Raw genomic sequence first — 126374 nt, forward strand, 5'->3', positions numbered from 1 at the left:
TATACTACCAACGGTTCGTGCACTTGCGAGTATCACAAGTTGAGGATGCAGCTTAATCCATTTTGGTGGAGCTAAATCTACGCAACAAGTTTTTGGCGCCGTTGCCGGGGATCGGTAACATTGTTTGATTCTATTTGGCTTTCCTACTTTATTTTTATTTTTTCTTAACTGGACAATTTCAAGTTTTAAAGTTAATGACATTAATGGACAAGTTGTGTTTGTAGTCCAACAGAAAAGGACAATTGCCCAACAAGCAAGAGAACTGGGTTTAAGTCCCAGCTTACACAACCCATTGGTGCTTGTTGCTTTGAAGCATGGAATTGGACATGTGTTGATTTTTCCTTTTCATTTTTAGTTTTTTTTTTATATTTCGTAATCCTTTAATTCTGTTTCAAGTTTTTTGTGTTCGTTTTAGCAATTTATGATAGCTTAATAAAAATGGAGAGAGATGGCAACCTCAATCATAAGAATGGGGAGTGTGGAGCAGTGGGAGAAGTCGCGACCTCCAAATGCATCATGCTCGACCTAATCGCTTCAAGGGGGAGTATTCCAATCCTTTCTCTTTAGTTGTTTTGTTATTACTTCAGTAATTTTAATTTTCTATTTCTTTTATTAAAAAAAAATTTAAAAAGATTTTTTATATTAGCTGACTCGTGGTAACTCCAGTGAGCGTCTCCGTCAATACAGTGTCTAGGAGTTCTTTAGGCGACACCTTCGGTGTCTAAGAAGTTTGGGTTTTAAGTGGGACCTTTGTGACCCCTCCAACCTTCCCGGATCCCCTGGCTGTGTTTTCTGAGGCCCTTAACTGGTCATCCATGAGTTGCTTGTATATTTGTGTGTTTTTTTTCAAAAAAAAAAAAAAACAAAACAAAAATTAAAAAATTAAAAAATTAAAAAGTTTAAAAAAATTGAAATTTGAGTTTTTATTTTTTTTATCCTTGTAAATTGCAATTTGGAACTTCTTTTTTATTTATTTATTTATTTTTCTTTGTGTGGTCAGTTAGTTGTAAATAATAATAAATTTAAAAAAAAAATCAATTTGGAACTTCTTTGTTTTCTTTTTTTTGTTTTGTTAAGTTAGTTTATGTATTTATTTACGTGGTGTGGTTAGTTAGTTTATTTCTGAGTGTTAAAAACATATTATTTTTATTTCACTCAAACACTGCATTACAAACAAAGAAAAAAAAAAGTAAAACAAAAAAAAAAACAAAAAAAACAAAAAACAAAAAAACATTCAAGTAAATTAAAAATAAAAACAACTTCTTCATCTTCATCTTCATCTTCATGGCATGCCTCTGTTTTCTCTTACTTGCAGAATCTGCAGCAGCTCCACATGGTCCTCATTTTTTCTCTGCAGTGCTTCCACGTGCTGATTGGCACAGTAGAGCCGCTTCTGCAAGTCCGCCACCATAGCCTTCAAGGAAACTATTTCCTCGCTCATCGCGGCACACTCCCGTGTTCTCGCCAGTAAACGCATGCCCAAATTGGTAGCCGAGACCGCGTGGAGCACAGTTAAATTGTGGGACTCCTCCACTGCTGCCTTGTCAGACCTCTTTGCCACATGCAGATGATCTGTCGATGTGAGCTTGCTGCCAATCATGCCTTCCAGCAGCGCTGCTCTGTTCGGCACTGCCTCAGAAAAGTTCGGTATTACCTCAGCAAAGTTTGAGGCCGTACCATGATGATATGTGGAGTTTGGGAAGACATGGTTTTGAGGAGCCTTTATCTGCGCATTCGGTGGCGCAAGGGACAATTCAAGGTTGAGATCATCAAGGTGAGTGCATGAGGATGCCATTGTTTTGTTTTTGGATTTTTTGATGTTTTTCTCTGAATTTGCAGGAAGAAATGCGGGGTACTCTTCTACTTCACCGAGATGAGTTTAAATAGACTTATACAGACGAGGGAGCCGAAAGCACTTCGGATCTCGAGGGTGCTATCCTGTGCTCTTTTCTCTCGGATCCCTTCATTTCTGGCGCAAATTGCGAGCACGTTTTTTTTTTAAAAGGGAGCATGTCTACACTTTCACTTACTTTTGCCTCCCTGTTTTCTGATGTTTGTGTTTTTGCTTTTTCAGTTTTTATTTTATTTTATTTTATTTTATTTTATTTTCAATTATTTTCTTCTTGTTTGACAGGTTTCTTAATAATGTAGTTGGAAGAAGAGACAAAATTAAAGATGCGTCTTGGACACCTGGTGCAAGAATCCCAACTCTTCTTTTAAATTCTTGTTTGAATTGCGTGTTTATTTCAGTTTATTTATTTATTTATTTATTTTGTTTTTTATTTAATTAGGTAGTATAATTTAAAACTCATAGGATATTCTTTGAAGGAGCTAAATTTTTGGTAACTCCAGTGAGCAACCGCAGTCTATACAGTGTCTAGGAGTTCTTTAAGGCGACACCTTCGGTGTCTAAGAAGTTAGGGTTTTAAGCGGGACCATTGTGACCCCTCCAACCTTCCCGGAACCCCTGGCTGTGTTTTCTGAGGCCCTTAACTGGTCATCCTTAAGTTTTTCTCTTAAAAGAAGAAGCAGTTATTTGTGTATTTACTTAACTAAAAATAAAAAATTAAAAAAATCTTGTTTGGGTCTTCGTGTTTTTGTTTGATTGTCGTTCTTTAAATTTAGGGTCGATCGTTTCTTTGAGATAGCTAACGTTTTTATTTCCCAATTAAAGAAAAAAAAAAAAAAAAACACACATACACTTTGAAATTAAATAAAAACTGAAATCATTTCTTCTTGGCCTTCGGTGTCTCGACCATAGGAGCTTTGAGTTTGGCCCTCTGGCTGTCCTCTTCCGGGGCTTCACGCACAGCCTCTTGGGGCTCATCACTTGAGCTCCCAAAGATCGCAATCTTAGCTTGAGCGTAACTACTCTCGCGATCTGCTTGCTTGCGTTTACCCGGTCGGTCTAGGTCCTCCAGCTGCTTTCTCATGTCGCGAGAGTACAACTCTACCATCTTTGATAGATTTTTATTCTCGTCTCGCAATACTTCTAGCTGGTGTCGATTCACCTCCACAATCCTTGACCTCTCCCTTTTCAAGCTTTTTATAGCACTCTGACAGTCTTCAACCAAACTTCGCTCCGCCGCCAACTGAGCTTTAAGCACCTCTACCTCATGGGACTTCGCAAGTAGGCGATGACCCAAACTTGCGACACATGCTGTACTCTGCACGCTCAGTGCCAGGGCATCACTCGTGACCCGGTTGTCATCCCTTGTCCCGAACACACGTATATCTTTGGGAGTCACTAAATTTCTGCAAACTCCAATGGCAACATCGTTGTCCAGGAGTATTGAGTCATTGACAGTCACAGGCCCCCGTGCGGAGGCAAAGTAGGGCATCCATACTGGTGCTACTGCTTGGCCTCGTGTCTGAGTCGGTGGAGCTAGGTTGAGATCTAATGAAAAGGGGTAGGAAGAAGCCATTTGATTTCTCACTTTTTTTTTCTTTTTCTTGCTTCTTTTCTCTTTTGTGTTTCTGAGTTTGTGTGTTTTTTGTTTTTTTCCCTTCTTTTTCCTTCTTATAGATGTAGTCTTTGACAAACAAACCCTAGCCGTTGCAGCGTCTAAGCATTTCTGAATCTCCAGCATTCATCGAGTCCCACAACCTTCTCGCTTCCCAACCGTACCCAACACATTTATCTCGACGTGCCCTTTCTGAACGGACGCGTTCAGTAAAGTCATCACGACTTTGTATGGCCCCGTAATTTCTGCTTGTGGAGTCTGCGGCGCCTCTATGCGTCGACACGTGGCTCCTGCTTTCTGCCCGTGACTATCCATGAGACGACATTAGGGACCACGTGCTTTCTTTTCAGAATTCCCACTTTGCGCTCATAATTCACGTTTTATCTTCTTTTAAAAAAAAAAATAATAATAATAATAAAATGTGTGGGCTTCAGAATTCATTTTGGGTCGGTTTTTCACCTTGTTTGGGTTTCAAGGTGGGTTAATTTCATTGTGGGCTTTGGGCTTCAAATTTTTTTTTGGGTTTCAGAATTGTGTGATTAGGGTTTACTGTTTCATTTTTTGTTTGTTTGTTTGTTTGTTTTGTAATTTTTATTTTTGTAATTATTTTATTTGTGTATTTTAATTCTTGTGTGTTTTGTGATTTATATTTACTTTAGTACCTTTCATTTCTTGCTATGACATTGCTTGTTCCTAATTTTTAAACATTGAGGACAATGTTCATTTCTAGGTTTGGGGGTATTGGAGTTTAGCATGTAAATTTGATTTTTTTCCTTAATTTAATTTAATTTTTTTGCTTGTTTTTATTTTTATTTTATTTTGTTTGAGTCTTGCTTTTATTTTTATTTTGATTTTATTCACTTTCCGAACACATTTGATGAGATTGTGATAAATGTTTGCATGACTTAAATGAAAATTGGATTTCATTTTTTTTTTTAGTGTTTTTTTTCTTTATTAAAAAAAAAAAAATTTAATTTGGCATTGTTCTAACATGATATGCTTGAAACCTTCTTTAAACTTGCCATTTGTTTCATAATTTTCCAATTAAAGGATTTGCATGATCTAAAGAATTGTATGAAGCATAAATTAGACTTATATAACCAACCATATAAAGTGAGCTTTTGAGCCTTGTACTTCAATTCATGAGTGTTATATACATACTCTTATTTTCTTGTCATCAAAGTTGTTGTTTGATCTCATTATTCATTGATTTGGTTGAACACTTAAAAGTCATTCATTCTTATGCAATTTGATTTCATGACATTTAAGAAGTGATATTAAGGCCCTCTTTGGATCGTTTGTGCCTTTCAAGCTAACCTTATGCATGCTTAAGCATGATTTTCCATTGTTAACCATTTTGAGCCTACATGTAAACCTTTTCTTTCATTTACCAATTTTATTTCCTCGCCTTAGCCCGAAAAACAAATATTTACCTTTCTAAGGAACTCATGAGCTTTAATTGGGATGTGTTTTTCATACTAAGTTTGGGAATGGGTGTTACATTTCGAAGAAAAAAAAAAATCACACAATTGGTGAAAGAAAAGAGAAAATTTAAGTGGTGGTTGATTGAAATTTCATTTTTGGGCCTTCAAAATAAATTGGTGTTTGTTCAATTAAAGGAAAGGAGTATCAATCAATGTAAATGAAGGTATAAGGAGTTTTGATCATGTAAAAGAAAAAATCTAATCGTGATGATTCGAAGTCTTGTAAACAATTATTTTATGCTCTTACATTGCGAGTTCCTTGGACTTTGTATTATCCATACCTTTCATTTCTTACTCACCTTACACCCTTGGCCCCATTACAACCCATGTTAAAGACCTAAATTGATCTTAAATGTCATGTGGTTGAATTGCATTCATTTTTCTACTTTTAAGTGTTTGACATCCTTCTTGAGATCATATTAATGCAAGTTCTTCATATTTCTATTGCGAGTTAAGTCCCTTATGGTTTAACTCTATTCTCATGTTTATAACTGAGTGTGCATTATAGCCCTCTTCTGAGTGATTCATTTGTGAGAGGACAACTTTGGTGAGATTTGAAGTTGAACTTATGCTTTGTATGATTTTTGAAATTGTGTGAAAACTAAGATTGGGGAATTTGTTGCATTTGGCTATCACACTACTACACTTTGAGCATATTGTGTTTAGAACTTTGCCGCTTTGTAAATAATGTCTAAAAATTGAGCTTTTATTGTTAAAACGTTTAAGTCATGTGCATGAGTCATTTCTCTTCAGAAAATGTTCGGAAAAATTGTTTTAAGTTCTTTGTGTTTTTGTGTTTGTTTTTGTTTTTGGTTTTGCTTAAGGACTAACAATCTTTAAGTTTTCTAATTACTTTGTTTTACAGAGTCAGTAAAACGTTTGTGGGTATCGTATCTGTTAAACCCTCAGGAGACACAACTCTTCCTACTAGGGATGCCTAGAGGTTTAAAGGCTTGTTGCATATGCTAAATGCAATCGAGTTACCTACGAAAGTGGTTTAGTTAACTTCTAGTTTTGTTTTTAACTTTGTTTTGTGTTGTTTTGCTCGAGGACTAGCAAAATCTAGGTTTGGGGGTATTTGATCGGTTCATAATTGTATATTATTTCTTACCCTTCTAGCTTATGATTTGGTTATGTTTTTGAGTTAAACTTGTGCTTTTAATCCTTTTTGTGTTTATCTTTCAGTTAATTGAGCTTTAGGTAACAATGATGGCTTTGGAGAACATAATTCATGCAATTCAAGCATGTTAAGGCCTAATTTGGATGAATTGATGAAGAGCTTAAAGACAAATTCATTATGGCTACAGCCCCCTGCCAGTCCAGTTCCGTAGGTCATATTGCAAGCTTTGTTTCAGCAACCTACATAGCTCGGATGAGGCCACATTCTTCATGAAAGTTTCTCCAATTGGTGTGTACTATAACATATCCAAAATTCAGCCCAATTGGATAAATCTGGAGTCCGTTACCTAGCAAACACAGAACCATGCTCAGGATGGATCTTATCAGCGCGGAAAATGAGTTAGCAATTTGTTTCGGCCTTAACTTCTTCCTCCGACCTTGGATTGGCCCAAATAACATATGGCTGGAAAGAAGACATTCTGAACTTCAATTTAGAGTGCTTAAAGTCCTAATTTGATTAAGAGAAGCCCAAGTTGTAAGCCCTTGAAGTTGCTGGTCATGCTGACCTCAGCATGTGCTGGTTGGATGCTTGGTCATGGTGAGCTAGGTATGAGCTATCATTTCTGGTTGGAAGCTTGGTCATGGTGACATGAAGATGAGCTAGGGCTGCTGGTGGGATTTAGTGGTGAAGTGCATCAACCAATTCAAGATTTTCTAATACAAGTGCATCACCCATTTCAGATTTTCTAATACAAGTGCATCAACCATTTCAGATTTTATAATTCAAGTGTTGTATGCATTAGTCTTATTGAATTCTGATTTTCACTTCCCCTAGGCCTATAAATAGGGAAGTTCTCTAAGCTTGTAATAACACCCCAAGGGGGGGAGCTCTCAAGCACTTCTCTAGAGCTCCCTTCCCTTCTCTCCCTCAAGTTCTCTTAGTTTCCTTAATGTTTTCTTAGTTGTAATTTATTTTTCTTTGTTATGTAAATTCTTTTCTTAAGTTTTCAAGTTGAATTAGTTTCCAAGTTTCAATTATGGTTTTTGTTCTTATTCATTATGCTTATAAGTTAATATGCTAGTTTGAATGATTGATCACCATTTAGGCTTGCATGTTAGCTATCTTGGTTTGAATTAAGAGTATACACCATGCTTTAATTCGAATTGAACTATGAATAGGAAGAGTATGTATGGACATTCGACAACAGGGATTAGATACATACTTGGTTGTTTAAAATGTTCTTCTATGCTTAATGGGTTCCTAATGCTTAATTTTAGGTTAGACAACAAATGATCAAATTAGGGAATTAGGAACACAAGGTTATGACCACACACCATGGCTTAATCATACTTTAGCTAGAATCAATCCATTAATCTAAATTGAACTTGGGAACTTATTTGCTTGAGTTACTTATTTCTTTCTTCCTTGTTTTATGTTCTTTGTTTTTGTTTCTATTTTGTGTAGGGAAACTAAATTGGATCATTCAATCACCAATCCCTGTGGAATCGACCTCGCACTTACATATGCTATACTACCAACGGTTCGTGCACTTGCGAGTATCACAAGTTGAGGATGCAGCTTAATCCATTTTGGTGGAGCTAAATCTACGCAACAGAACTCTCGCAGAGGAGAGGAGGAACTCTCACAGAGGAGAGAGATGACTCTCACAGAGGAGAGAGAGGACTCTCACGAAGGAGAGAGAGAGTTATTCTGTTAGGCTTAGTTACTGTTTTACACTTTGAAATGGGCGTTCAAAAATTGTTGAAATTTTCTCACTTTACCACTTCCGTCAATTCCATCAACAAAACTGTTAAATGTGTTGACCTGGTATGTGCATTTTAGTAATTTTAACTATTAAAAAACTTTAAAATCCAACTTAAATAGAAAAGACAGATTAAATATATTTTTTTTAAAATTAGGGTTAAGAAACCCCATTTTCCCTTTCTTCCCTTCCCGTCAAATCACCAGCCCCACCTCCATCTTCCACTCTTTCCTTCCTGGTCACCCTCATCCCCAAAGCACTCAGCACACCCCCCTCAAACTCTCTGGTTCCTCTCTTTCTCTGATTCGCTGATCTTCCTTCGATTTCACTAGTCGATGGTCAGTGGTGGTTCGATGGGTAATAGGTTGGTTGGGTTTGATGATGGTGGCTCGATTTGGTATGGGTGGAGTTACTGGTGGGTTCAATTGGATGGTGGTGGTCTGAATTGGTATGGGTGGGGTTGTTTGTGGGTTCAATTGGATTATGGTAGTTGGATTTAGGGCGGGTGATGTGGATGGTGGTGGTGTTGATAGTGTGGATAGGGTTGATTGGGTAGAGGTGACAATGAGGTTTGCTACTGCTTCTTACTGTGACTAGGGGGAGGGGGGGGTGTTTGATTAATATTGCACCCTCAGTCTTGAAAACACATAATCATACTTTAAAAAAACCCCTAAAAAAGTTTTTGAAAAATTTTAAAAATATTTTTTATATTTAACTGGGATTTTAAATTTTTTAATAAATATTCTCAAAAACGGGGAAAAAAAACTATGTCATTTACCCATATTATAACACATGCAAGTTGTATCACGTGACCATACTACCGTAGTATTCTATAATTTCTCATGTGTGAGGCCAACCTTATTACGTGTTATGTAGTCAAATGATATGAACCCACAAAAGACACTCCCTAACCTTATTTTAGACTTAATTGAAATAATGTAATATGTACTATGAATTAATAAACCTTTTATTTTTTTACACACGTTATGAATTAAATTAATTTTCTCATTGTTGTTTAAAAATTTGTAACAAAAAGATTTGAAAGGCTTAGAAAAAAAAAAATGAAAAAAAAAGGCTTGTTTCGGCCTGCTTAGCTGCAAGAGAGCCGAACTGGACTTAACTTATGGGAGCTGATTTTCGCACTCCCTTTTCATCCACTTACACTCCTTTTTGTTTTTTAAAATATTTTTTTTAATAAATTTTGTTCTTTTTGGTTCTTTCTACCTTTAACCTGCATTAATTTCTTTCTTCTTCCTCGAGTCTGCAACTTCCAGAAACAAAATTTGGTTGAATTTTTTTTGAAAATACATAACTTTCTCTCTAGTTGTCGGATTCATGAACCATTTTCGCCTACAGGATTGTGAGACCGAGCCCAAAAATATGAGGTAAATTTTTAAGAGCTGTTGTTGAGATTCTAGAATTTCTCCAATTTGGGGTTTTTGAGATATTATTGTGCAATTCAATGCTTTGTTATGGTATTTGAGTTATTTCTGGGCATTCGAAGTTTACTTCAGGATTGGAAATCATTTGAGAGCAATTGAAACACAATTTAATTCAGGGTAAGGGTAGAATAGGAAAGTGAAAGAATAAAAAAGAACAAAATTGATTAAAAAAAAATTTTAAAAATAAAAGGGAGTGTAAATGGACAAAAGATGAGTAGGTAAATCAACTCCCTAAATTATTCTAGAAACAATTTGCAGAAACATGTTTCAATGTTGCGATAGCAGAGTAGCATGCTATTATATTCGCGAGAAATATCATTGTCACACCTTGGACCCAGGGGCCAGTGGAAATCCCGTGCTCGGTGCGTGAGAAAAATAAAAAATATAAAGAAATATAAAGAGTAGCCAAAACATGGGTTTAAAATTAACTTATCTTATACAATAGCTCCAAAGTCTTACAAGTGTACAATAAATAAATAAAGCTCTATTACTCTCATCTAATTCAGCCTCAACTGGTTTAGTCCTTGTCTTTCCCACTAACTCATCTGAAAAATTAAACAGAGTGAGGGATGAGCAACCACTGCTCAGTGAGTAGATTATGTAATATACAAGTCAAGCAATGTTGTTTTACACTCTAGAAATTATCATGAAAAGATACACCAATCCAGATCATATCACATTATCCCTTCATATCTCGGTTATCCTTCATAGCATGTAACCAACCACGCGATGTCTATTGGCCTCACTGCCCTATATGTCACTATGTCGTACATCTCTCGGCTACCCCAACATTGAAGTTCTCATATTCCATGAATAATACATATTTCATAAATATTCCAATCAATATATATAGTGTGAAAGATTGCAGCAAACTTGAAATAGAGAGAAATTTATAAATCGAACAAATCCACAATAATTCATGGTTTTCATATTTTATCACAAAATAAGAACTTTTAGAACACATTACATAAACCACTCAAGCCAAGTTCTAGGAGTTTCATCACCACTCTCTCTCTCTCTCTCTCTCTCTCTCTCTCTCTCTCTCTCTCTCTCTCTCTCTCTCTCTCTCTCTCTCTCAAAGAACTATCCCTTTGCATGGAGTGCATGCTATTTCTAAGTCATTGTAGTATTGCACTACTTCACAAGACTAACTAACATGTGTGTTTCAAAAGAACCATCAAAGAGTCCTATTTATAAAGAACCATCAAAGAGTCCTATTTATACTACAAAGAGGTGGCAACTAATGGCTTTTGATTGGTGGAATGTGAGGCTGGTGATATGCTTGACTCTAAGATTATCCAATTTCCCCTTGATGCCAATAGCTCATGCTTGAAATCCAACTCATGCTTTAAACAAAGGCTTAGTCATAGGTAGACACTTGTGAAGAAACTAGGGTCATGTGGGTAAGATTTGAGGTAAATACCACCTTAAGTGATAAAGCTTGTAAGTGGCCGCTTACAAATCCAATTATATATATAACAAACACATAAATATTATTATAACAGTATTCACTACTACAAAAAACACTTTGCGCGACGAAATAATTTTGTTGCACAAAGTACAATTTCGTCGCGCAAGTTCTGTCGCGCAAAGATCGTAAAGAAAGGTTTTGCACGACGAAATTTTTTTTTTGTCTCGCAAAGATACTTTGCGCGACGAATACTAGTGTCGCTCAAAGATACTTTGCGCGATGAATTATAACTACTTTGCGCAACGAATACTATCAACTTTGCGCGACGAATATTAATTACTTTGCGCGACGAAATATTCAATTTTTTAAAATTTTTAATTAAAATAAACTAGTTTAATAGTTTGCTCGACAAAAAATTTTGTCACCCAAGGTTTTTGACATTTTTTTTTAATTATTTCTCTTATATCAATTTCATTATATTAATTTTTCAAATTTTTACTTTTTAAATTTAATTTAATTGTATGATTTTATTTTTTTTAATTACTTTAATTTAAATTGAAATATTCAAAATAAAATTACATATGAAAAATAGTGGTCAAATTATCCAATATATATAATATTCAAAATGTACACATAAATTAACAAAGTACAATAATAAAATCTACAAGCCTATTGTGGTGATAGTGGCGGAGGATATGTTTCGATGGCGTCCAAATCCTCAACTTTAGCCGTCAAAGTCTCGACGATTCCCTACAAAAAAAAAACAAATATTGTCAAATAACAACAAAATAACAAAAAATTAGAATAAACTCAAAACTAACTCCAAAAACACATATTAATGAAAAAAAAAATTAAAGTTTGGAGAGAATATACCTTTTGGCAAGATTTTGAGTGAGTGAGAATGAGAGGGAGAAGTGAGTGTGAGAGAATAGAGAAGATAGTGAGAGAGAGATGAAAGAGTGAGTGAGAGTGAGAGATGATGAAAAGAGAGATAAGAGAGTGAGTGAGAGTGATAGATAGTGAAGAGAGAGATGAGAGATTAAGTGAGAGGAGTGAGTGTGAGAGAAAGGGTAGGATTTGGGGAGAAGGAAAGAGAGAGGAGAGGTAAGAGTAGAAGACATTGAGAAAATGGTGGTGGTGTTATTTTGGTTTTAAAAACCGTATCACTTTGCGCGACGAAAAAATATATTGGTCGCGCAAAGTCTCGAAAAATTTTTTTAAAAAAAATTTCAATTTTTGGTGCGCGCCCAAATTTTTAGGGTTTTGCGCGACGAACTTTTGGTCGCTCAAAGTTTTGCGCGACCACAATATTCCCGCTTCCCATTTTTGGTACCCGCCCAAATTTTTCGGGTATACTTTGCGCGATGAACTATATATTGGTCCCGCAAAGTCGTAATTTTTTTTTTTTAAATTCCCATTTTTGGTACCCGCCAAATTTTTAGAGTATACTTTGTGCGACGAACTACTATATATTGGTCGCGCAAAGTTGGAAAAAAAAAATATTTTAAAATTCGCATTTTTGGTACCCGCCCAAAATTTTCGGGTATACTTTGCGCGACGAACAATTATATATTCGTCCCGCAAAGTCGTAATTTTTTTTTTTTTAAAATTCCCATTTTTGGTACCCGCCGAAATTTTTAGAGTATACTTTGCGCGACGAATTATTATATTGGTCGCGCAAAGTCTTAAAAAAATTTAAAGCTACTAATAAATATATATACTATTCAATTTCTTAAGTGTTATACGTACAAAATAAACAATTTTAAAGCTACTCAACGATCCAACCGTCAAACTTGTTTGTTTATAATTCGAGATCATATATGCCAAAATTCAGAAAAAATAAACATTAAGAGATCAAGTAATGGGACAAAACATTTCGACGGTTATAAAAGAAAAATCAAGATTTAACGGTTATTTCAACTCTGATTTTGATGATTTTTTACAGCTACACTCCTTGACCCTATATGAATACAATGACTGCATTCGATCATCAATTGAAAATATTTACACTAGTGGATACCACAAAATCTTATGTTATATTTAATGAAAGTATAAATAAACTCTTAATTGTTAGTGAATATATTGTTTTGATGGCATACACATTCTACGAAACTAGTTTCAACGATCCAACCATCAAACTTGTTTGTTTACACATCGAGATCATATACGCCAAAAATCAGGATTTTTTTTTTTTCAGAGATCAAGTAATGGGACAAAACATTTTGACGGTTATAAACGAAAAATCAAGATTTAACGGTTATTTCAACTCTGATTTTGATGATTTTTTTACAGCTACACTCGTTGACCCTATATGAATACAATGACTGCATTCGATCGTCAATTTAAAATATTTACACTAGTGGATACCACAAAATCTTATGTTATATTTAATAAAAGTATAAATAAACTCTTAATTATTAGTGAATATATTGTTTTGATGGCATATGCATTCTACGAAACTAGTTTCAATGATCCAACCGTCAAACTTGTTTGTTTACACTTCGAGATCATATACGCCAAAAATTGGAAAAAATAAACATTCAGAGATTAAGTAATATGACAAAACTTTTCGACGGTTATAAATGAAAAATCACGATTTAACGGTTATTTCAACTCTAATTTTGATGATTTTTTACAGCTACACTCCTTGACCCTATATGAATACAATGACTCCATTTGATCGTCAATTTAAAATATTTACACTAGTGGATATCACAAAATCTTATGTTGTATTTAATGAAAGTATAAATAAACTCTTAATTGTTAGTGAATATATTGTTTTGATGGCATACGCATTCTACGAAACTAGTTTCAAAGATCCAACCATCAAACTTGTTTGTTTATACTTCGAGATCATATACGCCAAAAATCGGAAAAAATAAACATTCAGAGATCAAGTAATAGGACAAAACTTTTCGACGGTTATAAACGAAAAATCACGATTTAACGGTTATTTCAATTTCGATTTTGATGATTTTTTACAGCTACACTCCTTGACCCTATATGAATACAATGAACCAATTTGATCGTCAATTTAAAATATAATACATTTAAAATATTATATTTTTCTAACAAAATAATTTTTTATTTATTTATTTTTATTTTTGTAAAGACTTTGCGAGACGAAGTTTATAAATTCGTCGCGCAAAGTCATGCAAAGATTTTTATAAAAAAAAATTATTTTATTTATTTTTGTAAAGAGTTTGCGAGACGAAACACACTTCGTCGCGCAAGATTTTGTGCACCGAATTTTATTTTTTCGTCGCGCAAAGTCATGAAAGATTTTTACAAATAATTTTTTATTTTCTTTATTTTTGTAAAGACTTTACGAGACGAACCACACTTCGTCGCGCAAGACTTTGTGCACCGAATTTTATTGTTTCGTCGCGCAAAGTCATCCAAAGATTTTTAAAAATAATTTTTTATTTTGTTTATTTTTGTAAAGACTTTACGAGACGAACCACACTTCGTCGCGCAAAGTGACTTTGTGCGACGATTTGTGTTTCGTTGCGCAAAATTTAGTCGCGTAAGACTTTGAGCGACGAAGTTTAATTTTTGTCGCGCAAAATTTGGTTGCGCAAGGGGTTTTTTTTACTAGTGATTATTCTTAATAATTATTATAAAAGTAACAACTATTATGTGGCAAGATAACTACATAATTTAACTTATAAACCTAAATAGATAGCAAAATATTTAATTTCCCAAAATATTAATATATATACAATTTTAAAATACAGGGCTTCACAATCATAATGCTTAATTATTGTGAAAACAATTAATGCTTGTTTGTTATTACCAAAAATATATAATAATAAAAATGCCTGCGTAGAGTTGGAAATACAGTGGCTTCATAAGACTAAGATTAGGGGAATTTCTTGCATTTTGAACGTGCTGTTGTCTTTTGATCCCATAACCGACATTTAAAAAAAAAAGAACATCAACGGATAGTATATGTGCTTTAGGGCAGCATTTCCATTCAAACTCAGGTTTTGCAAGGACAAGTTGTACACAATGATATCTAGGACCTCACGGAGGAAAATTTATTAAACATGAAATAAAGAGGTACACCAAGCCATGGCGGATAGAAGGAGCCTAAGCCTAAGCCTAATCCCACTTGAGTCAGAACTCATGGGTTTATCAACTAAGTTTCAAAAGCAAAGGCTAATGCTGACTCAAGCAACTCTAAGATTTTGGGTTGGAATGTTGACTTATGAAGAGCCTCCTCTGAAGCTAATCTTTCTTGCAGAATTTTAGAGCCCACGTACCTGCCCAAAGTAAAAAATTGAAAGTGATGAAAAGAGCAGAATGGCGTAGAATTAATATTACAAACAAGACATTCAGCCAAATATATTATCGAGAAGTTCTAGTGGTTGCAAGTAAGTGTGTATATAACATACCTCCCTAACATCAGATAGAAGCCCTGAGGATGGCTTGCTGGTGTGGAAGGGAATGTGGAGCCATCAACGACGCGTAATGCGTTGATCCCTGTAACACGGAAATCATCATCAAGCACCTCCCCGACAAGGCATCCACCGTGGTAATGCCAATATGACGCTACTGCCTCTTGGCAAAATGTTTCGAAGGCTGCATCATCTGCCTGGTTCTCTGGCAAAGGTATTCCTAAAATATCAAAACCTTCTATGCCCGGCAAATCTTCCACTTTATATGGTTTTAATGCGTCCGAGCTCAAGAATTCACCAATCTTCTTCATGCCGCTAACACAATGAGCAAGGTCCGTTGAATTTGAATAGTAGTTGAATGTGACATTTGGAGCAACTCTCACGTCAGAGGTTGATTGCAGCGTGACAGTACCATGAGATAATGGTCCAGGAACTTTGTTAACAATGTGAGCGAAAGTTGCATTTGGCAGGGGATAAGTTGGATTAGGAAAAAAACCGAAGGGTGCAATAGAAAATGGCAAGCTTGATAGAGAACATTGGTAGAAGTCGCTTGTAATGCCTAGAACGGTCACAGTTGAGGCTTCTATTGGATTTGGGGGCAAAATGTTAATGAAATTACGAGGATTGTCATATATATACTGCCCGACGTATGGATGGGAAGCAACAACTGAAATGTTCAGAGATGTTAGGTATGACTCTGGGCCAACACCACTAAGTAGTAGAAGTTGAGGGGACCCAATTGGCCCTGCACTCAATATAACTTCTCCCTCACCACGTACAAATGCCTGATGAGTCGTTCCATTCGAATCAGTATATATAACTCCTATAGCTGTCACACCTGTATTATGGAAGCATTATTTGCACATTCAGTATTTGATATGACTATCCTGCTGGTAATGTTTCAAAATAATAAAACATTAACTTTGGAAGCATACCTGATGAATTGGAAGAGAAGATGATCTTCTCTACTGCGGCATGAACTGCAACTCGCAAGTTGTTTGGATCTCCTTTATTAAGCAGTTCATCAGATGCATGTCTGGTTCCATTATTGTCGAAAGTTGAGCCGGTGAGTCTAGTTCCTTCTATGTGATCCAAACTAAATCCATTGTCTGGAAGAATACCAACCTCCAAGAATGCAGTTCCTGTAAGATTTTGCCAAAATTGGAAATCCGGCTCGAACACAATAGTGTCTTCAACCCAATCATATGTCTTATTAACCAAATCCATGTCCCATTCAATCCCTGTTTGATTAAAGAACGAGGTGTTAGCTCTTACGTAGACCCCGGCATTGATCATGCTCGTGCCACCGAGGACCCTCCCTCTTACATTGTCAATACCATCTCCAGACACGAACCTTTCAACTGGTGTCTGTCCATCATCTTCTTCCTGCAGATTATATATAAACCCATCTGAAGTCAACAGGTTTGGATATTCTGTAGGAAGAGTGCCCCTTTCCAGAACAAGCACCGAGTAGTTTGCTGACAAAGTTGCTGCCAATGGACACCCTGCTGTTCCTCCACCAACTATAATGTAGTCGTATGTTCCTTCCAACTCTGTGTCATTGGCATCGTAAACAAATTCCAAGTAGCTAAAATCTGCAAAATGTGAAGAGAGGAAGAGTTATTATTTGCCTTTTTTGGTTTTCTTTTTAAGAATCACGGGGGAAGTAGTTTACCATGAGCAGAGGTATTGGCTAGCGAATGAACCTCTGAACATTGAAGATGAAGAACAAAAAGGTGCAGCACCAATACTAGTATAGCTGACATTGTTGATTTCACCATGTTTCTGAATATTATCAAAACACTTTTTCACTTTCATCAAGGCTCTCCCTTCTATGGAATTTATAGAGGTAAGACTTAGTGAGTATAGTTAAAAAAATAATGGTTTCCACAATCACATGTTTAAATGATATAAAATAATGATCAATTATGGAGGCAATCAAGAAAATTACGTACGTAGGGATTTTGTTGTTGTTGTCTTGAAGTCAAATCTCGTGATCTTATCCAAACAGCATTATTCTACCCAAGAAAATTACGTACGTAGGGTAACTTTATCATGTAGTGTTATCACGTGTTGGTTTGTCATATATAACATCCAAATCACATGTTGTAGGCCCGATAATAGATAACAGGAGATAATTCTACCCAAACACGAGCCTAGGGTTTTGGTTTTGTCTTAAGCCTAGGGGTTTATTAGTGTTTGAAATGAAAGCACAAAAATATGACCAAACGTTACAATGTATTGTTATCAATCCATTATAATAGGTGTATATAATGGCGGAATCAGGACAACGAGTGAGTTAAACTAAAATTATTAGCTTTAAAATCTAATGGTCATTCTTTTTGTACTTATTACAGTTTCTTTAGTCTTTCAAGAAAGAAAATGTATGTATTAAATCATATAAACCACGGTCGTTCATAGCTTCATTGACTAATTTTCAATAAAATTTAACATAAAACAAATGCATATTAAATGCAACCAAAAAACACATATTATCCAAATGAAAATATATTCAACAACAGAATTGAAGGTGTACCTATTTTAATGTATATTTTTTACGTTGCTCACCAACTAAATTCACTTAATGTTTGTCCACCATATCCCTACAAACATATTTTTTTATAATGAATAATGCTTGGCTCCTTAAAACAAAGGAGGAGCTCCTTTTCATAGAAAATGAGATTTTGACACTCATGTTCAATAGCGAACATTATCTATAAACTCAGCTCAGTGCCACAAAAAGCCTCAGATTGCATTCTGTATTTTCAAGTGAAAAAATTGTAACACATTAAGTACTAGTTAGAAAATGGAAAGTGACTAATTGAGGATTCTTTTCTCTAAATAAGCTCTCTAATGGTTTTTTTTTTTTATTAATAAAATGTCAAAAGCCCTTCATTTTGAAGGAAGTTGAGGTTCCACTACAAAACCAATTGACAATGGGGAAAGTAGCCCAACATCTAGGGACAAATCCACGATATTAAATTGAAATAGGCTAGAGTTACATTACAAACAAACTCGAGAGCACAAGTGAATTTCATTTATAACAAAAAATAATACACCTAGTGGGGGGACATTATGAGGCAAGAAGAGTTAACACCAAACACTTATTTATAATTTAAAAAAAACAAAACAAAATCCTAGTAACTAAGTTAAGATTACCTCAACAAACAAAAAGAGAGGAAAGTTTTGCTATGTTTCTCACGTGCTTGCTTGCTCAAGTGTGCTTTTGAGTTGTACATTCTCACAAGTTGAAGTAATAGCCCCACTCCAACAAAGTAATGTGAAAGAGTTTTGAATATGTACGGAATTTTCACACTAATATTTATATTTCGGGCCATCAGTTTTATAATTCTAGCTCCAACCTATTAGAAATTCACAATCCAGTAAAATGTCAAAGTTGCGAGAGCAATGAGTCGTGGAAGAATATATTCCCAACGGATAGAATTCGTATTCTTTCATTTTCTTGTTGCATGGGTTGAATATAAATATCGAAAATTTTGTCTCATTGTATGTAAAGCGAGCCATTCATATCAAATATTTGGGACTACTCTCAATAAAAACAATACTAGAAAACAATATTTCTCTCACATATGTTTCGTGTTTTTCTAGGTCTGTTTTCATACGTGTCATGGTGTATGAACACGTTTTTTTTTTGGATTTATAAGGTCACAAAGACATTCATGAACAAGAAACAAATGGGACCACTTAATTTTATTTTGTGGCAGAAGGTATAAGCTTAGTCAAGTTTGCTACCTAGAACCTAATTCGAATTCCCCTACTTGTAATATGTAAAACTAAAATATTCTTACTACTTTTGACAAGTGTACGCCTGCGTGGCCTTCGACATGAAGCAATGTATAAATTAACTCTGCCCATGTGGGAGAGTAATGCGGTGGTGTATTACTTACAGAGATAAACTAAAGACCAACATATATTTTTCAGAAAAACAGAATAAACTGTAAACGAGTAAATTGGTGATGATCGATGTGTTGGTCTTTCATTTTTTGTATTTTATATCAGTTTTAAATATAATATTGGGTTGTCTTGGTTGATGCATTTTATGGATTTTGGCGATTTACCACATCTTCAAGAAGCAATATGTTTTCGTGAACTGTGAGACTAGCTTATTCTACCAAGGTTTGCAATTTACAAATAGGCTTAATTGGTGCATTTAGTAAAATGTATTTTTAGAGAAATGCTCCTCCTCCATTAACGTAAAGTAATACTCAGAGCTTTTACAATCATGTTCCTTATTCTTTAGTTAAAATTTAGCTAAAAATACACAAAAGTTATTTTAGAAGCTCTTTATAAAATTTGAACTCAAATCATACTTCCTAGTTTAGGGAGTCATAAATACTATAATTATTTTTTAATTCAATATGATTGGTCCATCTCTATAAAAATAAAAATAAAAACTAGTTAGCATTAATTAAAAGTTATACTATGCATAAAACAAAGCAACACTAAATTATAGGGAGCCACTATGAGTCATTTCTCTCTCTTCAGAATTATGAACTCTTAAAGATCTCCCTATTTTAGGAGGTAATTTAAAGAGCCCATTATAGAAACTCTGAGTTTAACATTTTTGCCAAATCCAACAATTAAATGTGATGTTCCTCAGTTGTGACGTCCCCATAAGTTTTTAATGGGTTAGGAAAAGATGGTGCTGGTGGAGTGAGCATTTCGAGATGTTTAGTTCATATGAATTAAAAATGTGTACCCTTTTATCCTGTTATTAAGAAAAATCTATTTTCGCGTTGGATTTTGTTATAACGTGCTTGTTGGATAACGTGCTTGTCGGATTTTGTTATGAAGAAAAGTTTATTTTCGTTGGATTTTGTTGCTATATAAATCATAATATATCCTCTTATTTGCCTTCTGGCTCAAGTATACTTTGTGATGTGAAAGTTTGCCCTACATTATTTTTGGCGTTTCCATTAGAATTATTAACAAGAGGGGTTAGGTTTAAAGTTATCAGACACCTTTATTAATTTAATTGTTAATTTTTCACTGCTTACATCATATGGGTAGACATTAAAATTTTGGTGATTAATAATTCAAAGTTTGATTTTTTGAACAATCGAAGGTTATTCGTCCAAGTTGTCGGTTCCATATAAAGTACCTGTGGCACTTGACTCATTAAGATAAAGCTAGGCACCAATGATGACGCATATGTCAGCATCTATGAGTTCCATAAACAAATCAAATCATATGCTAAAAAGGAATAAATTATTATTAATTTATCATTTTTCTAAATCATGAGTTAATTTTCTCAAAGTAAAATTTTTGATTTGTTTAAGAGCTAAATTAAATCAATTGACTCATATTAAATTAAATCATAAATAAATTTCACAAATCATGGGATTCAGATTGGTGATTCCAAACCAAGACTCAATACTTTACCTACAAACATTTCGAAAAATCAGAAAGCTCTCTAGCCCAATAATTCATCAAGCCCATGGAGAATCACCAAGCACTACAATACGTTTCTTTCACTGCTAAAGTCGAAGAGTATCTACCACATGACACCACTCGTTATCTTGACCTACTTGAGATCAAGCTGTGACAACCCTTAATACCAAATCTCAAATTCCTATTCAAGATAAAATGCTTATCACCCTTGAAATCATATGGGAGATCAATCAAAGGATTTTTCTTTTGTAAAGAATATCCACAGAGATTGTAACCCTAAATTCATTCAATACAAATATTATTTTGTACACATGGTCTTGTCTTATTTGTCACATGACTTTTGTGTTTACAATATGCTTTTCAAATGAAATTGTTCAATCAAGTTTTCCTTTTTTCTTAATCATTTTGTATTTTCTTTTGCGTTATGTAGGGTCTTCCAGGTGAGCTTGATGATGCTACTCTAACTGAGGCTTTAGAGTTGCACATAGAAGGGGAAGGTCTATTTGAGGGCTTAGACTGGTATGCATTACTAATTAGCAAACTTTCAGTGATCTAGTAAATGTTATAATATAATACATAATTAATTGGCAATGGGTGGAGAGGCCCAAGATGTTTTAAATTATTATGCAACGCCTTAATTCCCCAACATGGGATCACACTATGAATACGCCTCCTCATGTGTGACCTCATTTAATTTTAAAACGTGGACAACATGTTAGGTTTAGGATTCTTAGAATTGGCTTTCCTTGCCAAATGTACACTTTCATGTAATTCCTCTTATCTCATCTTTAGAAATTAGGCCTTGGGTATTTGCTACAAAGTTGAAGTATATTGAAGAGCTTATGTCACGACCCGATTCGAGAATAAAGAATACTCCCGAATTAGGGTGCGTGAATTGAAAGGAATAAATAAAAGGACTGAAAAATGGATATTAAAATACATTACCATTCTATATTTAAAAAAAAATATATAATAATCTTACAAGGTTACAAGATATAAATAAAAGTTTAACACTCTAAACTAGTCCAACTTCTCTGGTTTCGGCTTTGCCTTGCCCACTAATTGATCTGAAAAACAAAGTAGGTGAGGGATGAGCAAACCACTGCTCAGTGAGTAGATTATGTAATATGTCAGTCAATCAATTTCATTTTACACACTCTAGAAAATATAATATAAATATACACAATCCAAATCATATCACATCACATCATTCCTTCAAATCTTGGTTATCCTTCACAAATTGTACCCAGTACGTGATCCCTATTGGCCTCACTGCCCTGTATCCCCGTCTGGTACACATTTATCCTTCGGATACCCTGTCACTGAAGTTCTCATGTTCCATGAATAACACATACTTCACAAAAACTCCAAAAAATATATAATATTGCATAAATTAGACATGCTTGACTTGAAAATAGAGAGAGATTTGTAAATAGAATAAATCCATGATTTATCACAAAATAAGAACTTTTAGAACACATTACATAACCCACTCACCAAGATAAGTATGAAATATTGCAAGACAAACACACATGCTCTTCATCTTGTTTCTTTTTCTTCCTTCTCTCTCTCTCTCTCTCTCTCTCTCTCTCTCTCTCTCTCTCTCTCTCTCTCATGGTAGAAATCTATCTTAAAGGATTGGAATGAGTGATTGAAGTAAGGAAGCATGATATTTATAGGAGAGGCTATGCATGCACCCAAACAATATTTATATAAACAATATTTTAAATCACCAAAAGATAAGATATAAAATTAAGGGAATAATGTGACTCATCCCCTTTGGCCAATGATATCACAACACCACCACCAAAAGATAAGATAAGAGGAAGGTAATAATGTGAGTCATCAAGTTAGAAGAGAGTGTTGATACAATGAATGGGGAGGAAGAGAATAAGAAAGAATCTTAGGCTAGGTGACTCACAAACTTTAGACTAGGTGACTCACCTCCAATAGATGAACAACTCATCCCAATTTGGGATAAAAATCATATTTTTTGAAGAGAAAGTAAGAGGGAAAGGGGGGAAGAATGGGAGGATGATGGTTTGATTAAAACCAATTCTAAGTCTCTACACATGGATAACAAGAATGGTGTCATCTTTCAACTAAAGGGATAATCTCATACTAGACTCAAGATTTAATAACATATAAATCTTCACAATAAATTTTTAAATAAGAAAATTCATATTTATAAATAATTATTATATATATATTCAGGTTCTCACGGCTTATGAGGCTACAAAACTAAGGTAATTTGTGCATTCATTTATAATGGGCATCATTAGGAAAATCAACTTCTGCATCCATATACTTTGTCGAGATGACTTGTCATACAGGTCAAATATTTCAAGCATGAGATGGCTAGTCATATAGGCCAAATATTTCCAGCACGATATTTATTAAAGGCACATGATTTTGCTTATTGTAAGTCAAATCCTTGGCTGCCAAGTGTCCTTTTGAATGCCCAATTTTACCAAGAAGGTTGGGGATGGTCTGGACTTACCAACTCTCTCATTTTACATTTTTCATATAGGTTTTTAGAGAGAGAGAGAGAGAGAGAGAGAGAGTTCTAGTGAGAGATTGTGCTTAGGTTTTGCTTTTTGGGAGAAGAGTTCATTGGTTCTTGAATTCCTTTAGGGGTGAAAATTTATTTATCACACTTTTGCTTAATGATACAAAGTTTCATCTCTCATCACTTTCATTTTCATCATTTTGGAAAACTTGGTTTTCTCTTTGGTTTGTATGAGAGTGTTCATGACATAGAAATGGGTTTTCAAGATTTCATTTTGAAAACTACTTCTTTGTTAAAAAATTTGACCATAGCTTTGCACATCAAAGTTTTAATCTCTCATCTCTTTCATTTGCACCATTTTTGAAAATTTGGTTTTCTCTTTGGTTTGTGTGAGAGTGTTCATGAAATGAAGTTTTCAAATCATTTTTGAAATCTACTTCTATCTTTGAAACCTACTTCACCCATTTAGAATTTTTGGGAGTAAAACTTCTACTCTGCACTCTCTACTTGGTGAGGTCTGAGTTTTCATTATGAGATTTTGAAAATTATTCTTTGAAATCTGATGTGTCTTTTTTAAAATATGCATATGGGTTCAGTTATGACTAGCCATCTTCTTAAGTCTGCATTTGGGTTCGTTATGACTAGTCATCTTCTTTAGTCGAGATCATACTCTTGGTTGATTTCTTCAAGAGTATGGTTTTGTGAAGGAATTGACCATTTCATCTTAGAATCTATATATCATTATGTCTATTCGATCTGGAGCTGAGTCGCTGGTGCCATAAAGTAAATGAGTTGATGGAATAGCTGCTACTTACATGAAGGACTAGCTGCTAGCTCAACTAAGTTAGAAAATAAGGTTGCACATGAAGGTAGTGCTCATTTCCTAAATAGACCTAGGATTATTTGAGTTTGTGATTACTTTTCTTAAGAATATTCTTGACTTAGTGGATTGCCTGATCAAAAGATGACTTCTGGTTTTTCCTAGTGGTGGGTTTTCTAGGTGAACAATTTTTTGGTGTTTGGTTGTGTATGCTTGAATAGTCATATTGTGTTTGATACACTTTTGATTAATGAATGATTGTTCACACACTATGCACTTTAGTTGTTGCTAGCACATATGATGCCTAGATTGATGGGTCTTTCTAAGTGCTTAGGTTGTCACTTAGTCATCTTCTATGTTTGCAGGGGCTTGAGAATTGATTGATGAATGGATGTGTATTATGTTATGTGTTCTTAGGTTTATGACGTGTTGTTGACTAGTCATATTTCTGCTAGGTTTATTTGATCATTGGCATTATCATATCTATTTGATTAGGGGATTTGGATCTGTGCATTTGTTGTCTGTTCATACGTATGTCTAGTAGTTGACTAGTCATATTGTTACTAGGAACAGTTAATCATTGTTGCCTTACATTTGTTTGCTAGGGTTTCAATTTACCCCATTCACCTAAGTACCAATTTCACAACACATATTGGGTGACGTGAGAGCACGTGTTGTTGGGCTTGACATATGGATACTTTACTCTGATACTATATTAGAAATGTGAGCATTCAACCAAAGATTAGTTGCCAATGGATGAAGAGACCCAACATCTTTTGAGGACTATTGAAAAGGTAAACAAAAGGAATATGTTTACTTATTAGGAATGGTTATTAGAATAATTTCAATTCCTTCTTCTCATGTGTTTACTAACACATTGGTGTTGGAACCAATTCTTGACTTCACATGGGTTTACATACACATAAGGAATAAAAAATTATATGTGTTCTATATTAATATTCTTAATCAAATACCATCAACACTAGGAATGAGATCAACTAGGGGCAGTAGTTGGTCCAATTCCCATTCTAAATACATAAACATGTCCAAAATGTTATTATCTTTTTAAACGAGATTAGTTAGTAGTTTAGTTGTCAAACATGGTGTAGATAAAGATTTTATTTAACCTTGAGTGTCATACATAATAAGAGCTCGTACAAGAAAGTCTTATAACATGAGATTTCCATCGTTTATGACGTTAATTAGTGTTTACCCGTTTTGATTTGTTTCCGGTAATAATAGGGTAAAGTTCCCCATTAATTCAAAGACCATTGTTTGGTCAATAAATTAACTTTCTTTATGTGTTGAGCGTGCCACTGTTAGCAACTTTTTCAATTCTAACAGACTCGAGAGTAAAAATAACTTGCGCCCCAAGCTATTGACTTTGAACAAACGATTGTGAATTTGGGTGAGGAATATCTCCCAAGTAAGTTCTTTTCTATGCCTTAGACTGGTAAGGACTTTATAATTTTCCTCAATATAAAACCCGTAGTTCTGGCCAGAATAACTGATAACAGACTGAACTAATTCCAGGCAGAACTCCCCTTTTCAAGACTCAAAAAGGGAAAACTGACTATACAAAGACAAAAAGAGGGCTGTACTTTCATTTCTGGCTGGGTAGTTGCCTCTGTTCTGGACTAGACTGGATGTTAAACAACTTCAAGTGCTGGACTCCGGCTGCAAATCGATACCAAAGCTTGATTTTGGTAGAGCTTTAATTCATTTCAAACCCTGGAAGGCTTTTGGATGGGCAGAACTGGGACTTCTCCAGTCTGAAAGGGACAGAAGTGGCTGGACTTGAGCTGGAGGCGTACTATGGTACCTGTGCTGCTTAGTCAGGGCTCTCCATAAATTTGTTGAGTTTTTCGTTTTGAGAAAACTCAAATTCTGCTTGTCTTGGCTTTTGCTGAACCAAATTTGTAACGAGAGAAATCTCGTTATTGTTGACTTGTGAACTGAGATTCAAATCCGAAACAGTATTCTAACTGTCTTTGCTGGGAGAAAAAAGGATGATTCTGCAAGCTTGTTGAGAAGCTTTGGAATTGAAGTGCTTCAGACTCTAAGTCTGCTGGACTTAGTTTGAAGTTTTTGTGATTAAGTGATCATTTGAATGTTTGTCCTTTGACTGAGTTTTTTGGTTGTGTTGATTGATTGTGTTTGTCTCTGTTCACCATCTCTTGTATATATAAGAAATGTTCTTTGAGAGTGGGCGGCAAGTAAAAAGATCTTCTTTTTTTTTAAAATTTTTAATTGAAATAAACAGGGGTTCCATCCATTTTCTGGCAAGTAAACACTCAACGATCAGTTCCTGAAATGACTACTTCTCTGTTTTCTTTTGATGGGGTGCCATGCCCCTCTTTCATTTCAATTGCTTTCTGAGAGTCTGAGAGTCTTTTGAGATAGTAAGTTCTCAGTTTTTTGATCCCTGTTTCCCGCTTATCCCCTTTTCACAGAGGCAGAGTCTGCTTATTCCTTGAAAATGGTGTTTTCTCCGGAACAGGAAATATCTTTTGAATAATTAAAACGGGATTTGATCTCCAGGCAACTGAGTTTTTTCAGAGACGTTCTTCTTTTACACCTGCCCCTGTTCAATCTTTTATTTCAGTCGATTTTGTTGACTTCTCTAAATCAGGGATCACGTGGGACTGTTTTTAAAAGACCAGTTGGGTTTAGTTTGCTCTAAGCCCAATTCTAGTTCTTCCGAGGCCCAAGTCTCTTTTCTGATTTCCACTGTTTCTGGGCCTTCGACGTTTTGGGCCGAGTTCTTTGTTTTGGCCTGTTTATTCGTTTAACGGGCTGGGCGTTTTTGATGGATTGAGGGTGCCAATTTTGGGCCAAAATAGGCGACTTTAGAAGAAATGATGTGGGCCTTTGCTTTTGAACTGGGCGTGCCAAATTTAAGCCCAAACAATTAGGAAATTTGAAACTAATACTAATGCTCAACTAGAAATGAAAACTAGTATTTGTACTTGGATAACTATTGAAATACCCCTTTAAATTGTATACCCAATTTTCAATTTGCCCCTGACTTTTGTATTTACACTAGTGGAACTCTCTACAGGGTTACAATGGGCTGTAGCCCAGGTAGCTTTAAACAAAAAAAGAAATTAAACCTAAAAGTAGCCAGTTAGCTTTTAAAAGGAAAAAAAAAAAAAAAAAAACCTCACAGTAGCCCATCACATGCCATTCTCACACCCCACTTGTGGCTGGGGTCTCATCCATTTTGTGGTCTTGTTGGCTTTTTGTTTCAATGTTTGGTTGAATTCTATATATGAATATAGTATTCTAATGTAATAAAGTCTTAATTTAATTCCATCGTTTATTTTTTACAATTTGTATTTCTTAATTCTATAGATAGTGGAGTGAGAGTGAGAAATGGTAACAATTTACATGGAATTGACATGGCTTTAGATTCCATATAATAAATTATTCTAATATGACCTTATTTAAAAGGAAGTATCTAGTATCCTAGTTTGTATTTTGGGCTACCAAAATCGATTTTATCGCTAATGTAAAGGTAAGTCATGTTGGTGTTAAAAACTAGACAGGTAGTGGTAGGACCAACTTACAGATGATGTGGACGATCAAGGGATCAAATTCGCCAATGTAAAGGTAAGTTATGTTTAAAATCCTGACACAACACGAACTCGACATGACAAGACCCATTTTCGGGCTTACCCAAAGCCCCAGCAAATCCCCCTCAAACTCTCTGGTTCCTATCTCTTTCTGATTCGCCAATCTCCCTTCGATTTCACTAGTCGATGGTCGGTAGTGGTTCGATAGGCTGTAGGTTGGTTGGGTTTAACGATGGTGGCTCGATTTGATATGGGTGGAGTTATTGGTGGGTTTGATTGGATGGTGATGGTCTGAATTGGTATGGGTGGGGTTGTTTGTGGGTTTGAAATTGGCACTTAGGTGCCGAGGGGTAAATTAAATGACACAAACACAACCACAACAAGCTTCACACACTTTAGACCTTGACCAAAACACTTATAAATAGTCAACTGTCAGACATGAATAATCACAACCAAGAACATACACAGAGCATATCAATATGTACCTGCAAGCCTAGAGAATTACTAGTGACAACCTAGGCACTCAGAAGGACCTGTCAATCTAGGCATCCCCTGTGCTAGCAACAACTATGGTGGAAGTGTGTGAAATCATCATAATCAAGTAAACACCAAACAACAGATAATGATGACTAGTCAACCACCAAGAACACAAACCCAGAATTCATACGATGACTAGTCAACCACCAATAACACAAACCCATAAAAATTACAAATATGCAAACTAGATTTTGTTCACCTAGAAACCCACCATTGGGAAAAACTGGAGGTCATCAACCGACCAGGCAATCGACTAAGTAGAAAAAGATTCATACAAAGGAATACAAGCAAGCTCAAGCAAAACCTAGATCTATTTAGGAAGATGAGCTATACCTCCTTTGTGCAATCTTCTTCTCCAACTTAGCAAAGCTTGAAGCTTAGTTCTTCATGGTAATGGCAGCTCCTTCTCCAGCTCGTTCATCCCATGGCACTAGCTTGCAAGCTCCAACTCAAACAGAAACCAAATTTGGATTCAAAGGAGAATGACCAATTTCTTCAAGAAACCATAGTCTTGAAGAAATCAATCTTGAATCTGACCTAGATATATATATGAGAGAGTGTTTGATCTAGCAAGATGAGGTTTTCATATTTCAAATGCAGTTTTCAAAAAGAAATAATTTGGAAAACTCAAAGATGAAAAATATGAAGATGGCTCTTGAGGAAGAAGCGAAAGTTTACAAAGAAACTTTCCAAAACTTGCCTACCCAAGTGACGGTTGCCAATTGAGGAATGCATTGCCTTTTACACAAAAATTCATAGGTTAGAATCGTACAAGGCAGCAGGGAATTTGGCAGAATAAGACAAAATAGATGGATAGAGTCCAGCTGGAAACAGTGAGCTGGAAATCTCACTGAGGCAGAGGTTGACTAGTCATACAAAGGAAAGATGACTAGTCATAATCTTCAGAAGTTAGAAAATGCAATGCAAGATTTACCTTTTGTCGAACCCATTGTTGTCCATCATAATGTAGCCAAATAAGCATACCTAGAGATGTAATTCTTAATCTAAACTACAGCTTGAGAAAATACAATGATTGTCCTATTACAAAATTGTCAAGGGAAGCCAAAAGAAATACTCAAAATGCATACATTAACAGGGTTCAATTGGATGGTGGTAGTCGGATTTAGTGCGGGTGATGTGGATGGGGTTCTTGGTGTGGATGGTAGTGGTGTTGATAGTGTGGATGGGGTTGCTTGGGTAGGGGTGACAATGAGGTTTGCTATAGTGCTTCTTACGATGGCGGTGGTCTGACTAGGTGGTGGGTTTGATGCTGGAGGTTGTGTCTAGTTTGACTATGATTGGGAAACCCTAAAAAAGTTTTAAAACTATTTAATTTTTTTATTTTATATTTGACTTGGATTTTAAATTTTTTAATAAATATTCCCAAAAAAGGGGGAAAATAAACCATGTCGCTCATCCATATTATAACACATGTACAAGATGTATCACATGGCCATACTATCATAGTATTCTATAATTTCTCATGTGTGAGGCCAACCTTGTTACATGTTATGTTGTCAAATGATATGAACCCTTCATATTTCTGTTATTACTGATCGATTTGACTGAAGACACTCCCTAACCTTATTTTAGACTTAATTGAAGTAATGTAATATATATTATGAATTAAGAAACTTTTTAATTTTTTTTACACATGTTATGAATTAAATTAGTTTTTTCATTGTTGTCTAAAAATTTGTAACAAAAAGAGTTGAAAGACTTAGAAAAAAAACAGAAAGAAAAAGACCTGACTCGACTTGCCTAGCTGCAAGAAAGCAGAGATGGGCTTAAATTATTCCATAAACAATTTGCAGAAGAGTGTTGTTAAACGAATCCTAAAATTATCCGCGTACACCCAACTACCAAAGTATTTATTGAATTACTAATTTATCCTAATATAAAATGATCAAAAAGGATATATTGAATTGTGAAACAAATATAATTTTAATAAGTACACCATACTCACCATATTCAACCCTAATCAAATGCAGAGAAGTTTTCGTATTGCCTGGTGCCCATGGCGAACAACGTATCAAGAATTGGCGGAGGCACAAGGAAAGTTCAAAGCAATACAAGCAGCAGTGTACGCATTTTCATTAATGCACTTGTCAATTTTGTTTCTATTTCTAGCTTGAACATTTAAGGCATCAATTAAACACTTATCCATTGCAACTGACCAAACAACGTTCTTTCCTTTGTGCTTCAAATCCCTTCTCTGTCTATGGAGGTCATAATCATCCATTACCCAAGAAAAAGAAAGGAACTCATAAAACTTTCATTAGATGATAGAACATATTTGGAGGGCGACAAGTTCAATCCAAAAATAAGAAATAAATAAAGAAAATCATAAGAATTTACAAGAATCAAGCTTCGAATTGAAGGAGCTAGCAAATCTACTCCCACAACAACTCACGAAATTAAAGATTTTGATGCAAACCCAAAATCTGAAAAGAGGGCACGAATTCATGTAAAAAGAGAAACCAAATTTAGGATTAGTGAAATTGATACTTAGGTGACGAGGGGTAAATTTAACTCAACAAACAAGACACAACAACTCAACAATCAAGAGAACACACAGAGCATGCCACAAAGTACCTGCAGCCCTAGAAGATTACTAGTGACAACCTAGGCACTCACAAGGACCCATCAATCTAGGCATCCCCTGTGCTAGCAACAACTATGGTGAAAGTGTGTGAAGTCATCATTATCAAGCAAACAGCAAACAGCAGATATAGATGACTAGTCAAACATCAAGAACACAATACCCAGAAAAATTTACAGATATGCAAAACAGATTTTGTTTACCCAGAAACCCACCATTGGGAAAAACTGGGAGTCATCAACCGACTAGGCAATCCACTAAGTAGAAAAAGATTCTTACAAAGGAATACAAGCAAGCTCAAGCAAAACCTAGATCTATTTAGGAAGATGAGCTATACCTCCTTTGTGCAATCTTCTCCTCCAACTTAGCAAAGCTTGATACTTAGTTCTTCATGGCAATGGCAGCTCCTTCTCCAGCTCGATCATCCCATGGCACTAGATTGCAAGCTCCAACTTAGAACAAAGCCAAAATTTGGATTCAAGGGAGAAAGACCAATTTCTTCAAGAAACCATACTCTTGAAGAAATCAGTCACGAAGCCGATCTAGATCTATATGAGAGAATGATTTAGATAGCTAGATGAAGATTCATATTTCAAAAGCAGTTTTTTCAAAACGAAATCAATTAGAAAAAACTCATAGATGAAATATATGGTTTACTCTTGAGGAAGAAGAAGAGAAAGTTGGCAAGCCAATCTTTCCAAAACTTCAACACAAAAGAGACGGCTTCCAAATTAGGAATTCACTTGCTTTTACAGACAAAAGAATCCCTTAGGTCAGACTGACACATGGCAGCAGAGAGAGAAGATAGAATAGGACAAAACAGATGGTTAGCCAGCTGGAAATCCTACAGAGCAAGGATGACTAGTCATAATTTATGAAAACAGTTTTAATGCATGATATGCAATGCATGATTTTACCTTTGTCAAATTGCTTGAACCTCCATAGGATAGATGAGAGTTAAGAACACTTAGAGATGCTAATCTTAATCTAACCTTGAGCTTGATAAATGCATAAAAAAGTCCTATTACAAAATTGTCAAGGGAAGCCAAAAGAATTAATCAAAATTCATACATTAACAATTAGTATTAGGGTGTTGTGTGATAGAGTGTATTAGAGTGTACCACTGGGTATATTTTTAGTAGTTAAATATGGTGTACTTAGTTAATTTTACATTTTGATAAAAATATTAGGGTGTACTTAGATCTTAGGATAGTAAGTTAATTTTAGGGTTCGTTTAGCAACACTCTTTGCAGAAACGTGTTTCAATGTTGCGATAGCAAAGCAGCATGCAATTATATTCTCGAGCAATATCATAATGCTTAATCATTGTTGTGAAAACAATTAATCCCTGTTATTACCAAAAATATATAATAAAAAAAGGGCTTCTTAGATCTAGGTCCAAAACGATTAGCTGTCATTGGGTCTAGTCCTCGCGTTTTTTGTTTTAGATGTAGGTCCTTTGACATTTATTACTTTTTTGTTGTGTCGATTTTACCCTTTAAGGTAAATAAGGAAAACACATTGAAAATCTAAATTTAATGCATTATTTCCTTGTAATTGAATTCCATAATTTGAATTTTGAATTTTTTTTCCTTGATAATATTCCCAATACAATTTAATCAAAGGACTTGAATCAACAACAATTCAACAACAATTTCTACGTGGATTGCACCCAAAATCTCTCCTCATAATTGGACTTATGCCAAATTTTCTAATAAAAAAACGCCTGCGTAGAGTTGGAAATACACTGGCTTCATAAGACTAAGACTAGGGGCATTTCGATCAAGTTATTAATCACTTGATACGGGAATTTCTTGCATTTTGAACGTGCTGTTGTCTTTTGATCCCATAACCGACATTAAAATATATAAAAAAGAACATCAACGGATAGTATATACGCTTTAGGGCAGCATTTCCTTTCAAACTCAGGTTTTGCAAGGAAAAGTTGTACACAATGATAACTAGGACATCACAAAGGAAAATTTATTAAACATGAAATAAAGAGGTACACCAAGTCATGGCGGAAAATTTATTAAACATGAAATAAAGAGGTACACCAAGCCATGGCGGATAGAAAGAGCCTAAGCCGAATCCCACTTGAGTCAGAACTCATGGGTTTATCAACTAAGTTTCAAAAGCAAAGGATAATGCTGACTCAAGCGACTCTAAGATTTTGGGTTGGAATGTTGACTTATGAAGAGCCTCCTCTGAAGCTAATCTTTCTTGCAGAATTTTAGAGCCCACGTACCTGCCCAAAGTAAAAAATTGAAAGTGATGAAAAGAGCAGAATGGCGTAGAATTAATATTACAAACAAGACATTCAGCCAAATATATTATCGAGAAGTTCTAGTGGTTGCAAGTAAGTGTGTATATAACATACCTCCCTAACATCAGATAGAAGCCCTGAGGATGGCTTGCTGGTGTGGAAGGGAATGTGGAGCCATCAACGACGCGTAATGCGTTGATCCCTGTAACACGGAAATCATCATCAAGCACCTCCCCGACAAGGCATCCACCGTGGTAATGCCAATACGAGGCTACTGCCTCTCGGCAAAATGTTTCGAAGGCTGCATCATCTGTCTGGTTTTCTGGCAAAGGTATTCCCAAAATATCAAAACCTTCTATGCCCGGCAAATCTTCAACTTTATACGGTTTTAATGCGTCTGAGCTCAAGAATTCACCAATATTCTTCATGCCGCTTACACAATGAGCAAGGTCCGTTGAATTCGAATAGTAATTGAATGTGACATTTGGAGCAACTCTCACGTCAGAGGTTGATTGCAGCGTGACAGTACCATGAGATAATGGTCCCGGAACTTTGTTAACAATGTGAGCGAAAGTCGTATTTGGAAGAGGATAAGTTGGATTAGGAAAAAAACCAAAGGGTGCAATAGAAAATGGCAAGCTTGATAGAGAACATTGGTAGAAATCACTTGTAATGCCTAGAACAGTTACAGTTGAGGCTTCTATTGGATTTGGGGGCAAAATGTTAATGAAATTACGAGGATTGTCATATATATACTGCCCGACGTATGGATGGGAAGCAACAACTGAAATGTTCAGAGATGTTAGGTATGACTCTGGGCCAACACCACTAAGTAGTAGAAGTTGAGGGGACCCAATTGGCCCTGCACTCAATATAACCTCCCTCACCACGTACAAATGCCTGATGAGTCGTTCCGTTCGAATCAGTATATATAACTCCTATAGCGGTCACACCTGTATTAGATATATAAGAGCATATCATTATTATCAAACAACTCGAACGAAAATAGGAAACATTATTTGCACATTCAGTATTTGATATGAATATCCTGCTGGTAATGTTTCAAAATAATAAAACATTAACTTTGGAAGCATACCTGACGAATTGGAAGAGAAGATGATCTTCTCTACTGCGGCATGAACTGCAACTCGCAAGTTGTTTGGGTCTCCTTTATTAAGCAGTTCATCAGATGCATGTCTGGTTCCGTTATTGTCGAAAGTTGAGCCGGTGAGTCTAGTTCCTACTATGTGATCCAGACTAAATCCATTGTCTGGAAGAATACCAACCTCCAAGAATGCAGTTCCTGTAAGATTTTGCCAAAATTGGAAATCTGGCTCGAACACAATAGTGTCTTCAACCCAGTCATATGTCTTATTAACCAAATCCATGTCCCATTCAATCCCTGTTTGATTAAAGAACGAGGTGTTAGCTCTTACGTAGACTCCGGCATTGATCATGCTCGTGCCACCGAGGACCCTCCCTCTTACATTGTCAATACCATCTCCAGACACGAACCTTTCAACTGGTGTCTCTCCATTATCTTCTTGCTGCAGATTATATATAAACCCATCTGAAGTCAACAGGTTTGGATAATCTGTAGGAAGAGTGCCCCTTTCCAGAACAAGCACCGAGTAGTTTGCTGACAAAGTTGCTGCCAATGGACACCCTGCTGTTCCTCCACCAACAATAATGTAGTCGTATGTTCCTTCCAACTTTGTGTCATTGGCATCGTAAACAAATTCCAAGTAGCTAAAATCTGCAAAATGTGTAAGAGAGGAAGAGTTGTTAAAACTTTAGCACAAGCATCTACGTAAGGGTTTCTGTTCTATTTGCCTTTTTTGTTTTCTTTTTATGAATGACGGGGGAAGTAGTTTACCATGAGCAGAGGTATTGGCAAGCGAATGAACCTCTGAATATTGAAGATGAAGAACAAAAAGGTGCAGCACCAATACCAGTATAGCTGAAATTGTTGATTTCACCATGTTTCTGAATATTATCAAAACACTTTCACACTTTCATCAAGGCTCTCCCTTCTATGGAATTTATAGAGGTAAGACTTAGTGAGTTTAGTTAAAAAAATAATGGTTTCAACAATCACATGTTTAAATGATGATAAAATAATGATCAATTGTGGAGGCAATCAAGAAAATTATTCTAACAGCATTATTCAATAATCCGTACTCTAATTTTATCATATAGTGTTATCACGTGAAACATTAGTTTGTCATATATAACATTCAAATCACAGATAATTCTACCCAAACACGAGCCTAGGGTTTTTGTTTTGTCTTAAGCCTAGGGGTTTATTAATGTTTAACATGAAAGCACAAAAATATGAACAAACGTTACAATGTATTGTTATGAATTCATTATAATAGGTGTATGTAATGGCTGAATTAGGACAACGTACGGGTGAGTTAACTAAATTTATTAGCTTTAAAATCTAATGATCTTTCTTTTTGTACTTATTACAATTTCTGGGTTCGAGTCCTAGCATCCGTGTAGTGTGCGTGAGTTTAGTATGCTACCGCCCCTTTCAATAGAAAAGGTCCTCAAAAAAAAAACATTACAGTTTCTTTAGTCTTTCTAGAAAGAAAAGGTATATATTAAATCATATAAACTAGCTCCATTGACTAATTTTCAATAAAATTTAACATAAAACAAATACATATTAAATGCAACCAAAAAAACACATATTATCAAAACGAAAATATGTTCAACAACAGAATTGAAAGTGTACCTATTTTAATGTATATTTTTTATGCTGCCCTGCAACTAAATTTACTTTTTTGGACTTTAATAGGTTAATACACATTGAACTATATTTAAAACAAGCCAAATATATAAGTTTAGTTTTCATTACTCGCTGCAGCCACCATGTAATGTTTACCCACCATATTCCTACAAACATATTTTTGTTAATGAATTCGTTTGGCTCCTTTAAACAGAGGAGGAGCTCCTCTTCACAGAAAATGGGATTTTGACACAAATGTTCATTAGCAAACATTATCTATAAACTCAGCTTAATTAGTGCCACATATAGCCTCAGACTACATTCTGTACTTTCAAGTGAAAAAATTGTAATAAACTAAGTACCAATTAGGAAATGGCAAGTGACTTATTGAGGATTTTTTTTTTCTCTAAATAAACTCTCTAATGGTTTTTTTTATTAATAAAATGTCACGTTAGAATGAGTATATTTATTAAAAGCCCTTAATTTTGAAGGAAGTAGGTTCCACTACAAAACCAAGTGACAATGGAAAAAGTAGCCCAACACCCAAGGACAAATGTAGGATATTAAAATGGAATGAGCTAGATTTACATTACAAACAAACTCGACAGCACAATTGAATTTCATTTATAACAAAAATTGATACACCTAGTAAGGGGACATTATGAGGCAAGAAGAGTTAACATCAAACACTTATTTATTATGATTTTTAAAAATAATAAAAAAAAACCAAAATCCCTAGTAACTAAGTGAAGATTACCTCAACAAACAATAGGTATTGGGTTGACCTTGTTTCAAATTTGGGATGGGCTGTGGCTATTTGACAACATTTTTTTTTTTTTTTTGGTACAGAAGATTACATGATATTTAATAATGAAAAAAAAAATTCATATGGGTTGTAGCCCATACAGCCTCTACATACACATGTCCCTGCTAGTACACCTTATAAGCTTTTACAAGGTTTTCTAAATTTCTAATCTAGGACATTTTCATCTTTACATTCTCACAAATTGAAGTACATGCCCCCTCCAACAAATTAGTACATGAAGAACTGAAAATTATTTAGCTTTAATATGTAAGAGTTTTGAATATGTATGTAATTTTCAAACTAATATTTATATTTCGCCCCTCAGTTTTATAATTCTAGCTCCAACCTATTAGAAATTCACAATCCAGTAAAATGTCAAAGCTGTTAACACACAGCGATGATGAGGATAAGAAGGAGCAATGAGTCGTGGAAGAATATATTCCCAACGGATAGAATTCGTAGTCTTTCATTTTCTTATTGCATGGGTTGAATATAAATATCGAAATTTTGTCTCATTGTATGTAAAACGAGCCATTGATATCAAATATTATAAGGCTTCAAAGTTTGAATACAAATCTCTAACAAATCTCTCTTGTTCTCTGCAAGATACGTTTCATTCAACCAAACGATCTTGAGGTTAATTACATTCTTAGAATTTTTTAAAAATCTAATCTACGGGGAAGGAGTTCAAACTTAGGTGCAATTAGGGCCTAACCTACGTTTGCCATCGTTAGAAGTATCTTAAATTACCCTCAATAGCAACAAAAAATAAATAAAGAAAAAAAAACTTCGTTTTGAAAGAACACGGCAGTAATCGAGCCATTCTGGAAACATCAAATATTATAATGAATGTTTGAATTCAAATCATTCTTTACATTTTGAGCTAAATCTCCAAGATACCAAAATATATAAATCCACATGTTTCATGTATATTACATGGTACACCAATCACGTGATCCCAGAACATACAAAATTACTCGTGAGTGAGATGCTTGAGTTGAGGTTATGTTCTTGGGACTTCTCTCAATAAAAACAATACTAGAGACAGACAACTTCTTTTTGAAAGGACACAACAGTACAAATAAAGACAATATTGCTTCCACATATGTTTCATGTTTTTGAGGTCTGTTTTCATACGCGTCATGGGGTATGAACACGTTTTTTTGGGCTAACAACAAATACGAATTTATAGGGTCACAAGGAAATTCATAACCAAGAAAACAAATGGGACCATATGGTAGAAGACATGGCTTGCAGGGCCATTCCTGAAATCTTGAGGGCCCTGTGCGAAATTTAAATTGGGACCTCACATAATCTAATACGAAAATACTATAAATAAAAAAATTTGTCATACCTTAATGTCATAAAACAACATTTGTCATCGATATCAACATTTTCATTATCATCATTATCATTATGCTCAACATTATCCACACAATCATCCATATTATTTTCAGTATCTTGCAATTCCTCAACATCATCTTGTTGTTGTTCATTGGAAATATTTTCATCAATTGTAGCATGTGATTCTTTAACAATGAATCTATCTAGAGCTCATCTTTGAGATTGAGTCAGTTCCTCGATTTTTATTTTTCTAAGTCGTTTTTTGTATATCTAGAAACGTATTTTCTAGTAGGTGGCATGTTTAGATTACAAAGAAAAATTTCAAAACCCTATAACCTGAAAGATAACCCCACAAGAAATAGATAAATATTTCTAAAAACTATATTTTCTTATATAACCAATCATCAACATGATAATAATTTAATAAAATAAATCATGTAATATATATATTGAAATTTAGATAAATACCTGGATTTGAAAAGAGATTTGATTGAATATGACTACATGATTCTGAGTGGTCTTTATGAATTTAGGATTTTAGTGTTGAAATTCCTGAAATTGAAAGAATAACAAAAATTGTCAAAGGATTGAAAAAAGAACTGAAGAAATTGATGAATGATGATTATTATTCACTAGAAAATCAGAGTTCAAGAGAAAGACGAAGCCATGAAGTTTTTTGTGGAAGAAAGTACTTTGATACTGGAACAAAAGAGATTGATATATAGTTATTTAAAATTTGTTGTTATAATGCAAAAATAATAAAAAACACAAAAAGAATGCCTTTAATGAAACTCAAACCCGGGCCTTCTATTAAGGTATCTGCATTAAAAAGCCAACTCCGTTACACACACTTTTGTGTCAACATATAGCACGCTAAAGTATATATACAATTACTGTAATATTAATATATATAATATAAAGATTTTTTTTTTGGCCACTTGCACCACTCCAAGCCGCCCCTAATGGCTTAGTCAAGTTTGTTAGAGTGGACTCTGCACTTGAGTTCGAATCTCTTTACTTGTAATATGTAAAACTAAAATGTACATACTCTTTGACACGTTGTATACATTCATATACAAATTTTTTTTTTGTTGTTGGAGAAAATGTTTTATTCAAAACGAAATAAACATTAAGATAATACATATGAGATTCGTCCATAAGTCAAATGTGAATATCAAGAAACAATAGCGCAATGTTAATTAAAAGACGCCTTCCTTGAATCCAGTCAGGGTGAACAAATAAACAAAACAAGATCAAAAGAAGAAAAGCATCAAAATCTGCACACACCAACTGTCAACCTACATCTAACTATGTCGTATGCTAAATAACTTGCCTCAATTAAACCCTGGAAACAAAACAAGTGCGTCTAAAATAATCTGACTGTAAAAACTTGGTTAGAAACAACTGCCAAATGCACAGTAGATGATAAAACAAGCAAATAACATAAACCTGTACCTGTACTCAAACAAAATAATCTCCACAAAGGAAATAAAAAATGATAAATAAGAAAACATATTTACATTGAAAAATATAAAACTTCAAGTAGTAACCCTGCGTGGCCTTCGACAGTAGGACTGTGAAGCAATTTATGGATTTTGGGGATTTACCACATCTCAAGAAGCAATATGCTTTCGTGAACTGTGAGACTAGCTTATTGTACCAAGGTTTGGCAATTTACAAATATTACTGACAACATTAAAAAAATTCTCTAAATATGACAAATTTGACTTCAAATATTAAATTACACATACACCTATGAGATTTTTTTTTTTTTTTTTTTTTGGAGGTTTAAACAAAAGTTTAGGGGGGAGGGGAGGAGAGGCTACCTCATTTTAAGGCTAGAGCATATTAAGACAACTTTGAGGACTTACAGATGGGTCTTAGCCCCATTTTTGGGTTTTACACAGATTATCCGCCAAAAGGAATTGTCAGCAGCGGGACTAAAAGGGGGTTTGGCTAAGAGGTTTAGGGTTTTCTAGGTAATTTTGGGAATATTAATTGGTGCATTTAGTAAAATGTATTTTTAGAGAAATGCTCCTCCTCCATTCACGTGAAGTAACTATTGAGCTTAACATGTTTGCCAAATCCAACAATTAGGGCTCGTTTGGGACTGCTTCTCTAGGAAACACTTTTACTTATAAGCGCTTATACCAAAAGCGCTTTTATTATAAAGATGTTGAAATTTTCATAAGAAATCGAAGTGCTTCTTGGAAAAGCACTTAGGAGTGCTTCTTGAAGAAGCACATGGCAGGTGCTTCTCCAGAAAGCGCTTCTATGGCCCAAAAGCGCTTCTAAACTTTTATGCCAAACGCTGTCAGAAGCGCTTTTGGTTGTTAGAAAGCACTTTTAAATGTTCCAAAAACACTTCCAAACAGGCCCTAAATGTGATGTTCCTCAGTAGACGTCCCCATATGTTTTTGTTGGGTACTTAGGAAAAGATGGTGTTGGTGGAATGAGCATTTCGAGAGGATTGAATTTTTCGAGATGTTTAGTTCATATCAATTAAAAATGTGTACCCTTTTATCCTATTATCAAAGAAAAGTCTATTATCGTTTGATTTTGTTATCTATATTTGGAGTTTATAGATACCGCTGAAGATTCGAAGCTTCATCTGGCGAGCTTGTTTGAATGCTCCGGTGGTTCGCCAAAATCTTAAACGAAGACATGTGGATCTTGAGGATGTTTGTGCTCGATGTGGTTGTGGTGGGGAATGTCAGGTACATCTTTTTTTCCATTGCGAGTTCGCAAGGGTATTCTGGTTCACTAGCCCTTTGAAGTTAGATACGAGGTTGCTCGAAAAAGGGGATTTTCTCTCATGGAGGAATATCTTACTTCAAAAATATAAAAGGGAAAACAATGATCAGGAAATTTTGTAATGGTTGGCTTTTGGGCTATGTAGGTTATGGAAGAATCAAAATGCTGCAATTTTTTAGGGGCATCATATGAATCCACAGGATATTGTTCTCACAAATTGTGGATTTTGTGGCGGCAAGAGGCGAGTATACCTCTTATAAATGATCAACCGAGACCTCCAGAGTGGGACCGTAGTGAGTTCCAAGCCTGGCAAAAATCGGCTGCTAGCTGGATGAAATTTAATTACAATGGCGCTTGGACACAAGCGCAAATGAGGGGTGAAGCAGGATGGGTGGCTCGGGATAGTAATGGCTGGATGGAAATGGCTGGAGGTGTTGAGGGTTTTTTGGGTCAACCGGCTCTAGCTACGGAAGCGGAAGCAGTACAGGAGGCTATGGTAGCAGGTTTAGAGGCACGGGTTACTAGGATGATGGTGGAGACAGACTATAAACAGCTTGTTGCAATGTTGCATGGTGACATGAAGATGAATACTTCTATTGAGAGCATTATTCATGATATTAAGGTACTGGCTTCTCATGTGGGCCAGGTATCTTTTACTTTTGTGAATCGTAGATGCAATGCAGCTGCTCATCTGGTAGCAGAACATGTATCTTATAAGGATGGGAAGCTTAAATGAGATCAATTTTGGCTTGAGTGGGTGTTCGACACTCTTGCTATTGATGTAAACATTCCAATTCGGTTATAATAAATTTATTCCGTCGTTTGACAAAAAAAAAAAAAAAAAAAACTCACTTCAAAATCACACGGCAATACGTAAGAAATTACAACCAAAAAAGGAATAAATTATCCTTAATTGGTCATTTTCCTAACTAAATCATGAGTTAATTTCCTAAAATCAAAGATTTTGAATTTGATTAAGAGCTAAATTAAATCAATTTACTGAAACTAAATTAAATCATAATTAAATCTCACAAATCAAGGGATTCAGATTGGTGATTCCAAACCAAGACCCAATACTCTGTTTACAAACGCTTTGAAAAACTAGAAAGCTCTCTAACCAAATAATTCATCAAGCTCGTGGAGAATCGCCAAGCACAACAAATACGTTTCTTTCACCGCTAAAGCCGAAGAGTATCCACCACATGACACTACTTGTGATCTTGACGTGCTCGAGATCAAGCCGTGATGGCTCTCAATACCAAATCTCAAATTCCTATATGGGAGATCGAATCAAAGGTTTTTTCACAGCCCTCAATACCAAATCTCAAATTCCTAAATGGGAGATTGAATCAAAGGATTTTTTTTTTTTGTTGTAAATAATATCCACGGAGATTGTAATCCTAAATTCATTCAATATAAATATTATTTTGTACACATGTTCTTGTCTCATTTGTCGCAGAATTTTTGTATTTATAATATGCCTTCCAAATGAAATTGTTCAATCAAGTTTTCCTTCTTTCTTAATCATTTTGTATTTTCTTTTGGGTTATGTAGAGTCTTCCTGGTGCACTTGGTGATGCTACAATAACTGTGGCTTTAGAGTTGCACATAGAAGGGCTTGGACTGGCATGCATTACTAATAAGCAAACTTTCAATGGTCCAGTAAATGTGAGAATATAACAAAAAAATTAATTGGCAATGGGGAGAGGTCCGAGATGTTTTAAATTATTATGCAATACTTTAATTCCTTGGGATCACACTCTCAATACGCCTCCTCATGTGTGACGTCATTATATTGAGTGATATGAGAGCACGTGAACTGTTGGACTCACCACATGGATACACTATTCTAATACCATATTAGAATGTGAACATTCAACCCAAAATCAGTTGCCAATGGATGAAGAGACCCAACATCTTTTAAGGACTATTGCAAAGGTAAACAAAAGGAATATATTTACTTATAAGGAATGGTTATGAGAATAATTTCAATTGCAGACAATTGCGGGGTCATTTGTTACACAAGCTTGGCTTGGACTAAATTTAATACCATATTTGTTTCATCTAATCCTAATCTTAAATGAGATTGCTAATACCAAGCCCACCGAAAACACCTCCTTAGGAGGGGACTACTAAACCCATGTGAAAAGGGAGGATTAACTAGTCCCATGCTCACCAATGTATAAAATGCATATATTATATTGTAATACTAATAACATATATTACAATTATTACAATTATTATTATTACTATTATTACTGTTATTATTATTATTATTACTATTATTACTAGTATTACTATTATTATTACTATTATTATTACATACACATATACTATAATGTACATATATACACACACACATATATATATATATATATATATATATATATATATATATTATACATATATACACGTATATTATTATTATTATAATATACCCATATACACATATACGTATTAATATTATAATAATAACATACGTGTATATATATTATACCCATGTATGGATTATTATATACATATACACACCTACTACATATATACATATATAATATATATATAATATACATATATACACGTATATTATTATTATAATATACCCATACACATATACATATTAATATTATAATAATAACATACGTGTATATATGTAATATATATTATATTATAATATATATATATATATATATATATATATATATATATATGTGTGTGTGTATATTATACCCATGTATGATTATTATATACATATACACACGTATTTATAGATATACATTATATATGTATATATATTATAATATACATATATACACCTATACACACACACACACATATATATATATATATATATATATATATGTATGTTTATATTATTTATACTATATAATATTTTATATATATATATATATATATATATATATATATATATATATATATATAGTTTTGAAAAGAAAAAAAATCTAATCCTAATCAAAGCATATAGTAAATGCAGGATAAGTGTTATCCAACTTAGACCAAACCAAGCCAAGTCAAGCTAGTTCCTAAACATAGTCCATGTCAAGACAATCTTGTGTAACAAACGAGCCCTTACTGTGCAAAGAAAAGGTGGCTAACTAGTGAAGAAGATGATGTTAGGTGCCCTAATTACAATACGTACCATTTTAGATGTATGTTAGGTGGCCTATGTTAAAAAAAATTGTTTTATACCTTTTTTAGTCTGATGCATTCATTTGGGCCTAGCCCAAGAACTCAAACAAGTCATATATGGCCTAGAAAAACATAAGGAACAAAAAAAAGGCCCAAAATGCTAATTTTATGTGTAAATATATATATGTATATTCCCCTGAGGGACACCGCGGAGCGAATTAAGGCCCAATGGTAACACTTACAGTTTAGGCTTTTGTTTGCTCATTATTTTCAACTTGACCCTAAGAAAAGAAGGCATGAAGCATATGGAAGTGGGTTGTAGAGCAACTGGTTTGACCTTCTACAACGTAAGTGTCTTTATTCATATTCAGTTTGATTAGCAACATCTTCCAATATAGTCTTAAAACCCATTAAATATTTTTGGAACAACAACCATAAAAGTTTTCTTATATAAATTGAACTTATTCTAAAATATTTATGTAGAAAAATAATGGATACTTAAGATTTTAGGCCTCGTTTGGTGAGCCGGACTGGATTGGACAAATTCAATTAAAACGGACATGGGTCCAATCTGTTGTTTGGTGGGCTTAAATGAATCATGGACTGGTTATCACTCAAATTTTTATGTAGGATACTAGTCCAGCATATGCTGGATTTGAAAACCCACGCTGAGAGGTGGGTTTAGAAGACTAACGAGCTTTTGTCTCTTCTTTTCTCTTCGTCTCCCTCTTCTCCCCTCTGCGTCGTCTTTGCTATGTTCTCTCCTCTCTCATCTCTCATCTCTCTTCTTCTCTCAGCTCTCCTCTCTCTTCTTCTCTCATGTCCTTTCTCTTCTGGTTTTTTTTTATAAACAGATTCTTTGTTCTGGTTTATTTGGCTCTCTCTTACTATTTTTTTTGAATTTGTGTTAGATATTGAATTTGTGTTGACGATGTTGAGTGCTGTAATTTTGTTCTTATTTTTGGGTTTAATTTCACTTTTCATTGAAGATCTTTCATATCTGGTATTGGGATTCCAGAATTTGCATAATTCATTCTTCTTCTTTTGTCCTGTGAATGTTGTTTTTCAGTTTGTGTTTTATTGAATTTGAAAAATATACTATCGAATTTTCAGTTTGTATATGAGTTTGATTTTGGGTTTGAGAGTTATCTTCTTGGTTTGATTAGGATTTTTCATTTGGATCTAGGCTTTTTGCAAAAAATTGAGGTGTTTCTTCAGTTGGGGGCAAAAAGTTGGAATTATTGTTAATAAATAAAATAAAATAAAATATTGATTTATTAAATACAAAAAAGCTAATTTCAGTCTGTTGTTTGGTGCAAATATGAACAAGACTGGATTCAAAACCTAACCAGTCCAAGCTAGCCCAATCCAATGCTTCAAAGCCCATCCTAATCAGTCCAAGCCAACCTATCAAACGGGGCCTTAGGTTATTAATCTATTCTCTCATAGTTTTCTTAAGTTGTTGACCCCCCCAAAGCATAATTTCTGGCTTCGCCAGCCATTAGGATCCCTTACGAATTTTTTTTCAACGATCCAAAATATCTATTTTTTAAGTTTATATTCATAAATCATCCTTGCAAAAAATTTGATAAATTGGAAACCGTTTCGACATCCAATATATTTATAATATTTATATTTATATTATTTTAATCACCGTATTGGTGCCGTACCCGTATCCTACTTTTTGAAAATTTGCCATATCGGAGTATCATATTATATTGTATCAACGTACCCATATCCGTATTGGTGCAACATTAAAAGGCCACGTATCCAAAAAAAAAAAAACATAAAAGGTCACAAATTAAGTATCAATTATCACAAGGGCATGCTAGAAAAATCAAATCCATTTCCCTAACATGCATCCTAGCAACCAAAAACGATGTAGAGTTCTTACGCATCAATATTTACATACATATACACAGGAAAACCTCTAACCAAGGCGTGAAGAACCCCTACCTGGTGTCCACACAACTGTAAAACTAAACACCACGGTAGAGCTCCAGGAGAGTCGGAAATCCCTATGAACAACAAGGATCAACATCAAACTCCAACTTACATTATCACTTTAAATTACAACCCACTTTCACTTCTTGGGTTTGTTAAACCAAAATATCCACTTTTTAGTACAATTCTAGCTCTTAGGAGTCTCTGATCATGTGGTCAGGGGCGGATCCACAGAGGAGCAAGGGTGGTCAATTGACCCCTGCAACCTCTGAAATCCTCCATTAGAGCCCTGCAAGTTGACCCTCCCAAGCTGTTCGACGAAATGCCACAATGGGGCAAATTCTGTGCAGGCTGGAGGTGTTTGCGCAGCGCAGGCTTGCGCGCAGCGCGCAGCGCGCGCGTCATTTTATTTTGTTCGCTCGACGTCAAAACGACGTCGTTACACTTATTTTTTTTTTTTGCGCTGGACATCAAAACGACGTCGTTCCACTTAACTTTTTTTTTTTTTTAAAACACCTGGCCAAAACGACGTCGTTTTGGCACAGGTTTAAAAAAAAAAAAAAATAACACAGCATCTGTTCGATAATTCCCTTTCCCCAATCAGTTTTAGTTCATTTCTAACTTCTCAATTCAAGTTCTCAACCCTAAATTCCCAACCCCAACTAAAACAACCAACCTCCAATTCAACGGTGGCTTCTCCTCCCCCTACAAATCCGGCGGCGGCGGCAGCAAAGTGGCGGCGGTGGGCAGCAGAAAATTGAATAGCTCTTGTCCCCCAAATTCAATTTGATTTCAAAGTTGGATTGGATTTGTCTCTCAAATTTGAAAGTATGTTATCTTAATTTATTTATGCTTTAATAATTAGTAAAGATTCTTATATTCTTGATTAGTTGTTGTTGTTTGTTGTTGAGATTTGATTTTCGTTTGTTAGTTTGAATAAATTATGGCTATACTTTTATGTTAGTTTGAATAAATTAGGGGTTTTGATTTTGATTAGTTAGTTTGAATAAATTAAGGTATTATTTTTATGTTAGATTATATCTTGGTTAGTTTCAATAAATTAAGGGTTTTGGTTTTGGTTAGTTAGTTTGAATAAATTAGGGTTTTACTTGTATGTCATATTATATCTCTTGGTTAGTTTGAATAAATTAGGGGTTTTGATTTTGGTTAGTTAGTTTGAATAAAATAGTGTTTTATGTTAGCTAGATTATATTTGGTAAATTTGATTGGTTGTTGGGATTTTTTTTTTTTTTTGGGTTACTTTTCATAAGTATGAGTTTTTATTATATTGGTTATTTCTACCAATACAGTTATGGAACGCTATTTTAAGAGAAGGTTTGCATCAACTACTTCTAGTTCGGATAATGTGGGTAGTTCGAGTTCGAGAGATGTGGATATTTCAAGAGATGTGGATGTTTCAAGAGATGTGGATAGTTCGAAAGAAAGTGAGTTGCAAGATATCTTGGCTAATCTTATTGCAGACCCCGGACTTCGGCCTCAAATGTTAGACTATGATCCTAATATTAGAGACGAAGTTCGAAGAGCATATCTACAAAAAGGTCCATGTCAGCCTAAGGATCATACATTTCCACAAACTGATCTTTCAGGGTATGATCGACGCTTTAATGTCAAGTGGTTTGATGAGTTTGACTGGTTGGAGTACAGTATTAGTAAAGATGCTGCATTTTGCCTTTATTGTTATCTCTTCAAATCCAATTTTAGAATTGGTCAAGGGTGTAGCGACGCCTTCACAGAAATGGGTTTTAGGAATTGGAAGAAGAAAGAGAAGATTAGGCAACATGTTGGGCATGTTGGAAGTGTTCATAATCAATCTAGACAATATTGTGTGGATCTTATGAATCAAAAGCAACACATCCGAACAGTTTTGATAAAGCAATCAGAGCAAGCTCGTATTGATTATCGTATTTGCTTGACAGCTTCTCTTGATTGCGTGAGATTTTTGTTGAGGCAAGGTCTTCCTTTTCGTGGGCATGATGAGAGTGACACTTCAAGCAACAAGGGGAATTATTTGGAGCTCTTACAATTTCTTGCTGATCATGATGAGAAAGTTAAAGCCGTTGTGTTAGAAAATGCTCCCGGGAATCTCAAGTTAATAGCTCCAACAATTCAAAAAGATCTTGTGAATGCTTGTGCCACTGAAACTATTAAGAAAATCATTAAGGATATGGATGGTGCATTCTTCTCTTTATTAGTTGATGAATCACGTGATGTGTCAGTAAAAGAACAGATGGCGGTGGTGTTTCGTTATGTGGACAAAAGTGGAGATGTAATTGAGAGGTTTGTGGGCATTCAACACGTTAGCGACACTACATCAAACTCACTCAAGTATCTTCCTTTTGTGGCAAACATGATATCTTGGTTCCAAACATGGATGATGCATATGTCGCTCAATGGAGATCACATCGGAGAGCTCCTATAATAACACATCTCCATCATTATCGTGTGGACATCTTTATTCAAATCATTGAGTGGCAACTTGCGGAATTAAATCATCGCTTCAGTGAGGTAAATACTGAGTTACTTCTTTGTTTGACATGTTTGAGTCCAGATGATTCATTCATAGCTTTTAACAAACAAAAGCTACTTCGTTTTGCTGAATTTTATCCTCAAGATTTTACTTCCCGAGATCTTTTGGCACTTGAAGATCAACTTGAGATTTATATTAATCATATGCGTACAATGATAGATTTTTCTCAATTGAAAGGGATTGGTAGCCTTGCAAGAAAATTGGTGGAGAAAGGGTTGCATAGAACATATAATTATGTTTATTTGCTTCTCACATTAGCCTTAACTTTACCGGTTGCAACTGCTTCTGTGGAGAGAGCATTTTCTGCTATGAATATTGTGAAAGGTCCACTTCGCAACCGAATGGGAGATCAATGGTTGAGTGATAGCTTACTTGTTTATATTGAGAAAGATGTATTTGCTTGTATTGATAATGAAACTATAATGCTACGTTTTCAGAATATGAAAACTCGTCGTGGACAATTGTAATGTGGTTTTTTCTATTAATTATGAATGATAATATTATCGTTTCATTTTTATGGGTATATTTTGTATAAAAAAAATTTACCCTTTAAACGTTGACCCCCGGAAGGAAATTTCCTGGATCCGCCACTGCATGTGGTTCTGCTATGGACTTACTAAAGAAATTAAAGACTTCAATTAAAAACAGAAACTTCAGTTTTGTTAAACAATTTAGGCAGGAACACTTTGCCTTTGGAAAATCATTAAAAATCCATTTTGATTCAAAATGGTGTAAAAATTTCCAGATCATACGTAGACATATAAAACTTCAACATATCAAAATTTCATTGAATTCCGACTTAAGGAAGCAAGTCAAAGACTAAATCCAAAACAGACTAGGCAGCAGAGTTTTCTGTTTTCTGCAGAATAATTCCAATTCGAAAATTTGCCAAAAATCCAATTTAACTCCAATTTGAATGAAATCAGTTTTGAAATACTCATCAAAATGTCTATTTTTCACACATCAAAACCCCAGTTTAAAACATAAATACGAACTAGGTCATTTTGTCCAGAACAGAACACATACTCAGATTTCTGCATAAATGCAGATTTCATCAACATCCATCTCATTCTTTGACAATCAGTTCTAATCAGCTTTAAACACCAAAACAGTCCCAAATTCAAGATAAAATGACTATTATCCTGATCAAACTCAGAAATATCCAACACACCCAATCAGTCGTTAACTCAGAAAGAGATTAAAGCCAACATTCTCCCAAACCACACTTGGAAACAAGAGATTAAAGCCTAATCAGTCACTAACTTAGAAAGAGGAAATTTTAGAAACTCAACCAAATCCAAGAATTGTTTACCTTATCTTGTAGTGCTCGTTCCTACGATCCTACAGGCGAAACTGGCGTAAGAATTGGAGTTGTAGAGAATGGGTTTCTGAGAAACTCGCGAAGTAGGAGTTGAACTGGAACCTCATCCTTCGAAGGCTTGGTGTATATTTGTCCTATTCGTAACGATCCTCCTGACCTTGCGTCAGGGAAAGTGGCTGAAATTCGTGAAGAGAACCTCGAGAATTTTGGCTTGGTGTATATTTGTCCTATTCGTAACGACCCTGACCTTGCGTCAGGGAAAGTGGCTGAAACTCGTGAAGACAAACTGGAGAAATTTGTGAAGTAGGAGCTAAAAACCAGAGTCCTTCTGTGGTGCATCAGCTGTACCGGTACAGTCACCCACATGACAGGCACGTGATGTTTTTTTAAAAACAATGGGAACCGGCTGTTTTGGGTAACAGGTTAATGAAGGAAAAAAAACCACGCGCTCGTTCTTCAACTTGCTCTGAACTGTCGCTCGTCCTACTCCTCTGTATTGTGGAGCTGGATAGTCTCGACGGCGCAAACCGGTGGCAGAGGACGGGTCGGACTCGCTTGAATCGTCTCAGAGCTGCGTCGACCTTTCGGACCTTGCGATCGTTGTGTCATCGTGGGAAGATGCGTTAGAGTTGTTGGGTGGTGCTGCGTTCACGGCAGCAGCGGCGGCGGCGCTGATATTGTTGGGAAACGTCATCGTCGCGGAAGCTTCGACTTCGCCTTCGGCGTTTGTACAGAACATCATCTACTCAACAAGATTGCCATCTTCTCCAATTCCTATTGCCCGTATGTTATTATCTCTCTATTGCTTGTTCATTTTGGCTTTGGTGATAAATTTAAGTTATTGGGATTGGAAATTCATAAAGCAATCAAATTGGAATTTGAGAATTGTGAGTTGGTCAATTTGATAATTATGAGAAATATTTAGAGTGTTCATGTTGAGGAAAATATGAATCCATCATCTCAAATGGGACCTTTTTACTAATTTATAGATTACTTTTCATTTTCATGGATTTATTGCATTGTTTTCTAATTCTGGGAAATGAATTGGTGCGTTTCATCTACTAAATCTTCAGCTTTCTGTTATTGAAATAGTTCGCAAGTTGAGTAGAAATGTTTAGAAAAAGAACTCTGTCCATGCCTGTGTGTGTGAATTTAAGTAATGTTGGAATGAGGGATTGTGTGCTGTTTTGTGGATTCTTCTTTGAGGGTCTCTTGCTTGGTGAGAATTGTACAGACAGGGAAAGGGGAAGTGGGTAGACAAAGCCAAACTCTCACCCAGAAGCAGCTCCTCATCACTTTCATGTGGTACAACAAAATTTCAAGCCAAAGCTTGACCATCAACGTTGGGACAAAGACAATACCCCTTCACCATTCAAATTCAACTTCAATTCACATGCATCTGGCTGGGAGATTTTAGTTCCCACGCATCTGGCTTCTCTTGGTTGTTGTTTCTTTGTTTTTTCTCTCTTATTTTTTTAATTTATTTAGAGCAACAAGTTTGGGTTTTGTGAATTTTTCTTCCTTCAATTTTTCCCTTGTCCTTTTTTTAAAATAAAAATTAGAATGAGGTTCTCTAATATATTAAATTAGATTTTTTTAATTATAGCATAAGATTTCATTTTATTGTAAAAAAAAATCATTCATCTTAGTCATCAAAGAAAATAGAGCATTGAGATACCAGTTAGAGAAGAAGAACAGAGAGGTTGTGGTGAGGTTCAATCAGGGGTTTGGGTTTAATGGTGGTGGAGGTGGTGGTGGGAAAGATGACGGAGCTACTGCTAGAATTCTGGGTAATTTAGCTTTGGCTGTTGGATTGATTTATCTTTCATTTACTGGGCAGCTTGGTTGGATTTTGGATGCAATTGTTTCCATTTGGGTACTCTCTTTCATTTAGCAACTGATTTGGGGTTCTTCTCACAAATCTTAGTTCCTTTACATTTCTTAAAAAAAAAAAAAAAACAGTTAGTTTTATGCTATTTTTGTGTCTAATATAATCATTTTTAATTTTGACTCTGACATCAGCATGTAGGATTATATCTCTAATAAAATTGATGCCTTTTCACATCCAGCTCCTTGCAGTGCTTGTAGCAATTGTTGGTGTGGGTGCTTTTCTGTGGTGGGCAAGGCAGGATATGGTTCAAGACAGTGTAAGGCTACTTCTATTTTTTCTCTTGCTCACTTCTTAAAGCTCATAGTTTTCTTCAACTGTGGTATCAAACATCTATTGTTGCCTAGTGAAAACACAACCCAAGTTGTTGAGTGCTTTAATTTCCATGCTCTCAGTTTGATCATTCCCACTACCAGTTTGGCACCTACAAGTGACTAGTAAAACCTTTTTAATTATTTATGTCAGGTTCAGTTATTTTTTAAAAATATATTAGGTCTTACATGATGTTTTAGCATTTGTGGACGGTTAATTTATCAATCTACAGATCTTCTAGTGGATAGTGTACCGTGTACCGAAACGCTCTATGCTTTTTCTTTTATTTGGAGTTGACAATTAAGTAATATTGGCGTGCTCTTGATTTCAAAAAACTGTATCACAGTTGCTATATAAACAGGTAATCTGGATTGGTGTTGGATAGTTTCCATGGATAGGCATGTAGAAATCTTTTGTGTTATAATCAGTTCATTCTTTCCCATGTGAGATGTATCAGATAAAAGCATGATATGTATAGGATGTTTGGAAAAGGTTTGAGTACGCAAGTGATACTCTTTCATGTAACAATTCACGAACGCTTCATCCACATCTTGTAATCAAGTAATGTCAGAGTAACATCCTGAGGGTGATTTTCAATTGTGAAGTTTTATTTATTTCTTACTGTGATATCTTCTGCTTTTAATGAACAACAACCATTGTTCCCATACAATTCCATATAGTGAGGACTTGAGAAAATGGTTATGCACCATATGTTGTTCCCATAAAGTGCCATATAGTAGGGATGAATTTCCCATAAAGGTTTTCTTATACTGTGTTGCTCGTGATCTTCTAAGTGCTAGATAACTTAGTTCATTTTGAGTATTTTAGTTTTAAATGTAATTTTTATTGTGATTTAAATATCATGTTACAATGGATGGATTTGCAGGTTGTATGTAATTATATTTATTTTAATTAGTTTGCAATTTCAATTTTCAATTTATTTTTTAATATATTTATTTTATTATTAGGTTTAGCTTGGTTTTGCTACTGAATCAGTTATGAAGCTTTGCAGAAGTGAATTAACAAAAATTAACCAATGCCCTTTGGTTATGTTGGTCGTTGATTGATTGCAAATAAAACAGATGGAGGAAAGGGTAATTGTACACCGCTGTCTAGGTTTTGTATCATGGGACGTGCAATTGCGTAGTCTCTTTAAAGCCTAAATTGGAATAAAATTCATTTTTAATGACTTTTGTAAATCGGATATGCAATTGCATACTATTTATGCAATAGTTGACCTTATATATGCAATTATTACCATTTGTACAAACAAATTTCACTCTCTTGCTTTCTCGAAGTACACATCGAAGTACACAAACTAGTGTGGACTTAATAAGCAAGTGAAACTTTTTCAGGTTTTTGGAACTCAAATGGTTGTTCAAGTTCTTGGAACTCAAATGGTTTTTCAGGTTCTTATACTTGAGATCGATATTTTAATCATTACCCTTAACATGGATAGTGATGAATCCAATTTCTGCACCTCACAAAGGTAAAGTCAATGGTTAAAATATCGGGCCTCTAATTTACGGATATTTTGGGGAATATATCGTTATCGTTTTAGGTATCGGGAAAAAATCAACAAAAATGACAAATACAGGAATTGAAATACGTAATTTTGGTGTAAATTTTTTATAAATGTTATGTACATGATCAATGAATGTATTGAACAAATAAAACTCAAAATTTACTAATAATAAGATATACATATGATGAAATATAAGTGATATGTAATACGTGTTAATGAAAAGTTTGAAAATAAAATGTTGATTAGAATGAATAAACTATGCATAAATCCATAGTTTGTTTAAACATTGGATTACAATTTAGGCAAGTGTCCATCTACATAAATAAAGAGCTCCTATGAGGTTCAAACAATGAGGAGCAACCATCTAGATTCATATTCACTTCCTTTTTCACTAAGTGATTGCTTAGGGACCTTAGCGTACGATCTGGGATGTTTCCCTCTTGACTTTGGATATACCAAGTCATGTAATTCGACTTTGGATATAACAATAGTATATATCACACCCATACGTTTTTTTCCTTAAAAAATAATAATAATAATTTCTTCAACTCAAAATAAAACACCCATTCATGTCTTCTTCTTTCTCGTGAACTCTTATTTTTTCTTACCAAACATACCAACATTTAAATTTATAAAATGAACGCAACATACCCAACGAACGCAACCCCTGCATTCGCGTGAAAAAATAATGCGTTTGTTTGATAAAGTATTTTAACTGGTCCAATTTATCGGGGAACGGCGAACTTTACTCAACGAACGCACTCCCTGCGTTCGCCAAAAAAAGTAGCTCATTTGTTTGAAAAAGTAAGTTAGTGGGGTCCATTTTCCCAAGGAACGAGTAACTTTACTCAACGAACGCACCCCTTACTTTCGTGTGAATAAATATTCCGTTTGTTTGAAAAAGTAAGTTAGTGGGATCCATTTTTCAGGGGAACAGGCAACTTTACTCAAAGAACATAACCCCTGCGTTCGCGTGAACAAATAGCCTATTTTTTTGAAAAAGTAAACTAGTCGGGTCCATTTTCCCGGGGAACGGGAAACTTTACTCAACGAACGCAACCCATTGCGTTCGTTTGAACAAATAGCTCGTTTGTTTGATAAAGTAAGTTAGTTGGGCTCGCTTTTCTGGGGAATGGGCAATTTTACTTAAGGAACCCAAATCCTTGCGTTCGTGTGAACAAATTCCCCGTTTGTTTGAGAAAGTAAGTTAGCTGGGCTCATTTTTCCGAGGAACGGGCAACTTTACTCAACGAACATAACCCATGCGTTCGCGTGAACAAATAGCCCGTTTGTTTGAAAAAGTAAGTTAGTTGGGTCTATTTTTCAGGGGAACGGGCAACTTTACTCAACGAACGTAACCCCTGTGTTCGCATGAACAAATAGCGCGTTTGTTTGAAAAAGTAAATTAGTTGGGCCCTTTTTTGGGGAACGGGCAACTTTATTCAACGAACACAACTCCTGCGTTCGCGTGAACAAATAGCCCGTTTGTTTGAAAAAGTAAATTAGTTGGGCCCATTTTTCTGGGGAACGGGCAACTTTACTCAACGAACGCAATCCATTGCGTTCGGGTGAACAAATAGCCCGTTTGTTTGAAAAAGTTAGTTAGATGAGCTCATTTTTCCGGGGAATGGGCAACTTTACTCAACGAGCGCAACCCCTTGCGCTCGTGTGAACAAATTGCCTGTTTGTTTGAAAAAGTAAGTTAGTTGGGCTCATTTTTCCGAGAACGGGCAATTTTACTCAACGTATGAAACCCTTGCGTTCGCATGAACAAATAACCCGTTTGTTTGAAAAAGCAAGTTAGTTTGGTCTATTTTTTTCGGGAAACGGGCAACTTTACCCAATGAACGCAACCCATGTGTTCGCGTGAACAAATAGTCCGTTTGTTTGAAAAAGTAAATTAATTGGACCCATTTTTAATGGGCAACTTTACTCAAGGAACGCAACCCCTTGCGTTCGGGTGAACAAATAGCCATTTTGTTTGAAAAAGTAAGTTAGTTGGGCTCATTTTTCCGAGGAACGGGCAACTTTACTCAAATTAATGCAACTTCTACGTTCACGTGAACAAATAGTCCGTTTGTTTGAAAAAGTAAATTAGTTGGGCCCATTTTTCTGGGGAACGGGCAACTTTATTCAACAAACGCAACCCATTACGTTCAAGTGAACAAATAGCTCGTTTGTTTGAAAAAGTAAGTTAGATGGGCTCATTTTTCCGAGGAATGGACAACATTACTCAAGGAACACAACCCCTTGCGTTCATGTGAACAAATTGCCTGCTTGTTTGAAAAAGTAAGTTAGTTGTGCTCATTTTTCTGAGGAATGTACAACTTTACTCAACGAACGTAACCCTTACGTTCGCATGAACAAATAGCCATTTTGTTTGAAAAAGTAAGTTAGTTGGGTCTATTTTTCCAAGGAACGAGCAACTTTACTTAACGAATGCAACCCTTGCGTTTGCGTGAACAAATAGCCCGTTTGTTTGAAAAAGTAAGTTAGTTGGGCTCATTTTTCCGGAGAACGGGCAACTTTACTCAATGAACGCAACCTATGTGTTTGCGTGAACAAATAGCCAATTTGTTTGAAAAAGTAAATTAGTTGGGTCCAATTTCTCGGGGAACAGCCAAGTTTATTCAACAAACACACCCCCCTGCGTTTACGTGAAAAAATAGCGCATTTATTTGATAAAGTATTTTAGTTGGTCCAATTTCTCAGGGAACGACAAAGTTTACTCAACGAGTGCACCCCTTGCGTCCTCGAAGTAAAATACCTTGTTTGTTGAGTAAATCATGGAGTTCGTTGGATAATTGGTTAACAAACAACATCATTTACCCGATGAACGAGTCGCTTAGTGTTTGTTAGGTAGGTTTGTTGGCTTAAATTACTGAATATAACTTTCGTGATTTACTACTAATTTAACCCAATGAACTATTGGGAATAAAATTGAACTTTGTTGATTATCTCCAATTATTCTTATATTATTAATTAAAAAAATCAATAAAATCAAACATATGATTGTTGATATAAATATAAATTTAAAAATTTTCAACAAAAATTATTACTTAATGATGGTCGATTGATTGAGCCACATTGAATTGATGAAAAAGAAAATTGGACTTTTTCGATTATGATCAATGCCCAATTGATGATATATTACCATGAAGTGAAGTGGAAGTATGAGAAGTCTTCTTATATCCAATCTCATTGCAAGGAATGTTGTGCTGTTATGATTATAGACTAAATAACATAGATGAAAACAACGATTTTGCCCATAAATGATGGTGAAATATCCAGATTTGAAAGCAACATCGCATGTTTGGCTTTAAGGCATATATTTAACATCCTTTCATATTATTTTATTTTACATAATTCAATTATGCTTAACATATGAAATGACCAACGTGCCCTCATATTTAATGATAGATTGGACGAAATGTTAGGGAATTAAACGGCAGAGGAGACATTGGCGATAAAGACAAATTCATATCCGTAATTTTTTTAAAAAATGTCATGCGATAAATTGAAAATTGGATACAAGTTCAAGGACTAAATCAACAATTTATCCACGTTTAATGGTTTTTGTGGGCATATATCGCATATTTGATAGCACATGTGTGCAATTCTCAATTTACAATATCCATATGCATTTACATGTATGCAATCTCGTAGCATCTATGTGCAATTCAACATGCAATTGCATATATATATATATATGTATGCAATTTCGTAACGTCTGTTTGCAATTCTTAGTTTACAATATGCAATTGCATTTCGCCCTTCTTTTGGTTTTTAACTTTTTCGTTTTTACTAAAAGGCTCATTGGCTCACACTCTTATAATGTATGCAAAGATCACCAAATTTCATCTTTTTGGCTAGAAGGCCTCTTTTTTGTGTGTGTTTTGCATACTTGTTGAGTAATTTACCTCACGAAGGAGGCTATTTACCTCTTTGTCTTTTGTGAGGTAAATCGCCTATTTCCTTAGGTAAATTACTCAATGAACGGGGTATTTTATCCCATGAACGTAAGGGGTTCGTCTGTTGAGTAAACGTGATTTTTCCTAGAGTAAATTGACAAAGAAATCTTTTTTACCAATCCAATGATATCTTTTACTCATCGAATGAACACCTTACATTTTCGGAGTAAAATACCCCTTATGCGCAATTTACCTAAGGAACGAGCCGATTAACCTCATGGATGACTCGTATGATGAGAACTACTAGTTCAAGAATTAGAGTAGTGTGCCAAGGTTGGTTTTAGCTTAAAATTTTAAGAATTGTGAGGAGGTCAATTTGATAATTATGAAATTTTAAAAAATTAGGAAACAAATAAAACTTACTAAAAATACTATACTTTTCTTTGAAAATTTGTAAATTATTATTTGTATCAAAGAAACATAAGATAAGAACGTAATAAAACTCTCACAGAGGAGAGAGATTACTCTAGCATTTGAGTCGACCGCTCCACATTATCAGTAATTGCATATAGGGGTCAAAAATTGCTTTAAACATACATATTATTGGTAATTGTATACATGGGGTCAAAAATTGCATAAAATGTATGCAATTTCACAAACATTGTATGCAATTGCACATAAGAAATGTTATAGCAATGTTAATAATGGTATTCATATCCTATTATGAAGTAGGAGCTAAAAACCATCCTTTCCCCCTGTTTTTTTCTCTTTGGAATCACAAAACACACACATGGGGAAAGAAGAGATCAACACTTGTCCTTTCAATCTTATTCCAGCGACACCTATGCTAAGCTGGCTCAAGTGGTCAACACTCAACATGACACGTGTCTCTTACCTGGCCTAAGGATAGTCGCAGGATCAGATTACCAGTGAAGGATTGGACGCCCAATATTTAGCCACACCATTTCTTGATTTTCAATACTCCTAGATCTCCAAATATTCATCCGAGTTCCGAAAAAATCTCCGAAAAATACTACGAACTCAGAAAAACATGTACTTTCCTTTAATCACATCCAAAATATTTTCTTCAAAATTCTACAAATAGTTTCTAAGCACCATAAAATTCTAGGGTCACACAGAATTTTTGTCGGGCTATGTGCTCAATTCAACTCAGTCCATTATTAGCAGCCATAAGCATTAGTTGGTAGTTTGGTTGTCAAACATGGTGTAGATAAAGATTTTATTTAACCTTGAGTATCTTACAGAACAAGAGCTCGTACAACAAAGTCTTATAACATGAAATTTCCAGCGTTTATGACGTTAATTAGGAAATATTAGTAACTTGAAAAAATAAAAAATTAAACCTAACAGTAGACCATCACATGCCATTCTCACACCCCACTTGTGGCTGGGCCCTCATCCACTTTGTGGTCTTGTTGGCTTTTTTTCAATGTCTGGTTGAATTCTATATATATATGAATAAAGTATTCTAGTGTAATAAAGTCTTCTATGAATAAAGTCTTAATTTAATTTCATCGTTTACTTTTTACAATTTGTATTTCTTAATTCTTATAAATAGTGGAGTGAGAGTGAGAAATGCTAACAATTTACGTGGAATTGGCATGGCTTTAGATTCCATATAATAAAGTATTCTAATATGACCTCAAGAGTATCTAGTATCCTACTTTGTATTTTGGGCTACCAAAATCAATTTATATGGAATAACAAAAGATTTCAATTATCTCAAGGTTCGTAGGGGCAACTTTAGTAGTACATTTTTAATTATGTTGTTGAACATATATTCATTTTGATATTGTGTATTTTTGTTGTTGCATTTAATATGTATTTGTTTTATGTTAAAGCTTATTGGAAATTAGTCAATGAAACTATGAATTAAGTAGCATGATTTATACTTAGATATGGGTCCATTTTCATCAAGATATAATGGATGCAATCCACATGCTCTCTCTTTTTAATTGCAGTCCAGTCTCACCAATTAAGCAATTAGTATGCCCATAATTTTTTTAAAATTTACAGGATATGCCACTATCATAAATGGAATTATATGAAAACACTTTCCTAAAATTAAGTGTTTCCTTATATATGTGTGTGTGTGTGTATGTGTATGCATTTCCTTATATATATAATGCGTTTTCCTTGTATATATATATGTACCTGGCTTACAAGTAAGGGTTTTTTTCTTGAGTTTTCTTAAGCAGTTTTTTATGGAGCTTCATATTTATATACATACGTACCTGTCTTCCATGTAATAGTGTTTGTTTTTTTTTTTTTCAAAGAAATTTTGTATGGATTTTTAACTCAATTGAGTTTAAAGATTCATACCAAGATATTATATGAGTTCAATTACCTGGGCTAGAGGGTATAACTACCTAGACTCAGTGGCGGATCCAGAAATTTTAATTCCAGGGGTCAACGTGTAAAAGGTTAAAATTTTTTTTTATAGAAAATATACCCATCGAAATGAAACGATAATATTCTAATTCATAGTTAATAGATAAAACCATATAAAATACTCATGTTCATTATCAAAGAGAATTGCATCTCTTCATCTCAAATCCTTATCTGTCTCTTCTTGATACACGAGTCTGTAAGACCTCCACCAGTTCAACAAAGTCTCGATTTTTCTTTTTTAGTGCTTCTATATGTCGGTTTGCATGTTTGATGCCTATGCAATTCGGCAACTTCATCCTTCAAGGATGTGACTTGAGCAGTCAATGTGGCACACTCTTGGTTCCTCGCTATAGCAGACACAATCCTACATTTGCTACTGAAGCAGCACAGTGAGCATTGAAAAAATTGGTCATTGTGCATATTTGCAGCTTGCACAAAGGTAGAACCAATATGGAAATTAAAGTGTGGAAACACAACATTTTCATCTATTGTTTATTGGTTTGAAGGAGGAGCAAAAATAAATTCAAATCTGTGGAGGCTTCATGAATCGAAAGAAACTCCATTTTTGATTGATTTTTGATTATGTTTTCTATTTAGTTTTGATTGAAGAGCGTCCTCGTTTAAATGGTAATGAAAAGCATCTGACAAATGACGGAGACATGCTAGGTAATTTTTCCGCAAAATTCAATTGAAATCTCTTCACTTATCGAGCTGTCTTGTCTTATTCGATGTAAGAGCTGTCATGTAATCCCGCGCATTTTAGTATATCAATGTATTGAACCTTACTTATTTATGTTTCTAGTATTGAAAAAACTAATAAAGAAAAATACATGAGAAGGAAAAATGGAAAATAAAAAGTAAACATAAAGTAAAGAGCAAAAGGAACAAAGAAAAAATATATATACAAAAAGAAAAAACTGAAAAGAAAAGAAAGAGAAAAAGAAAGATTGGGAAAAGAAAAAAAAACAATTGGAAACAGAATAGTATATTTCATTTGAATTGTCTAATGTATTGGGGATTGTGGGGTTTATCGGGTAGCAGGTTGCTGCTGCCCCTGTTTATTTTAATATGTTTTTAAAAGAAAAAAACTTAAACAAACGGTGTCGTTTCAACCTGGAGCAAAGGATGATAAAAATAAAAGAAGCGCGCTGCACGCGAAGCTGTTTGCTGCGCTCAGGGTGCTGTGCTCCTTTCAAGCATTTCCTCGAACAGATGGCGGGCATGAATTGCCCAGCCATCCAGCCCTTGCAGGGGTCAATTTTATTTCCTCATGTGGCGGATTCAGGGGTTGCGGGGGTCAATTGACCACCCTTGCTCCTCTGTGGATTCGCCCCTGCCTAGACTAGAGGTAATTTATGGATTTAATTACCTGGACCAAAGGTAGTTTATGGGTTTAATTACCTGCATACTGCATACGAGGTGTATGCATAGGTACCTTACCTATTGTTAAGGTATGAAGTTTTTATGAACTCTTATTACAAATTTTGATGTAGGTATACCTTGGAAAATTTCAGAATTCAATAAATAGATTTGCAATTAAATTCAAATCAAATATGATAATTAATGTCCTACAAATCAATAACTTACCAGTTTTACGAATTCATAATTTACCTTATTTATGTTTTAGGTGCATAACTGGAACAAAAAATAAAAAATAAAAAAAAGTAAATATCAATAAATTGAAAAAGGCATGTAATCTTATGTGGTGCAAAAGTCAAAGGACTTGGATCAACAACAATTTCTACGTGGATTGCACCCAATATCTCTCCTCATAATTGGACTTATGCCAAATTTTCTATATAATTTAATGTACACTTTTATTTTAGTTAGAAATTTTAGCTAGCCAATTCGTCAAAAAATTTATGGTTTCATATTTAGAAAAATAAGAATTCGAACTATTTTATTTGGGCCATCTAACACACGTTACTACTTGCATGTTGCTAATAAGTTCAGCACATGCAAATAGAGATTAAAATCAAGTACAAAAATTTCTCCAGAAAAAGTAACTCAGTACATGAATATTAGAAGAGTGATGGAAGCAATATTGCTATCAAATTCAATTCCCTCCGTATATCAAATAAACTTTGACCACTAAATACTTGATTTTCCCATTATGATAAGTTATATTACTTCGGATATATTGCTAAAATAGATTATACGACGTGGTTTAAGAACAACAAACTACCACCACCTATGGATCTTGGAATTGGACATGAAGAACATTTTCAGAGCTGGAGATGAGAGTGTTAACGATGGAGTTGAACAGAAAATCAATGAAAGTTTTGTTCTTTTCACTCAATCAACACTTGCATGGAAAGTGACCAATCTCACTACAGAAAATATATTGAACGGAAATTTGAACACATGCATGCATGTGTTTTTGATGAACCACCATATCGATTTAGATCTAGTGGCAATCACATCATACATCAATCTTGTTCAGTCACATTCACATCTTCACTTAACTACAAGAATAACATTTTTCAATATATTTTACAATATTATATTCTAACACATGGATTAGTAATATCCCGTGAAGGACGGTGTGATCTATAGAAGAAGAGAGAAACAAAAGCATGCACATGTAGAAGGGAATGTAAAAGTTGCTTTACATCTCCAAATTTACTTCTTCCTTTGGACACATTAGACGCAATGATAGAGCTAGGATTTGAAGTTTATTATGGAATATTAGGTATTATTCAACCGGCCATTTTAACCGAGGCTTTTGTTTAGATCAGTGTGGTATAATAGCTCATGTATCATAATATGGGTGAACGATTTAGATATTTGTATTTCCCAGTCATATCATAAAACATCTACTTTGAGTACTGGTTTTACTCAATAATTGTATGGCCCTTACACTTTGATTCACCTCCACATTTTATCTAGCAAACAGAAAAATCTGCGTTGCGTGGATGCTTGTTTTAATGAGAAACAAACAACTAAAGTTAAGGGTACTGTCCTTTTTGATCCGATAGGATACTGTCCTTTAGACTGAGTATCGAAGGCTGAATTTTACCAATCCATTCATCGGCAGGATGAAGATATAATATTTTTTTTAACCCGCTTGTCTTGAAGTTGAAATCTCGGGATACCCTCTGTCCGTGGGAGTAGCTGTAAAGTAGTTTGTTTTTGGATTAACTACACTTTAGTCCTCGGGGTTTAGTGTTAATATCGAAATGGGCCCTAAGGTTTTAATTAAATCAATTTCATACTCATTATTTTAAATTATTACCAATTTACATCCGCCGTTATATTGACCGTTAAAGTCAGACGTTAGATGTTTGATGTGACAGTCGTGAGACCCACCCACTAATCAATCTTTAAAAAAAAATTATATAAAAATAATAAAATAACATTCTAAAAAGAAAAAGCTTTAAAAAACCTAAGAGTTGCAGAGAAGATCGTTGGCTTCCATAATCTTTGACTCCGATTTCGACCCTTCCCGTGGAACTCTTGCTCCGGCCTCTTCGAGACAGTCGTGACCCGCCGACGGTGGAGTCACGATCATTATAGGAGCGGTCAGCGCCAGAGAAGACGCCGACGATGTGCGATGAAGAAGAGGAAAAAAACATACAAAATTGAATTTCTCTGCAATTTAATGGGTAGCCTCTGGAATTGGTCTTGAGCAGAATCCCATGTTGAATATTTGAGAATCTTGTATATGTTTCCAATTTTTTTCTCTTACGTAAATCTTTGGGTCTACCTCATCTTGCTTTGTACTGGATTCGAAGTGCTTCTTGGTGGGTTTTTTGGTATTTTGCTTACTGGGTTTTCTTTTTTGATTCAGTGGAGCGAATGGATGGGTTTAATGGAACTCTTTGGACATTGATGTTCATGGATGGCCATGAAACCTGTGAGGTGCTTGAGAAATCCATGGAGGTTAGAGAAACAGCGAAGCTATGCATTCATATCACATCAATTTCCAAACTTTCTTTCAAATTTTCCAATTTCAAGACTAATTTCCACTTGGGTTTCTTTTACTTTTCCAATTTGATTAGTTCTTTTGTTTGTTTTTTCTCTGATCTGTTCATGTTTTTCTTTTGACATGGGCTATTAATTCTTTTTTTGCTTCTTTTGTTGGTTATTGCTAGCAATCAAGAAGGATCTGCCTTCGATTTTCAATTGGCATCTCCTCTTTGCCGACTCCAACGACGGTGATTCTTCCAGGGCCAGAGGGCTGCCGCGTCGTCTTCCTCTCTGCAGCCACCATTGAAGAAGTTCTTCGAAGAACGGGATACACCAAGGTACTGGCTTGGAAGAGACCCAGGAAGCCCCTTTGAAGGTGAGATTATGAAGGCGAGGCCACGGCCGCCGAGCTTGGGGGTACTCTAGGACTATAGTGAAAGCAAAAGCGGTGGAAAAGGAAGGGTGGCTGGGGGAGGGCCTATGGAGGTCAACGAAGGGTGGTTGGGGGAGGGACAGTTGCTGGGATATTTTGTTTTATGTTTTTTGGTTTTGAAAAAATATATATTAAAAAAAATTATTCTTTAATTTTCTTTCTGAAATGCCCTTCATGTGGACTAGTTGTATTAGGCTGTCAGGATCTGTGGTGGGGCCCACAGTTGTCACATCAGCATTTAACGTTTGACTAGACGGTCAATCTAACAGACAGGGTGAATTGGTCATATTTGGATATGTTGGGTATGAAATTGATGAAATTGAAATCTCGGGGCCCATTTCGATACTGACCCTAAACCTCCGAGTACTAAAGTGTAGTTAATTCTTTGTTTTTATATCGTAGTTGAAACACTTTTATTGAATTTCTGGGAAGAAAAAAAAATTTCTATTGAATAGTGAAAAAAACATCAAGGGATAGTAAACGGAAAGCACAAGGTTCTTTTTTATTTATTTATAGATGATCTCAACATTACAAGGGGAATTTATTATATAGAAATAAAGAGGAACACTGGGCTCGTTTGAGACTGCTTCTCTAGGAAGCACTTCTACTTATAAGTGCTTCTACCAAAAGCGCTTTTATTATAAAGACGTTAAAATTTTCATAAGAAATCGAAGTGCTTCTTGGAAAAGCACTTGGGAGTGCTTCCTGAAGAAGCACATGGCAGGTGCTTCTCCAGAATGCACTTCTATGGCCCAAAAGCGCTTCTAAACTTCTCTACCAAACGCTGTCATAAGGGCTTTGGGTTGTCAGAAAGCGCTTTTAATTGTTCCAAAAGAACTCCCAAACGGGCCCTTAGCCACGGGGGATAGAAAAGAACCTAGGCCCCTTTGCCAGCGATACCCTAATCCCACTTGAGCCATCATTATTTCGTGATTAAGTTTAAAAAACAAAGGATAATGCTGACTTCAGGGAATCCATAAGTTTCGGTTTGAATGTTGAAGTATGAATAGCCTGCCCTGAAGCTGATCTCTCTTGCACAATTTTAGTGCCCACATACCTGTCCAAGGCACAACAATTGAAAGGAATGAAAAAGAGCAATATGGCATAGAGTTCATTACAAAAAAGCTATTCAACCTAATAATAATATTCAGAATTTCTAGTGGTTGCAAGTAAGTGTGTATCACATACCTGCCTAACATCAAATAAAAGCCTTGGGGGTGGCTTGCCGGTGTGGAAGGGAACGTAGAGCCATCGACAACGCGTAATGCATTGATCCCCGTAACACGAAAATTACCATCAATCACTTTTCCAACAATGGCTCCACCATGGTAATGCCAATATGAGGCTACTGTGTCTCGGCAAAATTTTTCGAAAGCTGCATCATCCGTTTGGTTCTCTGGCAACGGTGTTCCCAAAATATTAAAACCATCTATACCGGGCAAATCTTCAACTTTATATGGTTTTAATGCGTCTGTACTCAAGAAAACACCAATCTTCTTCATGCCGCTAACACAATGAGTAAGATCTACCGGATCTGAATAGTAGTTGAATTTGACATTTGGTGCGACGCTGACATTAGAGGATGATTGCAAAGTGAGATTACCAGCAGATAAAGGTCCAGGAACTTTGCTAACAATGTGAGCGAAAGTCTGATTTGGCAGGGGATAAGATGAAGTAGGGAAAAGACTAAAAGGTGGAGTATCAAATGGCAAGCTCGAGAGAGAACATTGGTAGAAATCGCTTGTAATGCCTAGAACGGTTACAGTTGAGGCTTCTATAGGATTTGGGGGCAAAATGTTAATGAAATTACGAGGGTTGTCATTTAAATATTGCCCGACGTAAGGATGGGAAGCAACAACTGAAATGTTCAGAGATGTTAGGTAAGACTCCAGGCCAACACCACTAAGTAGTAGAAGTTGAGGGGTTCCAAGTGCCCCTGCACTCAATATGACTTCCCCCTTACCGCTTACAAATGCACGATGAGACGTTCCATTAGAATCAGTATATACGACTCCTACAGCTGTCAAATCTGCATTGAAGAATAACTTGTAACTATGATCAAACAATTTATGAGATTGTACTCATGCTATCAATGTTTTAAAATGATAAAATATTTACTTTGGAGTTGAGAATCACAAACTAGCAGCTGTCTCAGAGGCAACATACCTGATGCTTCGTTAGAGAAGATGATCTTCTGCACTGCTGCTTCAACCGCAACTTTCAAGTTGTCCGGGTCTCCTTTATTAAGCAGTTCATCAGATGCATGTCTGGTTCCGTTATTGTCAAAAGTTGAGCCAGTGAGTCTAGTTCCTGCTTCGTGAACCAAACTAAATCTATTGTCCGGAAGAACACCAGCCTCCATGAATGCAGTTCCTGTAACAGATTGCCAAGATTGATTACTTGGCTTGTACACAATAGCGTCCTCAACCCACTCATATGCCTCATTAACCAGATCCAAGTCCCATTCAACTCCTGAATTATTATAGAATGACTCGTTAGCTCTGGCATAAACGCCAGCATTGATTATGGTCGTGCCACCGAGGATCCTGCCTCTTACATTATCAATACCATCTTCGGACACGAACCTTTGGACTGGTGTCTTTCCATCATCTTGTTGCTGCAGATTGTATGCAAACCCATCTACAGTCAACGTGTTCGGGTATTCTGTAGCAATAGTGCCTCTTTCTAGAACGAGCACCGAGTAGTTTGCCGATAAGGTTGCTGCCAATGGACACCCTGAGGTTCCTCCACCAACTATAATGTAGTCATATGATCCTTCCAATTCCATATCAACGGCGTTGTACACAAACTTCAGGTAGCTAAAATCTGCAAAATATGAGATGAAGAGTTTTTAAAAGTATACATAAACAACTTGGTTGCAACGATAGTGTAAAGCACATGCATCTACTTGTAGGCATCAATGAGGTCGTTTCTGACACTATTCTCAGTCAGTTTCCTTTTGATTGCCTTTTTTTGAATTACGGATGAAGTAACTTACCATGCTCCGAAGAAGTACTGGCAAGCGAGTGAACCTCTGAATATTGAAGATGAAGGACCAAAAGGTTCAACACCAATACTACAGCTGACATTGTCGATTTCTCCATTTCTTAAAATTTCTGTCACACTTTCACACTTTCACACTTTCATAGAGGCTATCCTCTATGGAATTTATAGAGGATAAGGCTGAGTAGAGTTCAGCTAAAAAATCACTATTTCAACAATGACAAGATAAAATTATGATACAATAATGAAGATGGAGGCATGGACGACCCTGACTTTTTGGTGGCCCTTGGCCAGAAATTAAAATGATTCCCTTTGTATGTAATCATAGTGTAACAAGAAAAAAAAATTATGCACATATATTTTCTTTTTGGGTTAAATATAGTAGTTTAATTGCATCAATCTTGAAGAAAGTGTTTGATTAATTGCATATTTGAATTTTTTAAAATGTATCCCCTTACATTGTTAAAGATTTGAAGTGATTTTAATTCCCTCTCCAAAAATCACTTTTAATATGAGTCTCAACAATGATATATAACATATACAAATATAAAAAAATTTAGGCTCCCTTCAGGGCCCTAGGTTGTCGCCCTCGGTGCCCAAGTCCAGGGCCAGCCTTGGATGGAGGCCGGACATAGGGCTTTTTAATGTCTGGAATATAAAAGCACGATTGTATTCAAAAGGCATTATTTCGAAGTCCCTATTGTTATCACATGGATGCATTATGTTACCGTATACAGTGTTATATATCATGAAAGCATTTATTTTCATATAGTGTTGTCACACTTATAATCACACGATTTCAACTTTTTTTTTGGTTGAAGATATTTTCAACAGTACCCGGGCCGATCACATAGAACATAAATTATTTATATTAAAACAAGATATACGATAAAAACAATCATCATGGAGGCCGGACAGGCATACATATTATAATTTGAGTGAACTACTAACACCACCACCTGTACATGCCATGTAATGTTTGCCCATCGACAAATATATTTTTGTTTGTTCATCTTTATTTGTATGCGTCAATATACATATATCTGGTTTTAGATTCTTTCTTACAAGTCTTGTCAGTTTCCATTTGGATTTTCCTTCCTTTTTTCTTCTTCTGAATTACGGATAAAGCAATTGCCCATGATGTGAAGGTAGTGGTTCACTCGTTGCCCCATACTCTAATTATTTGAGCCTCACACCATCTCCCTCCAGAACAATCCTGAGCCGTACGTAAGAGCAATTCAGATGCAGCTGAGAAGATAAGAGCACATGCTATTATTAAAGCCTGACATTATCTCACTGATCTCCAGCACAATGCCAAACAGTGAGAGAAATTGAAACGAAGATGTGAGGACACGATCAGATGCAATATTAATGCCAAGCTGTGAGAGCAACCCACATACAGCTGTGAGCCTGTGACGAAAAGAACTCATCAAATAATGATATCAACTGCTGAATATAAATATCGATATCGAACGGTTGTTGAGCGAGACATTCCGTAAACATCAAATATTTGTTAGGAAAAATCAATAAATGGCTTATATTATAAGATGACACAGATGAAATATAACAGCAGCAAACTACAATGATAATTTAATAGTATAAACAGAAAGTAAATACAGAAAACTGACTTTTATTGTAGATAGAGGCTTGCGTATTTCGCAATGTCCTAAAGACAGAATTTCGCCTCCTCTCAGTGCTTGAAGTTCAACAGGCGTCTATCTCCCAGAATTCAACTATCTATAATCCAAGGGTCCAGCACCGGATCCTTGGATTCTGGCGAACTGTGGTGTGTTTCTCTCCAATACAGTTTGTAAAATTTAATGCAATAAGAAATGGATGAAAAAGATCTTCGTATTGTGGCATAGGACTTCTGTTTTATAACAGACTCGCACCCCTTCGAAATTGCAGTTAATAACAGTTTATTCGTGTTCAAAATTCAAACAAAAAGATAAGTCTTTTGGTTTGAATCTAACTTCTGCTAAAAGAAATCCGAAAATAAAAATAAAAATATTTATATTATTTTCGGGCTATCTGAAGAGACCCCAAGGCCCAAGTCTTGATTAATTAAATATTATTATTAATCAAGCCCATTATGCAAGCCAACCATCCAAGTCCATCATACCACCAATTTCTTATTTAATTGGTGTAAAGGTTTCATGCTTATAAAGCATGAGAAACCTTTTGGTTTCTCCAATGTGGGACTCCATTTGCTTTCAAACTTCCAACAATATTATTGTGAAAGTCCAAAATCCAGGTTTCCATTTTTAGATCTTTGCAAGATCACTTTCATACAACAAAAGGATAAGTTTGTTATTAATATCTCGGATTGGACTGGTTTGTTATAATCCAGGTTTCACCAAAAACAGGTCGATGTAAGAACCCGACTAAATGGGACTCCGGCCCTGTAACGTTTCACTTTGTCCCCTATGGAAGAAGGCGCCGGACCCGTGTCGATGATCTAGTGCGGTCAGATGGTGGTGATGCATAGATTACCTTATTTCCATTTTCAATATTTAAGTAAATGTCTTTGTCATTTTAATTTCATTTATTTTTATATTACTCCATTTACTTAAGTTTACAATGTAAATAAGGAAGTACCCCCCATTTGGATTTAAATAAAAATACTAGAAAATCAAATTCCCACCAAATCAAAATATGAAAAATCGGTTTTAGTGCAAAATACAATTTAGGCTAAAAATGATGGCTCATTAAGTCAATATATACTTCATAATAAAATCCCATAAAATCAAGTTTTCTTATTTGATGTGTAAGGAATAAAAGCCGCCAAAAATTATATTGAGAAAATGATTATTTTGACAAACCATTTTTCATACTTGGTCAATATTTTTACATAAGACAATTTTTCATGTATGATATGAATGCATGAAGGGACCTAAGGTCAATCTAGGTAAAAAGCCTTAGATGTTCAATCCACAAAGAGTTTTTAGCCTTTCAAAATTGCACCTCTGCTAAAAAATTCCCGGGTCCACCAATGTAAACAGGGTATATGGTATGACTAGCATTGTTGTAAATAAATTGTAGAGGTATCAGACTTGTTAAAAAAAGGAAAAAGGGTATAATGTTCTTTATTTTAGGTATTAGTTGTAGGCTTTTGAGAATCAACTTCCCTATAGTGAATAATATCTAGTAAATTGAAACAGCTGTTTAGGACGACCCTCTTCTGTCAACAACAAAAATAGTGATTGTTATTAATAATAAAATAAAATAAAATAATATATATAACACGTGCCTAAAGTTCACTTTGTGAGAATGTAAAAGTAAAAATGTCCCATGTTGGAAAGTTAGAAACCTTGTAAGGGCTTATAAGGTGTTGGGCTACTCTCCCCATTGCCAATTGGTTTTGGGGAAGAACCTCAACTTCATTATGAAATTGGTACTTAGGTGACGAGGGGTAAATTTAAATGCTATTCAAGCAGACACAGTGATCTTCATACACTTTAAACCTTGACCAAATATACTTATGACTAGTCAACTGTTGAGAACTCATAATGAAGAACACACACAGAGCATAACAATCTGTACTTGTAGAATAAGACAAAAAGGTTTGGTAGGATCCAACTGGAAAACTTACTGATGCAAAAGATGACTAGTCATACGAAAACAAGATGACTAGTCATAATCTTAAGAAATCTAATGAATGTAATATGACATGCACAAATTACCTTTGTCAATATAATTGATCTTCCATAAGATAGCAGTCAGATAAGAACACTTGTGAAACTATTCTTAAACTAAGCTTAAGCTTGGGTGATTACAATGTATGTCCTATTACAATATTGTCAAGGGAAGCCAAAAGAAAAACTCAAAATGCATACACTTACACATTCATGGTATCAGAGCGAGTTGCCCATGTATGAAAGCCCAACGGCTACACATGTACCACGTTACCCAATATGTATTGTCCACGCGTTAGGTTTGAAAATTTGCTACACGTGCGGGCAGCAGCGGACCTAGAAATTTTTCAAGGAATGGGCAATATTTTAAAGCCTAAAAGCTTAACGAAAAAAACAACCAAATACCCTGAGAATTTAAATGATATTTAAAAAGGCTAAAAACACTATATTAATCACATTAACCAATTCACCATGTTAATTATATACAAATAACCACCACATTGAAATATTAACAAATTCACCATATTAATCATTTAATCAAACAACAACAATCTTTATTAATTAATTAAAAACTAAAAATATATACAAATAAATAAATTCAAAAAAATCTATACAAAATAACAAAAACAAAAACTCAATCAATTAACCAAAACCCAACAATCCATCTTAATTAATTAAAGTATAAAGAGAAATAACTTTGAAATTTGAGAGAGAAATTAATTTTCCAGACAAATTGTGGAGGTTTGGTCCATTGGTGGATGGCTTATCTCTTCTGGTTTTGGAGCTGCCATGGCTTATGCCCACTTCACAACCCTTCTTTTGCCTCTAAAACAAATGGGTTTCGTTGCTGAATGAATGTAATGGAATGTAGTTGTACCAATTTGAGAGAGTGAGAGATAGTCAATGATAATGAAAAAAGCACAAAGAGAAAAGCTTGATGGATGATGGAGGCAAAGGAGGATTGAGAAAAAAGGAATGTGGTTGGGGAGTTGGCCGGTGTGGGTAGTGGTGGCCCTTTCTTTTTATTTTTTTATTCTTTATTTTTATTTTTTTCACTTGGATCAAAACTATGCGTTTTGGACATATCACTTTAAAAAAAAAAAACCAAGCAGCCCTGCGCGCTGTAGCCTGGAGCTTCTTTGGAGCAAATAATCGAACAGCTGGTGGGCAATAGCAGAGGGGCATTTCTAGCTTCTCAAAGTGATTTTCCGACAAGGGGAGGTGCAGTGCACCTCCTTGCGCCTCTGTAGATCCGCCAGTGCGTGTGGGGGCGTGTGAAAATGTGAAGATGAAAATATCCCACACTGGAAAGTTAAAAAACCTTGCAAGGGCTTATAAGGTGTTGGGCTACTCCCTTACTGCAAATTATTAGGTTGTTGGTAAATTGATATTGAAATTTATTTGTATAAAAAATTAGTACTAGCGATAGTCTAAACTAGAGGGGAGAGGGAAATTATTTCAGCCACTTATTTGTATATGTCCTTGACAAGAGATACAAGTGTGGGCACAATTGAATGACGTACACGAAAGAGATTACATAATTTTGGAGTGCCATTTCGAAATCATTGAAGAAAATCCGTTGGGAAAATTTTGTCCTCACAGCTGTGTGCTTCTGATTCATACAAGCGACTTCAGCTAAATCTTGTGATTGTGGAAAACGTGACAATTAATTGCAACTTTTCATATAATTCATTTTTTCTAAATCCTACCCTCTCTATAAATTCTGAAACCGTGCAAGTGCTTTTAATATTCAAAGACATGGAGAAATCAACAATGTCAGTTATACTATTTGTGTTGCATCTTCTTGTCCTTCATCTTCAGTATTCAGAGGTTCACTCGCTTACAAATACTTCTGCTCATGGTAAATTTCCATCTTCAGTATTCATTTAACAAGAAACTGTAGATTTATAATTAAGAAAACTGAAACAAGTAGTGCAAGAAACAAGCTAATTTAGATGCATGTTGAAAAAAATCTTTCATCTCTTCACATATATTTTGCAGATTTTAGCTACTTGAAGTTTGTGTACAACGCCACTGATACAAGCTTGGAAGGATCATATGACTACATTGTAGTCGGTGGAGGAACATCAGGGTGTCCATTGGCAGCAACTTTATCAGAAAAATACAAGGTGCTTCTTCTAGAAAGAGGCACTATTGCTCAGAATACCCGAACACGTTGACTGCAGATGGGTTTGCATATTGTTGATGCTCAAAATGGTTGGGCCATTATTGAGTCCAACTTAGTGATGAGGTGTGATGGATGATGGGTGAAGGCTTGGACCTTCAGCAGGTATGTGAGGGCTTTGGCCAATTTATAAATATACAAAAGACAAGATATATGTGGTTCACCCTTAATGAATGGGCTACGTCCACAGAGAAGATGTTCTCATTATGATATTGTTTACATTTGTACAAGGGGGTTAGACCCAAAGATAAATGGAAGAAGGCCTAGGGCCTAAAGTACAAAGCTAGGAGTCTGGAGCCCAGGGGTCAAGTCCCCGGGTCTGGAGACCCAGGACCCGAAGGCTGGACTAACAGGAGAGTCCTGAAGAGGGAGCCCCCAGCTCAGTTTTTCATCCCCCTTCTAAGAGGAGAGAAGTCTCCTTTTATAGGTGAAGGGGAGTCTCCACTTCTTGCAGTTTTCCGATGTGGGACTCCTCTTGCTTTGCTTTGCTTCTTGTTGCTTGGTCAGTTACGGTGTCAACAGTAGTCCCCCAAGTTCGCGAGTAAGAAGAACTTCTTGCTTGGGGATTTGTAATCTTAAGTGCACTGGCCGAGCAACACCGTAGTTTGTCTTCCAAGTCGTATAGTGCACTATCCCCAGTCCCCCAAGTCCCCGGGTAAGAAGAACTTTGGAGGGAGAGAAGTTGCAACAAAAAACCAAAGTGGTTTGGAGGGAGAGAAGGTTTTTTTTTTTTTTTTTTTTTTTGAGCTAGGTCAGCCAAAATTTGGCAACTGCCCCAAATTTCCTTCTGCATGTCACCTACCGTTCGGCAGGTTCCTTTTTTTTGTTTTTGTTTTTTTTTTTGTGGCTAGGTCAGCCAAGTAGCTAGCCAAGTGGGCATTTTCACTTCCCAAATTCCTTTTGCACAATGCCTACCGTTCGGCAGGTGCAAAATTTTTTTTTTTTATTTTTTTATTTTATTTTATTTTTTTTTGTGGCTAGGTCAGCCAAGTGGGCATTTTCACTTCCCAAATTCCTTCTGCACAATGCCTACCGTTCGGCAGGTGCAAAATGTTTTTTTTTTTTTTTTGTGTGGCTAGGTCAGCCAAGTGGGCATTTTCACTTCCCAAATTCCTTCTGCACAATGCCTACCGTTCGGCAGGTGCAAAATGTTTTTTTTTTTTTTTTTTTTTTTTTTTTGTGGCTAGGTCAGCCATTTGCTTTGGTAAGGGAACAAAGCGTGAACCCTAAACCCTAAACCCTCCTTGCCGAACGGTAGGGAGCATGGAGAGGAAAATAGAGTCCCATACGGGCTTGGCTTTTGAGGCTTCGGCATGGAATTGGAGCCAACATCAAGAGCTGGCCTCTTAATGTTTCAACAGGAGAGCCGGGCATTTTAGGAAGAGCCGGGTCATGTGGGTTTAGCCTGGGCATTTAGCAAGGGCTGGGCCGCAAGGGTTTCGGCAAGGAGTCTAGTTATAGTTTGGGCTGGCATGAGTGTCCAGAGGCTGGGAGTTTTGGAATTTGGAAGGAGGCTAGGCTTCGCCAGGAGCTAAGCTGCAGATTTGGCTAGGCCTGAGTGTTGGGTTAGGCGGGGGACCAAGGTGCCGATCGGTAAGGGCCATCCATGGCTTTTATTGAGCCTGTTTTGCTCAAGATAGGGCTAGGCAAGGGCTAGGCCTGAGTACTCAGCTTAGCCTTAGGAGTTTGTTTTGGAGCTGAGCCTTCGGAAGGGGGCTAGGTCCCTTGGATACTGACATAATTTTGGAGTTGGGATGGCGAAGGCGATACAAAGCTTTGCATGTTGCAAGGTAATGTTCCTAGGCTCGGGGTGCCGAATGTGGGCTTAGGCATGGGGGGTGCTGAAGGCATGTTGCAAGAGATGGGTTTAGGCACGGGGGTGCCGAAGGCAAAGGGGATGCTAAAGGCACAAGGGTGCCGAAGGCAGAGTGGTTTGCCAAACGCACAAGCTAGCATGTCACAAGGCATTGTGCCTAGGCACGGGGGTGCCGAAGGTGAGCTTAGGCATGGTGGCGCCGAAGGTGAGCTTAGGCACGGGGGTGCCAAAGGTGGGCTTAGGCACGGGGGTGCCAAAGGTGGGCTTAGGCAAAGGGGTGCCGAAGGTGAAGCTAGGCACGAGGGTGCCGAAGGTGAAGCTAGGCACGAGGGTGCCGAAGGCAAATGAGATGCCAAAGGTGACACAAAGCTTGCATGTGGCAAGGCAATGTGCCTAGGCACGGGGGTGCCGAAGGTGAGCTTAGGCATGAGGGAGCCGAGGGTGAGCTTAGGCACAGGGGTGCCAAAGGTGGGCTTAGGCAAAGGGGTGCCGAAGGTGAGCTTAGGCATGGGGGCGCCGAGGGTGAGCTTAGGCACAGGGGTGCCAAAGGTGGGCTTAGGCAAAGGGGTGCCGAAGGTGAGCTTAGGCAAAGGGATGCCAAAGCTTGGATGTTGCAAAGCATGGAGGTGCCAAAGGTGGGCCTAGGCATGGGGGTGCCGAAGGCGAAACAAGCTTGCATGTGGCAAGGGGAAGAGCTAGGCATGTCGCAATATAAAATGCCGGAGGGCATGGGGTGCCGAAGGTGCCAAGCTTGCATGTCGCAAGAGGAAGTGGCTAGGCACGAGGGTGCCGAAGGCATAAGACTTGCTTGTCGCAATAATGCCGGAGGGCATGGGGTGCCGAAGGTGCCAAGCTTGCATGTCGCAAGAGGAAGTAGCTGGGCATGAGGATGCCGAAGGCATAAGACTTGCATGTCGCAATAATGCCGGAGGGCATGGGGTGCCGAAGGTGCCAAGCTTGCATGTCGCAAGAGGAAGTGGCTAGGCACGGGGGTGCCGAAGGTGAGCTCAGGTACGGGGATACCGAAGGTGAGCTTGGGCACTAGGGTGCCGAAGGTGGGCTTAGGCACAAGGTGCCGGAGGTGAGCTTAGGCACGGGGTGCCGAAGGGGAGCTTAGGCACTGGGGTACCAAATGTGAGCTTAGGCACGGGGGTGCCAAAGGTGGGCTTAGGCACGGGGGTGCCAAAGGTGGGCTTAGGCACGGGGGTGCCAAAGGTGGGCTTAGGTACGGGGGTGCCAAAGGTGGGCTTAGGCACTAGGGTTTGGATGGGTCCGACCCTTTCCCTGAAGGCTGGGCTTTGGAGTAGGGAGCTGGGCTTGTTTGGGAAATGTTTTGTGTCATGGCATGGGCCGTTTAGGGGGCTGGGCCTTTTAGGGGGCTGGGCCATTTGGTGAGCTAAGATTTATGGGAGCCCCCAAAAAAGTTGCATGCCCCTTGCCGTTCGGCAAGGGGTTTAGAAAGTCCCGGGCTTGGGCCTAGAGATGAGCCTAGTCCCTGTTTTTGTTTGAGTGCCAGTTTTTGGGTTTGGGCATTTTAGCGACAGTTGGGAGGTGAAATGGGGCTCGACCCAAGGTGGGCTTTTGGAGCTAGGTTAGCAAAAAGGAGCTAGGTCATTTTAGAGCTAGGTCAACAAAGATGAGCTAGGTCATCTTTTGGAGCTTGGAGCTAGGTCAGCAAAAAGGAGCTAGGTCATCAAGTGGGTGAGCTAGGTCGCTTTTTAGAGATAGGTCAGCAAGTGGGTGAGCGTGAGCTAGGTCGCACTTTAGAGCTAGGTCAGCTGCGAGCTTTGGTACATCCCTTGCCGATCGGCAAGGAAATTTGTTGGCAAATGTTGAGGCCTTGTGGCCCATTCTTCGGCATGGTGAAGTAGTGGAGCCTTTGGGGATTTTGACATGGATTTGGAGCTGGGCTCTAGAAGAAAGAGAAGGAACCTTCAGCAGGGCCTGGGTGTGTTTGAGCTAGGCACGTGTCGTGCTGTTCAACAAGGGGCCATGTGGGCTTGGGTTGAGCCTAGAGTGCTAGGCTAAGCTAGGCAAGGAGCCAAGGTGTCGGTCGGCAAGGGGGAGATGCCGAAGGGAAAAGGGATGCTAAGGGCACAAGGGTGCCGAAGAGGGGTTTGCCAAATACATAAGCTTGTATGTCGCAAGGAAATGTGCCTGGGCACGTGGGTGCCGAAGGTGGCACAAAGCTTGCGTGTCGCAAGGCAATGTGGCCTGGGCACGAGGGTGCCGAAGGTGGCACAAAGCTTGCGTGTCGCAAGGCAATGTGGCCTGGGCACGTGGGTGCCGGAGGTGGCACAAAGCTTGCGTGTCGCAAGGCAATGTGGCCTGGGCACGAGGGTACCGAAGATGGCACAAAGCTTGCGTGTCGCAAGGCAATGTGGCTTGGGCACGTGGGTGCCGGAGGTGGCACAAAGCTTGCGTGTCGCAAGGCAATGTGGCCTGGGCACGAGGGTACCGAAGATGGCACAAAGCTTGCGTGTCGCAAGGCAATGTGGCTAGGCACGTGGGTGCCGAAGAGAAGGAATGCATATGTGCAAATTTTATTATTATTTTAAGAAATTTGGGTACCTTGTGGATATTTGAGCTTGTGGCATGTCCTTGGAGCTGGGCCTTCAAAGCTTCGGCAAGGGCTTGTCCTTCGGCAGGAAGAATGAGGGGCTTGATCCCGCGAGTTTCCAAGTTCTTGGTAGGTGGGCCTCATGAGCTGGGCTTTGGCAAAGGCCTGGGGTTTGTGCTCTGTGGAGCTTGGCTTCAGCGGGGGCTGGGGGCTTCCAGATTTGGCAAGGGTGTCTTGGGGAGCACTTTACGAGCTGGGTCCATGGGGGTCCGAGTGTTCGTTTAGTAGAAAGGCCAAGGTGGCGCGAAGGTGTGTTTGAAACTTCAGCAATGGAGTTTTATGCGATGTTGGGCTTGAGCAATGGCCTTGGGGCCGGGTTCCAAAGCTGGGCTTCGGCAAGCCTCCTTGACCCAGGTGGTGGCTAGGGTTTTGAGGGTAGATTCGGATTTTTAGAGGCTGGGTCCTTCCGTTTTTGAAACGTAGCTGGGGCCTTTTTGTAGCTGGGCCCTTGTGCTTTTATAGCTAGGGTTTTTATACCTTCGGTAAGGGAGTCCAAAGATTGGAGATAAGGGCCAGGGTTTGGGGAGAGGAGGTGCAAGTCCCCTATTAGCTTAAGACATGTCGTCACCTTTTAGCTTGAGGGGCTGGGTCAGCCAAAAATTGGTAAGTCACTCCTTCACCTTCTGCATGCTCCCTGCCGTTCGGCAGGGAAGCTAGGCTCCAAAATATATTCGGAGCTGGGTCCGTAGTTCAGCTCGGAGGAGGTGCCGATCGGCAAGAGATATTCGAAGGTATTTTGGTGAAGGGCTGATCTGTCTTCGGCGAGGAGTGGGTCTAAGTGCCTAGTTTTCGCATCGAGTTGGAGCTGGGTCCGTGGTGTCGTTCATCATTTGTTCGTGGAGGGGGGTTCATCCAATCTAGGACCGTCTAGGGTCTGGGTCCTTGACTGACGGCAAGGAAGTGATTGGAGCCTTTCGATCCTTCTGAAGTGTGGGCAAAGTTTTTAGCTGGTCCTTCAAGGCGTTCGCGATTTCTCTTGGCTTCAATTGGTGCCGTGAGGTTTCAAATGCTTTTGCCAGAGCTGGGGTGTCTTTGGCAAGAGCTTTTGAAAGATAGATAGATGGCTGCAAGGGTTTTTGCAAGGAGAAGACTCAAGTTCGTTCGGCAAGCTCCGACTGATAGACCTTCGGAGCTAAGGCTGGGGTCTCTTGTACTGTTGTAAGGAACCTGGGTCAGCCAAGCAAGGGTGTCGTGACCATGGCAAGGGTATGGTGGGGTGCCGAAGGCAGCGCACGCCGAATGATGGAGCTTGTGGGACAAGCTCAAGTCCCCATATTTTTACTCTTCAAAGAAGTGTCGGTCGGTACCTTGAACTGAGATGTTGGGTTGGCCCTGCAAGCCATGCAAAGTATAGCCACACTGATTGGCTTTTTCTTAAAATATCATCTTCTGCAATTTGTTGACCTGGCATTCAAGGTGGCTCCAGTAAGGCATTGCCTAACGGCAGCCTAGGTGATGTTGATTGTATGGGTGCCGAAGAGCACTGGAGAGGGGAGAACGACAGAAGCCTTTTGTGTCAATTCCCACAGACGGCGCCAAACTGTTGATGCTCAAAATGGTTGGGCCATTATTGAGTCCAACTTAGTGATGAGGTGTGATGGATGATGGGTGAAGGCTTGGACCTTCAGCAGGTATGTGAGGGCTTTGGCCAATTTATAAATATACAAAAGACAAGATATATGTGGTTCACCCTTAATGAATGGGCTACGTCCACAGAGAAGATGTTCTCATTATGATATTGTTTACATTTGTACAAGGGGGTTAGACCCAAAGATAAATGGAAGAAGGCCTAGGGCCTAAAGTACAAAGCTAGGAGTCTGGAGCCCAGGGGTCAAGTCCCCGGGTCTGGAGACCCAGGACCCGAAGGCTGGACTAACAGGAGAGTCCTGAAGAGGGAGCCCCCAGCTCAGTTTTTCATCCCCCTTCTAAGAGGAGAGAAGTCTCCTTTTATAGGTGAAGGGGAGTCTCCACTTCTTGCAGTTTTCCGATGTGGGACTCCTCTTGCTTTGCTTTGCTTCTTGTTGCTTGGTCAGTTACGGTGTCAACACATATAATCTGCAGCAACAAGATGATGGAAAGACGCCAGTCGAAAGGTTCGTGTCCGAAGATGGCATTGATAATGTGCGAGACAGGATCCTCGGTGGCACGACCATAATCAATGCCGGCGTCTACGCCAGAGCTAACATTTCATTCTATAGTCAAACAGGAATTGAATGGGACCTGGATTTGGTCAATAAGACTTATGAGTGGGTTGAAGACACCATTGTGGTCAAGCCAAATAATCAATCTTGGCAATCTGTTATAGGAGAGGGATTCTTGGAGGCTGGTATTCTTCCAGACAATGGATTTAGTTTGGATCACGAAGCAGGAACAAGACTCACCGGCTCAACTTTTGACAATAATGGAACGAGACATGCAGCTGATGAACTGCTTAATAAAGGAGACCCTAATAACTTGCTAGTTGCAGTTCGGGCCTCAGTAGAGAAGATCCTCTTCTCTTCCAATACATCAAGTATGTTGCATCTGTGATATTTAATCGTAGCTCCTAGTTTGTCATGCTGCACTCGAAAATTATTATTTTATTATTCTATATTTCCCTTCCATATTTCCCAAATTTCCATTAATAAAACTTTCCCATTCTTCTTCGTTTAGTTTGACAATAATTATAAGCTATTCTCTAATGCAGATTTGTCAGCTATTGGAGTCATATATACGGATTCTGATGGAAACTCTCATCAGGCATTTGTACGCTGTAACGGAGAAGTTATTGTTAGTGCAGGGACAATCGGAACTCCTCAGCTTCTACTACTTAGTGGCGTTGGACCAGAGTCTTACCTATCTTCTCTTAACATCACAGTTGTTCAGCCGAATCCTTACGTTGGGCAGTTTGTGTATGACAATCCTCGTAATTTCATTAATATTTTGCCCCCAAATCCAATTGAAGCCTCTGTTGTAACTGTTTTAGGCATTAGAAGTGATTATTATCAAGTTTCTCTGTCAAGCTTGCCATTTTCCACTCCACCCTTCAGTCTTTTTCCTACAACATCTTACCCCCTCCCAAATTCGACTTTCGCTCATATTGTTAGCCAAGTTCCAGGACCATTGTCTCATGGTTCTGTCACGCTAAATTCATCATCTGACGTGAGAATCGCTCCAAATATTAAATTCAATTACTATTCAAATTCCACAGACCTTGATAATTGTGTTAGCGGCATGAAGAAGCTTGGTGACTTATTAAGGACAAAGGCATTAGAACCATATAAAGCTCGAGATGTGCTGGGAATTGACGGTTTCAATTATTTGGGAGTACCTTTACCAGAGAACCAAACAGATGATGCATCCTTCGAAACATTTTGTCTAGATAATGTAGCTTCATACTGGCATTACCACGGTGGAAGCCTTGTTGGGAAAGTGCTTGATGATAGTTTCCGTGTTATGGGGATCAAAGCATTACGCGTTGTTGATGCCTCCACTTTCCCTTACGAACCAAACAGCCATCCTCAGGGCTTCTATCTGATGTTAGGCAGGCATGTGATGCACACTTCCAACCACTAGAGATTCTCAATAATTATTTCGTTGAACATATTTTTTTTTTGTAATGAACTCTGTGCTACATTGCTCTTTTTTTATTAATCCTTAAATTTTTGTGTTTTGCGCAGGTATGTGGCCCTTCAAATCCTGCAAGAAAGGTCAATCCGGTTGGAGGCTATTCATAATATTCAAGATTCCAAGTGAAGTTCTTGGATTTCCTTAATTCCACATTATCCTCTGCTTTTTAAGATTAATAAACCCACGAGATCTGACTCAAGTGGGATTAAGGTTTCGCTTGCAAAGAGGGGTTAGGCTCATTATATATCCCCTACCTCTTTCTATCTTGTTGAATAAATTTCCCTTGTCATGTCAAGGTTCTTTAAAAATTAAATAAAATAAATAAGAAACCTTTGGTAGAACTTGTCCTTTGCAAAACAGATTTGCAAGGAAATGACTCCCTAAAGCTTATTTCTAATTTTTTTTTGTCATTTTAAATAAACCTTAAAATTAATTAAGTACACCATACTCAGGGACGGACCCAGGATTTCAAAATAGGGTGGGCTAAATTTACCTTGCATACAAACCTATTAAGTCCATCTCTAATGCTAGATAACTCAAACCCAAAATTTTCCCCTCTAAAATAGAACAATTCATGTATATCTCATACTCAAATAATTTTTCAAAATTCTTTTTTATGTTAATTTTACAATATTAAACAAAAAATTATTACAATTTTAAAGTTGAGGAATCGGGTGTGGTTTTAATTTAAACATAAATTTAACGGGGAAGTGTGGTTTTTAATGTTAATTGTTTCTGTATGTGAAGATTTTTGGTTTGTTTTTATTTATGTGAAGTGTTAAATGTTAATAAAATTGGGAAAGTGTGGGGTAATATGGGGTGGATTAAAAAGGGGAGGTGCCCTCACACGCAACTCCACCTAGTCAATGCACTAAATCTGTCAGTTGGGGTCCATTTACATGGGTTGATTGGAACTTGGGGAGGTGTGCTGGGTTTGCTATTTTACACTAGAAAAAAAAAATATTTTGCCTGGGCTATAGCCCAGGTTAGACAAAGGAACGGTCCGTCGCTGACCATACTACCAAACTATTTATTGAATTACTAATTTGTCCTAATATAAAATGACCAAACTGTTAAAGTATGGGTAGTTTCCAGCTGAATGGTATTGATAAAGCTTGGTTGATTATTTTGGGATTTTCTTCCCTTTTTTCTCTTTTGTTTGTCGGCTGTGCAATATAAATTTGCGGCTGGCTTCAAATTCAGTTCCGATATAAGCATCTGAAGAAGCTCTTCTGCCGTATTTTCTGAGATTGTCCATAAGATGACTCTGTCCCAGTCTTCACATTATCTTTTTGCATATACAAGAGTCTAATTAGGCGAGATATGCCAAGGAGGAATCTCCAAATCCTCTAGAGAGATCCGTCGAGGCAAGGTCTGCTGATGTGAGGTTTACCGAGGGGAGGTCTGCCAAGGAGATATCTACCAAGACTCAATCCACCAAAACCAAGGAAGAGGCCATTTAAATGGCTTACATATAGTATTATACTTAATATATTAATATATGTATATGTATTAAAGGGCCAAAGCAAGCAACGGAGGGGAGGTTCTGATGATTTACTCATGAAGTGTTTGAGCAGGAAGGAACAACTTGTAGCCATGACTGAAGTTCACGAGGGAAGGACTCAACTTTCATCCAATAATTTATTTATTTATTTTTCCTCCTCGTATGAATCATCCACAACCCTTAAAGAACCTGTCGGAGTGGACTCCATGGAGCTTGTATCCGCTAGAGTGTTATCTACAACCAATGACCAAGAACTGTATCAAACAAATAACTCCATGACATTCCCTTATATTTGATTAGGGTTGAATATGAGTAGGGTGTACTTATTAAAATAATTTCTTTCACAATTCAATATATCATTTTTGGTCATTTTATCTTAGGGTAAATTAATAATTCAATAAATAGTTGGGTAGTAGGGTGTACTCAGTTAATTTTAGGGTTTGTTTAGCAGCACTCTACAATTTATTCAACAAGAAAAAAAAGAGGTACATCTAGCCAAGGGAAATGAGCCCAATCCCTCTTTGCAAGCCAAACCCTAATCCTAGTTGAGTTAGATCTCGTGGGTTTATTATCTTAAAGAGCAAAGGATATGCTGAATTAAGGAAATCCCAGATCCTCGGTTGGAAATGGGAGTCTTGAATATTATGAATTGCCTTCAATTAGACCGATCTTTCTTGCAGGATTTGAAGGCCCACATACCTGCTCAAAACACAAAAATTTAAAGGATAAAGTGAAAAGAGCAATGGGACACGGAGTTTGTGGGAACAAATATTTCAGCAACCAATCATGAGGCGCCACGTGGACAACAAGTACATCTCTTAGGTCAATCATTGTGCTCCATTTAATGGGCCAATTATTTAGACCAAAAATAGAGATATCATCATCAACTAGGGATTTGATTCTAATTAAAATCCCTAATTGACTCAATCTCTCCATTTAGGCCCGTCTGGTTCACGAAAGGGATTTGAGGGGAAATCACTTCACATGTCATTTCCCAAGGGATGGGATATGGAAATTCATTTCTCATGTTTGGTAATCCTGGGAAAGTCCTTTCACATGTTTGGTTTGTGTAGGAATGTAAAACAAAGTTTGTTTAATTTTCCAATTATACTCATATGAAATCAAATAAATAAAAAATGCATTTAATGCTATATTGTAATTCTAAATTATTAATGGGAACAATATGGTCATGAAAAATATATATTTAATATTGGCTTATTTTCCCAAACTTTCCCATGAGGAGGAAAATAAAACCCAAGGAGCGTAGAGGGCTTCACTTTCCCCCCTACTTTCCCATGTGCAAGACAACAATTTCCCATGCCTAGACTTACCAAACATGGGAAAGCAATTGATTTCCCATCCCCAAGCCTCCTTATACATGAACCAAACGGGGCCTTAAGGGAAAGAATAATTCCGTTCAATATAGGAATTATTCTTTGAAAAACCCTTGAAGGCAAGAGCACTACATAAATACATGGCTACATCATACCTCCAAGGTAATTCAAAAAACCCTAGCTAATTGTTGTCAAAATTTCCTCTCTCTCTCTCTTCCTCACACGACCACGCGCCACCACACACGGCCATGGCCTCTCGGCTCTCCCTGCGAGAGAAAACTCCATCCTTTATGTTACTTGTCATATCTCTCTCAAGATCCAATTAACTTAGGCATTAGAAGGCCTTTGGCCAACACCCTAGGTATGGTCTATTTACTCCAGTATTTTCGCAGGAATCGAGGAAGAGGAAAGAGAAGGAAGTTCAAGGGTCAAGGAATCTACATGCGAATATTCCTGGAGTAGAATTTTGCTCAAACAAAGTTCGTTACAAAGAAAACCATATATTCAACCAAATAATTATTGAGAATCTCTACTGGTTGCAAGTGTGTATCACATACCTGCCTAACATCAGATAGAAGCCCAGAGGATGGCTGTTTGGTTCGTAAGGGAATGTGGAGGCATCAGCAACGCGTAATCCTTTGATCCCCATAACACGGAAACTACCATCAAGCACCTTCGTGACAAGGCTTCCACCGTGGTAATGCCAGTATGAGGCTGCATTATCTCGACAAAATGTTTCGAAGGATGCATCATCTGTTTGGTTTTCTGGTAGAGGTACTCCCAAATAATTGAAACCTTCAATTCCCGGCACATCTCTAGCTTTATATGGTTCTAATGTCTTTGTCCTTAATAAGTCACCAAGCTTCTTCATGCCCCTAACGCAATTAGCAAGGTCCGTGGAATTTGAAAAGTAATTGAATTTAATATTTGGAGCAATTCTCACATCAGATGATGAATTTAGGGTGAGAGAACCATAAGACAAAGGTCCTGGAACTTGGCTAACAATATGAGCGAAAGTGGAATTTGGGAGGGGGTAAGACGTAGGAAAAAGACTAAAGGGTGTAGTAGAAAATGGCAAGCTTGACAGAGAAACTTGATAATAATCACTTCTAATGCCTAAAACAGTTACAACAGAGGCTTCAATTGGTTTTGGGGGCAAAATGTTAATGAAATTACGAGGATTGTCATACACAAACTGCCCAACGTAAGGATTCGGCTGAACAACTGTGATGTTGAGAGAAGATAGGTAAGACTCTGGTCCAACGCCACTAAGTAGTAGAAGCTGAGGAGTTCCGATTGTCCCTGCACTAACAATAACTTCTCCGTTACTGCGTACAAATGCCTTATGAGAGTTTCCATCAGAATCCGTATATATGACTCCAATAGCTGACAATTCTGCATTAGAGAATAGCTTATAATTATTGTCAAACTAAACGAAGGAGAATGGGAGAGTTTTATTTATGAAAATTGGGAAATATACGGAAGGGAAATATGAGACTTCACACTATTCTGTTAGTATTTTGGAATACTAAAATAATAAATTTCGAGTGCAGCATGACAAACTAGGAGCTACCATTAAATATCACAGATGCAGCATACTTGATGTATTGGAAGAGAAGAGGATCTTCTCTACTGAGGCCTGAACTGCAACTAGCAAGTTATTAGGGTCTCCTTTATTAAGCAGTTCATCAGCTGCATGTCTCGTTCCATTATTGTCAAAAGTTGAGCCGGTAAGTCTAGTTCCTGCTTCATGATCCAAACTAAATCCATTGTCTGGAAGAATACCAGCCTCCAAGAATCCCTTTCCTATAACAGATTGCCAAGATTGATCATCTGGCTTGAACACAATGGTGTCTTCAACCCACTCATATGTCTTATTAACCAAATCCATGTCCCAATCAACTCCTGATTGACTATAGAATGAAATGTTAGCTCTTGCGTAGACGCCAGCACTGATTGTGGTCGTGCCACCGAGGACCCTGCCTCGCACATTATCAATGCCATCTTCGGACACAAACCTTTCGACTGGCGTCTTGCCATCATCTTCTTGCTGGAGATTAGATACAAACCCAGATGAGGTCGAGACGTTCGGATATGCTGTAGGAAGACTGCCCCTTTCTAAAAGGAGCACCTTGTATTTTTCTGATAAAGTTGCTGCCAATGGACAACCTGATGTTCCTCCACCGACTACAATGTAGTCATATGATCCTTCCAAGCTTGGATCAGTGGCGTTGTACACAAACTTTAAGTAGCTAAAATCTGCAAAATGTTAAGATCTAGATGAAGAGATTTCTTTAGTGTGCATGAACTCATGTACTTGTAGGCGTCTAAATTAGCTTGTTCTTCATTTGTTTTGTTGGCTTTTTATCACAAATGGTCCTTGACGTTTACGAAATTATCACGAATGGTCCTTGAGGTTTTTTTGTGAAACTAATAGTCCTTAACGTTTGGACTTTTTATCACAAATGGTCCCTGCCGTCAAAAATTCTATTAAGTGTATGATGTGAAAGATAAGTGGAGCCCACATGTACAATCACATCGTGACATGTGGATTAAATAAATAAATAAATTTTTTTTTTTATGAAAATCCATTAAAAAACCATTTAGAGAGTAGAGAGTAGAGAGTAGAGAGTAGAGAGTAGAGAGAGAGAGAGAGGCTAAATGGTTTTTTAATGGATTTTCATAAAAAAAAAAAATTTATTTATTTATTTAATCCACATGTCACGATGTGATTGGACATATGGGCTCCACTTATCTTCCACATCATACACTTAACAGAATTTTTGACGGTAGGGACCATTTGTGATAAAAAGTCCAAACGTTAAGGACTATTAGTGTCACAAAAAAACCTCAAGGACCATTTGTGATAATTTCGTAAACGTCAAGGACCATTTATGATAAAAAAAACCTTGTTTTGTTTTTAAAGAACGGACGGCAGGAGGGAAATTTATCAAAGAAGTGAGGAACTAACACCTAGCCAGGGGGGCAAGCGATGAAATTTATAAAACCCCTCATAAAAGAGCTCAAATCAAACCAAAGGTAAGCAATATGCAAATCATTATAAAATGAAACTTAGCAAAACACTATCAAAAATGATAATTCGAGCGGAACTTGAGACAAGTTCGGTTTCCTTTTTTCTCTTTGCCTTGTGTGTGTGTGTGTGAAATTTCGAATGAAAAGTAATTTACCGTGAGCAGAAGTATTGGAAAGCGAGCGAACCTCTGAATACTGTAGATGAAGGACAAGAAGATGCAACACAAACAGTATAACTGACATTGTTGATTTCTCCATGTCTTTGAATATTGAAAGCACTTGCACAGTTTCAGAATGAATCAGAAGCACACAGCTGTGAGGACAGAATTTTCCCAACGGATCGAACTTTCATTCTTCAATGGTTTCGAAAAGCTATGTAATCTCTCTCGTCTCATTTCTCTCTCTTGTATTACAAGGAACAGTGTTAGTGTAGTGTAGTGTATACAAAATAAGTGGCTGAAATCATTCCCCGACAGAATGGTCACGTGGCTTCTTAAAAGCCACATAACTCATCTAACTTTGATCTAAAAAATCAACAGATATTATCTACATTTACAAGTTGGAAGACTTTTGCGCATACCATAACTAATATAGGTGCAATAGTAGTGCCAGCATGCTTCCATCTACAAAGGCACGATATATTATCAAGTAGCTTAATTTCCACCCACCATTCCATACAATACAATCGCCAAAATTGAAACTACGTGTGTTAAAGTTGAAGTTAGCCCCAGTTGTAAGGACCAAAATTGAATGAGTTCCATCAAAAAGAAAAAAAATAATTGAGAAATGAGCTTGCATAAAACTATTATATGTATATTCTTTGCACATATCTGCTATAATGCAACTCTCAAATTCACGGAGCAAGTTTTTGTTATAGCAATTCGTAGGGGCAGAAAAGAAAAGTGATTTTTTTTTTCTTATTCGGTGGGTGGGCTAACTAAAGTTATTAGCTTAAAATCTAATTAACATTTTTCTTTCTTACTTACAGTTTCTATTATTTCTAGAAATAAAAGTGCATATTAATTTCCAATGAGTTCTAATGTAAAACAAATACATATTAAAATGCAACAAAAAACACATATTACCAAATGAAAATATGTTCAACAACAAAATTGAAAGTGTCCCTATTTTAATGTGTACTTCTATTGCTACCCTACAGCTTAATTCACAAATAAATACAAACAAAATAAGACTTTGTAGATTGTAATAGGTTAATATATACTGGGCTGTATTAAGCTGCAATATATATCTTTGTGGGAAGTAAGTATTTACTTTACGAGAATTGTCATAGATAATTGGATCACTCTCTCGTTACGCGAGGAAAGCCATGCGTCACCTCTAGGGTTTCTTCTCGCGTCCAATAGCCGTCTTCTCACGCTCAGTCGTCGTCGTCTCTTTCTCTTTCTCTCTCCCACCCAGTCGCTCTCTCGCACTCAGTCATCGTCGCTCTCTCTCCTACCCAGTCGCTATCATCGCACTCTTGTCGGCCGCACCTCATCGCCTTCCTCTTCTCAGTCTACCCTCATCCACATTCTCATCTTCCGTACAATGTCACCCTCTCTCTAGTCCGCCGTCACTGTGACTTTTCGCAATTTTTGGTGTTTGGTTCGATCACTCTCGGATCTCCCTCCCTTGCTGTTCAGTGGCTCGGTTTCCATGTGTTTTGGGCCTCGTCTCCTCTGGTCACTACCATGTCTACGTCAGTTTCTAGCTATCCTGATCTGGTTGCTCCCGTTTCTGATGGTGATACCTTGGTTTCTAGGGTAGATTTCATGGCTCCTAATGGCCTTTGTACTGATGCCTATTCTGACAAACCTATGGAGACCTGTCTAATGGGGTCTCCTAGGAGCTATCCTTAATGTGTTATCGGAGCATTTGTGGGCTTGGCATCCGACGAATTCTTTATGCTAAGTGGATGTGACCTGTTTTGTTATTGTTGTGTTGTATTTTCTGAGTTCTTATCTTAGCATATCTTTGATTCTTCGTATGTCTTAAGGACTATGGATTCATAGGAGGTTTTTGAAGGAAACATTTTGCATCTCATGTCGTTTTTTTGGAAATGAATTTTGCCACAACATATAACACATAAACATTCATAATGGTCTAGTTGAGCTAAGCCTTTTTCATTTTAAACCAAGCATCTTATGATCTAGTCTCTTTGAGCACAAAATATCAAAGAGAAGGTTAAGCTTTTACCCTTGGAGAATTTTCTTGGAGAACCAAGAATGATCACCTTGTTAAAAAGGCCTTTAATCTCCTCTTAGAATGTAGATTCCTCAACCAAGAGGCTCCAAAGTAGAAGCCCTCTATCTCACCACACCAAATGGACTAGAGATGGAGAGAAATCAACCTAGAAGACTTAGATGCTAGACTTCCTTTAGGTTGGTCCGATTTTTGGCTAAGGAAGATGATAGGGAGGATGTCTCTCCTACACATCAAGAACTCCAAGTTGAAGTTCCAAAAACCCTAACTTGGAAAAGTCAACGTGTGGCTTAAATAGCCGACAAGAAGATGAGGAGAAATTTGGGAATTTCGGCCATATGGTTTCCTGGGCTCCTCTTAGGCTAGAGCTGGTTTGCTTTGTGGGTTCTATCTGTCTTTTTTGGAGCTTTGGTGTGTTCTCTGTCGAAAGCTCTCACCATCTTCTGGTTGTGCAAAAGACTATGATTTCATAGCATGATTTTTTTGACAGTTGGGTTGTGTTGATGTATTCTCGTCGGAGGTCTTTGTGTCAATGTTATTTTGCTTTGCTTTTGTACTAGTCCTATGTGACTGAATCAGACTCTCTTATTAGTCCATGACATGTGTGGTACTTTTTCCTACCCCGGGGTTTGTTCCCTATGAAGGTTTTTGTCACACCCCGGATTGGCTTCGCCGTAGCACGATATTATCCGCTTTGGGCCCCTCTCTCTGCCCTCACAGTTTTGTTTTTGGGAGCTTACGAGCAACTTCCCAATGGGTCACCCATCCTGGGATTGCTCTAATCCCAACTTGCTTAACTTTAGAGTTCCCATGACTCTGAAGCCAGTGCATGACTCTGAAGCCAGTGAGCTCCCAAAAGGCCTCATGCTAGATGGAGGTGGGCATGTACATATAAGGCACATCACCCCCTCTCCGTTGGTCGATGTGGGATGTTACAATCCACCCCCTTTAGGGGCCCGACGTCCTCGTCGACACACTCGCACCACACGGCAGAGTGGCTCTGACACCAAATTGTTACACCCCGGATTGGCTTCGCCGTAGCATGATATTGTCCGCTTTGGGCCCCTCTTTCTGCCTTCACGGTTTTGTTTCTAGGAGCTCACGAGCAAGGTCTTAAATATTGATAGTTTCGGAAATATCGGTGGTTCAAAAACACAAAAATATCGATGGAAATATCAGGAAAATATTGATATCGATAAAAATTGAATAAAAACCACGGAAATTGTGATAAATACATGGAAATTTTTAATGAAACTTTAGAAGAATTTTATTTAGTCAATCATCTATTATTTTGACACAAAAAATTGGATGGAAATGCATTGCATAGTGGGTTTGAGTGATTTAAGTAGATTATATTGCGAGCTGACAAACTCTGTGACTTAGAAAATCTAGAGTAATTAATGAAAGAGAATTAAACACCCCCTAGTAATTTATTTATCATTTTTTAGTACAATATTTTACACTTTATAAATTGCATTGTAAGATACATGAGTAACCTTATTTCATAAACGTCATTGGACATGGAACACGTTCTTATATTTATTATTTATAAAAAATTGAAAAATAATTAAAGATGTAAACCAACTTGATTTTTCATGAAAATTAGGCACTTTACCATGCTTAAAAAATAATAGTGAAGATTGAAAATTAACTAAGAACATAAATAAATTTATCCAAGGAAGAATTAAATAGTAAATAAAGAAAATAATTATAGAGATTTAAGTAATTAAGCAACAATTTGAAGGGGAATTTAGTAATGTAAGTACTTATAATGAATAATAAAATAATCAATAACATTAAATGGATTAAATAGAAAAGAAATAAATTATATTAAGTAATTAAGTAACTGAACAACAAAATAAAACAATAAGTAATTATGTTAATTTCTATTTTGAGAAACAGCTCGCAAGTATTATAAATATAGATTCCATAGCTTATTATCACAAAGTGATGACTGACATGGTGGTTGAGTGGCTGCAGATCTTCGAATTGGGAAGGGGTTATACTTTATAGAAAATGATATATTCAAAACAAGGCAAACAATTTTCTTGGGCTACATATTGCCAATAAATCAATTTCTTCTCAAAAACAACGTTGGGTTACAGCCCATCTTAGCCCCTAAGGTAGTTCCGCCTAATTCTCCCACCTAGTGCCCACTGCCCATGTACATCACCGATCCTAAAAAGAGTACCTTTCTTTTTATACATAGAAACTCCCCACATCATCTTTTTAAGGGAATTTGTTTTCTATAGCCAACAACTCTTTTTTCATTACAGCATAGATTCCCCACAAAGGCCAATGCAGGTCCTACAATCCAAGGACTTGAACCCAGAGATAAGTTCGGTGCCTAAATTTTAGGCAGAAATCTCTCCTTAATTATCCTTTTGGAACCTTCCTACTTAAGTTTCATTTCCTGAATCCTAGGGCTCCAAGTTGTTTTGCCTTATTATACATACCATTAGTATAGATAAGACACCTCATCGAATTACCCTTTATAAAATTAGTAGATGTTACATTAGTTAAATCCAAAAGGTAAAGATTATGAAATTCAGAGCAAGACCGTTTGGGACATGTTTTATATGGGACTGTTTCTATATGCTCCACAAGAATTTTTTAACAAGTGCTTCTATTACGTTAATTTTTTTTATTGAATATCAAAGTGCGCACTACAAAACAGCATGGGTTTTAGTATCATTACAAAATGGTGCTGGATTCTCAACATTTCGATGGATAGGGGAAGGATTTGGGAAAGCTAGAAGTCAGGCTCACTTGTAGGGTATGTAGTTGGAAAGCGTGCTGGAACTTACAAAATGGTGTTTGCTTGCTTTTGAAGCATGATTTTCAAGCATGATTCTGAATCTGATGCGTAGCCATTGCCGGACCGCATTGCCGCCTAATTTGGATTGGTTCAGTTAGGGGTTTAAGCTCCAACCTGTATTGAACTGATCCCATATCCACCCTGACTTTTAGCTTGTCTACGTATTGAAATTAATTTGAAAACTTTATTGATACAAGCGTATATAATATAACAGTTCTGTTTTATTAATTAAATTTGTGCTTACAATCATGGGACTTAACCCAGCCTACCCTTTCGCCAGGCTAACCTTATTCTTTCTTGAGTTAGAACTCAAGGGCTTATTTTTGAGCAGCAAAGGATAATGCTACATTTGGTCTAGATATAATACTTCAATACTGCACGATTACTTTAACACACTCTTCCAATAGACACGTCAATCTGATTTTAAGGGAATCCAAAGTTAACATGTTGAATTATGAATAGCATCTCCCGTGCATGCTTATCTTGCTTGCAGCATCATAAGGCCAACATACCTGCCCAAAACCGAAAATTCAGAGGGTTAGAATGTAGTAATATGGCATAGAGTTCACTACAAACAAGCCAATCAACAACATAGTTGTTGATAATTCATTTCTTGTAGTTTTATGTTTTAGAGTGCCTATAACATACCTGCCTAACATCATAAGGGTGGCCTGAGGATTTGCCCCTGGTGAGAAATTGAACACGGAGGTATCAACAACACGTAATGCATTGATCCCCATAACACGCAAACCACCATCAACCACCTTCCCAACAATGGATCCACCCTGGTAATGCCAAAATGTGGCCACTGAACCTCGACAAAATATCTTAAAGGATGAAATATCTGTTTGGTTCTTTGGCAAAGATAGTCCAAAAAACTTGAAGCCTTCTATTCCCGGCAAATCTTCAGCCTTAAATGGTTTCATTGAGTCTGTCCTTAACAAATCACCAATCTTCTTCATGCCACTTACACAACGAGCAAGGTCCACCGGATGTGAAAGGTAGTTGAATCTAACATTTGGACCAACCCTAACATCCGACGATGATTGTAGCTTAAGAGAACCATACGACAAAGGTCCTGGAAATTTGATAACAATATGTCCGTAACTGGAATCTACCTTGATGGGATTAGAAGGATTAGGAAAAATGCTAAATGGTGGAGTAGAAAATGGCAATCCAGATGTTGTCTCAACGTAGAAATCATTGGTAATGCCTACAATCTTTACAGCTGAGGGTTCTAGTGGGAATGGGGGCAAAATGTTTATAAAATTACGAGGATTGTCGTACATAAACTGTCCGACGTATGGATGGGAACGCACAACTGGGATTTTCAGGGATGATAGGTAAGACTCCGGGCCAACACCACTAAGTAGTAGAAGTTGAGGGCTCCCGATTGCCCCTGCACTCAATATAACCTCTCCCTTACCACGTACAAATGCGCGATGAGATCTCCCGTTCGAATCACTATATATGATTCCTATAGCTGACAAACCTGCATTAGATACTAGGTTATATATTTAATTAATATCAAACAAATTCTTATTGAACATAAACTTAATTGGTCATCATAGCACATATGCAAGATATATACTTGACGTATTGGAAGAGAAGATGATCTTCTCTACTGTGGCATGAACAGCAACTCGCAAGTTCTTTGGCTCTCCTCTATTCAGAAGTTCCACAGCTCCATGTCTCCTTCCATGATTGTCAAAAGTTGAACCCCCAATTTTAGTTCCTTTAATGTGATCCACATTAAGTCCATTGTCTGGACCAACACCAGCCTCCAACAAAGCTTCTTTTACAGCAGATTGCCATTGTGTCAAGTTCGGGCGGAACACGATAGTGTCTTCAACCCACTGATATGCCTTATTCACCGAATCCATGTCCCATTCAATTCCTGATTTCAGAAAGAATTCCTTGTCAGCTCTTGTGTAGAAGCCAGCATTGATCATGCTTGACCCTCCTAGGACCCTGCCTCTTACATTAGGAACACCATCTTCTGACATGAATCTTTGAGCTGGTGTCTTGCCATCATCTTCTTGCATGAGATTGTTCAGAAAGCCATCTTCACGCAGAACGCTAGGATATGCTGTAGGAACACTGCCCCTTTCTAAAAGGAGCACCGAGTAGTTTAAGGATAAAGTGGCCGCCAATGGACACCCAGCTGTTCCTCCACCAACTACAATGTAGTCATATGTTGCTTCTAACTGCGGATGGGTTGCGTTATACACAAATTTCATGTAGCTAAAATCTGAAAAATGTGAAGACATGAAGAGCTATTTGTTATGATAAGATATAGAACATGTAATTTTAGCTTAGTTTATCATTCTCTTTTGCTGTTTCATTTTTTGATTTCTTTTTCATGGAATCACGGATGAAGTAATTTACCATGATCGGAAGTAGTGGCGAACGAATGAACCTCTGATTGAAGATGAAGGACAAAAAGGAGCAACACCAATAGTGTAGCAGATATTATTGATTTGTCCATCTCTTTGAAACCAGATAGACGTCTTTCCACCTGGAAAATTGAAAAACACTTTCATGGCCTCTTATGGAATTTAGAGAGAGCACTTACACTTTGTAAATTCAATTAGAAATCAAGATTTCAAAAATCACACGAATTTGCTAAAGTCAAAAATCACAGTACAAATTTAATATACAACTGACCTCTAAACACTTCAAATCTTATAGATTGGTCCATGTTCAGAAAAGAAAATAATGTAAAGGGAAAAAACAATGTAGCTTAATACATTTGAATCGTTGGAACAAAAAAAAAAACATTATTACAATCGTATCCGTAATAGAAAATATTTTGAAATGCCCATGAATCTTTATCCGTAATTGATCTAGATCAGAGGCCTATTATAAACGGGGTTAGCCTTTACCTTTGACCTGATAGTATAGTGAACAAATAGTACGTCTTAATTGTTTACTTATGGATTTCCTAAAACTCTTCAAGCTATAGGACATTTAAAGGCCAAGGAGGTGTCCTGCAACCCAAGGACTCCAAGGTGTTCTCTTACAAGCGTCGGTGCCTAAATTTTAGGCATCTCTCTTTTTAATTATACTTTGGAGCCTTCTTACTTAGGTTCCATTTCATGACTCCCAGGACTCCAAGTTGTTTTACCTAATTGTAGGGGTTATTCAAGAATGGCCACCACACCACACAATCCCTAGATGCAAACCCCGACCCAACTTATATGTATAGATATAGATAAGACAGTTAATGGAAGAACCTTCCGTCCTGCAATTGCGCCTCCATCAGTGCTTGCTGGGTTGTTCACTGTGGGCACCACACAATACAAAAATTTCTCTAGGTTTGATTATGGTTGGATATGGTGATTATGGTGTACTTATTAAAATTATTATTATTATTATTATTTCACAATTCAATATATCCTTTTTGGTCATTTTATGTTAAGACAAATTAGTAATTCAATAAATACTTTGGTAGCAGGGTGTGCTCAGTTAATTTTACGGTTCATTTAGCAGCACTTAGCCGCATGTATCTTAATTTTGTTTTCAAGCTTCAGCCTTCAACCACTCAAGTCTCTCTCTCAAATTCTCAGATTTTGTTTTTTCTATATTTTGTATATTATTGGTTTTTTTTTTCCTTGGTTATTGATAATTAGTAATTTGATGATCACAAGATTTTGATTATATAGTTTGATTCTTTTTTATAATTTTTTCGTTGAAGATTTTATTTTAGGAGGCCCTCTTGTTATTTTGGCACAGGGCCCCTAAAATCTCAGAGCCGCCGTTGTTCGATCCTAAGACCTCTTATCTTCATGTCAATGCCCTTTTCCACTGGGCTTGACTCCGTTGACAATAAATATGCTATTTTTATTAAATCACAATAATAGGCAAATTTTATTCATAATTGATAATATAGGTAGATTCTTTTCCACAAAAACTAATAGATTCTATATCGTCCAAATATATATATATACACTAAATATGCTATTTTTATTAAATCACAAAATTGGTACATTATTATTCAAAAAATTTAAAAATAACGTATATCCAGATCTTGGAAAGTGGTAGGTGTGTTAAATTTTAGAAGAGAAATTTTATTGCAATTGGTTTGAAGGAGATTCATTTATTTTAATTAAAGTAGTACAAGGCCCTTTAAAGATATTAATGGCCAGTTTGGTATTGTTGTGCTGTGAAAATAATCGCTATCACATCCCGGATCGCTCTGCCATAGCACGATATTGTTCGTTTCGGGCCCCCCTCTCTGCCCTCACGGTTTTGTTTCTGGGAACTCACGAGTAACTTCCCAGTGGGTCACCCATCCTGGGATTGCTCTAGCCCTAACTCGCTTAACTTCGGAGTTCCCATGAATCCGAAGCCAGTGAGATCCCAAAAGGCCTCGTGCTAGATGGAGGTGGGCATGTACATATAAGACACATCACCCCTTCTCCGTTGGTCAATGTGGGATATTACAATCGCTGTCAGATTTGTTGTGAGAGAAATCAACTGTGAGAGAAAGCAGTTTGGCGTTTGGTAAACTTTTTGTTAAAAGTGTTGTTGGTACTGATTCCCGCATAGTCAAAAATTGATTGCCGCATAATCATTAAACCCAACGCCTCTTCGAAATTGATTCTTGCATAATCAGGAAATGAAAACACCTTTCTCTTATAGTTTTCTCTCACAACAATTTTTAACAATAAATGATTTTCTTATAGTTTACCAAATGGCCTAGGCTTCCCAAAATTCTTAAAATATCACTTATCACCCCAAATAAGCAATGCCAAATAGGCACTAAGGAAATAATTGCAAGGATAACAGATTCTTCCAATAAGACATGTCTACCGGGAAGCGAATGGTTGCTGACGATTTGGTAGCAATTGATGATGCTAAACATAATAGTTTGCAAACTTCTTGTTGTCTGTGTCGTTGTAACTCTTGATGATAGTATGAATTCAGGGATCCTTAGAGGTTCTTCATAATTTTATTTATCACTTTCAAAAAATAAAGAAGACTATTAAAGCATAAATTTTTCCTATTTTAAATATGATATAAGGAAAAAGGAAAAAACTTGCCTAACAAGTCCCTAAAGTTATGCCAATTTAAATATATTCAAAACAATATACTCTAGTCTTAATTGCTAAAGCGCCCCTTGAAACTATGGTCAAATCTCACATTGTCCCACTAAAATTGGTACTTAGGTGAATTGGGTAAATTATAATCCCAATGGACAGATGTATGACAACAATGATCAAATAAACCTGGAGACAATATGACTAGTCAACAACTAGTCATAGACCTATGAACATATAAGCATAACACAGATGCACAACATATCAAATATTTAAATCCCTACAAGCCTAGAAGATAACTACATGACAACCTAGGCGCTCAGAAGGGCCGATCAATTTAGGCATTCCCTATGCTAGCAACTACTAGAGTGATAGGTGTGTGAACATTCATCAACATTTTTGATATAACACATACACTATGACTAGGCATATAAATAAGAGAAACACACCAAAAATGTTTACCTAGAAACCCACCATGGGGGAAAATTGAGGGTCATCACTCTGACTAGGCAATCCAGTAAGTCAAGAAGATTCTTACAGAAAAAGTAATCACAAGCTCAACACAATCCTACGTCTATTTAGGAAATGAGCACTACCTCCCTGTGCAACCTTCTTCTCCAAACTTAGTTGAGCTAGTAGCTTGTCCTTCATGGAAATGACAACTAGTCCATCAGCTTCTTCACCCCATGGCACCGCAACACAGCTTCGGATAGTCATCGATGAATGAAATATAGATTCTATCTAGAATGAAATGGTCATTTCTTCAAGAAATTATCCTCTTGAAGAAGTCAACAAAGAATTTGATCTAGCTAGGATGATGAAGTGTTTAAACTAAACCCTAAATGCAGATTTCAAAAACCAATTTTCAAAATCTCATAATGAAAATCCCAACCTCACCAAGTAGAGAATGCAAAGTACAAATTTCACTCTAAAAAAATTCTTAATGGGTGAAGTGGATTTCGAAAATAGAAGCAGATTTCAAAAGCTATTTGAAAACCTCATTTCTAGAAGCCATGAACACTCTCACACAAACCAAAGAGAAAACCAAGTTTTCCAAAATTGTGCAAATAAAATAGATGAGAGATTAAAACTTTGGTATGCAAAGCTATGGTTAGATTTTCTCAAAAAGAAGTAGCTTTCAAAATGAAAGCTTGAAAACCCTTTCCTATACCATAAACACTCTCAGACAAACCAAAGAGAAAACCAAGTTTTCCAAAATGGTGAAAATGAAAGAGATGAGAGATGAAAACTTTCTATCACTAAGTTTGAGAAATGAAATTTCAATGAAAGCCCAAAAGGAATTCAAGAACCCATGAACTCTTCTCCCAAAAACCAAAACCTAATTTATGCACCATCTCTCACTAGAACTCTCTCTCTCTCTCTCTAAAACCCCATTTGAAAAATGTAGATAAGAGAGTCGATGAGTCCATACCAACCCCATCCATTTTGGTAGGTCAAAGGACACTTGGCAGTCAATGATTGGACTTATAAATAAGCAAAATCACGTGCCTTGGTTAAAAGTCCCGTGTTGGAAATATTGGCCTATATGACTAGTCATCTCGACAAAGTATATGGATGCAAATGCTGATTTTCCCCCAATTCCTAATTTCTAAAGATAAGCTAAGAGGAATTACATGAAAGTGTACATTTGGCAAGGAAAGCCAATTCTAAGAATCCTAAACCTAACACCCACGAAACTTAAAGTGACCCACTTTACTGCATTGACCGATGATTTGGATCTCACTTAGCCCCCTACTATCAAGTAGTGACCCACTTTACTGCATTGACCGATGATTTGGATCTCACATAGCCCCTTACTATCAAGTTCATCAAATGGGCCCCACTGTATCAGTGAAATGTATGCCACATAGGTGCCATGTGTAGAAAAAATATTTGAAAAATTAATTTAGAACTAAAAATTGAAGTAAAAAATAAAATAAACCCAGCACCCACCCACCGAACCTCAACAGTCACCACAACCACCCCACCTAGTGGTGGTAATCCCCTATTCTCCACACAGCAGTCGAGGTGGAGATAGAGCAACCCAAGGAAAGTCCATCTCGCGATGAAGTTTGCTGGCATCATCGAAGCAAAGGATGTGGTGGCGTTTGGACATGGTGCGGTAGTGGGAAGAGTGATAGAGGGTGTATTTTTTGAAATGATTTGACCTTCAAATTAAGATGAAGGCAGTTCGATCCGCATATGTTGCTATACAAGTAAAAAAATATGGGGGCCTTGTGCGGTGGCACTACTTGCCCACCCTGAGGGTCGCCCTTGCTCCTACCGGGCCTTCATTATTGGGTTCTATATCATAAGCACATAGAAAGGGGTTGCCTTTACCTTAATTACTTATGAGTCATTTCATTATTTCAAGGACTCCAAGTTATTTTACCTTATTAGAGAGGTGGTCAACAATATGATCAGTAAATATGGTACAAATAGCATTATTGTTAAATTAATAGGGAGGTGGCTGGAATATAAAATTGGTATCTCTTTCAAAGAAGATAAATGCCACTAAACTAAGGGCTAGAAGTGAGCTTTAGTTACAAGCTAACATTCACAGTTTTTTACTGCACAACACAAGGAGTACTTTTCTTATTCCTTTTGTGGTAAAAATAATGAGGCAAATTAGGTGATAGAGGAAGGAGGTTAAGACGCTGCCTGTGATCAAAACCAAGCTATGTAAAGTACGTAGAAATTGGACAAAACTAAAACAATAAAAATAAAGCAAATCCAAGTATAAGTAAAATTTGTGCAAGAATATTGAAAATAAGTCGGATATGTACCTGACCAAAGAAAGCACAAAAGAAACTGTGAGCTTTTAGAACAAATCTTTCATTGCCAAGGCAAATGATATGTATATGCTGAAATGAAGCATGTTATTTATAAGCCCTCATTTGCCTTTGGTGTCCGGGGGTCTTTGTCGATTTCCACCACTTGCTTCTTTAAGAAATATATCGATACTTGCTGGCCCATGTCTAAATTATAGCTCATATATCAAACTGAATAATTGATGATGGGAATAAGACTGGAACAACAAATATTGTCAACCTTTCTGTTCCATTACAAATTTGATCCACCAAAAGTAAATTACCCACGCTATTGTAAATAAACTGTTACTTGTGGTAATATATGATAAATTTAATTTGATGAATTCTTTATGATGAAAAATAAAACTAGGAGATAACCTCTCAGGTTAAACACTTGAATACAAAATATATCAATTGGTTAATTTACTTTAGAATTGCAGTAAAAACTTTAGAATCATGACTTCTGTATTTTTTTTTTTTTTTAAAGAAAAAGAAAACTTGCTCTCCAACTAAACTGATTATAATCAAAAGATTGTGATTGAAATGGTAAATTACTTCAATGAAGATTCTTTTCTATGCCTCAAGACAAATGAGGACTTCATAATTTCTCTAATACAATTGAAAGTGTAATAAAAGAAAATAAAACAGTGAAAAAAAATGAAAGCAAGTAGACAGATCAATCAGGACTACAAGTTACCAACACCTTGTATCGGTTCTGGTTCAAAGTAGAGTAAGGATCAGAACTGTATGAAAAAAATGGATCAGAACAATGCAAGAGGCACTCGAAATAGCCTTCAACTGATGGAGTTAGTTGACAATTAATACCAAGGAAGGCTTGGCATAGCAATAAACAGTGAAAGCCAGTCTTTCATTGAAAGAGCTAAGGTTTTTGTGTAGAGTTTGTTGTTGAAAAGTTGTGTGTCTTTGGCCGTGAGCACAAGAAAGACTCCCAGTAGGAAAGCCAGTAGGAAAGGGAGAGGGATGACGTCTACAGAAAGAAAAAAAAAAAACTATGGAGAAGCTACAAAGAAAGAAGTTCTAAAAGAAAATAAGGATGAAAGTTGAACAGTAGAAAAGGGGGAAGGATGCGTGATGTAGAGAAAAAGAAAAGAAAAACTAAACAATTGCACAAGTCATGTTTAACGGTGTTAAGTTTTTATTATAGTTCAGTTAGGGTTATTTTTCTTCTTTTAATTATGAGGATATTAGGTTATGATTTGAAGATAATGTGTCAACTTAAAGTCCTTTGGATAAAATTGTAATGAAGTGGCATACACAAGAAAGAATTCAAGCATATCATAACTGAGAAAATCCAAGCAGAGGATCCCAAATTTAAATGAGTGTTATTTTTTTTGCAATATTTGAATATTTTTATAAAAACTAATGCATATATGAAATTAGGGACTAAATTTTTGCTATATATGATTTTAAAAAACTCATGGGTTGTTGAAGCCTTCGAGTCCCTCGTCTGGGATCCCAACAGTTTCAAGTTGTTCCCTCTTCCACCGCACCAAGATCTCCAAGTCCTGTCTAACAACAAACAAATGAGTCCGAAATATTTGCCTTATATTTTTCACTTTTTCACTTTTAGAAATGGCCATATGATGAACACAACTTAGTTGGGCTATGCACAAATTTTGATATCTCAAGTAGTTAAGAATATTTACCTCTGCACTCAAACTCTTACGTTATATTCTCTATTCCCTCAATATCGCTAGCTAGTATAAAAAAATAAAAACAAAACGCCCTTTGTTATGAACTTTCATTTTTATGATTTTCAAAATAAGTTTAAAGCTTTTAATATTTAAAAAACAGAAGAGACATGTGATAAGAATATGCCACTCTCATCAAGTAAATAGACGGAACTTTGGATATGTACTTAAATTGCAACTGTTGACATTAGCAAAATCGCCCAAAAAAAAAACACTTTGCGCGACGAAATAAGTTTGTTGTGCAAAGTACAATTTCGTCGCTCAAACTATGTGCGACGAAATTTTGGTTGCGCAAGATCCGTCGCGCAAAGCTCGTGAAGAAAGGGTTTGCGCGACGAAACCTAATCTTCGTCGTGCATAGCTACTTTGCGAGACGAACCTTAACGTCACGCAAATCTATTTTCTGTGTGCGACGAACCTTAATATTTGCACGACAAATCCTAACATCGCGCAAATATTTACGTGACGACATATTCAAAAAAATTTAATTTTTTTGTTTAAATTTTTTTTAATTAAAATAAACTAATTTAATAGTTTGCGCGACGAAATATTTTACCGCGCAAGGTTTTTGACTTTTTGTTTTATTATTTCTCTTATATCAAGTTAATTATATTAATTTTTTCAAAATTTTAATTTAATTTAATTGTATGATTTTATTTTGTTTAATTACTTTAATTTAAATTGACATATTCAAAATAGTGGTAAAATTATCCAATATATATAATATTCAAAATGTACACAAAGTACAATAATAAAATCCTAATACAAAAGCCTATTGTGGTGGTAGTGGCGGAGGATATGTTTCGATAGCATCCTAATCCTCAACTTTAATCGTCAAAGTCTCGACGATTCCCTACAAAAAAAAATATATGGTCAAATAACCAAAAAAAAAACATAAAATAATAACAAAAAATTGGCATAATCTCCCCTAAAATTGTTATACCCCAAATCCAACCCAAACTCCAATCCTCACCCTATACTCAACCCCAAACCCCGCACAAACTCAAAACTAACTCCAAAAATACATATTAATGAAAAAAATTTAAAATTTGGAGAGTGAGTGAGAATGAGAATTAGAGAAGATAGTGAGAGAGAGATGAGAGAGTGAGTGAGAGTGAGAGTGAGAGATAGTGAAGAGAGAGATGAGAGATTAAGTGAGAGGAGTGAGTGTGAGAGAAAGGGTCGGATTTGGGGAGAGGGAAAGAGAGAAGAGAGGTAAGAGTAGAGAAAGACAATGCGAAAATGGTGGAGGAGTTATTGCGGTTTTAAAAACCGTATCACTTTGCGCGACGAAATATTATATTGGTCGCGCAAAGTCTTAAAATTTTTTTAAAAAAAATTCCATTTTTGGTGCCCGCCAAATTTTTAGTGTTTTGCGTGACGAATTGTTGGTCGTGCAAAACTTAACGAGACCAAAAAATTCCCACATCCCATTTTTGTTACCCACCCATTTTTTTAGAGTTTTGCACGACGAATTCTTGGTCGCGCAAAGTTTTGAGAGATGAAAAATTGGTTCGTAGCGCAATATTTATAAAAATAATTGTTATGAATAATAAAAAATAAAATAATTTTATTTTACGATTGAAAATAATAAAAAAAAATAAAGAAATAATTTAGTTTAACAATATAAAATATAAAAATAAGTAAATCAGGTTAGGCAACGAAATATTGATATTCGTTGAGCAAAGTTTTCAAAAAATAATAAAAACTTATGAAAACAACTATATCTTAAAATTTATAATGTATAATTAAATAAAAAAATTAATTGGTTTGCCCGACGCATGTTTACATTATGACGTCGTGCTATTGTTTTTTGCACAACGACCCCATTGTTATATTTATTATATAAAAAAATTATTATTATAAAGTTGACTGAAAATGTGACTTTACTCCCTTCAAATTCAAAATTTTTTTTTTTACATAAAACCCACAATAATATATTTTTCTAACAAAAACCCAATCCTAACTACAATAATAAATTTAAAGCTACTAATAAATATATATACTATTCAATTTCTTAAGTGTTATATGTACAAAATAAATAAATTTAAAGCTACTTAATAAATATATATATATATATACACACACACACCATTCAACGATCCAACCGTCAAACTTGTTTGTATATACTTCGAGATCTTATACCCCAAAAATAAAAATAAAAAAAACACTTAGAGATCTAGTATCGGGACAAAACTTTTTTACGGTTATAAATGAAAAATCACGATTTAACGTTTATTTTAACTCTCATTTTGATGATTTTTACAACTACACTCCTTGACTCTATGTGAATACAATGAATGAATTTGATCTTCAATTTAAAATATTTACACTAGTGGATACCACAAAATCTTATGTTATATTTAACGAAAGTATAAATAAGGCTTATTTACTGTAGCACCCCCTGAAACTTCAGTCAAATCTTACTTAACAACCACACCCCCCATCCTCCCCCCCCCCCCCCCCCCAGCGCCCCTAACCCCCTTGACCGTGGTTTTGTGTTCCACTTAACCCCCCACCGTCAACGTCATCCAAAAGACTGTCAAAATAGCTGACATGGCAGGGGCATTATGGTCAAATCATCCACGGCGGCTAATTGATGATCGTAGTCAGCATCCTACGTGGCATAGTGGACCCCACAGGCATTGAAAATCCTAATATAAGTGACTGAGTTTGTAGAGTCTATTAACCCAAAAAAAATAAAAGAAAAGAGTTTGCAGAGTCTGGCAAAAGAACCCCTTTCTCAGTCGATATAATTTGGGGATTAGGGTTTGGACTGTATAATCGGAGAGAGAGGGAGAGAGAGAGAGAGAGAGAGAGAGAGAGAGATTCGAACATCTGAGATGAAGCGAATATTGCAGAAGAGTGAAATCAGAACAATCGACATCTTGGCATTGCGCCAATATTGGATAGATTGAAAAGGACAAGGATGGTGTCGAGAGAAAAAGGAGGTTCTCAACCCAAGTATGGTAAGTGGCCCTTTGCTTTTGAAATAGAATCGACGAAAGCGATAGATTTATAAAGTGTGGTCCAGGTTGAAGCTTCTTTATTGTCTGCTTGCTTTGTTTGGTCGGGTCCAAAGGTGTTCAGTTTTATTAGCCTGGAATAAAAAAGTGTTATGGTCCCCTATGCGTTGCTGTTATGTTTTGTTGTTTACTAGTAGTTTAAAGGTTGTTTTAGTGCTTTAAACATGTTAGTTGAGTTTGAATCTTGCTCCATGTCTGTTTACTGGTAGTTTGGTGGTTGTGTTGTCCTTTTTAAAGTATACATATGACTAGGCAGTGGTTAAAGTATACATATGACTAGGCAATGGTTGAACTATACATATGACTAGGTAGTGGTCAAAGTGTGTTTTTTTATGTTATGTTGTGCAGATGACAAAGCAATAGTCACCTGTGAAGTACACCATGGAGGTAGAATGGTAAACTCCCCAAACGTCAATGAGTGGTGGTTTTATGTGGGGGGGGGGGGGGTCTGTTGACTATTTGGACTGGTGTCTTATGGACTACATAAATTTGTTAGAGATATATGCATATGCGAAAGAGCTTGGGCACCATGACCAAGTGGTTGTGACAGGTATACAAAATGGTAAAAAAGTGCGTATAGATAGTGATGCTCAGCTACTTGATTGGTGTAATTTGGTGCCTCCTAGCTTTCAAAGAGTGATTGTCATTTACTTGGAACACCCCAGTGTTATTAATGTGGATGAATCTGCTGTGGCTTGGAGGGAGAGGGGTCCTATTGCAAGAAACCTAACTGCTGAATTTGAACAGTCTGGTTATGAGGAGGATGTGGAGGATGGCATTGCTATTGATGAGGAGGAAGAGGGTGATGAAGGTATTATTCCTGAGGGTACAAATGTGGCTGAGGATAGGCATGAAGGCACCGTTACTGAGGGTATAAATGTGGATGAGGAGGGTGATGAAGGTACTGTTCCAGATGGGATCAATGTGGAGGATGAGACTATATATGAAGAGGGAGAGAATGACAACCGGGGTGAAAATGAAAGTGAAGACAGTGAAGACAATGAATTTTATGACAGTGCGTATGAGCAAAGTGAAGATGAACAATGCTTGCTGGAGAAGGATGATAGAGCATTTGACAACTATGTTGACCACAATGCTCCAGATATTGATCCAGCTGTAGATGAAGGAGAGAAATCAGATGATATGGCTGTAAGTGATGTTAATAGCTTGGATAGTAGCTTATGTGATGAGTTGATTTGCCTATGAGAAAAAGGAAGAGGAAACTGCCCAAGTTTGAAGATTTTAGGCTTGAAACATATTTGAATAACCCAATATTTAAGCTTGGTCTAAGATTTCCTAGTGTCTATGTATTTAGGAAAGCAGTGAGAAACTATTCAGTGTTCAACAGAAGGAGAATATTAAGTTCTCCAAGAATGATAAAGATAAGGTTAGAGCAATTTGTGATGGGATCAAGAATGGAAAATGTCCATGGTTTGTTTATGCTTCAGCTGTAAATGGAAGTAGCATGGTTCAAATTAAGAGTTATGAAGAGGAGCACACTTGTCGGACTGTTGAACGCAATGTCCATGCTAACTCATCATGGTTAACAGAGAGATATGCTACACAGCTGTCTAGAATAATAAATTGGGATATAGGAGCTTTTAAGGAAATGGTGAATGAAGATCTATGTGTCATAGTTTCAAGATCACAGATATACAGAGCAAGGCAAAAGGCAACTGCTGTAAGTGAGGGCACTTACACAAAACAGTTTGAGACTCTTTGGGATTATGTTCAGGAGCTAAAAAGGACAAATGTGGGAACTACTGTAATGATTAAGTCCAATATGGAGGGTGACAAATACATATTTGAAAGGATTTATATATACTTGGTAGCTACAAAGAAAGGATTTATTGATGCTTTGAGGCCAGTTGTTGGTTTGGATGCTTGTCACATCAAAGGGCAACACCCTGGGGAATTACTATCTGCTATTGGTGTTGATCCTAAGAACGGCATGTATCCAATAGCTTATGCAGTGGCAGAGGCTGAGAATTATGCAACTTGGACTTGGTTTTTAAAACTCTTAGTTGTTGATCTTGGCATTGAAAATATCAATGGATATGTGTTCATTACAGATAGACAAAAAGGCTTAATTGATGAAATGGGTGACATGTTCCCAAACTCTGAGCATAGGCATTGCCTTAAACATTTGCATGCCAATTTTATACTTGTTGGCCATAGAGGATTAGTTTTGAAACAACATATGGAGGCTGCTGCAAGAAGTACAACTATACCTTGGTTTCAAGCAGAGATGAAAAAGCTCCAAGATTTGTCAGGACCAACTTTTGATTGGTTGTCAAGGCTTGATCCAATGCAATGGTGTAGATCTCACTTCAGAATACACTCAAAGTGTGACATTCTCTTGAATAACATGTGTGAGGCATTCAACAGGTCTATCCTTGATGCTAGAGACAAGCTATTATAACATTGCTTGAGAGGATCAGGTATTACATCATGTTGTTGATGGCAACTAGATGAGAAGCTATGAAGAAATGGGCTCATGATGTGGGGCCAAGAGTTTTTGCAACTATGGAGAAGCTTAAGAAGCAATCAGCTTGGTGCATTCCAAGGCTTGCTGGGGAGAGCAAATATGAGGTGAAGTGTTTTGGAGGCACTCAGGTGGTTGTTGATTTGAGAAACAGAAGTTGTTCATGTAGGCAATGGGATCTAACTGGGATCCCATGTAAGCATGCTTGTGCTGCCATTGGGCAGTTAAATGGCAATCACATCAGCTATGTCCATGAGTATTACAAAAAAAAGGCCTTCATGAAAGCTTACAAACCCATGGTTCATCCAATGCCAAGCCAAGACTTGTGGCCTAAAACAAATTTCCCACCTTTGCTGCCACTTAAGTTTCATAAGCAGCCAGGGAGGCCAAAGAAAACCAGGATAAGCTCAGCTGGTGAACCATCTCGAAGCTCTAATCCTAAAGCTAAACACTTGCCAAGGTATAATTTGGAAATCAAGTGTTCCATATGTAAGCAACCAGGCCATAATAAGAGGAAATGTCTAAGGGTAAATGAAGCAGGGAGTAGCAGTCAGGTATATTCCAAGCATGTGATTTTAAAAGTTCTGTATGTTTAGCATTCTGATATGGATTTCCTAGTGATGTTTGTTTGCCAGGTACCATCACAAAGGCAAAAGAAGACAGCACATCAAGGCAAGACATCAAGTCAGAGAATTACAAGACAATCAAGGCAGAAACAAGCATCATCTTCTACACAATCAAGGCAAAAACAGCCAATAAGTGGGGTTACTTTCTTTCAATTAACATTATGGAACTCTTCATTTGTACATATTAATCCAAAAGCAGCCATGTTAATCTAACTCTGTTATGTTTTCAGATCATATCAAAGGCTAAAAAAAAGGACCAATATATCATGACCAAGCATCTTCTCAGTCTAACCAAGCTCCTCAACCATCTCACCAACCAGCTCAACCATCTCAGTTTGAACAACCATCTCAAGCATCTCAGTTTGAACAAGCCTCTCAAGCATCTCAGTTTCAACAAGCCTCTCAAGCTTTTCAACACCTGTGGGGTCCATTATGCCACGTAGGATGTTGACTACGATCAGCAATTGGCCGTCGTGGATGATTTGACCATAATGCCCCTGCCACTTAGCTATTTTGACGGTCTTTTGGATGGCGTTGACGGTGTGGAGTTAAATGGAACACAAAACCACGGTCAAGGCGGTTAAGTGGGCCATTTTAACTTTGAGGGGGTTAAGTGAGATTTGACCGAAGTTTCAGGGGGTGCTACAATAAATAAGCCTATAAATAAACTCTTAATTGTTAGTGAATATATTGTTTTGATGGCATACGCATTCTACAAAACAAGTTTCAACGATCCAACCATCAAACTTGTTTGTTTATACTTCGAGATCATATACGCTAAAAATCGGAAAAAATAAACATTCAGAGATCAAGTAATGGAACAAAACATTTTGACGGTTATAAACGAAAAATCACGATTTAACGGTTTTGATGATTTTGATGATTTTTTTTATAGCTACACTCATTGACCCTATATGAATACAATGAACTAATTTGATCATCAATTTAAAAATTAAATTATTTTATTTTATTTATTTTTGTAAAGACTTTGCGCGACGAATCTAACTTGGTCGCTAAATACTTTGTGCAACGAAGTTTAGTGTTTCGTCGCTCAAAGTCATGCAAAGATTTTAAAAAATAATTATTTTATTTTATTTTATTTATTTTTGTAAAGACTTTGCGCGACGAATCTAACTTGGTCGCTAAAGACTTTGTGTAACGAAGTTTATTTTCGTCGCGCAAAGTAACTTTGAGCGACGATGTTTTGTTGTCGTGCAAAGTGACTTTATGCGACAATGTGTGTTTCGTTGCGCAAAATTTAGTCGCGTAAGACTTTGAGTGATGAAGTTTTGTCTTTCGTCGCGCAAAAGTTGGTCGTGCAAGGGTTTTTTTTTACTAGTGCTAGGAAATGAATGGCTAAGATGTACTTGTCCATATTATCCAACAGCCACCAAAAACAAAAAAACAAAACAAATTATTTAAAAAGAGTTCCAGTCATACAAAATGTTCATAAAGAAAAACGTGTTCACAAAAAATGAACATAAAAAATTCCAATTCTATGAGGTGAAATTTTATGTTGTTGGAATTTGTATTTTTTGTTGTCCAAATGTTTATAAAACAAGTTAAGATAAAATTTAACAAATTTAACTCAAGAAAGTTAGCACAAAATTAAAATTATTATAGTCTCTAAATGGGTCTCTAATAACAAAATATTATTAGCCGATATTCTATTTTTATCTAATCTAAATTATAGGGAGGGGGATTCAAATTCGAGTGCAAAATAGAGAGCACATCCGCTCTAGCAAACTTGGATAAGCCCATATCTACATTGTTAGTTCTTATAACTTCCTTGTTTTCATGGGCACTAATTATCGTAAGGTAATGAAGTTGCATATATTGCTTAGCCAACTTTGCTCATGATTCTTGTACTCTCTGTGCAGCTAAGGGTTATCCACAGAATCTCTAGGGGTTACCTACGTGTATAGGTTCAAATTCAATTGAGAATATTTTCCTTTTAATTTCTTCGTATGTATGTTCATCTTCTCTTATGGAGGTTCTTTAAAAAAAAATTACCGTTTTTTTTTTCTTTTTCGTTCAAGAACCAATAAATAACAATGAAAACCTCAATTGAATTGCAAAAACTGCGGCTTTATAATTTTGGGTGGGGTTAAAATATTATATGAAAAACAATACAAATTGGTCCAAGCCGCCTGAGGTCTGCCAAACTTTATTAAAATATTATATGAAAAAAAAAACTGCAAATCTAAACGACCTCTGCCAAACTTTATCTGTAGCTTGTATGTGTACTCCAGTAATTAATTTGATAACTCAGATGATACAAGTGATACAAGTAAATATAACTCTATTCACCTTATTCACCTTATTCAGTAAGAAAACACTACACAATGGTGAAATTATTGTAAGAATAACATGCCTTGCAAGCTTATCTTTCTTTCAGCATCTTAACGCCAATATACCTGCCCAACATCATGAGGGTGGCTTGAGGATTGGTCCCTGGTGAGAACTTGAATGTGGATCCATCAACAACACGTAAGGCATTGATCCCCTTGACTCGTAAATCCCCATCAACTACCTTTCCCACAAGGCATCCCCCATGGTAGTGCCAAAATGTGGCTACTGTCTCTCGACAAAATGTTTCCACGGATGCGGTATCTGTAAGGTTCATTGGTAATGGTGGCCCGAAAAAGTTGAAACCATCTATGCCCGGCAAATCTTGAGTCTTAAATGGTTTCAACGAATTTGTGCTTAATAAATCACCAACCTTCCTTGTGGCACTAACACAACGAGCAAGATCCAGCGGATTTGCAAAGTAGTTGAAGCGGACATTTGGACCAACTTTGACATCATAGGACGACTGCAGCCTAAGCGAACCATAGGATAAGGGTCCTGGAATTTTGTACACAATTTGTCCGAAAGTTGAATTTATCTTTGTGGAGAAAGATGGATCAGGAAAAACACTAAAGGGTGGAGTAGAAAATGGCAACCCCGAGAAAGTCTCTATGTAGAAATCGCTTGTGATACCAACAATCTGTGCACTAGAGGCATCTAGTTGAAATGGAGGCAAAATTGTGATGTAATTACGAGGATTATCACGCATAAACTGTCCAATGTAAGGCTCGGGGTGAACAACTGGGATTTTGATAGATGAAAGGTAGGACTCTGGGCCAACACCACTAAGTAGCAGGAGTTGAGTGCTTCCAATTGCCCCGGCACTCAATATAACCTCTCCCTTACCACGTATGAAGGCCTTATGTGACCTCCCTTTAGAATCACTATACACGATTCCTCTAGCAGACAAACCTGCATGGTTAGAACAGATTGTAGTTATTATCAAATTATTGAAAACCGAAGATATCTAATGGTATTTCTCCTGTCAATTTTCGAATACCCTGCTCCATTAACAAAGAAATTAAAGTAAAAGATGCAAATATATGAAACATACTTGGTGCGTTGGAAGAGAATATGATTCTCTCTACTGTGGCATGAACTGCAACTCGCAAGTTCTTTGGGTTTCCTAGATTAAGCAATTCCACAGCTCCATGTCTCCTTCCCTGATTGTCGAAAAGAGTACCCGTGACCTTACTTCCTGGAATGTGATTTAAATTATATCCGTTGTCTGGACGAACACCAGCCTCTAACAAACCTTCCTTCACAACAGATTGCCAACGTGACACATTCGGGGGGGATATGATAGTATTTTCAACCCATTGATAGGCCTTGCTAACCAAATCCATGTCCCATTCAATTCCTGAGTTTCCATAAAAGTCTTTATCGGCTCTAGAGTATATACCAATGTTTATCATGCTTGACCCACCAAGAACCCTGCCTCTTACATTGGCCACACCATCTTCGGATGTGAACCTTTCAGCTGGCGTCTTTCCGTCGTCTTCTAGCATGAGAGTTGTAAGAATCTCATCTTGACTCAAAACACTTGGATATGCACTTGGAACACTGCCCTTTTCTAGCAGGAGCACCGAGTACTTTGCTGATAAAGTTGCTGCTAATGGGCAGCCTGCTGTACCCCCTCCAACTACAATGTAGTCGTACACTTCTTCTAATGGCAGATCAGTGGAATTATAGACAAATTTCATGTAGCTTAAATCTGCAAAATATGAAGAGATGGAAGTAATTGATTGTGTCAGGAGAACTGTTTGTTATGATGCATTTTTTTTTTGGGGCCTTATAATACCAATATAACCGGACGGGAAAAAGTTTTAAAAATATGGGGAAAATTTCATGTATTATGTAATCTTATAATATTATTTATTTCAATTTATTAATGTATGTTATTTATATTCAATTAATATGTGAAATACGTGAATTTTTCATGTATTATTAAAAAATTTATAAAAAAAATACATGTAATAAAAATGTGTATTTTTCTGTGTATTTGATATGTGTACATAAAACGAAAATATTTTGAGAAAAAAAAAAACTTAAGTACATGTATGATTCAAGTATTCATCAAAGTTGGGTGTTTGATAAAAAAAAAATATTATTTTTATGTTTTTCGTTAGGAAAAGTATTTCGAATACATACTTATGTAAAAACATTGTAGGTAAAGTATACTCGTATCACACGATTCACATATATATATATATATATGAATGTACCTATAAATTTTTATTTGTATATTCAAAATAATGTTCCAAATAATAAACGGACTAAATAAGTATACTCGTAGTTAAATTTGTTTTCCAAAACTGATTTCAAGATACATGATGAATTATTAAGGAAATAGTGATTTACCATGATCAGATGGAGTGGCGAATGATTGAACCTCAGATTGATGGTAGAAGACAGACAGGTACAAAAGAAATAATACAACACCAATTCTTGACTTTTCCATGTCTTTTTAGCCAGGCTGGACGTTTTTTCTCCTGAAAAATTCAAAAGCAGTTTCAACATCTTATCAAGTGGGGGGATGCACAGACAAAATCGAACGAATAAAGACAGACAAAAAGAAAGAAAAATTCTTTTTGACAAAGACAGATTTCAAGACAGTTTTTTTTTTTTTTTTTTTTTTGGGTGTCAGAAAATAGGATTTCATTAACAGGCCAAAGCAGCCACCAAAAAGAAACCAAACAAGGGAAAAAGTCCCAGACAGACCGGAAGAGCAAAGAAACAAACTAAAAGCAAGCTGCAAGTAGCCATAACACAGACGTCGCAGAGCTGCTCTAAACGTCGCCACCTGCAAGAAGCCTCCATGCTAACTAAGGGTGAGGGCTGGGTAAACCATCCTTATTCAGAATGTGCACCAGGGAAGATGGGGTTGCCTGACCCAAGTTTCCTTGATCATCTTCACACGAGCCAAATTCGCAATATGATCTACTACAACATTTGCTGATCTTGGGCACCAAGTCCAGCTAGAAAACTCAAAGTTTGGATGGCCAAGCTGGTCCCGAATCCTACATCAGAACGGGTACAACTCCCAACTACCACGACTAATGTTGCCATTGATCCCACCTTCCCTTGCATGGAGTTTCTAGATTGTAACACTATAGACCCTAGAGGGCACTTCAAAATTAGCGACAATAATTTGAAATTATTTTTAGCGATAGGTTCACTACACTTTTCTAATTGGCAGTTAACCTTTTTTTGAATCAAAACAAATAGCTTTCATTCAACTATGAAGCAAACAAAATACAACTAGAAATACTGGAGTCGTAGGTGCTACGTACAGTGTGGCCTCGTTAAAATTTTGCCATTAAAATTCCCAGTGGAGGAAATTTGGTTAATAAAAAAGAGAATATGTTGTTAACCTCTAAATAGAATTGTTCTGTTCTAAAAAAAACTGAGAACTTTTTTATTTTTAAATGATTTCTCTGTTTAGTTATTTCAAATGCATTTTATCTAAAGGAGGGTTTCTAAATGATAGTGAGAATTTAGCCGCATACTCAACATCGGAGGTTATCCCATTTCCCTTTGGCCTCCCTTGTACGTATATTGAAAAACAAAAAACATCAGTCTCACATTTTTTTTAAATTGAACTTTATGATATCAAGAATCAAACTGAATTAGCCAAAGTGAGTTCTTCATGAACCAGATCGAGGAGCCCGATAACACAGGTTAACTACATGAAAACACCAACCCGAGTACTTCAATTTCGGTGTCTCAAGCATACGGAAACAAAAAAATGTTATGACCAAAAAAAAAAAACAAAGAAAACCTTATGTGCATGCTCACATTCCTACACAAGAATTTGTTTTGTATGTTTAGAAGAACTTACAAATGTTCAATCATTATAAAAAAATTATAAAAAAAATTTATGAGTAATTCATACTTGCAATGAAAAATAGCACCATGTCTATCGATGATCAAAAGAACTCCATGCAGAATGTGAGTTAGGATTTACCTTCGATCAAATTACTACTTCTGGTTATCTAATGCCACGAACTCCTCACACAAAATGACATACATCTTCGAGGCCTTGTTACATATATATAGGCCAGGGAGATCAAAATCAGAGAGATGGAGTTTGATTTTAATACTACTTAAGGTCCCCTAGTCTTCATTTACCCAACACCAGACAGTTAGGCACATTTTTGAAGATAGGGTCCATGTACCTGACCAAAGAAAAGAAATACAGGGAAGCGAAAATATGGCGGGGCATGGACAAAAACTCGCAATGAAAAGTCAAATGAACTCTGTCGTCTGGCGACTTGCTTCTTTATTTCAAATTTGGCAGGCCCGCTGCTGAGACGTAATGGGCTTCAAGGGACAAGAAAAAATGCATCCAAATAATTGTCAGATCTTTTTTATTTTATTTTATTGGTTTAACTTCTATGATAGACCTAACAATAACACATTTCAATATGAAAGCGAAGAAAATTAATTAAAAAGTAAAAACGTGTAGAAGGAACAAGGACCGAAGAGTCACCAATGACGCCCAATAATACACTGGTTTTACTTTGCGTTGCACAACCGAAGAGTCACCAAACACGCTAAGAGATTAACAAGGACGTTCAAGATTAACTACAAACTAATACTGCAGAAATTACTTTCTAGTGCAATCGTGATCAGAAAGAAATGTTCATAACAATTATCTTTTGATTTGGTTACAAGTTTTTTTTTTGAGTGCTGCTAAACGAACCCTAAAATTAATCGAGTACACCCTATGATCTAAGTACACTCTAATATTTAAATCAAAATGTAAAATTAACTAAGTACACCCTATTTAACTATCAAAAATACACATGCTACACCCTAATACACTTTATCACACAACACCAAACTCATTCATCAAGAACTAACTACCGAACACTACGAGACCACCAAACCCACCCTACTATCAAACACTCCATCAGACCACCATATCTATCTTCAAAATAGGCACTACTACAAAAAAGGCAAAAGACGACGGGAATTCACCATCGTGTATCGGGTTTTCAAACCGTCGTAAAATCGACCGACATCTTTTCCAAAGTACAACAACGACGGTAAATCACCATCGTTGTTATAACAAACAACGTCATTAACAAAAAACAACCGACGTCTGTATACTGAAAAATGAACCAAAAAATTGTCATGGAGAAGAATAGACGACCTATTTTATACAAACTTCGTCGTGTAAATAATACAATACGTCTTTAAATAAATAAAAAATGACGTTATTAAAAGATACTACGTCCAATATTTATATAACCGTCGTGAAATGATTTTTCCACTTCGTTTTTTCCATTAATATTGATGTGGAAATAGCGGTTAGGGTAAATCACCGTCGTTGTCATATACAAACAACGTCATTAAAAAAAAAAAAACGACGTCTGTATACTGAAAAATGAGCCAAAAAATTGTCAAGGATAAGAATAGACGACCTATTTTATACAAACACCGTCGTGTAAATAAATACAATACGTCTTTAAATAAATAAAATACGACGTTATTAAGATATACTACGTGTCACTATTTATATAACCGTCGTGAAATGGTTTTTCCACTTCATTGTATAAAAAATAAACGACGTGGAAAATATGTTAAGCTCATGACTTACGACAGATTTATTTCTATAAACGACATAGTATTTTATATACAACGTCGTGACCATGTAAAAGACAGCCGTGTTTCTTTATATATACGTCGTCTTTACCAAAATAATAGTCGTCTAATCTGTCTGAGACGGCGAAGTTTTTCAGCCAATCGCCGTGGAAAATATATTTAACGACATAAGAATAAAAAAAAAAGACGTGGATATTTCCATATAACGTTGTTTTTGTAAAAGAACGACGTCCAAATATCTTTTTACATCGACAAATTTACCTATGGATATCAAATTACGTCGTGAATTGTTTTTTTTTACTTCGTTTTTGATATAACAAGCGACGTGGTAAAATTTTAAGACGACGATTTTTGATTTGTTACGGACGAGTTCATGATCTAAGACGTCATCTTTTGTAACGTTCAGGTTCGATATCAGTCCTTTTAGACGTCGGTATTATGGTACTGGAGTCGTGTTATTTGTAATTACATGTCGGCTCTTTATGCTTCTCCGACGTGATATCGTTAATAACTGTTTCACAATACTGTCGTCTTTCTTCAATTTTACTTCGCTTTTAGACGTCGGTAAATACAATGCCGTCGTTGAATTCTCCAAAACGTCGTTTTTTATTGATAATTTTATGAAAACAGACGTCTATTTTTCACAGTTTTATGAGGACCGTCGTTTTATAATACTGAACCAGTATTTTATGTACTGATTGTTTTGTGGCCAAAACCTGCATAATGAAAGTGAAGAAAACACATTACAATTTATTACAAAATTAATGTCATACAGTAGTGCTGTTTAGGGCATAAGTAATTTCATAAATTACAAGAGCATCATTCAATCCATATATCTTCACACCCATCTCGAATATTTTGACTCCCAAACTCACCCACCAGTTCATCAAATGTGTCAACATTTGGCATTCCTCTAGTAAATGGCTCACACGCAATTCTCACATCACCTAAGACATCATCACCAATAACATCATTATATTCTCTATTAGGCATTGATAACACTACCGACCAACCATGATGCATCGGGTCGTCAACAAAAAATACTTGTTTGACTTGAGAAGCCAAAACAAATTGGTTATTCCTATGTCCAATTTTACTCAAATCTACAAGGGTAAATCCAAGTTCGTCGACAACAAGGCCGGAAGTACTATCTATCCAATCACACCTAAAGACTGGGATTGTAAACTTTTGGTAGTCAAGATCCCAAATTTCTTGAATGACACCATAAAAACCCATGAAAACGGTGCTGGGCCCTTACCATAATTGTATCTTGTATTTTTTGTAATTAAGTTACGTGCCTATGACAAATGATGACTCCTACGACAAAGGGCGTAGAGGGAAAAAGGAGCCATAGGTCGTTTGTATTACTATTTGGTAAAGTAGATAAGACTTTCTTAATGTGTCTATTGTTTCTTTAATAGGTCCAAAATCAACATGTCCATTTTATTTTACGATGAATGTCCATTATCATCATAAGGGTTCTTGTTTTTCTTTTCCTTTGTAATTATATGTCGTCGTGAATTTGAAAAAAGTATCAGATCCATATTGATTAAAATATATTAATATTTACATAATGTTTCAAATCATGTATTATGAGATAAATGTGATAGATTGCATTCATAATTCAGATCTAAAGGCCATCAGTCACAAAGGCCAGTACAAATACAAATAATTACATAGAGTTAATACAAATACGTAAGCGCAATAACCTCAAAGAGTTATCTAACATGAGAATACTTTATGAAAAAAAATTACTGCCATAAACCAATAAAAATAATGAGCACAATTATTTTTTATAAAGTCATGCACAGCCTAGTGGTATTGTATGGTAAAGTTGCTTGATTGGTCATGGGTAATTCTCCTTAGTGCCATTTTATGAATAAATGTTTGTTATTTTGAAAAAATAAGTAAAAAGAAAATCACACAAGTGGGAATCAAACCAACACCCCTAAATGTATAGAAGGGTGACAAAATCAACTATGTTAGGCACACAATCGTGTAATTATATTGTGCGCTTACATATATATAATATTGTCACACCCCAATTTATTTACTTATTTATTGAGAGTGTGAGGTAAAAGAAAAGAAAAGAAAAACTAAAATTACAAAATTTAAATAGCAAGAAACGTGAGAATTAAACATAAAACTTCTATTTAAACCAAAGTAATTTACATTGTAATTTTACAAGCAAAATTTCAGTAAAATACAGACTCTTAACAAAACATCCAAAACTATCTGCAACTCATTCTTCTTGTTTCCTTGTCACAACTAAACTTCAGATTCAAAACCTGCAATAAATTCATTAAGGGGTGAGCATTACATGCTCAGTAGGGGCCCTATATGATTAGTGAGATTTTTAATGTACAATTTATGCAATGTATGAATGAACTTCAATTTTACCCAACCCGTTAATCTATATAATAGGACAAGCAAATCTGCATGTCCCATACCATGCATTTTACCACTGTGATTCCGAATGCCCCATTATATAAACTAACACCCATTTCAATCATACCAGAATTCCCCTTTTGCTAGTCATCTTGTCCATACCATTGATCTCCAAGCCCAAATCACCCAATCGACAATTATACCGCCGATTTCCTAATCTACTGTGCACACGGGCTCACCTGAACTTGGTCCCTGCAATGGTTAGACTCAACTACACAAAAGATTCTTCCCATTATCCTCTTTTCCATAATTTCTTTATCAACCCAAAAATTCCAACCACCGCCGACAACATATGAACATGTCAATATTAATCAAATTATAATGATAATTGATAATCATGTAAACATCCAATATCAAGGATAATAATCAAACAATATTACCAAGCATAATATAGTGTTCACAATATTTAATTAAATCAATTTATGCAAAACCTCCCCAAGAAAGAACCCCTACCTCAAATCCAAAGCTATTGTATAACTCCCAATTGTAAGCTCAAATACCTTGAACTTCTTCAAAACCTCACAACACTTAGTTCTCTTATTTTCTTTTGTCTACGATTTTTTTAAGGAAACTACTATAACTTGAAGAACTTATGGTCTAATAACTAATAGGTAGGACTATTTATAGTAGTTAGAGTCGGTAAAGAAAATATGGATGAAGCTTTAACATTGTGCCACACAACTAACCTAGGGATTTCTAGACTACATCCTATGATTTATAGATTACATGGGTGGCTTGAAGGTAAAATTGCCACCCCATTTAGTCTTTAGGTGCTGGCTCCGGAGAGTGCTTAGTAAGCACTTTCCAATTACATTTATATATATAAGGCTTCCTATTATTCTTACACCTCAAGTTAATATTCACCACCTCATGCTATTGTGGTTTTTAAGGACTCTAAAAAGCAACACATCAAACTTTTCTAAACACTTGTGTATAAATATTATATAAGATTGAAGTGAATTGGCATAGTTAAAACCATATAATAGATTTGATAGGTTATAGCAAAAGCTTTCATGTGGCTTGCCATGCAACTTATATATATATATATATATATATATATATATATATATATATATATATATATATATATATATAGTATTAAAACTATTAATTTTAAATATTTAATTTCCATGAAATATTAGTGTATATATTTATAAAATAAAATAAAATATGAGGGCATTGTGCGGTGGCACCATTTGCCCACCCTGAGGACTGCCCTTGCTCCTACTGAGCCTTCATTGGGTTCTATATCATAAGCACATAGAAAGGGGTTGCATTTACCTTAATTACTTATGAGTCATTTCATTATTTCAAGAACTCCAAGTTATTTTACCTTATTAGAAATGTGGTCATCAATATGATCAATAAATATGGTATAAATAGCATTATTGTAAAATTAATAGGGAGGTGGCTGGAATATAAATTTGGTATCTCTTTCAAAGAAGATAAATGCCACTAAACTAAGAGCTGGAAGTGAGCTTTAGTTACGAGCTAACATTCACAGTTTTTTACTACACAACACAAGGAGTACTACACAAGCTATGTAAAGTACGTAGCAATTGGACAAAACTAAAACAACAATAAAACTAAAGCAAATCCAAGTATAAGTAAAATTTGCGCAAGAATATTGAAAATAAGTCAGATATGTACCTGACCAAAGAAAGCACAAAAGAAACTGTGAGTTTTTAGAACAAATTTTTCATTGCCAAGGCAAATGATATGTATATGCTGAAATGAAGCCTGTTATTTATAAGCCCTCATTTACCTTTGGTGGCCGGGAGTCTTGTCGATTTCCACCACTTGCTTCTTTAATAAATATATCGAAACTTGCTGGCCCATGTCTAAATTATAGCTCATATATCAAACTTGCTGAATAATTGATGATGGGAATACTTGATGAGGAAATATTGTCAACCTTTCTGTTCCCCATTACACATTTGATCCACCAAAAGTAAATTTCCCACGCTATTGTAAATAAACTGTTACTTGTGGTGATATATGATAAATTGAATTTGATGAATTCTTTATGATGAAAAATAAAACTAGGAGATAACCTCTCAGGTTAAACACTTGAATACAAAATATATCATTGGTTAATTTACTTTAGAATTGCAGTAAAAAAAATAAAATTAGAATCATGACTTCCGTATTAAGAAAGAAAAAAAGAAAAAAAAAAAAGGGAGCTGATTTTTCCCATTCCATTTTTTTCCACTACCCTCTCCCTTTTGTTTTTTTAATACTTTTTAATCAATTTTGTTCCCTTTTGTTATTTCTCTTTCATATTCTACCCTTATCTTGAATTAAGGTTTTGATAACTGAAATTAAGAAAAGTTAACATAAAATAAAAATAAATAAAAAAGAAGTCCCAATGTCTTCTTCTCCTTCATCATGTCTTTCCCACTTCTCCTACCCAAAGCTACTCTCAGAGAAATTCATGAAATAGAACGATCCTTCTCCTATCAAAAGCAAATACTCTTTAATTATTGGTGAAAGGATCTATTTTGCATATCCATTTATGGGTGTTGATAACAGGAGAATTGCTTCACTGAGTCCCTTGTCTGCATTTTTCGGGTGTGGATCAGAGTAGCCTAATGGTTGTAATGCTTTTGGGCAGTATATATACGTATATTTTATTCATTTCCCCATGTGCTTGTGCTGCTTGGCAACCATAGAGATGCATGGATATGTGGGGTTGTTGATCCCAATAGTGGAACTGCAGTTTTATTTCGCATTCCTCGTAGATATGCTAATTTGATGCATTCGGGTTGGATTCTTAGGAGGACGATTATTCTCTATATTGAATTGACGAAAAATTCCTAAAACTTAACAGAAATTTTAACGGAGTAGGTGGTGAATTGCAACACTTTATATAGTTTAGGTGATTAAAAATAAAAATTGAAAATTCAGATAGTATTTATGTAAATTTTCCAAAATATTAATACAAATCCACCTTAGAGTTACAAATTATTATATAATGGGCCCTTTATAAAGTTTGCCAGTATTTTATTTGGCATGGCACTCAATGGACCCATCTTTTGCTTATATGATCAGTGTCTTGATGCCAAGTCAACCATTTTTAATCTCTCTCACAAATATAGAAAGTTAGTTTTTCTCTTAAAATAAGTTTTTGTTTGTTGGCCATATGTAAGCAGAAATGAGAAAAAATGAGCCCACTGATTGTTGGGTCAAAAAAATATAAAAAACTAACTTGATGACAAGGATTCGAAATTTTGAAATTATTTTTCTTTACTTTTAAAGATTATGGGGCAAACTGACAATTGGCATTGACTTTGAAGAAGAATGGTGCAGAATGTAATACAGCCGTATTTTAAACAACAATGGTGCAGTGCTACGTGGGCTTAAAAAAAAAAAATCTGAAACCGGTTGTTTTGGTTAACCGGATGATGACTTCAAAGTCCGATTTGTGATGTTTGCACTTTGCACTCTACTTTGCCCCACATCTTCACTGATAGTAAGCGGGAACTATTTAACTCCCTTGAGGATCCCATGGAAGATAGAGAGCAAGAATTGGGCTAACTGTGCATTCAACTTATTACGTGAAGGTGTTAGGTCGTTCAAAAAGAATAAAGGAGCATATGTAAATGAGTCACTGCTTTTCCTCCAACTATTCTAATTCAATTCAGTTGTCCAAGGTGGAGTGTATGTGGATAAATATTTGCCTCCCATTGTGTCATGGGATTATAATTCGGCCTGCAAATTGATTAAGTGGGTCAAAAAGAAAGGTGAGTTTGATAGTTCTACCATTAGGGTTGTTTCAAGATGCAATAGGACAGATGAAGTGTTCGGAGTGAACATTGAAAGAATTGTTGAAGAAGTTACATCCTCTTTGGGGCCAATAATGCAAACCGAGGTGGAACTCACTCAGAAGATAATGAGTGAAGTGAGTTCCTTCATGAAAGATGCAAGACAACATCTACTTGTCGGACATGAAAATGTAAGGGTTGGAACCATCACTCCTCAGGCATGGTCAGTGCGAATACCAAGCTGAGGCACCGATAATCAAAGCAAACTAGGGCGGATACCCCATGGACAAGATAGCCCTGATCTCCCATTACCTGATGGTGTAACGCATGTAAGTAGTTTTCATTGCATCATTTATTCCAAAATCATGGCTTCCAATGGTGATTTTCCTAATTGCTTGTGCGTCAATGTAGGTAACTACTGAAGCTGCAGCCGAGATATTGGAGCTCAATGCTGGGTTGAATGTCCTACTATTTTCAACTTCCTTGGAACCAAACATAGAGATCAGTCGACTACGCCAAGAGAATCTGAGTCAATTCAGCTTCGATATCCAATTAATTTTTAAATATATACAAAAATGAGACTAATATAATTGTAATAAGAGACCAATAACGAACATCAATATTGTAATAGGAGAGATTGAAGAAAACCACGGGGACAACAATTACCACTGAAGCGATTGGTGAAGAAGTACAAGATGATAATGCAGCACATGTAAGTTTTTTTTTATCCTTATTGCCCCATACGATTTATAAAATGTACAATTTTGCCTTCTTTTTTTTCCCTAATTGCACACAAGCAGTCTAGAATTGCATCACCGTCATGCAATTGCATGTTTGCAATGCAAACTATGACCACATGTGTGCAAACGACTATTCAATAAAATTAGTTATTCATATATGTAAATGTTTCACTGTATGTAGGAAGAAGAGAATGAGGATGAAGATCCAAACTCCACAGAGCATAAACACAAAGCTAATGAATGGGGTGCTTCATCTAGCGCGAAGAGAAAGAAAAGTAAGTAACCACTTAATTATGTCTATTTAGGAAATTAGGGTTAACCAAATTATAGTTTAGGAAATTGGGAATATTTTGGAATGTTATTCGCATTACATGACAATTTGTGATACTATGTATTTCAGATAATTGCGCATTACTGTTTGAGATACTATGTATTTCGGATAAATGTGCCTCACGATTTATAGTATATCTCTTTGAAAAATATGTCCAATTTTTCCATTAAAAAGAAAACATGTACCATTTTGCCCTATTTTCATTTGCGCACAAACTCTCTTGTCTAAGAACACCATTGTGCAATTGCATGTTTGCGATGCAAACGCTGACAGCCTGTGTGCAAATAGAAGTATGTAAACCCAAATGCTGACCGAATGCTTGCAATTGCATGTTTGCAATGCAAACCCTAACCGACTTTGTACAAATAGAAATATATACAATTTCCAAACCAGTAGAGAGAAAAATAGGTTCATCATTATCGAATGTGAACTCATTGTCACAATTGGGGGTAGAACCAATTGGGTTTCCAGTAGAAAAAGCATCATAACCGCACAAATCAACCACATAGTTGGTTGTGGATTGAGAAACTGTTTCACTGGCATAACTATAGCTAATGTCTAGCGACAGACCATTCTGGTTACTATACTGATAGCTTTGACTACCTATAGTCATATTCACAGTTGCACTTCTACTTGGATGTAAGTTTCTTTAAGAGCAAGTACGCTTTGTGTGTCCATATCCACAACACAAATGACATTGTCGACGCTTAGGCATTCCAACCTGACTTCCTTGAGTGCCTTTTGTTCTAACAATATTTGGATCTGTCATAATATTGGGCGGAGATTGCTCAAGACTATCAAATTTAAGACTTGTCTTTTCTTCCTTTTCTTTCAACAATATTGGTGGGTTCAATTGGTTATTTTATTTATTTAATTTTTTTTCAAAGACCTTTTCTATTGAGAGGGACAATAGCATACTAAACTCACACATACTACTCGGATGCTAGAACTCGAATCGAGGAACTTTCATGGAGAACAATTACTCCAAACCACTACATTAATGGATCCTTTGTGGGTTCAACTGGTTATTAGGAGAAAATATATGTATCATAGTCCTTTCTCCTCGATGCCAAAATTACCATAATTCTTAAACAAATTCAAATTACCCAAAATATATTTTATCAACCCCCTCTTCTCCTAGAATTTATCCAAATGATTTTTTTATGGGATTTTCAACCGCTCTCATTAGAAAAATATTGTACCATAAAAGTCCAATAAAAGTTTCTTTCTTTTTTGTTAACCCTTTTTTATTAGTAATATTACTTAACAAAAAAATTTGAGTGTTGGTTGTCCATAACTACCTTAGACTTCCTCCAACATTCTCATCACCTAACTCAATTTTTTTATTTGTCTGGTGATATTTTTTTCTCAATGTTAGGAGAGGTATGAAATTGGATTTCCCCCTCCCTCTTAAAATTTAGGAAAAACAACTTTTATATTGACAAAAAAATTTCTTTCATTTGCATAAAATGTCACCATTGTGCATGACTTATTGTCATATATGAAGTACAAATCTTAGATCTGGGGAATAAATCTCTTCGATGATCTAGAAAGACCTTTGTACTCTGAAACTAAGAAGAAGATAGTGTAAGTATTTGAACACATCGGTGTGGTGTGAACCAAAGAGCCTCTGATGCCTAAGTCAGATGACTATGAGGAGAAAAAAGGGTTTCTTAGCTCTTCAATGAATAGTTACCTTCTCCAAAAGGCAAAGGTTGGTTTATATACAACTCTACGTTGGTTGATTTACTGCCATGAGAGGCTATGTGATGAGCATTGCCTGGGGGTGTTAAGACTCGTTGATTTAGAGGCTATGTGATGAGCATTGATTGGGGGTGTTAACACCCGTTGATTTAGATGTCATGATTAATTAGTCGTTTGACTTGGGACATGTGAAATATTTACCCGAAGTGGGTGAGTATGATCTCCTTAATTATTGTTGTTGTTATTAATAATAAGGAGATCTTTAGAATTTGGGCTGATTTGCCAGAGGCGTGCCTAAGAGCATGTCCAGCCTTGAGCCAAGACTGGGCAAAAGGCCCCCCAAGGCAGCCCAAGAGAGCTCCAGTGGGAGAGAAATGGCCCGGGCAAATGGTGGGTCCCATCAAACTGGGCAAGCCCACGGGCAGATCTTGCCTGGGCTGCAGCCCGAAGGCGTTGACGTCAGCGCTGATGTTACGCTGACGTCAGCGAGTAAAAAAAATTCAAAAAATTCCAAAAAATGTTCAAATTTTTTTTAAAAAAAATACCAAAAAATTATAGATATTTTCCCTATAAATACATAACAATTTTATTCACTTTCTAAATTGTTTATATTTTGTTGCATAATCTTTTTTTTTCTTGCCCTTGCCCTAGCCTTCCAAGGGTGGAACCAACTAAGGCAAGGCTGACACTATTCACATGAATAGTGGCAGCCCTTGCCTTGCCTTAGCCTTGCCTTAGCCTTCATGGGTGGACATGCTCTAAGGATGAGTCTTGCTAGCCTTAGCCCTTTGAGCCATTTGCAGGCCTTGCCTAAGGCTCGGAAGGTGCATGGGCCCTTGTTTGGCTAGCTTCTTTGCAAGCCCTTGCTTGGTTAAAGGCCTTGTTGGGCCTTCCCGTACCAAGTGGCCTCAAGTGGACACATGCTTCTTATTATTGTGGCAGAGGAAGCAACCTCTGCCACCTCCGAGCAATGATGTTAACTGCTTCTAAATCATGCATGATAAGATGCCTTCCACTTTCTCCCACCCCTAATCAGGGGCAATTTATTCCATATGGACATCCTACTACCCATGTGACGTTGTATTATTGGGTATGAGGGTCACACACTACCACGTGGTGTACAATTTCACTCATATTTATTAGTATATATTGGTTCATATATAACATATCAATCTTGTCATCAACCCATATTATAATACGTGAATTAATAATAACGTGTGGCAATGTCACTGTCATACTCAAAAGTTACTCCAGCTGAACATGTTGTTACATAGTGTAGTCATACAGGAAAGATAAATTACATAGTGTAGTCGTACAACTGTCTGCCGCGCAAATCTCACGGCCTGGAGTTCCGAGCCGAGGGGATGTGCGTTGACACGCGGTTTCCTGCTTTTGGGTGCGGTGCGGTTGTGCGTGGGCGTGCCAGCACGGTCTACCGTGCGTCGAGATGTTGATGAGTGTAGGATGGATCAGTGGTGCGCCTGTTTGAACTCGTCTTCTAATCAAACGATTGTAGCCGAGAGAGGAACTAGTCTCGGCTGTTAGGTTCACGGCCTGAACTACAAGGCCGTTGAGTGATGGTGTTGGTGGTGGGTTTTGGGCGGTGCTCCGGCGCGTCGCTCAGGAAGCGACGGTCGTATGATATATGGGGTGAGGGAACAAACAACAGAGATGGTGCTCCGGCGCCTTGAAAATCAAGGGTCGTATGATATATTGATGAATGAATTTTCCTTACAGTCTAACACTACTCCTAGGAAAGCAAGTAAAGATATTGAAAGTGCATTACAGGAAAAAATAAGTTGCTCCGTGGGAGGCTTTGGTTTGGTGTTTGAACCCGTTGAATGTAGCTCGAGCCTTGTATTTATAGGAAGAGTTCCTGGATGAGTAATCGAGGCTGAATTTACGCATAGTGGAGTCTGATTAGCGCAAGTGGGTGTCCAATCGACATTTGGGATCGTGAAGCATGGTGGTGTGACCCCATAAATCCTGGTGAATCTCGGCCGCCGCCCTAATCATGGTTTTTGCCCAACTGGCCGTGGAGACGCATTTATTGCTCTGATAGCTGGTGACCTAATCTCTCAAGCTGCAAGAATTCTTGTGAGAATGTCTACGTCTAATCACTCTGTCTTTTGTCGCCACAACCTGACTTCAGTCACTTCACACCTTCCCTCATGCAT

General features: G+C 36.5%; 9 protein-coding genes, 2 long non-coding RNA genes and 1 pseudogene across 14 annotated transcripts; 5 read left to right on the forward strand and 7 right to left on the reverse strand.

Annotated features, from left to right (window-relative positions):
* Positions 1 to 14628: 14628 nt before the first annotated feature.
* Positions 14629 to 16879, reverse strand: LOC110752520 ((R)-mandelonitrile lyase 2-like). Its single transcript, XM_088254091.1, has 4 exons — positions 16759 to 16879; positions 16019 to 16678; positions 15081 to 15921; positions 14629 to 14948 (listed from the first exon to the last, which is right to left on the reverse strand). Exons 1-4 carry the CDS (start codon positions 16862 to 16864, stop codon positions 14825 to 14827), a joined length of 1731 nt encoding a protein of 576 aa, XP_088110217.1. The 5' UTR covers positions 16865 to 16879; the 3' UTR covers positions 14629 to 14824.
* A 15521-nt stretch (positions 16880 to 32400) lies between these two features.
* LOC110752528 ((R)-mandelonitrile lyase 2-like) lies at positions 32401 to 34815 on the reverse strand. Its single transcript, XM_088247166.1, is given in 5 exon segments — positions 32401 to 32786; positions 32919 to 33683; positions 33685 to 33757; positions 33901 to 34560; positions 34681 to 34815. Coding segments are annotated over 5 exon segments (1728 nt in total). The 5' UTR covers positions 34787 to 34815; the 3' UTR covers positions 32401 to 32662.
* Positions 34816 to 39560: 4745 nt separating this feature from the next.
* Positions 39561 to 41177, forward strand: LOC110752537 (uncharacterized). Its single transcript, XM_021953218.2, has 3 exons — positions 39561 to 39614; positions 40273 to 40404; positions 40587 to 41177. Exons 1-3 carry the CDS (start codon positions 39561 to 39563, stop codon positions 41175 to 41177), a joined length of 777 nt encoding a protein of 258 aa, XP_021808910.2.
* A 4200-nt stretch (positions 41178 to 45377) lies between these two features.
* LOC148297205 (uncharacterized) lies at positions 45378 to 49730 on the reverse strand. The gene is made up of 2 exons (XR_015833054.1): positions 49393 to 49730; positions 45378 to 45606 (listed from the first exon to the last, which is right to left on the reverse strand). It is a non-coding gene; the product is annotated as an uncharacterized LOC148297205 (long non-coding RNA).
* On the forward strand, positions 46845 to 48573 carry LOC148297206 (uncharacterized; annotated as a pseudogene).
* Positions 49731 to 50535: 805 nt separating the features above from the next.
* On the forward strand, positions 50536 to 52948 carry LOC110752529 (uncharacterized). The gene is made up of 4 exons (XM_088254395.1): positions 50536 to 50541; positions 51008 to 51277; positions 51471 to 51548; positions 52576 to 52948. The coding sequence occupies exons 1-4, from the start codon at positions 50536 to 50538 to the stop codon at positions 52666 to 52668; spliced, it is 447 nt and encodes a 148-aa protein (XP_088110521.1). The 3' UTR covers positions 52669 to 52948.
* Positions 52949 to 62821: 9873 nt separating this feature from the next.
* On the forward strand, positions 62822 to 64116 carry LOC110752534 (uncharacterized). Of its 2 annotated transcripts, none has more exons than XR_002526005.2 (3): positions 62822 to 63109; positions 63240 to 63331; positions 63544 to 64116. It is a non-coding gene; the product is annotated as an uncharacterized LOC110752534 (long non-coding RNA). The 2 variants fall into 2 exon arrangements; XR_015833040.1 differs by having other exon boundaries at positions 62822 to 63054.
* A 152-nt stretch (positions 64117 to 64268) lies between these two features.
* Positions 64269 to 66946, reverse strand: LOC110752533 ((R)-mandelonitrile lyase 4). Its single transcript, XM_021953213.2, has 4 exons — positions 66790 to 66946; positions 65958 to 66617; positions 64980 to 65820; positions 64269 to 64848 (listed from the first exon to the last, which is right to left on the reverse strand). The coding sequence occupies exons 1-4, from the start codon at positions 66893 to 66895 to the stop codon at positions 64731 to 64733; spliced, it is 1725 nt and encodes a 574-aa protein (XP_021808905.2). The 5' UTR covers positions 66896 to 66946; the 3' UTR covers positions 64269 to 64730.
* Positions 66947 to 76694: 9748 nt separating this feature from the next.
* Positions 76695 to 80785, forward strand: LOC110752512 ((R)-mandelonitrile lyase 1). Its single transcript, XM_088254457.1, has 5 exons — positions 76695 to 76919; positions 77124 to 77299; positions 79084 to 79562; positions 79737 to 80577; positions 80710 to 80785. Exons 1-5 carry the CDS (start codon positions 76695 to 76697, stop codon positions 80783 to 80785), a joined length of 1797 nt encoding a protein of 598 aa, XP_088110583.1.
* Positions 80786 to 81483: 698 nt separating this feature from the next.
* Positions 81484 to 86954, reverse strand: LOC110752514 ((R)-mandelonitrile lyase 1). 3 transcript variants are annotated; one of them, XM_021953187.2, is made up of 4 exons: positions 86686 to 86954; positions 85097 to 85756; positions 84055 to 84892; positions 81484 to 82397 (listed from the first exon to the last, which is right to left on the reverse strand). In XM_021953187.2, the coding sequence occupies exons 1-4, from the start codon at positions 86786 to 86788 to the stop codon at positions 82394 to 82396; spliced, it is 1605 nt and encodes a 534-aa protein (XP_021808879.1). In that variant the 5' UTR covers positions 86789 to 86954; the 3' UTR covers positions 81484 to 82393. The 3 variants fall into 3 exon arrangements, with proteins under 3 accessions (XP_021808879.1, XP_021808878.1, XP_088103616.1); XM_021953186.2 differs by lacking the exon at positions 81484 to 82397 and adding an exon at positions 82513 to 82862; XM_088247490.1 differs by lacking the exon at positions 81484 to 82397 and adding an exon at positions 82918 to 83763.
* Positions 86955 to 91753: 4799 nt separating this feature from the next.
* Positions 91754 to 94543, reverse strand: LOC110752546 ((R)-mandelonitrile lyase 3-like). The gene is made up of 5 exons (XM_088251596.1): positions 94436 to 94543; positions 93939 to 94068; positions 93142 to 93801; positions 92199 to 93042; positions 91754 to 92062 (listed from the first exon to the last, which is right to left on the reverse strand). Exons 2-5 carry the CDS (start codon positions 94036 to 94038, stop codon positions 92029 to 92031), a joined length of 1638 nt encoding a protein of 545 aa, XP_088107722.1. The 5' UTR covers positions 94039 to 94068; positions 94436 to 94543; the 3' UTR covers positions 91754 to 92028.
* Positions 94544 to 109464: 14921 nt separating this feature from the next.
* On the reverse strand, positions 109465 to 113669 carry LOC110752511 ((R)-mandelonitrile lyase 1-like). Its single transcript, XM_021953182.2, has 4 exons — positions 113568 to 113669; positions 111962 to 112092; positions 110655 to 111314; positions 109465 to 110512 (listed from the first exon to the last, which is right to left on the reverse strand). The coding sequence occupies exons 2-4, from the start codon at positions 112059 to 112061 to the stop codon at positions 109635 to 109637; spliced, it is 1638 nt and encodes a 545-aa protein (XP_021808874.2). The 5' UTR covers positions 112062 to 112092; positions 113568 to 113669; the 3' UTR covers positions 109465 to 109634.
* Positions 113670 to 126374: the final 12705 nt, after the last annotated feature.

This window comes from Prunus avium, chromosome 1 (assembly GCF_965620075.1).
Source record: "Prunus avium chromosome 1, drPruAviu1.hap1.1, whole genome shotgun sequence".
NCBI classification, from domain to species: Eukaryota; Viridiplantae; Streptophyta; class Magnoliopsida; order Rosales; family Rosaceae; genus Prunus; species Prunus avium.

What these genes read in the sequence shown, in the direction of transcription:
- LOC110752520 (XM_088254091.1), bottom strand. Translation starts at nt 16,864, where the DNA reads ATGGTGAAATCAACAATGTCAGCTATACTAGTATTGGTGCTGCACCTT. An exon ending in AGCCAATACCTCTGCTCATG is followed by an intron (nt 16,679 to 16,758) that starts GTAAACTACTTC and finishes CACATTTTGCAG; the next exon opens with ATTTTAGCTACTTGGAATTT. An exon ending in CTTCTCTTCCAATTCATCAG is followed by an intron (nt 15,922 to 16,018) that starts GTATGCTTCCAA and finishes TCCATAATACAG; the next exon opens with GTGTGACAGCTATAGGAGTT.
- LOC110752529 (XM_088254395.1), top strand. An exon ending in ATGCAATTGTTTCCATTTGG is followed by an intron (nt 51,278 to 51,470) that starts GTACTCTCTTTC and finishes TTTCACATCCAG; the next exon opens with CTCCTTGCAGTGCTTGTAGC. An exon ending in AGGATATGGTTCAAGACAGT is followed by an intron (nt 51,549 to 52,575) that starts GTAAGGCTACTT and finishes TATTAGGTTTAG; the next exon opens with CTTGGTTTTGCTACTGAATC.
- LOC110752546 (XM_088251596.1), bottom strand. Translation starts at nt 94,038, where the DNA reads ATGGACAAATCAATAATATCTGCTACACTATTGGTGTTGCTCCTTTTT. An exon ending in CTTCTCTTCCAATACGTCAA is followed by an intron (nt 93,043 to 93,141) that starts GTATATATCTTG and finishes TATCTAATGCAG; the next exon opens with GTTTGTCAGCTATAGGAATC. An exon ending in ACCCTTATGATGTTAGGCAG is followed by an intron (nt 92,063 to 92,198) that starts GTATGTTATAGG and finishes GGTTTTGGGCAG; the next exon opens with GTATGTTGGCCTTATGATGC.
- LOC110752511 (XM_021953182.2), bottom strand. Translation starts at nt 112,061, where the DNA reads ATGGAAAAGTCAAGAATTGGTGTTGTATTATTTCTTTTGTACCTGTCT. An exon ending in CGCCACTCCATCTGATCATG is followed by an intron (nt 111,315 to 111,961) that starts GTAAATCACTAT and finishes CATATTTTGCAG; the next exon opens with ATTTAAGCTACATGAAATTT. An exon ending in ATTCTCTTCCAACGCACCAA is followed by an intron (nt 110,513 to 110,654) that starts GTATGTTTCATA and finishes CTAACCATGCAG; the next exon opens with GTTTGTCTGCTAGAGGAATC.
- LOC110752533 (XM_021953213.2), bottom strand. Translation starts at nt 66,895, where the DNA reads ATGGAGAAATCGACAATGTCAGCTGTAGTATTGGTGTTGAACCTTTTG. An exon ending in CAGTACTTCTTCGGAGCATG is followed by an intron (nt 66,618 to 66,789) that starts GTAAGTTACTTC and finishes CATATTTTGCAG; the next exon opens with ATTTTAGCTACCTGAAGTTT. An exon ending in TTTTATTTGATGTTAGGCAG is followed by an intron (nt 64,849 to 64,979) that starts GTATGTGATACA and finishes TGCCTTGGACAG; the next exon opens with GTATGTGGGCACTAAAATTG.
- LOC110752537 (XM_021953218.2), top strand. Translation starts at nt 39,561, where the DNA reads ATGGGTCTTAGCCCCATTTTTGGGTTTTACACAGATTATCCGCCAAAA. An exon ending in ATTATCCGCCAAAAGGAATT is followed by an intron (nt 39,615 to 40,272) that starts GTCAGCAGCGGG and finishes TGGAGTTTATAG; the next exon opens with ATACCGCTGAAGATTCGAAG. An exon ending in GTTGTGGTGGGGAATGTCAG is followed by an intron (nt 40,405 to 40,586) that starts GTACATCTTTTT and finishes TGGGCTATGTAG; the next exon opens with GTTATGGAAGAATCAAAATG.
- LOC110752514 (XM_088247490.1), bottom strand. Translation starts at nt 86,788, where the DNA reads ATGGAGAAATCAACAATGTCAGTTATACTGTTTGTGTTGCATCTTCTT. An exon ending in TTCCAATACTTCTGCTCACG is followed by an intron (nt 85,757 to 86,685) that starts GTAAATTACTTT and finishes AACATTTTGCAG; the next exon opens with ATTTTAGCTACTTAAAGTTT. An exon ending in TTCTATCTGATGTTAGGCAG is followed by an intron (nt 83,764 to 84,054) that starts GTATGTGATACA and finishes TTTCTCTCGCAG; the next exon opens with GGAGAGCCGAGAGGCCATGG.
- LOC110752512 (XM_088254457.1), top strand. Translation starts at nt 76,695, where the DNA reads ATGTGGCCTGGGCACGTGGGTGCCGGAGGTGGCACAAAGCTTGCGTGT. An exon ending in AAGGCCAAGGTGGCGCGAAG is followed by an intron (nt 77,300 to 79,083) that starts GTGTGTTTGAAA and finishes TTGCTTGGTCAG; the next exon opens with TTACGGTGTCAACACATATA. An exon ending in TTCTATCTGATGTTAGGCAG is followed by an intron (nt 80,578 to 80,709) that starts GCATGTGATGCA and finishes TGTTTTGCGCAG; the next exon opens with GTATGTGGCCCTTCAAATCC.